The following is a 144,179-nucleotide window of genomic DNA, read 5'->3' as shown; positions in this document are numbered from 1 at the left end:
CTTTTCTATTCTATTCTATTCTATTTGACTCGATTCAATTCAATTCGAATCTTTCCTATTCGATTCGATTCGATTCGACTCGTTTTGATTCGTTTCTATTCGATTCAATTTGATTCGATTGGAATCTTTTCTATTCTATTCAATTAGATTAAATTGGATTCTTTTCTACTCTATTCTATTTTATTCAATTCTTTTCTATCCTATTCTATTTGATTCTTTTCCACTTGATTCAATTTGATTCGATTCTTTTCTATTCCATTTGATTCGATTAGATTCGATTATTTTCTATTCGATTCTATTCATTTCGATTCTATTTGATTCGATTCTTTTCTATTCCTATCGATTTAATTCCATTCGATTTAATTCTATTCTTTTCTATTCCATTCGATTCGATTCAATTCAATTAGTTTCTTTTCTATTCTATTCAATTCTATTTGATTCAATTCGTTTCAATTCTTTTCTATTCTATTCTATTCTTTTCGATTCGATTCGATTCGATTCTTTTCTATTCTATTCGATTTGATTCTTTTCTATTCTATTCTATTCTCTCCTATTCGACTCGATTCAATTCAATTCGATTCTTTCCTATTCTATTCGATTCGTTTTGATTCTATTCTTTTCTATTGTATTCGATTCTATTGGATTCAATTCTTTTCTATTTGATTTGATTCGATTCGATTCGATCCTTTTCGATTTGATTCAATTCGGTTCAATTCTTCTCTATTCGATTCGATCCAATTCGATTCGATTCTTTTCTATTCGATTCGATTCGATTCGTATCTTTTCGATTCGATTCGATTCGATTCTTTTCTATTCGATTCTATTCGATATGATTCGATTCAATTCTTTTCTATGCGATTTTATTTGATTTGATTCGATTCTTTTCTAATCGATTCTACTCGATTCAATTTGATTCGATTCTTTTCGATTCTATTCGATTTGATTCTTTTCTATTCTATTCGATTTGATTCGATTTGACTCAATTCGATTCTTTTCTATTCAATTCTATTCGATTCGATTCTTTTCTATTCTATGCGATTCAATTCAATTCATTTCTACTCTATAAGATTCGATTCAATTAGATTCAGTTCAATTCTTTTCTATTCTATTCCTTTTGATTCGATTTTTTTCTACTCGATTCAACTCGATTCGATTCTTTTCTATTCCATTTGATACGATTCTATTCAATTCTTTTCTATTCGATTCTATTCAATTCAATTCTATTCTATTCGATTCTTTTCTATTCTATTTGATTCGATTCAATTCGATTCTTTTCTATTCCATTCGATTACATTCAATTCTATTCAAATCTCTTCTATTCGATTCTTTTCTATTCGATTCTTTTCTATTTGATATGATTCGATTCTTTTCTATTCAATTCAATTCGATTCGATTTGATTCTTTATTCTATTCGATTCGATTCTTTTCTATTGCATTCGATTTGATTCGATTTGATTCTTTTCTACTCTATTCTATTCCATTCGATTCTTTTCTACTCGATTCGACTCGATTCGATTCTTTTCTATTCCATTTGATTCGATTCGATTCTTTTCCATTCTGTTCTTTTCTCTTCCTTTCAATTCGATTCGATTCAATTCTGTTCTATTCTATTCTTTTCTATTCCTTTCGATTTGATTTGATTCGATTCTTTTCTATTCTATTCGATTTGATTTGAAGCTTTTGTTTTCTATTCTATTCTATTTTATTCGATTCAATTCGATTTTTTTCTATTCTATTTGTTTCGATTCGATTCGATACTTTTCGGTTATTTTTTATTCTATTCTATTCTATTCGTGTCATTTCTTTTCTATTCTATTCTATTCAATTCAATTCTTTTCTATTCTATACTATTTATTCGATTCAATTCGATTCGATTGGATTTTTCCATTCTATTCTATTCTATTCTATTATTTTCTATTCTATTCGAATCGATTCTATTGTATTCTATTCTATTCTTTTCTAATCTTTTCTGTTCTATTCTATTCGATTCGATGCGATTCTTTTCTATTCTATTCTATTCTCTTCAATGCGACTCGATTCAATTCAATTCGATTCTTTTCTATTCTTTTCTATTCAATTTGATTCGATTCGTCTCAATTCTTTTCTATTCTATTCTATACGATTCTTTTCTATTCTATTCTATTCTATTCTATTCTTATCTTTACTACTCAATTCGATTCTAATCTATTCATTGCTATTTATTCTATGGGATTCGATTCGATTCTTTTCTTTTCTCTTCTATTCTGGTCGATTCGATTCAATTGGATTCGATTCCTTTCTATTCTATTCTATTCTTTTTTTTATTATTCTTTTTTATTCTATTCTATTCTATTCTATTCTATTCTATTCTATTCTATTCCATTCTATTTTTTCTATTCGATTCGATTCAATTCGATTCTTTTCAGTTTTTTTCTATTGTATTCTATTTATTTGATTTGATATTTTCTTTTTTTTTTTTTTTTTTTTTTTTTTAAATTTTTATTTATTTATGATAGTCACAGAGAGAGAGAGAGAGAGAGAGAGAGAGAGAGGCAGAGACACAGGCAGAGGGAGAAGCAGGCTCCATGCACCGGGAGCCCGACGTGGGACTCGATCTCGGGTCTCCAGGATCGTGCCCTGGGCCAAAGGCAGGCGCCAAACCGCTGCGCCACCCAGGGATCCCTGATTTGATATTTTCTATTCTATTCTATTCTATTCTATTCTATTCTATTCTATTCGATCGATTCGAATCGATTTGATTCTGTTCTATTCTGTTCATTTTGTTTCTATTCAATTTGAATCTTTTCAATTCTATTCTATTCTATTCGATTCAATTTGATTCTTTTGTATTCGATTCGATTCGATGCTTTTCTATTCAATTCGACTCTATTTAATTTTTTTCTTTTCGATTGGATTCAATTCGATTGGATTCTTTTTTTATTCTATTCGATTCGTTTCAATTTGATTCATTTCTATTCTATAAGATTCGATTCAATTCGATTAGATTCTATTCTTTTCTGTTCTAATTGATTCGATTCTTTTCTATTCTATTCTACTCTTTTCTATTCTATTCTATTCTATTCGAATCTATTCAATTCGATTCTTTTCCATTCTATTCTATTCAATTCTGTTCAATTCAATTTGATTCGATTCTTTTCTATTCTATTTGATTCGATTCATTTTTATTCGATTCGAATCTTTTCTATTCTATTCTATTCATTTCGATTCGATTCTTTTCTATTCTATTCTCTTCAATTCGGTTTGTTTCGATTCGATTCGGTTCTTTTCTATTCTCTTCGATTCGATTCGATTCGATTCTATTCTATTCTATTCTATTCTATTCTATTCCATTCTGTTCGATTCTTTTCTATTCTGCTCTTTTCTATTCTATTCAATTCTATTCGATTCGATTACTTTATTTCTTTTATATTATATTCTATTCTATATTATTCAATTCAATTCGATTCGATTCTTTTCCATTCTGTTCTTTTCTCTTCTATTCGATTCGATTCAATTCTGTTGTATTCTATTCTATTTGATTCGATTCTTTTCTATTCTATTCGATTTGATTTGAATCTTTTGTTTTCTATTCTATTCTATTTTATTCGATTCAATTTGATTCGATTCCTTTCTATTCTATTTTATTCTATTCTATTCGATTCTTTTCTATTCTATTTTTCGATTTGATTCGATTCGATTCTTTTCTACTCTATTCATTTCGTTTCGATTCAATTCTTTCTATTCTATCAATGCTATTCTCCTCAATTCAATTCGATTCAATTCGATTTTTTTCTATTCTACTCTATTCTTTTCGATTTGATTCGATTCTTTTCTATTCTATACTGTTCTATTGTACTCTATTTGATTCTATTCTTTTCCATTCTATTCTATTCTATTCTTTTATCTATTCTATTTTATTTGATTCTATTTGATACTTTTCTATTCTTTTCTATTCGATTTGATTCGATTGGATTCGATTCTTTTTTATTCGATTCGATTCGATTCGAATCTTTTCTACTCGAATCAATTCGATTCTTTTCTATTCAATTCAATTCGGATACGATTCGATTCGATTCTTTTCTATTCGATTTGATTCAATTCGATTCGACTGGATTCGATTCTTTTCTATTCGATTCTATTCTATTCGATTCTTTTCTATTCTATTTTATTCTATTCTATTCTATTCCATTCTATTCTATTCGAATCCATTCCATTCTTTTCTATTCCATTCGATTCAATTCAATTCTTTTCTATTCAATTCGATTCGAATCTTTTCTATTCTATTCAATTCGATTTTTTTCTATTCAATTCAATTCGATACAATTCGATTCGATTCTTTTCTATTCGATTTTATTCTATTCGATTCGATTCTTTTCTATTCTATTCGATTCGATTCGATTCGACTGTATTCGATTCTTTTTGATTCTATTCTATTCTATTCGATTCTTTTCTATTCTATTCTATTTGAATCCATTCCATTCTTTTCTATTCCATTCGACTCGATTCAATTCGATTCAATTCTTTTTGATTCGATTCGTTTCGATCCGACTCTTTTCTATTGGATTCGATTCTATTGGATTCGATTATTTTCCATTCGATTTGATTCCATTGGATTCGATTCTTTTCTATTCGATTCGAATCAATTCTTTTCTATTCGATTTGATTCGATTCTGTTCTATTCGATTCAATTCGATTCTTTTCTCTTCGATTCTATTCTCTTTGATTCGAGTCTTTCTATTCAATTTGACTCGATTCAATATTTTTCCTTTTATTGGATTCTTTTCTATTCTCTTCGATTAGATTCGATTAGATTGGATTCTTTTCTAAACTATTCTATTTTTTCGATTCTTTTCTATTCTATTCTATTTGATTCTTTTCCACTCAATTCGATTCAATTTGATTCTTTTCTTTTCCATTTCATTCGATTCTATTCGATTCGATTCGATTCTATTCTTTTCTATTCTATTCGATTGATTCCATTCGATTTAATTCGTTTATTTCTATTCCATTCTATTCGATTCAATTCGATTCAATTCTTTTCTATTCTATTCGATTCTATTTGATTCGATTCATTTCAGTTCTTTTCTATTCTATTCTTTTCGATTCAATTCTTTTCTATTCCATTCAATTCGATTCAATTCAATTTGATTCGATTCTTTTCTATTCTATTCTACTCTCTTCAATTTGATTTGATTCTATTCGATTCTATTCTATTCTATTCTATTCTATTCTATTCTTTCTATTCCATTCTGTTCGATTCTTTTCTATTCTGCTCTTTTCTATTCTATTCGATTCGATTACTTTATTTCTATTCTGTTCTATTCTATTCTATCCTATTCAATTCTATTCTATTCTATATTATTTGATTCGATTCAATTTCATTCTTTTCCATTCTGTTCTTTTCATTCTTTTCGATTTGATTTGATTCGATTCAATTCGATTCTGTTCTATTCTATTCTATTCTATCCTTTCGATTTGATTTGATTCGATTCTTTTTTATTCTATTTGATTCGATTCGATTCTTTTCTATTCTATTCAATTTGATTTGAATGTTTTGTGTTCTATTTTTTTGGATTCAATTTGATTCGATTCCTTTCTATCCTATTTTATTCGATTCGATTTGATTCGATTCTTTTCTACTCTATTCATGTCCATTCGACTCAATTCTTTTCTATTCTGTCCACGCTATTCACTTCAATTCAATTCGATTAGATTTGATTCTTTTCTATTCTATACTATTCTATTCTACTCTTTCTATTTGATTCGAATCTATTCCTTTCTTTTCTATTCTATTCTTTTATCTATTCTATTTTATTTGATTCTATTTGATTCTTTTCTATTCTTTTCTATTCGATTTGATTTGATTCGATTCAATCTTTTCTATTCTGTCTATTCTATTCTATTCTAATCTATTCTATTCTATTCTGTTCTATACAATTCCGTGCGATTCTTTCCTATTCTATTCTATTCGATTCTTTTCTATTCCATTTGATATGATTCGATTCGATTCTTTTCTATTCGATTCTATTCAATTAGATTCTATTATTCGATTCTTTTCTATTCTATTCTATTCGATTTGATTCTTTTCTATTCCCTTCGATTACATTCAATTCAATTCTATTCTCTTCTATTCAATTCGTACTATTCGATTCTTTTCTGTTCGATTTGTTTCGATTCTTTTCTATTCAATTCGATTTGATTCGATTTGATTCTTTTCTACTCTATTCTATTTTATTCAATTCTATTCTATTCTATTCTATTCTATTCTATTCTATTCTATTCTATTCTATTCCTTTCTACTCGATTTGACTCGATTCGATTCTTTTCTATTCCATTTGATTCAATTCGATTCGATTCTTTTCTATTCTATTCTATTAAATTATATTCGATTCGATTTGTTTCAATTCAATTTGATTCTTTTCGATTCGATTCGTTTCGATCCGATTCTTTTCTATTGGATTCGATTCTTTTCTCTTCCATTTGATTCGATTGGATTCAATTCTTTTCTATTTGATTAGAATCAATTCTCTTCTATTCTATTCTATTCGATTCGTTTCTTTTCTATTCTATTGTGTTTGATTCGATTCTCTTCAATTCGATTCTTTTCTATTATATTCTATTCTATACGATTCTTTATTACTAAATTTGATTCTAATCAATTCGTTGCTATTTATTCTATGGGATTTGATCCGATTCGATTCGATTCGATTCTTTTCTTTTCTCTTCTATTGTATTCTATTCAATTCGATTCCATTGGATTTGATTCCATTCTATTCTATTCTATTCTATTCTATTCTATTCTATTCTATTCCATTCTTTTCTATTCGATTCAATTCAAGTCAATTTTTTTCAGTTTTTTTCTATTGTATTCTATTTATTCAACTTTTTTTATTCTATTCTATTCGATTCTATTCGATCAATTCTGTTCGATTCAATACTGTTCTATTCTATTCTATTCATTTCTTTTTGATTCGCTTTGATTCTTTTCTATTCTATTTGATTCGATTCGATTCAATTTGATTCTATTCGATTCTTTTCTTTTCTATTCTATTCGATTTGATTCGATTCCCCTCGATTCTTTTCTATTGTATTCGATTCTACTGGATTCGATACTTTTCTATTCAATTTGATTCGATTTTATTCGATTCTTTTCTATTCGATTCGATTGGATTCGATTCTTTTCTATTTGATTTGTTTCCCCTCGATTCTTTTCTATTGTATTTGATTCTACTGGATTCAATACTTTTCTATTCGATTTGATTCGATTGGATTCGTTTCTTTTCTATTCGATTCAATTGGATTCGTTTCTTTTCTATTCAATTTGATTTGATACGATTCTTTTCTTTTCGATTCAATTTGATTCTTTTCTATTCTATTTTTTTCGATTCGATTCTTTTCTATTCTATTCTATTCTATTCGACTCGATTAGATTCAATTCGATTCTTTCCTATTCTTTTTGATTCGATTCAATTCGACTTGTTTTGATTCTTTTCTATTCGATTCGATTTGATTCAATTGGAATCTATTCTATTCTATTCAATTGGATTCGATTTGATTAGATTGGATTCTTTTCTACTCTATTCTGTTTTATTCGATTCTTTTCTATTCTATTCTATTTGATTCTTTTCCACTCGATTCGATTCGATTCTTTTCTATTCCATTTGATTCGATTCGATTATTTTCTATTCGATTCTATTCATTTTGATTGCATTCGATTCGAATCCTTTCTATTCCATTCGATTTAATTCCATTTGATTCAATTCGATTCTTTTCTATTCCATTCAATTTGAATCAATTAAATTCGTTTCTTTTCTATTCTATTCGATTCTATTTGATTTGTTTCAATTCAATTCTTTTCTTTTCTATTCTATTCTTTTCGATTCGATTCGATTCTTTTCCATTCAATTCGATTCAATTCGATTTGATTCTCCTCTATTCGATTCGTTTTGATTCGATTCTTTTCTACTGTATTTGATTCTACTGGATTCAATTCTTTTCTATTTGATTTGATTCGATTGGATTCGATCCTTTTCTTTTCGATTTGATTCAATTCGATTCAATTCTTCTCTATTCAATTTGATCCTATTCGATTCAATTTTCTATTCAATTCGATTGGATTTGAATCTTTTCGATTCAATTCTTTTCTATTCGATTTGATTTGATTCGATTAGATTCTTTTCTATTTGATTCTACTCGATTCAATTTGATTCTGTTCTTTTTGATTCTATTCGATTTGATTCTTTTCTATTCTATTCTATTTGATTCAATTCGATTCTATTCGACTCAATTCGATTCTTTTCTATTCAATTCTTTTCTATTCTATGCAATTCAATTAAATTCATTTCTACTCTATAAGATTCGATTCAGTTCAATTCAGTTCGATTCTTTTCTATTCTATTCCTTTTGATTCGATTTTTTTCTACTCGATTCAACTCGATTCGAATCTTTTCTATTCCATTTGATACGATTTGATTCGATTCTTTTCTATTCTATTCGATTCTATTCAATTCGATTCTATGCTATTCGATTCTTTTCTATTCTATTTGATTTGTTCGATTCGATTCTTTTCTATTCCATTCGATTACATTCAATTCAATTCGATTCTCTTCTATTCGATTCATTTCTATTTGATTCTTTTCTATTTGATTCGATTCGATTCTTTTCTATTCGATTCGATTTGATTCGTTTCTACTCTATTCTATTCGATTCAATTCTTTTCTATTGCATTCGAATCGATTCGATTTGATTCTTTTCTACTCTATTCTATTCGATTCGATTCTTTTCTAATCTATTCTATTCTATTCGACTCTTTTCTACTCAATTCGACTCAATTCTATTCTTTTCTATTCCGTTTGATTCGATTCGATTCTTTTCAATTCTGTTCTTTTCTCTTTCTTTTGATTCAATTCGATTCGATTCTTTTCTATTTGATTCGATTCAATTCGAATCTTTTCGATTCGATTCGATTCTTTTATATTCGATTCGATTCGACCCGATTCGATTCGATTCAATTTTCTATTCTATTTGATTTGATTCGATTCGATTCTTTTCTATTCGATTCGATTCATTTCGTGTTTTTTCTATTCAATTCAATTCGGTTCTTTTCTATTACATTTGATTCGATTCGGTTGGTTCTTCTCTCTTTGATTTGATCCGATTCAATTGATTCTTTTCTATTTGATTCAATTCGAATTGAATCATTTCTATTCGATTTGATTCGATTCTTTTCTATCAATTCGATTCGATACAATTCAATTTGATTCTTTTCTCTTCGATTTGATTTGTTTCGATTCAATTCTTTTCTATTCGATTCTACTCGATTCAATTTGATTTGATTTCTTCTCAATTGTATTCGATTCTTTTCTATTCTATTCGATTCGATTCGATTCGATTTAATTGGATTCTTTTCTATTCTATTCCTTTTGATTCGATTCTTTTCTACTCGATTCGACTCGATTAGATTCCTTTCTATTCCATTTGATACAATTCGATTCAATTCTTTTCTATTCAATTCTATTCTATTGGATTCTTTTCTATTCAATTCGATTCAATTCAATTCAATTCTTTTCTATTCCATTCGATTACATTCAATTAGATTTGATTCTCTTCTATTCAATTCGTTTCTATTCGATTCTTTTCTATTCGAATCGATTTGATTCTTTTCTATTCAATTCGATTCGATTCAAGTTGATTCTTTTCTACTGTATTCTATTCGATTCGATTCCTTCTATTCCATTCTATTCGATTCGATTCTTTTCTACTCGATTCGACTCAATTCGATTCTTTTCTATTCCATTTTATATGATTCGATTCTTTTCTATTCGATTCTATTCAATTCTATTCTATTCGACTCGATTCTTTTCTAGTCTATTCAATTCAATTCGAATCAATTCGATTCTTTTCTATTCCATTCAATTCGATTCAATTCTATTTGATTCTTTTCGATTCTATTCGTTTCAATCCTATTCTTTTCTAGTGGATTCGATTCTATTGGATTCAATTCTTTTCTATTAGATTTGTTCGATTGGATTTGATTCTTTTCTATTCAATTCGATTCAATTCTTTTCTATTCAATTTGCTTCGTGTCTTTTCGATTCAATTTGATCCTTTTCTATTCGATTTGATTCGATTCGATTCTTCTCTATTTGATTCCATCCTATTCGATTCAATTCTTTTCTATTCAATTTGATTCAAATCGAATCATTTGTATTCGATTCGATTCTTTTCTATTCAATTCGATTCGATACTATTCAATTTGATTCTTTTCTATTCGATTTGATTGGATTCGATTCGATTCTTTTCTATTCGATTCTCCTCAATTCAATTTGATTCGATTCATTTCGATTCTATTCGATTTGATTCTTTTCTATTTTATTCAATTCGATTCAACACCATTCGATTCTTTTCGATTCTATTCTATTCGATTCGGTTCTTTTCTATTCTATTCTATTTGATTCGATTCGATTCGACTCAATTCGATTGGATTCTTTCCTATTCTCTGCGATTCGATTCAATTCATTTCTACTCTATAAGATTCGATTCAATTCAATTTGATTCAATTCTTTTCTATTCTATTCCTTTTGATTTGATTCTTTTCTATTCTATTTGATTCAATTCATTTTCATTCGATTGGAATCTTTTCTATTCTATTCTATTCTTTTTGATTCGATTCGATTCTTTTCTATTCTATTCTACTCTACTCCATTCTCTTTGATTCTTTTCTATTCTATTCTATTCTATTCTACTCCATTCTCTTTGATTCTTTTCTATTCTATTCTATTCTATTCCATTATTTCTTTTCTATTCTATTCTATTTCATTCTATATTATTCGATTCGATTCGATTTGATTCTTTTCCATTCTGTTCTTTTCTATTCTTTTCGATTCAATTCGATTCGATTCTGTTCTATTCTATTCTTTTTGATTCTTTTCTATTCTATTCAATTCGATTCGATTCGATTCGATTTGATTCGAGTCATTTCTATTCTACTCTATTCGATTTGATTCAATTTGATTTGATTCTCCTCTATTTGATTCATTTTGATTCGATTCTTTTCTATTGTATTCAATAATAATGGATTCGATTCTTTTCTATTTGATTTGATTCGATTGGATTCGATTCTTTTCTATGCGATTCGAGTCATTTCTTTTCTATTCTACTCTATTTGATTCGATTCTATTTTTTCTATTCTATACCATTTTATTCTATTCGATTTAATTTTTCTATTCTATTCTATTATTTTCTATTCTATTCTATTCTCTCTATTCGACTTGATTCTAATCGATTCGATTCTTTTCTCTTCTACTTTATTCTATTCAATTCAATTCAATTCGAATCTTTTCTATTCTATATTTTTATTTGGTTTGATTCGATTCTTTTTATTCTATTCAAATCTATTCTCTTCAATTTGATTTGATTCGATTTGTTTCTTTTCTATGCTATTCTATTCTTTTCGATTCTATTTGATTCTTTTCTATTCTATTCTATTCTATTATATCTATTTGATTCGATTCTATTCCATTCTTTTCTATTATTTTCTATCTATTCTATTTTATTTGATTCCATTTGATTCTTTTCTATTCAATTCGATTCGATACGATTCTTTTCTATTCTGTCTATTCTATTCTATTCTTTTCTAATCTATTATATTCTATTCTGTTCTATACGAATATATACGATTCTTTTCTCTTCTATTCTGTTCTATTCTATTCTATTCTCTTCTATTGTATTCTATTCTTTTCTATTCTATTCTTTTCTAATCGATTCTATTGTGTTCTGTTCTATTCCTTTCTGATCTATTGTGTTCAATTCAATTCGATGTGATTCTTTTCTATTCTCTTCCATTCTATTCTATTCTTTTCTATTCTCTTCTATTCGACTTGATTCAGTTCATTTCGATTCTTTTCTATTCTATTCGACTCATTTCGATTCTTTTCTATTCGATTTCTTTTGATTCGATTGGATTCTTTCCTATTCTATTGAATTCGATTCGATTCGATTAGCTTGGATTCCTATCTATTCTATTCTATTCGATTTGATTCTTTTCTATTTAATTCTATTGTATTTGATTCTTTTCCACTAGATTTGATTTGACTCTTTTCTATTCCATTTGATTCGATTTGATTCTTTTTTATTCGATTCTATTCATTTCGATTCTATTCGATTCAATTCTTTTCTATTCTATTCGATTTGATTCGGTTCAATACTTTTCTATTCCATTTGATTCGATTCGATTCTTTTCTATTCTATTTTATTCTATTCTTTTCTTTTCTATTCGATACGTTTCCCCTTGATTCTTTTCTATTATATTCGATTCTACTGGATTCGATATTTTCTATTCGATTTGATTCGATTGGATTCGATTCTTTTCTATTCGATTCGATTCATTTCGTTTATTTTCTATGCGATTCAATTTGATTCTTTTCTATTCAATTTGATTCAATTCGATTCGATTCTTTTCTATTCAATTCAATTAGATTCCATTCGACTTGATTCGATTCTTTTCTATTCGATTCTATTCGATTCCTTTTCTATTCTATTCTATTCTATTCTTTCAATTGTATTCTAATCTCTTCTTTTCGACTCGATTTGATTCAATTCGATTCTTTCTTATTCTATTCGATTCGATTCGATTCGACTCAACTCGATTCGAATCTTTTCTATTCGATTCGATTTGATTCGATTTAATTCTTTTCTATTCTATTTTATTGGATTCGTTTCGATTAGTTTGGATTCTTTTCTACTCTATTCTATTTTATTCGATTGTTTTCTATTATTTTCTATTTGACTCTTTTCCACTCAGGTCAATTCAATTAGATTCTTTTCTATCCATTTGATTCGATTCTATTTGATTCAATTCGATTCTTTTCTATTCGATTCTATTCAATTCGATTCTATTCATTTCGATTCTTTTCTATTCTATTTGATTCTATTTGATTCAATTCGATTCAATTCTTTTCCATTCTATTCTATCTTTCGATTCGATTCTTTTCTACTCCATTCGATTCGATTCAATTCGATTTGAATCTCCTCTTTTCGATTCTTTTCTATTCGATTTAATTCGATTGGATTCGATTCTTTTCTATTTGACTGGATTCGATTCCTCTCTATTTGATTCGATCCGATTCGATTCAATTATTTTCTATTCGATTAGATTCGATTCGAAGCTTTTCTATTTGATTTGACTCGATTCAATTAGATTCTTTTCTATTTGATTCAATTCAATTGGATTTTTTCTATTCTATCTTTTTGAATCGATTCGAATTGATTCTTTTCTATTCTATTCTAATCAATTCTATTCTCTTCTGTTCTATTCTATTATATTCCATACTATTCAATTCTTTTCTATTCTACTCTTTTCTATTCTATTCTATTCTATTCCGTTATTTATTTTCTATTCTATTCTATTCCATTCTATATTATTCGATTCAATTCGATTCGATTCTTTTCCATTCTGTTCTATTCTATTCTTTTCGATTCGATTTGATTCTGTTCTATTCTATTCTATTCTTTTGGATTCTTTTCTATTCTATTCTATTCTATTCTATTCCTTTTTATTCTATTTGATTCGATTCGATTCTTTTCTATTCTATTCTATTCGATTTGAATCTTTTGTGTTCTATTCTATTTAATTCAATTTGATTTGTTTCAATTCTTTTCTATTCTTTTATTCTATTTGATTCGATTCGATATGATTCGATTTCATTCTTTTGTATGCGATTTGATTCGATTCGATTCGATTCTTTTCTTTTCAATTCTACTCAATTCAATTTGATTCAATTCTTTTTGATTCTATTCGATTCGAATCTTTTATCTTCTATTCTATTCGATTCGATTCAACTCGATTCGATTCTTTTCGATTCGATTCGATTCTTTTTATTCTATTTGATTCGATTCGATTCAATTCGATTCAATTGGATTCTTTTCTATTCTATGTGATTCGATTCAATTCATTTCTACTCTATAAGATTCAATTCAATTCGTTTCGATTCGATTCTTTTCTATTCTATTCCTTTTGATTCGATTCTTTTCTACTCGATTCGACTCGATTCGATTCTCTGCTATTCTATTCTATTCGATTCGATTCTTTTCTATTCTATTCGATGCAATTCGATTTGATTCAATTATTTTCAAATCTTTTCTATTCTATTCAATTTCTACCCTACTCGATTTGATTCTATTCTATTCGATTCTTTTCTCTTACTTTATTGTATATTGTTCTATTCGATTTGACTTGATTCGTTTCGATTCTTTTCTATTCTATTCTATTCATTTCTATTCGATTCTATTCGATTATTTGATTCTTTTTGATTCTATTTTATTCTATTCGATTCTTATCTATTCTATTCTATTTGATTCGATTCGATTCGATTCTTTTCTATTCTATTCTAATCTATTGGATTCGATTCGTTTCTATTCAAATCTTTTCTTTTGTATTCTATTCTATTCTTTTGGATTCGATTCAATTCTATTCGATTCTTTTCTATTCTATTTTATTCTATTCTATTTTCTGTTCGATTTGATTCGATTTGATTCTTTTCTATTCCAATCTATTCTATTCTATTTGATTCAATTCGATTCTTTTCTTTTCTATTCAATTCTATTCTATTATATTAGATTCCCCTCAATTCTTCTCTATTCTATTTGAATCGATTTGATTCGATTCGATTCTTTTCTGTTCTATTCTACTCTTTTCGATTCTATTTGATTCTGTTCTATTCTATTCTATAATTAGCATTCTATTCGATTCTATTCGATTCTTTTCAATTCTATTCTATTGTTTTCTATTCCATTCGATTCAATTCGATTCTTTTCTATTCTATTCGATTCGTTTCGATTTGCTTTGATTCTATTCGATTCTTCTCTATTCGTTTCTATTCTATTCTAATCGATTCGATTCTTCTCTTTCTATTCTATTCGATTCGATTCTTTTCTATTCTACACTATTCTATTCGATTCTATTCGATTCTTTTCTATTCTATTCAATTCGATTCGATTCTTTTCTATTCTATTCTATTCTTTTCGATTCTTTTCTTCTATTGTATTTGATTCGATTCGATTCAATTCTTTTCTATTCTACTCTATTCTATTCTATTCTATTCTATTCTATTCTATTCTATTTGATTCGATTCAATTAGATTCTTTTCTATTTTATTCTATTTGGTTCGATTCAATTCGAATCTTTTCTATTCAATTCGATTCAATTCATTTCGTTTCTATTCTTTTCTATGCTATTCTATTCAATTCAATTCGATTCTTTTCTCTTCTTCGATTCTATTCGTTTATTTTCTGTTCTCTTCTATTCTTTTCTATTCTGTTCTATTCTTTTCGATTTGAGTCAATTCGATTCTTTTCTATACTATTCTATTCTATTCGATTCTTTTCTTTTCTATTCTATTCTATTCTTTTGTATTCTTTCTATTCTATTCTATTCCTTTTGATTCTACTCGATTCTTTTCTATTCTTTTCGATTAGATTCAATTCAATTCGATTCGATTCTGTTCTATTCTATTCGATTAAATTCGATTCTCTTTGATTCCTTTCTTTTCTAATCTATTCGATTCAATTCAATTCTTTTCTATTCAATTCGTTTCCACTCTATTCTTTTCTATTGTATTCGATTCTACTGGATTCGATTCTTTCTATTCGATTTGATTTGATTGGATTCGATTCTTTTCTATTTGATTCAATTCAATTCTTTTCTATTCTATTTGATTCTTTTTGTTTCTTTTCTATTTGATTCGATTCGATTTGATTCTTCGATTCGATTCTTTTCTATTTGATTCGATTCAATTCGATTCGATTCTTTTCTATTCTAGAAGATTCGATTCAATTAGATTTGATTCAATTTTCTTGTATTCTATTCTATTCGATTCAATTCATTTTTATTCTATACGATTCGATTCAATTCGATTCTTTTCTATTCTATTCCTTTCGAATCGATTCGATTCTTTTCTAATCTGCTCAATTCGATTCGATTCTTTTCTATTGTATTCTATTCGATTCAATTTTATTCTTTTCGATTCTTTTCTATTCTATTCTATTCGGTTTGATTCTATTCTTTGCTATTCTATTTTATTAGATTCGATTCTTTTCTATTCTATTCTATTCTATTCTATTCATTCGATTCGATTCTTTTCTATTCTATTCTATTTTATTTGATTCGAATCGATTCGATTGCTTTCGATTCTTTTCTATTCTAGTCCATTCGATTCCATTCGATTCTTTTCCCTTCCATTCGATTCGATTTGATTTTTTTCTATTCCATTCGATTCGATTCTTTTCTAATGTCCTCGATTCAATTCGATTCTTTTGTATTGTATTCTATTCGATTCGATTTGATTCTTTTCGATTCTTTTCTATTCTATTCTATTCTATTCTATTCTATTCTATTCGGTTTGAATCTTTTCTATTCTCTGCTATTCTATTTGAATTGATTCTTTTCTATTTATTCTATTTGATTCTAATTTATTCGATTCTTTTCTATTCTATTCAATTCTATTTGATTCGATTCTTTTCTATTCTGTACTATTCTATTCTATTCTATTCTATTCTATTCTGTTCTATTCTATTCTTTTCAAATAGATTTGGTTCTTTTCTATTCTATTCTACTCGATTCGATAGGATTTGATTTGATTCGATTCTTTTCTAATGTACTCAATTCGATTCGATTATTTTCTATTGTATTCTATTCCATTCAATTTGATTCTTTTCGATTCTTTTCTATTCTATTCTATTCTATTCTATTCTATTCGGTTTGATTCTTTTCTATTCTCTGCTTTTCTATTCGATTCGATTCTAATTTATTCGATTCTTTTCTATTGTATTCTATTCTATTCGATTCGATTATTTTCTATTCTGTACTATTCTATTCTATTCTGTTCTATTCTTTTCGAATAGATTTGGTTCTTTTCTATTCTATTCTACTTTTTTTATTTTATTATTTATTTATGATAGTCATACAGAGAGAGAGAGAGAGAGGCAGAGACACAGGCAGAGGGAGAAGCAGGCTCCATGCACCGGGAGCCCAACGTGGGATTTGATCCCGGGTCTCCAGGATCACGTCCTGGGCCAAAGGCAGGCGCCAAACCGCTGCGCCACCCAGGGATCCCCTATTCTATTCTACTTGATTCGATACTATTTGATTTGATTCGATTCTTTTCTATTCTATTGTATTCGATTATTTTCTATTCTATTCTATTCTGTTCGATTCGATTCTTTTATATTCTATTTTTTCGATTCAATTCGATTTGTTTTTTATTCTTTTCTATTCTATTCTATTTGATTCGATTCGATTGTTTTCTATTCTTCTACTCCATTCTATTCTATTCTATTCTATTTGATTTGATTCGATTCGATTCTTTTTTATTCGATTCTTTTCAAATCGTTTCTATTCTATTCTATTTGATTCGATTCGATTTGATTCTTTTCTATTCTATTCGATTCAATTTGATTCGATTCGATTCCAATCGATTCTGTTCTGTTCTATTCTATTTGATTTGATTCAATTCCATTTGATTATGTTCTATTCCAGTCTAATCTAATCTATTCTATTCTTTTCCAATGTATCTATGCTATTCGATTCAATTCAATTCTTTTATATTCTATTCTATTCTTTTTTATTCTATCTATTCTATTCGATCTTTTGTATTCTATTCTATTGGATTTGATTCTCTTCAATTCGATTCTTTTCTATTCTATTAAATTTGATTTGATTGTTTTCTATATATTCTATTCTACACCATTTTATTCTATTCGATTCTTGCGATTCTATTCCATTGGATTAGATTCTATTCAATTAGATTCTTTTCTATTCTATTCTGTTCGAGTCAATTTGATTCAATTTGATTCCTTTCTATTCTATTCTATTCGATTCAATTTTTTTCTATTCTATTCTATTCGCTTTGATTCTTTTCAATTCTTTTCTCTTCTCTTCTATTCTATTCGTTTTTTTTCTATTCTTTCTATTCTATTCTATTAGATTCGATTCCATTCTGTTCTATTCTATTCTACTCTTTGTTTCAATTCGATTGGATTCGATTCTTTTCTATTCTATTCTATTCTATTCTATTCTATTCTATTCTATTCTATTTGATTCTATTCTTTTATTCTTTTCTACTCTATTCTATTCTATTCGAATCGATTCGATTCTTTTCTATTCTATTCATTTCGATTCGATTTGATTCGGTTCTTTTCTATTCCATACTATTCGATTCAATTTGATTCGATTCTTTTCTATTTTATTCTATCCTTTTCTATTCTATTCTATTCTATTCTATTCTATTCTATTCTATTCTATTCTATTTATTCCCTTCAATTCGATTTGATTCGATTTGATTCTTTTCTAATCTATTCTATTCGATTCAATTTATTCTATTCTATTCTATTTGATTCTTTTCTATTCTACTATTTTCTATTCTATTCTATTCGATACTTTTCTTTACTATTCTATTCTATTCTATTCAATTCAATTCTATTCTATTCTATTCTATTCTATTCTATTCTATTCTATTCTATTCTATTCTCTTCTATTCTATTCTATTCTTTTCTATTCTGTTCTATTCTATACTATTCAATTCGGTTCTATTCGATTCTGTTCTGTTCTATTCTATTCTATTCTATTCTTTTCGAATAGATTTGATTCTTTTCTATTCTATTCTATTCTATTCTATTTTTAGCTATTCGATTCTTTTCTATTGTATTCTATTCGATTCAATTCTTTTCTATTCTATTCTGTTCTATCTCTTCAATTTGATTTGATTCGATTCAATTCTTTTCTATTCAATTCTATTCGATTCTATTCAATTCTGTTCTATTCTATTCTAATATTTCGAATAGATTTGATTCTATTCTATTCATTTCGTTTCTATTCTATTCGACTCTATTCGATTCAATTCTTTTCTATTCTATTCTATTCAATTCGATTCGATTCTTTTCTACTCTATTCTATTCTATTCGAATCTATTTGATTCTTTTCTATTCTATTCTATTTGATTCGATTAGATACAATTCGATTTGAATCTTTTCTATTCCATTGAATTCGATTCGATTCGATTTGACTCTCTTCGATTCTTTTCTATTTGATTCGATTCGATTCTTTTCTATTCTCTTCTATTCGATTCGATTCTTTTCTATTCTATTCTATTCTATTATTCTATTCTATTCTATGTTTCGATTCAGTTCTTTTCCATTCTATTCTACTAGATCCTATTTAATTCGATTCGATTAGTTTCTATTCTATTTTATTCTGTTCAATTCGATTCGATTCAATGCTTTTCTATTCAATTCTATTTTAATCGATTCGTTTCGAATCCATTCTATTCTGTTCTATTCTATTCTAATCTATTCTTTTCTATTGTATTCTATTCGATTCGATTCGATTATTTTCATATCTATTCGATTCGATTCTTTTCTATTCTATTCTATTCTATTCGACTCGTTTCTTTTCTACTCTATTCTATTCGATTCAATTCTTTTCTATTCTATTCTATTCTATTCTGTTCTATTCTATTCTATTCTGTTCGATTCGATTCTTTTCTATTCTATTCTACTCGATTCGGTTCGATTCTCTCCTATTCTATCATATTCGATTCGATTTGATTCTTTTTAAATCTTTTCTATTCAATTCTATCCTACTCGTTTCGATTCTATTCAATTCGGTTCTTTTCTCTTCTATTCTATTGTATATTATTCTATTCAATTTGATTCAATTTGTTTCTATTCTTTTCTATTCTATTCTATTCATTTATATTCGATTCTATTCAATTATTTGATTCTTTTCAATTCTACTTTATTCTACTTGATTCTTATCTATTATATTATATTCGTTTCGATTCGATTCGACTCGATTCTTTTCTATTCTATTTTAATCTATTGGATTCGATTCATTTCTATTCGATTCTTTTCTATTGCATTCTATTCTATTCTTTTGGATTCTATTCGATTCGATTTGATTCGATTCTTTTCTATTCTATTTTATTCTATTCTATTCTTTTCTCTTCTATTCAATTCAATTCGATTCAATTCTTTTCTATTCCAATCTATTCTATTCTATTTGATTCAATTCGGTTCTTTTCTATTCAATTCTATTCTATTATATTCGATTCAATTCGATTCTTCTCTATTCTATTTGAATCGATTCGAATTGATTCGATTCTTTTCTATTCTATTCTACTCTATTCGTTTCTATTCCATTCTGTTCTATTCTATTCTATTCTATAATTAGTATTCTATTCGATTCTATTCTATTCGACTCTCTTCGATTCTATTCTATTGTTTTCTATTCTATTCTATTCGATTCGATTCTCTTCGATTCTTTTCTATTCTATTCGATTCGATTCGTTTCGATTCACTTCGATTCTTTCGATTCTTTTCTATTCTACTCTATTCTACTCGATTCTTTTCTATTCTACTCGTTTCGTTTCGATTCACTTCGATTCTTTCGATTCTTTTCTATTCTACTCTATTCTACTCGATTCTTTTCTATTCTACTCGTTTCTGTTCTATTCTATTCGATTTGATTCTTCTCTTTCTATTCGATTCGATTCGATTCTTTCTATTCTACTCTATTCTGTTCGATTCTATTCTATTCTTTTCTTTTCTATCTATTCTATTCGATTCAATTCTTTTCTATTCTATTCTATTCTTTTTGATTCTTTTCTTCTATTCTATTTGATTCTATTTGATTCGATTCTGTTCTATTCTATTCGATTTGATTTGATTCAATTCGATTCTTTTCTATTTTATTCTATTTGTTTCTATTCGATTAGAATCTTTTCTATTCGATTCGATTCAATTCATTTCGATTCTATTCTTTTCTATTCTATTTGATTCTATTTGATTCGATTCTTTTCTATTCGATTCTATTCGTTTATTTTCTATTCTCTTCTATTCTAATCTATTCGATTCTATTCTGTTCTGTTCTTTTCGATTCGAGTCATTTCGATTCTCTTCTCTTCTATTCTATTCTATTCTATTCTATTCTATTCTATTCTATTCTTTTGTATTCTTTCTATTCTATTCTATTCCTTTCAATTCGATTCGATTCTTTTCTATTCTTTTCGATTCGATTCAATTCGATTAGATTCTGTTGTATTCTACTTGATTAAATTCGATTCTGTTTGATTCTTTTCTATTCTATTCTATTCTATTTGATTCGATTCGATTATATACTGAGCACAAGAGGACGTGGGATCTTATTTACACTCAAATGCTAAAATATAAAACTAACTCTGAGCACAGATCCTGAGTATTTTAAGGTTCTTTCCTATGGCAATAGAAAATTTCCAAATCTATATCCCTTTTTATCACAAGCGGTGGGTATTTGGGTCCAAGCCACTAGAAATAATAAATATTTGTATCAGAACAGCCATCTGCCCTCATGCTCGCTGCATTTCAAAGCAAAGCCCTCAACGAACTCCATTATTATTTTCTGAGCATAACGGTTAACATGCAGAATCCTAACCTGCCCGTTCCCTTAACTTAAAAAAAATTAAAATGTTGGCTGGCCATATTAACAAGCTCTCCAGGTTATTCTTTTGCACACTAACATTTGAGAACCACTGGCTAGGCACCAGGGAGAATTGATTTACCTTAAAATTGCAAAGTTTGAGATCCTATGTTCTTTCCTATTATCAGATCATAATAATTAAAGAAATGATACAGTGAAGAGAGAGGGAAGGAGGCAGAGATAGGGACGGGGACAGAAACAATGTGCCAATCAAAAATGAGATTTACATAAAGTTTGCCTTTAAAAAGGTTATGAACAGACAAAAGACTCCATACTGATGGAAATATGTTGAAGGGACACAGGTGTCAACTGAAAGAGATCCCGTGGCCAGAATGGAGACAATATAAACAACAAAATAAGTAGTGCTGGGTTATAACCCAAAGCATAAAATAAATATCCATGAATCTATACTAATATTAAAAATTGTGAAAGAAAGAAAGAGGGGCACCTGGGTGGCTCAGAGGTTAAGCTTCTGCCTTAGGCTCTGATCATGATCCAGGTCCCAAGGCAGGCTCCCTGTTCAGCAGGAACCCTGCTTCTCCCTCTCCCTCTGCCCCTCTCGCTCATGCTTTTTCTCCCCTCTCTCTCTCAAATAAATAAATAACATCTTTGAAAAAGAAACAACCAAACAAACCCAGAAGGAAGAGAAATCTCCCATGTAGAAGAATTTCAAACAATTTGTGCAGACATTCCACCCGCAAGTTGATGAGCATAGCTTCCCACACTTATGTGTGGAATACACATAGTAACTTCCTTCTACAAAATATATTATGAAAAAGTTAAAATAAAATAATAATAATAATAATAATAATAATAATAATAAAGAATCACTTTACTATGGAGAAAGCTGACAAACACTACCTCAGCAAGATGATCAGATCGATACCAAGACTGATAAATCATGTTGATAGTATCTATCCTTTATATGATATGATAAACACAGGTTCCATGGGCACGGTGGGCACTCCCTCCATCCCCGGCCTCCCAGGGGAAGGAAGGAGGTTTTGGCAGGACACAATCCCATGTTGGCCCCAGGGCTCCCTGCCCAGGATGGCAGCTGGGGACAGGTCGGGGTCTGTGTCCCTGATGCCGGCTCCTCCTCCCTGGTTTTCCTGCAGGAAATGAAGGAGGAGGCCCTGGTCTCCAGGGACATCATGCAGGTAAACCTGGACGTCAACAGGATGTTCGGCAGCCACACCATGATTTGGGACTGCTAAGGGGTCGGTTGAGGCTGCTGGGCCAGGGGGCTTTGGGGCCCCGGATGAGGTCTGGGGGCTTCTGGGTAGGGAACACAGGGCTTCTGAGGCCGGGGGGAGCAACAGCAGCCAACAACACACCGCTGCATGGTAGGGTGCTGAGGATGACCCCTGTGCCCCCACCCCCAGGGCCTCAGAGATGAGGAGGCCACTAGGATGGGGCCTCCAGGGGTTGCCATGGGAGCTGAAACCCAAAGGGGTGAGGGACGGCCCCAAGAGAAGCAGGGGGCTGGGGTGGGGGCCGTGGGGGGCAGTAAGGGGACCTGGGGCCAGGCGGCATGGCCGTGGCTAGAGCAGGACACACATCGATCCAATGAGTGTTGGACGGGTCAGGGTGACACCCACCCTCGGTGCTTTATATATTTCTAAATTCTATACATTTTATTTGAGACAATTTGCAATTTGTAAACATACATAGTATGATGACTCCCAGATAATGCCCCCAGTCTAGCCAGGGCCCTGCACTGACCACACGGGGCCCGAGGGGCAGGTGTCACAGCAAACCCCAGAAGGGGGTCACCTTTATCTGTAGATGTCTCTGTGTGCATCTTAGAAAAAGGGGATGTCCTGTGTCCGCAGGCCCCCCACACCATCCCCCTACATCATCATCTCCCATGCCATCCCCCATACACAATCCTCCTCACACCCACACACCCACACACAATCCACACCCACACTATTCCCCATCACCATCCCCCCTACACCATCCCCCACACTCCACCACCATCATACCCCTTGCCCCCAACCATCCACCCCCACACCTTCGGCCTCCAGCAAGGACCCGGTGCAGGTGCCACCTGTGGGACATGCTCAGCCTCCCCACGGTTCTCTGGACAGCCTGCTCCCATCAGAAGCCCTGGTGTCCCATAGAGTGCCCAGGGGTTGCAGGGAAGAGGTAAGGCAGAGAGCCCCCAACAGGGTGGGTGCAAGTGGGTGGAGCAGAGGATGCACTGTGCCCTGCCTCCTCCCACTGTCCCTCCTGGAGGGCGGCACACCCTGCACAGGACACCAGCACCTAACCCAGAGGGACCTGGGCTGGCCTGGCCCTGGGCTCTCTGTGGGCTGGGGTGATTTGAGCCTCCCCCAAGCCCAACACAAAGACTAATGGGATCCAGCCCCCCATGGCCCTGGCCAGGCCTGGATTCTGGCCCCGGGCTGAGCGAGCCCTCTCACAGCTGGGTGTGGCCTCCTGGGCCCTGGGCATGTCCCACAGATCCAAGTCGTTGATCTAGGGCAGCCCTGGGGATCCCGGGACACCCCAGGCTGGGAAGAGCAGGGGTAGGCCGGTGGGCACCACCCGCACCCACAACAGGAGGCAGAGTCCTCCAGGTGCTGGGGTCCCAGGGGGCACGAGGCTGGGTTCCAGCTGCCCTGCAGGGACCCAGTGCAGGAGTCCATGAGCTGCAGCTCCAGGTCAGCTCTGCTGTCCTCAGAACCGTCTCTCAGGCTGAAACCTCAGGACACATGCCCCCACCTGGAGTCCACACTTGCTGCTAGGTGGGGAACTCCAGCACCCGCCCCCCCAGCCCGTGTGATTCTTGCCCTCCCCTAAAGGACAGAAAGGTCTCCCTCCCCAGGGGAAGGCACGCACCCTCGGCTCTGAGCCTGTTTGCTGTAGAAAGTCAATAAAGTGTTGTGGTGCGAAAATGCACAGCCAGCCCATTTCTGTGTCTCCCAGAACTCTGTGCATGGGCCGTGGAGAGACCCCCAGAGAGGAGGAGGGGGCATCACCCAGACCCCAAGTAGCCCCTACAGGGACGCCACCAGGCATATGCAGCTGACGTCCCCACGTGCCTTCCAGGGGTGGCCAGACGCCAGGGTCAGGACCCCACAGACTTTACTGTGACTCAGCCTGTGCCCCTCGGGCCAGGAGGGGCTGGGACAGTGACAGCCAGGGAGCCTCAGGTCACCAGAGTCTGTGAAAAGCGACCTGGGACGTCTTTGCTCCCTCTGTCCAGGGGGCCGGGGCTGGCCGGTTTCTGGGGCACTTCCTCCCCTCCCAGCATCCCTGTGCCTGTGTGCCTGGGGCACAGAGGGCCTGCAGGGTGGTCAGCGTGACCCTGGAAGGGATGTCAGGACAGAAGGCCCTTGTGTTGTGCCCAAGATTGCAAATCCAAGAAACCACCAAGGAACCGACACCGATGCAAACACCCCAGGGTTTATTTACAAGCTTGAGCTTGGGTCCAAGTGCACCCGACACAGCGGAGCAGGGACTTGGACCCCGAGACTAAGAGGCGTAGCAGCTTTATAGGGGCCAGTGGTCTATGAGATACGCAGAAAGTTGCACAGTCATGTCGGTCCACATGCAGGTGGCCGATTGAATTACTCCTTACCCTATAGTATCCACTTGAGCTGGCCTATTACTGTGGTCAGAATCGGCGCGCAGTTTTGGCGGGCACAAAGTAGGGTTACATTGTTATGAGCCGATTTCCGATTAGGGTGTGCCCAGCAGCTTGACTAGGGTGGGGCAGCGCCTTAAGCAATAAGCAGGTCATGTGGGGGTCATAGGGGAGGTGCGGGTGTAGCACAAAATGGAATCAGTCCTGCTCTGCTTGTCCAGGGGTAGGGGATTTTTGTTAAATTTCCTGGGTCCCACACTTGCAGCTCACACACCTGGGCCACCCTCACCAGGTGAACTCAGCGTGCACACCTTGTGGTGCTGGATCTCTCACACCAGCGTATGGAGGGCACCCTCCTCGCCCTAGTGAGTAGGGGCTGGATGAGCATGGGGCTCGGCCTGAAGGCCAGGCAGCACAGGGGACCGAGGAACCCCAGCCCCATCCCCACCCCTACTCCCACACACAGGCAGCCCCAGGGCTCCCGGCCATGGGCAGCTGGCTCCTCAGGAGCTGCCCCCAGGGTGGCCCCGAGGTCTGGCTCCCTGCTGGAGAGGCATCGGGGAGAAGAGAAGCAGCCAGTGCTCGGCGGGTCCCACTGCCGGACATGGGAATGTGGCCGAGCCAGACCTTCCAGCTCAGCTGACCCTCCAGCAGAAAGGCGCTGCACGAGCGAGCCTTGGGTTGGCCAGGAGAGCCCAGCTTGCCGCCCAGCGTCAGCACCAAAAATGATGTTGTGCCAGCCATTTCGGCATTTTGGGTGATGCACCCAGAGGATGATAGCTGCACGTGATAGCTGCATGTGATAGACACACACACACCCCAAAACCAACAAAAGTCAGAATCCCCCCAATGTTGTCAAACAGCAGCCGGATGGTTACATACACGACGCTGTGGTCCCCAATAGGATACATGGAAGACGCTATAAACCATGACTGCAGAGGTGCTGGAGGTACAGAGATGTGCCTGCTGGGTTCCAACAAGGAGCGCAGAGGGGCAGGAAGCATCCTACAGGGCTGGGGCCACTCCTCGGAAAGGACACCAGGTCCCTGTGAAGGCTACGGATGGTGAAATCTGTCCTCCTCTCTTTCAGCTTCTGGTTTTCCTCCTATTTTGTTCTTCCTAATTCTAGTTTAGCCTCCACCCTGCATCCAAGCCAATGACCAAAGAGGCTTCGTTATGACATCAGGTCCTAAAAGGAGGCCGAGCTTTGGTTACCAGGTTCGGGAATGATCATTGCCTAGGTTTATGCTGATCCACCAAACTCGTGCCTTCACGGGTCTTGTCTCCCTGCAGAACGAGGGGAACCACAGGTCTTACAATGAAAGACTCCCACTTCCACTCAGGCGGGACTGTCCCTTCTGGAGGACATCGTCTGGGCCAAGTAGTGCAAGCGAGGCAATCAAGAATAGGTCGCAGGTGAGACATAAGCAAGCACTTACCTTTGACATCATGCTTTATTTGTTCAGCCATTTATTATTTGTTAAATATTTTAGTTTTATGTCCTCTCTATACCGAACATGGAGTTCAAACTCACAACCCTGAGATCAAGATCCCCCAACCAGGCCAGCCAGGCACCCCAGTGCCATGTTTCATAACTCTTTGCTTCCTTGCCTATCTCTGCATCGAACTGGAAGATTGAGTCCTTGACGGGGAGCTTTAGTTACCTCCGAATCCTAGAACGTTCTCACTGTATCCCAATCCTAGATTGACACTTACCATTGAATAGCACTTTAAATAAAGTCAGTAAAATAACTACTACAGTAAAGGAAATTATCAACTTTCACATGTGTGGTCCCTGCTCCCTCGGCTCCTGGGGAAGCTATGGTTTCTTTAACATTGATCAAGATCCAAATGACTCCACCACCACACCTCAAAGCGTGGGCTCAGTTTCTGCCCTGACACATGCAACACCCCTGCTGCAATTAACATGTATCAATCAATCAAAGGGAGCCTGACCAACTCGGTGTGGTTCATAAGAACATGGGACTTTTGTTCTTGGGGTAGCAAGTTCAAGCCCCTTGTTGGCTGTAGAGATTACAGAAAAATAAAATCTTAAAAAAATCAATCAGTTGATCTTGGGGAGACACAACCCCGGATCCCACAAGGGCAGGGAGCCAGCTGACGGGTCTACGCACAATATTATAAGCAGCAGAGCACAAAATCTGAAATTTCAGAAGTCTGCTAGAGTGGGGGACACACCAGCCTTAAGGTGTTCAGGTGGAGAAGTGGGGGGCAGTCCCTGGAGCGACAGGGTGGGCTCAGGATCCCAGCGGTCCCAAGGATGGTGGCGCCAACTGTTCCCAGGCACAGGAGCAGGAACCCGGCTGAGAGCAGCGGGACTCGGGCCAGCTGTCTGCCCTGTGTGGCCATAAGCTGCAAACCCCTGTGCAGTCACAGGGCCGCGTTCCTGGGACAGGCCAGCAAAGACCAGGAGTGGGAGGACACCCTCCTGGGCAGGAAGAGCACAGGTCTCCACCAGGGCAGCCCCTCAAATTTGGAGTTTTAAACTTCAGTCACTTGTCTGTGTGGAGGCTGAGAAAATTAAGGCCGTTCCACTTTATTCAGTGTTAGCACAAGTACTTCCATCCCAGGCCCCTGTGGATAAGAGCTAAAATTTACATTACTTCAGTTACAGGAAAAAAAAAAAAAACAGCTTACAGCTTAAGGTCCCAGAAAGCCCCATATTAGAATGAGAACAGAGCTCAATGCCCTTGAAGGCCCCATATCAAAATGTAAACAGAACTGGGGGATCCCTGGGTGGCGCAGCGGTTTGGCGCCTGCCTTTGGCCCAGGGCGCGATCCTGGAGACCCGGGATCGAGTCCCACGTCGGGCTCCCGGTGCATGGAGCCTGCTTCTCCCTCTGCCTGTGTCTCTGCCTCTCTCTCTCTCTGTGACTATCATAAATAAATTAAAAAAAAAAAGTAAACATAACTTGAGGAATTTCTCCAGCCCTTCTGGAGGTCCCCGAGACCAGCCCTTAAAACAAAGCTAAAACCCACCTCGGGGTCCAAGTCCCTGCTCCGCTGTGTTGGGTATACTTGGACCCAAGCTCGAATTTGTAAATCAACCCTCCTGTGTTTGCATTGGTGTCGGCTCCTCGGTGGTTTCTCGGATTTGCAATCTTGGGCACAACAGTCTGAGATAAAAAAATAAAACCAAATGAAGCTCGGACGCAGACAGTGAACACAGGGTTCTGAGAGAAGCGGCGGAGACCCGGGGGCTTGGGGGCTCTTCTGTGGAGGCCCCTGCAGACTGGGGAGCGGGATGCTCAGCCCCAGAGCCAGAGGACCAAGCATACCCACCCGGATCCCGCCGAGTCTCAGGGAGCAGCACAGCGCCGCCCACTGGAGGCCAGAGGCGCTGACGCCCACCCCGCCTCTGACGCTGCAGGTGCATCTCCCAGGCAGATGTGCACCTGACAATCAGCGCCACAAGCCCGTCCCCAGACCCCACACAGACCACTCGCTGCCACCAAGTGGTCGGACCACAGAAGCTGCAGAGCTTCAGCTCTGCCAGGAAAGTAGAGTCTAGCTTCCTTTGTACTTTGTGTTATATTTTCATTTGTTTTCTTTGATTCTTTATTATTTATTGCTTTCTTTTAATTTTTATGTATGTACCTTATATATTTCCTATTTTTGTGATAGGAAATGATACTTTAATTCATGATACTTTAATTGTGTTTTAATTGTGTTTCTTATTTTGGGATTTAGAATCTTTTAACAAGCAGGCCAAAATAAACACAGTATCTGGTGTTTCTTTGGGAGGGCAGTTGTTATTGTTTTTCTTGGTTTTTCTTTTTCTTCTGTCTTTTCTGGAAAAAATAATGAGATTGAGAAATTCACCTCCATCAAATAACATGAGGTAGGGTGGGGGCAAGATGGCGGAAGAGGAGGGTCCCCGAGTCACCTGTCCCCAACAAATTACCTAGATAACCTTCAACTCATCCTGAAAATCTACGAATTCGGCCTGAGATTTAAAGAGAGACCAGCTGGAATGCTACAGTGGGAAGAGTTCGCGCCTCTATCAAGGTAGGAAGACGGGGAAAAAGAAATAAAGACACAAAAGGCCTCCAAGGGGGAGGGGCCCCGCGAGGAGCCGGGCTGAGGCCGGGGCGAGTGTCCCCAGGACAGGAGAGCCCCGGCCCGGAGGCGCAGGAGCTGCACCAACCTTCCCGGGGGGGGGGGGGGGGGGAAGGGGCCTGCAGGGAGTTAGAGCAGGACCCAGGAGGGCGGGGATGCCCTCCGGCTCCCGGGGACACTAACAGGCACCTGGGCCCCGGGAGAGTGCGCGGAGCTCCCTAAGGGCTGCAGCGCGCAGGGCGGGACCCGGAGCAGCTCGGAGGGGCTTGGGCGGCGGCTCCGCAGAGGGGACTGCGGGGCGGGAGCGCGAATCCAACAGCACAGGCCCCGGAGCACAGGGCGCCGGGACACAGCCCAGGATCCGGCCTCCCCCCGGGACAGGCAAGGCCAGGAGGGCCCAGGACAGCGAGGATGCTCCTGCCCCGAGCTGAACAGATCAGCGGCCCCGCCCCGGAGCCTCCAGGCCCTGCAGATGGAGAGCCCCGGAGCTACTGCGGGGGCTGACTCCAGGGCTGCAGAGCTGGCCCCGCCACTGCGGTTGTTCCTCCTGGGGCCTCATGGGGTAAACAACCCACACTGAGCCCTGCACCAGGCAGGGGCAGAGCAGCTCCCCCAAGTGCTAACACCTGAGAATCAGCACAGCAGGCCCCTCCCCCAGAAGACCAGCTGGACGGACCAGTTCCAGGGGAAGTCAAGGGACTTAAAGTATTAAAGTATACAGAATCAGAAGATACTCCCACGTATTTTTTTTTTGTTTTGTTTTGTGTTTTTTTTTTCTTTCTTTCTTTTTGATTTCTGATTGCTTCTCCCACCCCCCCTTTTTTTCACCTTTTTCTTTCTCTTTCTTTTTTCCTTTTTTTTCTTCTTTCTCTTTTTCCTTTTTCTCTTTTCTTTCCTTCTCTCTCTCTCTTTTTCTCCTTTTCCCAATACAACTTGTTTCTGGCCACTCTGCACTGAGCAAAAGGACTAGAAGGAAAACCTCACCTCAAAAGAAAGAATCAGAAACAGTCCTCTCTCCCACAGAGTTACAAAATCTGGATTACAATTCAATGTCAGAAAGCCAATTCAGAAGCACTATTATACAGCTACTCGTGGCTCTAGAAAAAAACCATAAAGGACTCAAGAGACTTCATGACTGCAGAATTTAGATCCAATCAGGCAGAAATTAAAAATCAATTAAATGAGATGCAATCGAAGCTAGAAGTCCTAACGACAAGGCTTAACGAGGTGGAAGAACGAGTGAGTGACATAGAAGACAAGTTGATGGCAAAGAGGGAAACTGAGGAAAAAAGAGACAGACAATTAAGAGACCATGAGGATAGATTAAGGGAAATAAATGACAGCCTGAGGAAGAAAAACCTACGTTTAATTGGGGTTCCCGAGGGCGCCGAAAGGGCCAGAGGGCCAGAATATGTATTTGAACAAATACTAGCTGAAAACTTTCCTAATCTGGGAAGGGAAACAGGCATTCAGATCCAGGAAATAGAGAGATTCCCCCCGTAAAATCAACAAAAACCGTTCAACACCTCGACATTTAATAGTGGAGCTTGCAAATTCCAATGATAAGGATAAGATCCTTAAAGCAGCAAGAGAAAAAAAGTCCCTGACTTTTATGGGGAGGAATATTAGGGTAACAGCAGACATCTCCACAGAGACCTGGCAGGCCAGAAAGGGCTGGCAGGATATATTCAGGGTCCTAAATGAGAAGAACATGCAACCAAGAATACTTTATCCAGCAAGGCTCTCATTCAAAATGGAAGGAGAGATAAAGAGCTTCCAAGACAGGCAGGAACTGAAAGAATATGTGACCTCCAAACCAGCTCTGCAAGAAATTTTAAGGGGGACTCTTAAAATTCCCCTTTAAGAAGAAGTTCAGTGGAACAATCCACAAAAACAAGGACTGAATAGATATCATGACGACAAACTCATATCTGTCAATAGTAACTCTGAACATGAACGGGCTTAATGACCCCATCAAAAGGCGCAGGGTTTCAGACTGGATAAAAAAGCAGGACCCATCTATTTGCTGTCTACAAGAGACTCATTTTAGACAGAAGGACACCTACAACCTGAAAATAAAAGGTTGGAGAACCATTTACCATTCAAATGGTCCTCAAAAGAAAGCAGGGGTAGCCATCCTTATATCAGATAAACTGAAATTTACCCCGAAGACTATAGTGAGAGATGAAGAGGGACACTATCTCATACTCAAAGGATCTATCCAACAAGAGGACTTAGCAATCCTCAATATATATGCCCTGAATGTGGGAGCTGCCAAATATTTAAACCAATTAATAACCAAACTGAAGAAATACTTTGATAATAATACACTTATACTTGGTGACTTCAATCTAGCTCTTTCTACCCTCGATAGGTCTTCTAAGCACAACATCTCCAAAGAAACGAGAGCTTTAAATGATACACTGGACCAGATGGATTTCACAGATATCTACAGAACTTTACATCCAAACTCAACTGAACACACATTCTTCTCAAGTGCACATGGAACTTTCTCCAGAATACACCACATACTGGGTCACAAATCGGGTCTGAACCGATACCAAAAGATCGGGATAGTCCCCTGCATATTCTCAGACCATAATGCCTTGAAAGTAGAACTTAATCACAACAAGAAGTTTGGAAGGACCACAAACACGTGGAGGTTGAGGACCATCCTGCTAAAAGATGAAAAGGTCAACCAGGAAATTAAGGAAGAATTGAGAAGATTCATGGAAACTAATGAGAATGAAGATACAACCGTTCAAAATCTTTGGGATGCAGCAAAAGCAGTCTTGAGGGGGAGACACATCGCAATACAAGCATCCATTCAAAAACTGGAAAGAACTCAAATACAGAAGCTCACCATACACATAAAGGAACTAGAGAAAAAGCAGCAAATGGACCCCACCCCCAGCAGAAGAAGAGAGTTAATTAAAATTCGAGCAGAACTAAATGAAATTGAGACCAAAAGAACTGTGGAGACCAACAGAACCAGGAGTTGGTTCTTTGAAAGAATTAATAAGATAGATAAGCCATTAGCCAACCTTACTAAAAAGAAGAGAGAGAAGACTCAAATTAATAAAATCATGAATGAGAAAGGAGAGATCACTACCTACACCAAGGAAATACAAACGATTTAAAAAACATATTATGAACAGCTCTACGCCAATAAATTAGGCAATCTAGAAGAAATGGACACATTCCTGGAAAGCCACAAACTACCAAAACTGGAACAGGAAGAAATAGAAAACCTGAACAGGCCAATAACCAGGGAGGAAATTGAAGCAGTCATCAAAAACCTCCCAAGACACAAGAGTCCAGGGCCAGATGGCTTTACAGGGGAATTCTATCAAACGTTTAAAGAAGAAATCATACCTATTCTACTAAAGCTGTTTGGAAAGATAGAAAGAGATGGAGTACTTCCAGATTCGTTCTATGAGGCCAGCATCACCTTAATTCCAAAACCAGACAAAGACCCCACCAAAAAGGAGAATTACAGACCAATATCCCTGATGAACATGGATGCAAAAATTCTCAACAAGATACTAGCCAATAGGATCCAACAACACATTAAGAAAATTATTCACCATGACCAAGTAGGATTTATCCCCGGGACACAAGGCTGGTTCAACACTCGTAAAACAATCAGTGTGATTCATCATATCAGCAAGAGAAAAACCAAGAACCATATGATCCTCTCATTAGATGCAGAGAAAGCCTTTGACAAAATACAGCATCCATTCCTGATCAAAACACTTCAGAGTGTTGGGATAGAGGGAACTTTCCTCGACATCTTAAAAGCCATCTACAAAAAGCCCACAGCAAATATCATTCTCAATGGGGAAGCACTGGGAGCCTTTCCCCTAAGATCAGGAACAAGACAGGGATGTCCACTCTCACCACTACTACTCAACATAGTACTGGAAGTCCTCGCCTCAGCAATCAGACAACAAAAAGACGTTAAAGGCATTCAAATTGGCAAAGAAGAAGTCAAACTCTCCCTCTTCGCCGATGACATGATACTCTACATAGAAAACCCAAAAGCCTCCACCCTAAGATTGCTAGAACTCATACAGCAATTTGGTAGCATGGCAGGATACAAAATCAATGCCCAGAAATCAATGGCATTTCTATACACTGAGACTGAAGAAAGAGAAATTAAGGAGTCAATCCCATTTGCAATTGCACCCAAAAGCATAAGATACCTAGGAATAAACCTAACCAAAGAGGTAAAGGATCTATACCCTAAAAACTGCAGAACACATCTGAAAGAAATTGAGGAAGACACAAAGAGATGGAAAAATATTCCATGCTCATGGATTGGCAGAATTAATATTGTGAAAATGTCAATGTTACCCAGGGCAATTTACACGTTTAATGCAATCCCTATCAAAATACCATGGACTTTCTTGAGAGTTAGAACAAATTATTTTAAGACTTGTGTGGAATCAGAAAAGACCCCGAATAGCCAGGGGAATTTCAAAAAAGAAAACCATAGCTGGGGGCATCACAATGCCAGATTTCAGGTTGTACTACAAAGCTGTGGTCATCAAGACAGTGTGGTACTGGCACAAAAACAGACACATAGATCAATGGAACAGAATAGAGAATCCAGAAGTGGACCCTGAACTGTATAGTCAACTAATATTCGATAAAGGAGAAAAGACTATCCATTGGAAGAAAGACAGTCTCTTCAATAAATGGTGTTGGCAAAATTGGACATCCACATGCAGAAGAATGAAACTGGACCACTCTCTTTCACCATACACAAAGATAAACTCAAAATGGATGAGAGATCTAAATGTGAGACAAGATTCCATCAAAATCCTAGAGAACACAGGCAACACCCTTTTTGAACTCGGCCACAGTAACTTCTTGCAAGATACATCCACAAAGGCAAAAGAAACAAAAGCAAAAATGAACTATTGGGACTTCATCAAGGTAAGAAGCTTTTGCACAGCAAAGGATACAGTCAACAAAACTAAAAGACAACCTACAGAATGGGAGAAGATATTTGCAAATGACATATCAGATAAAGGGCTAGTTTCCAAAATCTATAAAGAACTTCTTAAACTCAACACCAAAGAAACAAACAATCCAATCATGAAATGGGCAAAAGACATGTAGAGAAATCTCACAGAGGAAGACATGGACATGGCCAACATGCACATGAGAAAATGCTCTGCATCACTTGCCATCAGGGAAATACAAATCAAAACCACACTGAGATCCCACCTCATACCAGTGAGAATGGGGAACATTAACAAGGCAGGAAACCACAAATGTTGGAGAGGATGCAGAGAAAAGGGAACCCTCTAACACTGTTGGTGGGAATGTGAACTGGTGCAGCCACTCTGGAAAACTGTGTGGAGGTTCCTCAAAGAGTTAAAAATAGACCTGCCCTACGACCCAGCAATTACACTGTTGGGCATTTACCCCAAAGATTCAGATGCAATGAAACGCCGGGACACTTGCACCCCGATGTTTCTAGCAGCGATGTCCACAATAGCCAAACTGTGGAAGGAGCCTCGGTGTCCATCAAAAGATGAATGGATAAAGAAGATGTGGTTTATGTATACAATGGAATATTACTCAGCCATTAGAAACGACAAATATCTACCATTTGCTTCAACGTGGATGGAACTGGAGGGTATTATGCTGAGTGCAGTAAGTCAGTTGGAGAAGGACAAACATTGTATGTTCTCATTCATTTGGGGAATATAAATAATGGTGAAAGGGAATATAAGCGAAGGGAGAAGAAATGTGTGGGAAATATCAGGAAGGGAGACAGAACATAAAGACTCCTAACTCTGGGAAATGAACTAGGGGTGGTGGAAGGGGAGTAGGGCGGGGGGTGGGGGGGAGTGGGTGACGGGCACCGAGGGGGACACTTGACGGGATGAGCACTGGGTGTTTTTCGGTATGTTGGTAAATTGAACACCAATAAAAATTAATTTATTTTTATTTTTTTAAAATTTTTTTTTTAAATTTTTATTTATTTATGATAGTCACAGAGAGATAGAGAGAGAGGCAGAGACACAGGCAGAGGGAGAAGCAGGCTCCATGCACCGGGAGCCTGACGTGGGATTCGATCCCGGGTCTCCAGGATCGCGCCCTGGGCCAAAGGCAGGCGCCAAACCGCTGCGCCACCCAGGGATCCCAAAAATTAATTTATTTAAAAAATAAATAAAAGTGAAGCCAACATTATGATCACTATGTTCCTTGAATGTCGTGCGCTGGGGCGACAACCGTCCAGGGATGAGGGTAAGGGAATGAGGAAAAGAAAAGAGACATAAACAGAGTGGGAGCAGGAGGGACATATGGCTGGATTCAGCCACAATGCCAACTTTATTTGTATTATTCACTCTTTTATAAAGCAGGGTTGTATAACAAGCAGGATGTCTTAAGCTTAGTTCTCCAAACATGTCTTTTCACAATAGATAGCAATAGTATGCACCCTTGAATAGATAGCAATAGTATGCGTCCTTGAGCCACAAGCCTTCAACAACAAGGGTGAGACAGGTGGGCCGCGGTTGGAAGAGTCAACAGAGAGCCATTGCTTGATCCATTAACCCCTTCCTGGCACGCGGCTCCCAACACTTGAATATAAACAGGTTTGAACTACTTGACAAAATTTAACCTTCTTAGTAACTCCCTCTGCTGAGATTGACAAGGCAACTCCTGCTATAATGTGAACATCAGTAAAAGAGCTTACTGCCATGAATACTTAGGTACTTGGCCAACTTCTAAGAGACAAAGCCACAACAAGCAAACAAAAACCCCAGAAAAATAAAAGTCCCATTACTGATCGTTGCTTTATTTCTCTTGTGCTGTTCCAGTCTCTGAGTACATCGGGCATAGGGCTGTGTTAGGACGGCATACAAAAGCATCAGTTTCACCTCCCAACTCTGTTAACTGCTCCAGTGAAGACACACATGGATAATGGTCTTTTAACATATCTGGCAATTTAGAAGTTTTCTCTTGAATACGTTGAGAACGTCTAACTGGTGTTAGAAACTTTAGCTCTTTAAATGTAGAATCTGTATTGTCAAACTGTATCTTCTTTTTTATACTAAAAAGACACAAAATCATTCCCATAGTTAAAAAACATTAACATTTTCACTTTATTCTCCAATATCATTTATCATACTATAACTTGTAAGTTGCAATCATGTGATTGCCTGTCTTAAAAAAAAAAAAAAAAAAAAGAACCAGTTAGGAACTGGTTTCTCTATTTGTCATTACAGTAGACTCTTGGATATCTGTACAATTGGCTAATTGCTCAATTCCAAGACCTACTATTACCAATAGCATACAGACATTAAAGTAAAATGATACCAAAGTTTTCTTTTACAAAATGGCAATACTTAGGGAAAAAGCAAAGCAAATACAGTATTTTAAAAGGTGAAGTGTCCATGGGTGCCTGGATGGCTCACTCAATTAAGCATTTGACTCTTAATTTCAGCTCAGGTCATGATCTCAGGGGAAAGAGATCGAGCCTATAAGAGGGCTCTGTGCTGGGTGTGGTGCCTGCTTAAGATTCTCTCTCTCTCTCTGCCTCTTGTCCCCAACTTGTACACTCTTTCTCTCTCTCAAAAGAAAAAAAGAAGAGGTGATGTGTCCCAGTGATATTGATTTGTTTAAAACCTTTTTATTAACAGTAGTTCTAATTGGAAGCTAAAGTTTAGGTACCGCATTTATTCTTCCTAAACATAAAAACAAATCACAACGTACATTTTGAAAGTTTACCTTTGTAGGTATGGTGTAGTAGACACATTATATTTAATTAAGCAACTCCCTCCAGTTTCTGCACTGGGGGTTTTAACATCATTGGTTAGATATTTTGTTTTGTCATCTTGCTCTTTTTCATCATCTTGAAATACCACATTTCTAGGTTTCTTTTCCGTTTCTGGTTTTCCTGACTCTAGATTAACACATATATCTTCACTGCTGACATCCTGGATGTATTCCTTGGTTGCACAAGCCTCAACATTTTCTCCTATAGAAATACGTTAACAGATTAAGCTGTTGATCAAATTTAAAGAGCAAAATCAGAAGACATTAAAGTTATTCATAGTTGGTCAGGTTTTCAAAACAGAAGAACCAAACTGCCATCACCTAACCATTACTTTTCCTAAGCCAATACTGCTGACAAATTATTAAATATTCACTACCACCTATGGGTTGGGATTATAGATACAGATATAAGAATGAAATCATCCCTGTTAAGTTCACATTCCATGGAAGAGACATGCTTGAAAGTAATTAAAATGTGAAAAATTCCATTTAGTTTACATAAGAACAAAGGGCTATGGAACCCATAAAATGTAACAGCTACCTTTGCTTGGGGGACAGGGAGAGGGCTAGAGAAAGCTTCACAAATCACATTTAGACTGGCTCTTAAGAAACAAGTACTTGACAAGACCAAGGAAGACAATCTTGGTTATAAAGCTTAAAAGGAAATGGACCTATTAAGACAACATTAACAGGCCAGCATACTTTGAATATACAGTAAATAATAGCAAGGTGGGAACGTGGAGAGGAGATGATGAGTTCAGATACGTAGAAAGTGCTGGATTGAATAATAATGAACTTTACATGCAAGAATTTTGATTTAAAATCTTCACTGCAGAAATAGAGATACAATCAGATTTGATCTCTATAAAGGATAGTTTAGAATGGCAAAGAATGAAAAGGAATGATCTGTGATGAAAAGACAATAAAAGACAGTAAGGCTGTGGTTGTCTCTATGCAAGGTGGTAGAGAGGTAAGCAGTGAGAAGAAAGAGCCTGATTTGTAAGTTATTTCTAACTTAGGGCTTAACAAATGAATGCATGTGCATTCGGAACAAGGGCATCTCTTCTAACATTTCTTGCTTAGGTCTCTTAAATGGCATAGGATTTTCTTTTTTTTCCTTTTCTTTTTTTGGGAGAAGAGATGATGGTATGGAGAAGCAATGAGGGAAGGACAGTGAGTTCAAAATAAAACATGCTAGGTGAAATACCTGAGACATCTTGAGAAATCCAGCAAGCTGAAAAGACATTTATATCTGACTATTAGAGATTTTCACCAAGAGATGTTTCAGTTATAGGATATACGTGAATCTAGAAAAAATTTTACATTTCATATACCTGAGAGCTAAGTGACCTTCTTCCCTCTATCTACTATCCCTAGCAAAGAGAATTCTTTAATGAGCTTCTCTAGAGCACAGAAGAGATGATAGAATTTAATAGGTAAAATTTTAGAGGTCATCTAATCAAACTGCCTCATTTTATTTTTATTTATTTATTTTTTAAAGATTTTATTTATTTATTCATAGAGACAGAGAGAGAGGCAGAGACACAGGCAGAGGGAGAAGCAGGCATCATACAGAGAGCCTGACGTGGGACTCGATCCAGGGTCTCCAGGATCACACCCCGGGCTGCAGGCGGCGCTAAACCACTGCGCCACTGGGGCTACCCAAACTGCCTCATTTTAACAAAGGGAATTAAGACCTACAGAGGTAAGGTAACTTTCATAGACACTCAAAGATAAATTTGAGTTTTGAACCAGACATCCTAACTAAAAGTTCTTACACTACATAAAGCCACTGAATCTCAGAGGTATGCCCACAGATGTAAGAGGAGAGAAACATCCTACAAACTTGTTTAAAAAAAGAAAAATATTCAGAGAAATTTAATAAAATCATAATTCACTGGAAAAAAATTAAAAACTTACCATATTTGACTTTTTCTTGACTCTTCATTGTTAAAATATCTGCAATTACATGTCGCATTTCTTCGATAGGCTTAATTTTTTAATAAAAAAATACGTTTTATATTCTCAGACATTAACTCAGTTGTGCAAGTCAAAAATATTAAAAACAGTGATTCTATTTCATACTTTAAAACAAGGCAGTTCTTAGACCACGTTTCTTTTCTTAGAATACTTGTTTTGCCACTTGAATTTTTGAAAATGACTCTTAATTTATAGAAAAAAAAAAAAAAACCCAGAAGGAATAGAATTATCAGATTAAAATTTTCCCCACAATTTTTCTTAAGCCTCTGGTAACTATTAACTGCTTGTTTGATATTAGCAAAATTAATGGACAAGTAGCAAACTAACAATATTTAAAGAGCTGATAATATAAGTTTAAAATGAATTTAATATAAAGTTTACTTCTTTTCTCCTACATTCAAGCCTATGGTTATGTTTTTTTCACATGCTATTATGCATCTCTGAACAGCTCAAGGTTGACCAGCATAACATTCACTCATTCAAAAATCAACAGTTGGGATCCCTGGGTGGCGCAGCAGTTTGGCACCTGCCTTTGGCCCAGGGCGTGATCCTGGAGACCCAGGATCGAATCCCACATCGGGCTCCCGGTGCATGGAGCCTGCTTCTCCCTCTGCCTGTGTCTCTGCCTCTCTCACTCTCTCTCTCTGTGACTATCATAAATAAATAAAAATAAAAATAAAAAAACAAAACAAACAAAAAAATCAACAGTTCACTGTGTCCATTATATGCCAAAACATATAAGCACTTACTATGTTCCTCTGTACTACCATGATTGCTAACGTAACATGTTCAAGATATTATATAAAAGGGAAGTTCTGGCTCATATTCTTAGTTCTAGAACATAGTCCTGGACCACTCACTCCTGCTTTCCACTTTCTTGGCTAATTTTCATCCTTGTTTTCAATATTCTGCTCCAGCGTCACATATTTCTCTTTACACTTTGCTTTCTATGTGAATCCTTGGCTCCAATTATGCATCCTAGCTAACCTCACACCCTTTTCCAGGTGGGATTCTGTCAAATACAATTACCCTTCAGCAAGTGTTTTATACAAATTAGCCATTGAGAGAGTATCTGCTGAATATTTTATTTTTGATTCAAGTGCAAGGTCAAATAGCATTTTTTGGCTTTGCTGAGACCAAAATGAGTAGACCTTTCTTCAAGGCTAAAGAAAATAATTTTTTAAAACTCTCTGCATATAATCTCCAAAAATGCATTTTTGAGAAACTTGGTCAAAAGGAAATGCATTTTAGAAACATCTGCCCATAAAAACAAAAACCCCAACCAAACCAAAAAACCTAGAGATACAATTTATTCTGTACCCAGAGCCTTTGGTAGCAACAGTAGGAAGAGGTGAGATCACTATGGGTCTAGTAAGTCAGAGAAACTATTTTATTGTCATTTTCTATGTGTGGACAGGACCAAACATATAGCATAAAAATGTGAGAATATTAAGAAATGCTCTTCAAGTGAAAGACTTCTCTCAAAAAGCCACAGAACCTGCTAATATTTTAAAAGTTAATTTAACTCCACTTGCATTATATTCATTAAATAAATTTTAATATTAAAAATTCAATTTCCCAGATTTCTTAATTATGAAATGTGCGAAATGACATGTTGTGCTAACATTTCTCACAGCAGGTTTCATTAAATGTACATTTCAGCATATATCCATCTTCTAAGGTCTGATTATCACTAGTTCACGGGCAAGTTTTAGAAGGTGGAGAAACAGCTTTTATAATATGTGATCATTGTGGTTTTTAAACATTCATTACTACTACATATGTAATCACAATTTTATCAAGTTACATTGTGATATGCTCCAAAATAACTCAATCCTTTACACTGTGTTAACAAAGATCAGTAAGTCTTAATCTTACCTGAGCCCCTGCCAAAATAGCTTTCTCATAGATTGTGATGATATTTTCAATAGGACTTGCGAGTGGTTCAATACGTGCAAGGCATATCCAATATTTAACAAGTTTTTTAGCATCTGGAATATCTTTAATCAGGTCATTGAGTATGACTAATATTTCCTCTTTTGGGCATCCCTAAAATAGCAAGTAGTGAAGTGAGTGATACCCTTTAGCCTCCAAACTATGAACAATTAAGCTTACTATAATCAAGATCAATAACAAGAGAAAAAGTGGATAGAAAAATCATTCATAAAAAATTCAGTGTTCTCTTCCCTACTGTAAACTTAGTCTGAATGGTTAGCAAGAAGCATATTAATCTGAAGTACAAAGCAGGAGAAAAATGAAATTCTAATTGAGAAAAATAATAGTCAAAAATGACTAACACTTTACTTGGTTTGACGATTATCCTTTTATAGATTGTGGGACTCCATTTAATACTTGATGTAGAATTTCTGCACCTACCCAATGTTTGAGGGGGAATAGCTTGCAGGTTTTTAAAAACTGTCTTTGTCAGGTCTTGATATTAAGGTTAAAATCAATCTGTAATGGTTTATGTAAGTAAGAGCTATATACAATTCAATGGTAGGGCTGAAAACTTCCACAGTAATCAATGGCAAACCCCAACTGAACAGAAATAAGGATATAATCAGGGAAACTCCAATTCTAATTTTCACTGGTCCTCAAAAATCACAAAAAGCTTAAGGATGCTCATGAAGACCAGAGTAAGGTTTGAAATCATATTCAGTATATTCAGTCTTACTATGGATCTCAAACACCATGGGTGACCAAAGCAAGATCAAAGAGTAGTCAGGAAATAAAGTCTGGAGTTAGTATACTCTGCAGGGTTTTGTTTTGTTTTGTTTTAAATGATTATTTATGTATTCATGAGACACAGAGAGAGAGAGAGGCGGAGACAGGCAGAGGGAGAGTCAGGCTCCATGCAGGGAGTCTGATATGGGACTCGATCCCAGGTCTCCAGGATCACACCCTGAGCCAAAGGCAGATACTCAACCGCTGAGCCACCCAGGCATCCCACTCTGTAGGATTTTGATCCAAATAGTGAATCTCTACAATAAGTTTAAGACCATGATGATGCTGGTTTAGATTAATGGAATTTTGTTTGCAAGAATTTTGTTAACTTGAATGTAATCTGTGGTAATGAATCACTACTTTATATTGCCTGTCTTCGGTAAAGTATGTAATGAGTGGAAAAAAATAATATGTAAATATGCTGAAGGAGTGTAAAAAAATAGAGATGTCAGAGTAAATATCCATCCCAGCGCATTCTATATTAACATCTTAGAGGAATGCAGAATTTCTAAGTTAAAAAAAAAAAAAAAAGTAAGAAAAATCTTATTATTCCTTTGATGTATTTATATGAACTCAATGAAAATGCAGTCCATTTTAGGCTAGGGGAATCTCACAATAAGTCTACAGAACACCACTAACGCATTATATGGTCAAAAGAGTGACAATGTAATTAATTTAGTGAGATAACATTTATAAGATAACTTACAAACTACAATCTACTACACAAATATAAGGACTGTACCTCATTAATCAGATTTAGGCATTCAGAAAATGTCTTGTTCACTTTTTCAGTAAATAATCTTTGCTCATCTTCTTCTACCATGGTAGTCCAAAAGGACCCAGATGATTTTTCATTTCGCCCTTCGGGCTCAGACTGGGTAACTCCTGAGCTAGGAGGTCTTTTTAGCATTTTTCTTTTGCTAGCTTTCCACTCACTCAGACGAGCTCTACAGTGAGAAGCAGGATATAAGCATCACTGATACTGATAGAATTCTGTCAGAGAAGTTAAAAACTAACTCTGGTCTTTGAGTAGCTCCATACTAGTGGCACACAGGTAAGTTCACAAGTTCAAAGAAAAAGAAATCCCAAACATATCAATGTTGGTAATATGATCAGAGACCCTAAGAATGCATTTTTAAATGGAGAGGTTATAAAATATTTCCTAATGGTATTAAGCACTGCAGATTATATTACAACAACTTAATGAAACACAAACACAGTAACTTAGCTCATATTGTCCCGCACATAAATTTGCTTCAGTTGGTCTGCGTATGACAGAGGAGAATCCACATACAAATCCTAATACATTCAAGGAGTGTATAAACCAAATTTATAAGTACTCTACTGAAAATTAAGCTAATAAAATTACATCCACTTACTTTCTCTCTTCTGCTGTTTCTTTGGGCTGAATTGATCTATCAATAGTTGCTTTTGCTACAGAGTATCTGCAAGGGTCAATGCTTTTTGACTTCTGGATCAGTCTGGTGTTAAAAGATGAAGCAGGTCTGGCTACAATTTTGGACATCAGGGGTCTTGACACTGTCGTCTTTCTCTCCACATCCTGAGAACTGGTTTTGGCACTAGATGAAACTGTGTTTGATTGCAGTAATTCCTTCTCCTGAGGCCCTTTCCAGATTGTAACACTGGCAGTTCTCCTGATGCCTTGTTTCACAGGGTCCTGAGCACTGTTGCAGTGACTTCTGATAGGAGGCCGCACCAGCCGTCTGTCCTGAGAGGCAGTGTTCACAGGTCGAGTGGTGGTCATCACGTTTGGGGCTCTGTGACTTCTCACTGTCAAACTGCTGGTGTCTGCGGGCAGAGGCTCTGGGGCTTTAGGGATAGTAGCTGAAAGTTTCTTTGTTGCTACAGAACTCTCATCTCTGGCTGGTAGGGGCTTTCTAAATGAATTAATCTTAGATTTAACAATTTGACCGTTATAAGACCCAAGCACAAGCTTCTTAGGCATGTTAGCATCTTGCTTTGGTTTTTCTGTAGATATTTGTTTCTTTTTACTGTTGTTTTTAAGATGAAACATTTGGCTCAATGTCATGCGTTGACTTTGAGGGCCATCTTCAATTGGTACCGACTGTCTTGTGTGATTATTATCCTCCAAATTATGTGTGTCAGTTATCATTGTTAAATTGGCTAATTCATTCGAAGGTCTTAAAGGAATACAATTTTCCCCCATAGTTATATTATTTTTGTTCACAAGAAGTCTACTGACATTTTCTTCACCAGCCTAAAACAATTATTTAAGACAAATCAGTATTTCAGAACTCATTTCTTTAAGAGTTTAGGAAGGGGAAGGGGGAAAGAGGACAGTTTATGAGGGCTATGTCCATTTCTTACCATTTTTGTTTTGAATTTCAGAACTTTTGTCTCTTCCTGGATCTGGCCTTCAGAGTTCATCACTTTCTGGCCTGTACTACTTTAAAAAGTAAAAAATGAAAAAAAAGTTTAACCACATACTAAGGAAGATTTCTCTTTGGTGAGGAGGAATGAGAGAATATTAACAATCATCTGACTTTGTAATATTAAATTAAGGCAAGAATGGAGCTGACGTTTGTCCTTTTTCTTCATTATAGGATGAGTTAATAGTGTAAACAAGATAGGTGAGGAATTTAAAGATATATTTTTAGAAGTCTTAACACCCTCCCCACACAGTGTACATAAACATATGATAACCTCATTCCAAACCATTCTTCCTAGTCACTCAAATCTTCAAAACCTTTATTAGGCAACATTTTCTGTAGTTAGTTTTAAGTACTTAGTAACAGACTTCCATTGAAAAAAATTTAGCCCTCTACACATAAATTGTTTGGGAAAAACTATACAGCCCAATGCAAAAGAATGAAACTGGACTAATTTCTCACACAATACACAAAAATAAACTCAAAATGCATTAAAGACCTAATGAAACCATAAAACTTATAAAAAGAAACAGAGTCAATAAACTCCCAGACATCAGCCTTAGCCATATTTTGCTGGATGGGTCTCCTCAGGCAAGGGAAACAAAAGTAAAAATAACTAGGACTACATCAAACTAAAAAGCCTTTGCACAGCAAAGGAAACCATCAACAAATGGAAAGGTGGGGTGCCTGGGTGGCTCAGTCGGTTAAGTGTCAGACTCTTGATTTTAGCTCAGTTCATGATTTGAGGGTATGAGTCAGAGCCTCACCTTGAGTTTCATACTGGGCTTGTAAAAGATTCTCGGTCTCCCTCTGCCTCCCATCCCCACTCAGACACATGTACGCTCTTTCAGTTTTGTTTTGTTTTGTTTTGAGAGAAAAAAATCTAAATGAGAGAAGTTATTTATGAAATACATATCTGAAAAGGAGTTCATTTCAAAATTTATAAAGAACTACTCAGGCTTTTCCACAACAGGTTTGCCACCAGAATACAGGGGTCATGAAAACCACCACTAAACCTAAACCAAAATGGAAAGGAAAAAACTCACACCAGCGTCGTCATTGGACACACAGATTCAGGCAAGTCTACCACTACTGGTCATCTGATCTACCAAAGCAGTGGGATCAACAAAAGATTGAAAAATTTGAGAAGCCGGCTACTGAGGTGGGAAAGGGCTCTTTCAAGTATGCCTGGGTATTAGATAAACTGAAAGCTGAATGTGAACGTGGTATCACTATTGATATCTCCCTGTGGAAATTTGAGACCAGCAAGTATTACGTGACCATAATTGATGCCCCAGGACACAGAGACTTTATCAAAAACATCATCTCAGGCTGGCTGTGCTTTCCTGATTATTGCTGCTGGTGTTAATGAATTTAAAGCAGGTATCTCCAAGAATGGGCAGACCTGTGAGCAAGCCCTTCTGGCTTACACACCTGGTGTAAAACAACTGTTAGTGTTAACAAAATGGATTCCACTAAGCCACCCTACAGCCAAAAGAAATATGAGGAAATTATTAAGGAAGTCCGCATCTACATTAAGAAAATTGGCTACAACTCCAACACAGTAGCATGTGTGCCAATTTCTGGTGGAATGGTGCAAAATGCTGGAGCCAAGTGCTAACATGCCTTGGTCCAAGGGATGGAAAGTCACCCACAAAGATGGGAATGGCAGTGGAACCACACTGCTTAAAGCTCTGGATTGCATTCTGCCACCAACTTGTTCAACTGATAAGCCCTTGTGTCTGCCTCTCTAGGGTGTCTACAAAATTGGTGGTATTGGTACTGTTCCTGTGGGCAGAGTGGACTGGTGTTCTTAAACCTGGCATGGTGGTCACCTTTGCTCCAGTCACTGTTACAATTGTAGTCTGTCCAAATGCACCATGAAGCTTTGAGTGAGGCTCTTTTGGTGATAACGAGGGCTTCAGTGTCAAGAACGTATCTGTCAAAGATGTTCATCGTGGCAATGTGGCTGGTGACAGTAAAAATGACCCACCAGTGGAAGCAGCTGGCTTCACAGTTCAGGTGATTATCCTGAACCATCCAGGCCAAATCAGTGCTGGAAATGCACCTGGGGATTGTTACACAGCTCACATTGCTTGCAAGTTTGTTGAGCTGAAGGAGAAGATAGTCATTCTGGAAAAAAGCTGGAAGACGGCCCCAGGTTCTCGAAATATGGTGATGCTGCTATTGTTGAAATGGTTCCTGGCAAGCCTATGTGTGTTGAGAGCTTCTCTGACTATCCTCCTCTGGGAAGTTTTGCTGTTCGTGACATGAGACAGATGGTTGCTGTGAGTGTCATCAAAGAAATGGACAAGAGGCAGCTGGAGCTGGCAAGGTCACCAAATCTGCCCAGAAAGCTCAGAAGGCTAAATGAATATTATCCCCAACACCTGGCACCCCAGTCTTAATGGTGGAAGAATGGTCTCAGAACGGTTTGTGTCCATTGGCCATTTAAGTTTAATAGTAAAAGACTGATTAATGATAACAATGCATTGTTAAACCTTCAGAAGGAAAGGAGAATGTTTTGTGGACCATTTGTGTGTGTTAAGGTTGTTAGTTTTTAAAATCAGTACTTTTTTTTTTAAGGTAAAGAACTAAAATTTATTTACACTTAACTAGGATGTTGAATTGACAAGAAATTGCTTTTCTTCCTTTGTTTCTTGTATATTTTTTTATTGGAGTTCGATTTGCCAATATATAGCAGAACACCCAGTACTTTTTAATGGAAACAACCTGACCTAAAATCTTTCACAGAATTTTGAGACCCGTTAAAAAAAAACTTAATGAGGGGGAGAAAAAACCTCCTACTCAGGATCTTTGTTCCTGTGATGATTTGCTCATTCTTTGCATCATTAACTTGCCCCTCTACTACATCACTCCCATCAGCATATTAAACACTATGATATCTCATCTTAAAGCCCTTAAGCCTCATATTTCCTTTCAGCCCCTGCCTTCTCTTTGCTTTATATTTATAGCAAAAGTCCTTAAAAGTATGTACCTGTACACTGTCCCCATGTTGTCATATTCCCCGTGCGTATTAGGTACGTGTCCTCAGCCCTCTACTGGAGATTCCTAATGTCATCTGCTTCCATGTTTCTACATTCAAGGGTCAATTCTGTTTCCACCCTCCTGAACCTTTAAGCAGCACTTTCTTCACTTTGTTACCAAACACCAGCTCTTCTCCTTTTCCTCCTACCTCAGTGGTCCACTTCTATTGAGTCTTTCTTCCTAACTTCGCTAGGGCTCAAAGCTGCATTCAAATTTTAAGTTTTTCATCTGCTTTTTAAATTTTTAGTTTTATATTTCTCAGGGACGACTCCTTTTTGTGCTAACAGAAGCCTAATGCTTAGTCTTGAAACTGTTGGCTCTTTTTTACTTTTTAATTGCTAGCTAAAAAAATTTCAGGGTAAGGAGAGAATGTACCTGATTCACTGTCCAGTATGGAGAGTTATCTGAAAATGCATTGTCCCATTCTATCTTACGATAAAACGTGACCTCACAAGAGTTATCTAAATATATGAGTCTTGGGATCCCTGGGTGGCGCAGCGGTTTGGCGCCTGCCTTTGGCCCAGGGCGCGATCCTGGAGACCCGGGATCGAATCCCACGTCAGGCTCCCGGTGCATGGAGCCTGCTTCTCCCTCTGCCTGTGTCTCTGCCTCTCTCTCTCTCTCTGGGACTATCATAAATAAATAAAAATTTAAAAAAAAAAAAATAAATAAATATATGAGTCTTAAAATACCCACACTAGAGATTGTAAAATAGAATGATTTAATTTTGAAAAGCTGCAACTCTGATTGGTTGTCTAACAATTTACTGCTCAAATAACAATATTTAAGTTGACATCCGTTTTCTGAAATGAATATAGTACTTGTGAGATTTCTTGGTAAAACCAGAAGAATTTCATAATTTTCTTTTCTTCCCATTGTGTATAAGAGTATTATAAACCCCACGATCCAGCTGAATTCCTTATTTGAGTAAGTAATTGAGAGTTATGCTCGGTCTTACTTGACTATTCTAAATCACTCTTCAGTAGTCTTATCACACTTCAAAGTTTTAAATAAATATCTACAAACTGATAATTCCCAAGTTTAAATCTCTAGTCCCAATCTCAACCCAACCCTTCAGACACAAAACGACTCGGCATTTCCACTTTGATGTCCTTTTGGTATTTCAAACTTAGCATGGCCAAAAGAGAGCTCCTGATTCCCCCATTCCTCCCTTGGTCTTCCCCATCTTGATATATGGTATCACTATCCAGTCACTTATTCAAACAAAAAATCCAGGATTATCTTTGTTTTAAATGAGGAATGTGAGATTTGTAAAAGAAAATGTAAAGCATGTAAAGTAACTCATTAGTGTAAAGTTAAAATTTGGAAATAATGCCAAACTTACATAGAGTTACAAAATTATAAATAGTTCGAAGAATATTCATATGCTATTTACCCAAATTTGCATAGTGTTAACCTTTATCCCATTTATGTTATCATTTGCATTGTTTCTAAACATGTGTAAGTGTGGAGTATATGCAATTTTTTCTACCTGAATCTTTCCAGATATATACATGATTACCCTTAAACCCTAAATGCTTCATTGTTCAAAAAATAATGATTTTCTCTTACATAACCATAGTAGTTATAAAATCTATAATGTCCCATCCATACCTAATCCAGCATCACCAAGTCCTGGCATCTGTACCTCCTAAATATAAGCACCATCTGACCACCTTCAACCATGAGGAAGGGTATTAAGTATTTACAAAGACAACATATAGCAATAACGGTTTGGAGAAACGAAAGAAACCAGAATAGAGTAACTCAAGAACCAGTACTCTTGTGTGTAAAGCCACTGAGAGATCAGGAAATAACAGCTACCACTTACTGGGGTTCTCTCCATATACCAGGCATTGCACAATGCATTCTGTATCTCATTTAATCCCCAAGAAACACAATTATCCATTTTTAATAGAAGTTATATGGACTCTAAGAGGCCATGTAACTCCCCTGAGGTTACACAGCTATAGTACAGACTTACAGAGTTCAGTCCTTATCATTCTAAAGCCAGTGCTCTTAGAATGCACAGAAAGGGCCTAAAGGTTGTTACTAACAGTTATCTCTAGAGGAGGCCTTTTGATCTTCTGCTTTATATACCTTCACGGGGTTTTCTTTTGCCACAACTATGTACTACTTTTAAAATTTTACCACAGTAACACCTACATATTCCTATCCAGAGTTGAGACTAAAACAAATAATCTCTAAACATTTTGGGGGAGCCACCTCCCAAAGAATAACCATCCATGTCCCAGCCCCCGAAACATACTGAGTATAAACCTTGCTAAATTAAGACTGACCTTTGGGGCCAGCCCCGGTGGCGCAGCAGTTTAGGGCCGCCTGCAGCCCAGGGCATGATCCTGGATACCCGGGATCGAGTCCCGAGTCCCACATCAGGCTCCCTGCATGGTGCCTGCTTCTCCCTCTGCCTGTGTCTCTGCCCCTCTCTCTCTCTCTCTCTCTAGCTGTGTCTCTATGAATAAATAAAATCTTTAAAAAAAAAAAAAAAAGACTGACCTTTGCAGTGCTGCATAGACCATAAGTCAATGATTTTATACAAACACTTTGCTTTAAAATTGTTTCATCTGAGAGTCTGAATTAATTTACACAGGAAATGCTGTGCTATCCAAGAAGGTATGGCTACTGAACACTTGAAATGTGGCTAGTACAAATTGATGTATGAAAGTGTAAAATACAGACACTGATTTTGAAAACTCAGCACCACAAAAAAAAAAAAAATAGTAAAATATCTCAATAACTGTCAAGAATTACATGTTAAACTATAACATGGGATATACTGGATTAAATGTTATCACAATTCATCTTTTAAAAAGACTTTCCAGAGGGCACCTGGGTGGCTTAGATAAACTCAGGTCATTATCTCAAGGTCCTGGAATTGAGCCCCACCTCAGGCTCCATGCTCAGCGAGGAGTCCCTCTCCCTCTGCCCACCCCCACGCCCAGCTCTCTCTTAAATAACATATTCTGTTAAATAAATAGACTTTTCAAATATGGCTACTAGAAAATTTTTTAAAGATTTACTTAAGAAAAAGAAAGAACAGGCAGGGTGAAGGGCAGAGGGAGAGGGAGACAAGCAAACTCCCCACGGGGGAGAGCCTGAAGTGGGGGATTGATCTCAGGACGCTGAGACTATGACCTGAGCCGAAATCAAGAGTGGGATGCTTACCTGAGCATCCCAGGCACCCAGAAAATTTTAAATTACGTTACAACTGTGGTTCCCACGACATTTTTATTAGACAGTTCTGATCTAATTTTATAGATCTGAAATGAGAAAATTTGACCTCACCTGGATATATGATTTTCCTGTTTATATGCAAAAAACGTTTTTCTTTGTAACATCCGTTCCTTGAGTTTTTGTTCTAAGTGACAAAAAAGCAACAAGTCAACATTTGTTATAACATTATCAAATAAATATTCGCTAAATGAACATCTCATTTTGAAAAGTGACCTACTAGAGACATCTTACAAACAGAAAATATCTCAATGAGTACTGGCTTTGAGAAATAATCCCATTTTTTAAGGGATCGGTACCATAAAAGCTTCCCACAACCACTTCACGAGAATCGCATTCTCTTTTGTCTGAAAGTGAAAAACACGGAGAACATATCTTCAACATACGGTTACCGAAAGCCAAGCTTTAGGAAACTGAGGAGAACTGAGACACTAGACTCCAAGTTCTAATCGACCAGAACTGGGTTGGGTGAGAGTGTCTTTCCTCTGTGTTCCCATGTGCAGGACAAAGAACAATATGATTTCTGAAAACCCAGCCAAACCCAGAATCCATAAAGCCGATTCAGAAGAGGCAACCCCACGTCTCCCCAAAAACTGTTTCTCCGCTCAGGAGGCGGGAGCGCCCTGCGCAAGCGCAGTCGTCTCAAGCCCGGCGCGGCCCCGCCCGCCCGCCCGCCCCCCGGGGTCCCGAGTGCCCGACGCCCGGGCCACCTGAGAGGTGAGGCCCGCGCACCGTCCCTCGCTAAACCGGCTCTCCCTCAGCAGGCCCGCCCCGCCACCCGAGGGTCACGCCCGGCCAGGGACGGCCGCACAGGAGGCGCTCAGCCCGCACCCAACCACCACGGACCGGGCCCCTCTCCGTGGTCCAACTCGCAAAAACGGAGGATGCAGCTGAAAGGCCGGGGGAGCTTCCAGGGGCTCTCGCGCGTCCGGGCAGGGCTGACGCCGGTCGGCGCACTCGAGGCCCCGGCTGCCGAGTCCGCGCCCCTCTCTCGCCCACGGTGGCCCTCGTCCCCCGCCCCGGCCCCTCCGGGAAACCAGGCGCCCGCGGGCTGCGCCGCCCCGGCCCCCGCGGCCCTCACCACTGAACGCGGGCTGAGTTCTCTGGCTCGGGGGCCGCTCGCCGCCACCAGCGGAGCCGGGCGCGTGTGCGCTCTGCCAGCCGGACGCCGCCGCCTATGAAGCTCGCGGGCCGCAGAGGCCGCGGCGTTAATTGAATCAGCCAATGGGCGCCAGGGGGCGGGGCCGGGGCGGGGCGGGCCGGGGCCAGCTGGAGATCCTCGTCTCGGTGAGGGCTGCTCCGCGGCGTCCCGGCCGCCACAGAGGCCTCCTGCTCCCGAGTCTGACTGGCGCCCTTGAGGAGGGTGGGAGCCGGCTGCTAGGTCCCTGCTGCGTGGCGGCTGGGACTAGTGTGTGGACGTCCACAGCGCACGGAGGAGGGCGCACTAGGAAAGTGTGGGTGGCTGCGCTTAGTAAACCCGGGCGTGCAGGCCCAAGAGGCTGTGAGCGCCCACTGCTGTCCCGAGCGCAGGGGAGTTCCCTTCCCGCACCGCGGCTGCTGGCCACCTTGACTCCTCCTCCCGCGGGCCGGCGGTTCATGCCCACGCGGTGGCTTCCCTCGGACCCCGTGTTCCAGGCACCCTGCAGGTGAGCGTGTGCCCTGTCCGGGATGCAGGAAGGTTTGCTCTGGTTGTCCCTAAAGCGGCACACAGGAGCCACGCTTTAGGGAACCTAGTGCACTGGACGGTCCCACAAAAGGTGCCGCTTTAATCACTGTTTGAGCCGGGCTTTAAGCATGGAGACTGAGACAGTTTTTATATCTCCTGCACAGGTCTGAGAGCTTCCAGAGCTGGCTCTCAACTGTCCGTTTCTTCCTATCTTTCTCTGCTTTTTTCCTAAAGGTATCGAATGTATGGTAGCATCTTGCTAATAAGGAAGTTAGTTTGGAATATTCTGTTTTTTTTTTTTTTTTTTTTCTTGATGAAATGTCAAGTGTAGTTGTGTAACTTTGCACTTAAGGCCAATTCTGGAAGAACCAACAGCCAATCAGCACCCAACACTGTCCCTAAGACAACACTGCTGTTGGCTATTACTGTTAATATTGTCAATTATGTACTAAAGTTTCATCAGACAGGCTGGGTAACCAGGGATTCCCATTAAATAACAGAGAACAGTTTAACAAAATAGAACAGTTTTAAAAAGACTCAAGAACCTCCAAGCCATTTTGCTAAGTGAAAGCCAGCCACAAAAGGTCACACATATGGTATGATTTCCTATGAAATATCCATAATAGATAAATCCACAGAGAAATGGACACAGATTGGTGGTTACCAGGGGCTAGGAGTAGGGGGGGAATGGGGAGAGACCACAGAGCTGTTCACTTTTAAATGATTTGTGTTATGTAAATTTCAGTGTGTGTTTTTTAATAAATGGGCGTTGTTAAAAAATAGTGACTCAAGAAAACTGTGGAGAGGTCGTAGGCTGAGATGGTGAGTAGGAAATCCTGCAAAACTGCTAGGTTTCCCAACATAGCAATTACCCCCATCTCCAAACTCACCCACTCCAAGAATGACTTTTTTTTTTTTTTTTTTTTAAGATTTTATTTATTCATGAGAGGGATCCCTGGGTGGCGCAGCGGTTTGGCGCCTTCCTTTGGCCCAGGGCGCGATCCTGGAGACCCGGGGATCGAATCCCACGTCGGGCTCCCAGTGCATGGAGCCTGCTTCTCCCTCTGCCTGTGTCTCTGCCTCTCTCTCTCGCTCTCTCTATCATAAATAAATAAAAATAAATAAAATTCAAAAAAAAAAGATTTTATTTATTCATGAGAGAGACACAGAGAGAGGCAGAGACACAGGCAAAGGGAGAAGCAGGCTCCATGCAGGGAGCCCGCTGTGGGACTCGATCCGGGGTCTCCAGGATCACACCTTGGGCGGAAGGGGATGCTAAACCGCTGAGCCACCCGGGCTGCCCAAGAGTGACATCTCTTTAAAGACACTTTTTAAAATATCATCATCCCACAATTGTTGGAGGAAAGGCAGACCATTCTCTAAAAGATCCAAGAGAAAATTTCAGAACAGATCATCACCAACTTAGCTGACCATTTAACTGCAGCCACCTGGAGCATAGTTGATTGGGTTCCTGTGAAACAGTGAGAGCACCTGTGGAATAGCAGGATGAGACTATCCAAAAGACAAAAGCAGGGTGAGGACACAAAGTCTGGGGAGGAAAGAGACTAAAAAAAGGAGTAATGGTCCAATGTTGGCACTGAAGAGGTCTAGTAGGATTGGGACTGAAATAAACCCTTGGATTCAGAAGCTAGGAGGTTCCGGCAAAAACATTCTGTGGACAAATACAAAATATTGCTGAGAGATATTAAAGAAATCCTAAATAAACGGAGAGAGATAAGATGCTTATGGATCAGATGACCCTATGTTGTTAAGATGTCTATTCTCTCCAAGTTAATCTATTAAATCTCATTCCAATCGAAATCCCAAAAGCCAAAAAGGTGTTTCTATAGAAACTGACAATCAGGGACACCTGGGTGGCTCAGCAGTTGAGCCTCTGCCTTTGGCCCAGGGCGTGATCCCAGAGTCCTGGGATAGAGTCCCACATCAGGCTTCTTGCTTGAAGCCTCCTTCTCCCTCTGCCTGTGTCTCTGCCTCTCTCTCTCTCTCTCTCTCTCTGTGTGTGTGTGTGTGTGTGTCTCTCATGAATAAATCTTTTTAAAAAAGAAATGGACAGATTCTAAAATTTAAATGGAAACGCAAACAATCTAGAGAGGCAAAACAATTTTGAAACAGAACAAAGTTGGCGGACTTATACTACTTGATATCAAGATGTATTATAAAGCCATGGTAGTAATCAAGACAGTGTGGATGGCATGTAAAGAAAGAAAGAAATCAATGGAATGCAGTAGAAATGCCAGAAATACACTCAGGTCTCTACAGTCACTTGATTTTCCACAAAGTTTCCAAGACAACTCAATGGAGTATAAAAGTATAATCTTTTCAACTAATACAAGTACAGGGACAACTGGATGTCCACGTAGAAAATGTTAACCATGACCCTTAACTCACCCCTTGTACAAAAAAACAAAACTCAAAAGAGAATGTAGACCTAAATGTAAGAACCCAAAGTATAAAACCTCTAGAAGAAAACATAGAAGAAAAATCTTAGTGATTTCATGTTGGGGAAAGTTTTGTTAAATAGGAGACAGCACGAACTATAAAAGATACAATACACTGGATTTCATCAAAATTAAAACCGTTTGCCTTTCAAAAGACACTTTAGAAAACTCAGCAAACTACAGAGTAGGAGAAAATATTTGCAAAGCATATATAATAAAGAACTTTCACCAGAAGCACTCTTACAACTCAAATTTTTTTAGTGTGCAAAAAAAAAAAAAATGAACTTCAAAGAAGATACAGGAAACTAAAAATAAGCACATGGGAAGATACCTAACATCCTTAGTCATCAGGAAAATGCAATTAAAATCACAATGAGGGATCCCTGGGTGGCGCAGCAGTTTGGCGCCTGCCTTTGGCCCAGGGCGGGATCCTGGAGACCCGGGATCGAATCCCACATCAGGCTCCCGGTGCATGGAGCCTGCTTCTCCCTCTGCCTGTGTCTCTGCCTCTCTCTCTCTCTCTCTCTGTATGACTACATAAATAAATAATAATAAAAAATTAAAAAAAAATATTTAAAATCACAATGAAATACCACTCACTATGTACCCACTAAACTGACAAATACTTAAAATACTTAAAAGGTTTGGCAAGGAACCGGAACTCTCATATACTACTGGTAGTAATAGAAAATAATATAGCTATTTAAGAAAACAGTTTGGCAGCTTCTTATAAAGTTAAACTTGCACTTACCATATGACCCAGCAATTACTCTTCTAGATATTTCCCCAAGAGAAATGAAAGCATGCACACAAATGTTTATAGCATCTTTATTCATAATAGCCCTATGCAGAAAATAACCTAAATTTCCACCAACTGATGTGTAGATAAACAAAAGTGACATAGTCATACAATGGACCACTACTCAGCAATAAGAAGGAACAAAATACTGAATAATGCAACATGGATAAAATGAAAAAACTCAGTTTTTTTTTTTCTTTTCTGTGCAGGGAAACATCCAACTCCTCCCTATTGTGTTTCTTTGCAGTGTGTCATTTTTAGTTTCACACTGAACACTTCTGACACCTCTGGTCACCAAAGGTATGGAGGGTTTTAGTCCACAACAAGCAATTCTCTGTGACACCAGCTGTGTGTCCTACAATTGAACTCAATTCTAACACAACCTGGAGAGTGTCAGCTACCACAGGCTAAGGACTCAATCCCACAGGACTCCTTCCCTTCAACTTCAGATGCCAGTGGAAACCCAGGTTATCACTTGTGCTTCTCCCTAAACCCCTCCTTGGGTTTGAATAATTTGCTAGAGCAGCTCACAAAACTCAGGATACAGGTGAACTGCCAGGTGAAGAGATATAGAGCAAGGTCTTGGAAGGATCTGGAATGTAGGAGCATCTGTCACTGTGGAGTTGGGGTGTGCTAACTCCTGGTGTGGATGAGTTCAGCCTGGGAGCTCTCTAAACCCCTAACTATTGGGATTTTACAGAGGCCTTCTCATGTAAGCATGATCGATTTTTTTTTAATTTTTATTTATTTATGATAGTCACAGAGAGAGAGAGAGAGAGAGGCAGAGACACAGGCAGAGGGAGAAGCAGGCTCCATGCACCGGGAGCCCGATGTAGGATTCAATCCCGGGTCTCCAGGATCGTGCCCTGGGCCAAAGACAGGCGCTAAACCGCTGCGCCACCCAGGGATCCCAGCATGACTGATTATTAACAATGTTTTCAGTCTCTCTCCTTTCTCTGGAGAAGTGGGGGGGTCAAAGGGAACCTGAAAATTCCAAGCTTCTTATCAGGGCCTTCTGGTGACTAGCCCTCATCCAGAAACCTACCAAGAGTCACCTCGATAAAATGAAAAATTCTCCTAGTGTGCTTATCACTTAGAAAATTACAAGGGTTTCAGGAGCTCTATGCCAGGAACCAGGGATAGAAACCAATAAATATTTTCTATTACCTCACCATAAGTGAATCCCAAAAACATGGCATTACATTTAAGAAGCCAGAGACAAAAGACTACATACCTTATGATTGATTTCACTTATATGAAATTCTAGAAAAGATATAGATTCCACATGAGTGAATCATATGGTATTTGTCTTTCCCTGCCTGAGTTATCTCACTTAGCATAATGCCTTCTGTGTCCATCCATGTTGTCATAAATGACAAGATCTCATCTTTTTCTTACAACTGAGTAAACTGTGTGTGTGTGTGTGTGTGTGTGTGTAAAGAGAGAGAGAGAATAAAACCTCTTTTTTATCCATTCTTTATCCATTCATCTATTGGTGGGCACTTCAGTTGCCTCCATATGTTGGCTGTTGTAATTAATGCAATAAACAGAGGGGTGCATATAGCTTTTTGAATTCATGTTTTCATTTTCTTTGGGCAAATAGTAGAATTACTAGATCACATGGTATTTCTATCTTTAGTTTTTTTTAGGAAACTCATAATGTTTTCCACAATGGCTATACCCATTTACATTTCCACCAACAGTGAACAAACATTCCTTTTTCTCCACAGCCTAACATTTCTTTCTTGTCTTTCTGGTTCTAGCCATTCTGACAGGTGTAAGGTAATACCTCATTGTGGTTTTGATTTGAATTCCCCTAGTAATTAGAGACGAGCATCTTTTCATGGGTCTGTTGGCCATCTGTATGTCTTATGTAGAAAACTGTCTATTCAGGTCCTCTGTCCATTTTTTAATGGGATTGTTTGGGGGGGTTGCTGTAGAGTTATAGAAGTTCTTTATATATCACTTTATGTATTATCTTTATCACATATATCATTCACAAATATCTTCTGTCATTAAGTAGGTTGCCTTTTTGTGTTGTTGATGATTTCCTTTGCTGTGCAAAAGCTTTTTATTTGGTGTAGTCCCGATTGTTTATTTTTGCTTCTGTTTTCCCTACCTGGAGACATACCTAGAAAAATGTTGCTATGCCCAATATCAAAGAAATTACTTCCTATGTTTTCTCCTAGGAGTTTTATTGTTTCAGGTCTCACATCTAGGCCTTTAATCCATATTTTTTTTGTAATAATAAATTTATTTTTTATTGGTGTTCAATTTGCCAACATACAGAATAACACCCAGTGCTCATCCCGTCAAGTGCCCACCTCAGTGCCTGCCACCCAGTCACTCCCACCCCCCGCCCTCCTCCCCTTCCACCACCCCTAGTTCGTTTCCCAGAGTTAGGAGTCTTCCATGTTCTGTCTCCCTTTCTGATACCCATTTTGATTTTATTTTTGTGTATGGTGTAAGTGGTCCAGTTTCATTCTTCTGCATGTAGCTGTCCAGTTTCTCCTAATACCATTTATTGAAGAGACTGTCTTCCCCATTGTATATTCTTTCCTCCTTTGTCACAGATTGATTGACCATATAATCATGAGTTTATTTCTGGGCTCTCTATTCTGTTCCATTTGTCTATGTGTCTATTTTGTGCCAGTATCTTACTATTTTGATTATAGCTTTGTAGTATATCTTGAAATCTGGGATTGTGATAGTTCCAGGTTAGTTTCTCTTTCTCAAGATTGCTTTAACTATTTGAGGTATTTTGTGGTTCTATATAAATTTTAGTATTCTATGAAAAATGAATATGGTATTTTGAAAAATGTCATTGGTATTTTAATTGTGTTGAATCCATATATTGTTTTGAGGAGTATGGATATTCTAACAAGATTAATTCTTCCAATCCATGAGCATGGGATGTCTTTTATTTGTTAGTGTCATCCTCAATTTCTCTCATCAATGTTTTATAGTTCTCAGAGTTTAGGTCTTCTCCTTGGTTAAATTTATTCCTAGGTATTTTAGTCTTTTTGGTACAATTCTAAATGGAATTGTTTTTTTTTTAATTTCTCTTTCTGCAACTTCATTATTAATGTATAGAAATGCAACTGATTTCTGTGCATTAATTTTGTATCCTGCAACTTTACTGAATTCATTTATTCCAATAGTTTTTGGGTGGAGTCTTTATGGTTTTCTGTGTATAGTATCACATCTGTAAATTGTTTTTCTTTTTTTTTTTATAAGATTTTATTTATCTATTCATGAGAGACAGAGAGGCAGAGACACAGGCAGAGGGAGAAGCAGGCTCCATGCAGGGAGCCTGATGTGGGACTCGATCCCGGGACTCCAGGATCAGGCCCTGGACCCCAGGCAGGCACTAAACTGCTGAGCCACCCAGGGATCCCCTGAAAATTGTTTTTAATCCCCCAAACTACTCAAACTTTCATCTGAGAGTACTTTGTTCTATCATTCTCATTTTATAGCTATCAAGATGAGCAATTTCTCATGTTCACTTTTCATTACCTCTTCTCTTAGAAAAGGAGAATTAGGGGATTATGAATAAATAAATAAATAAATAAATAAATAAATAAATAAATAAATAAATATTTTTTTAAAAAAAGAAAGAAAAGGAGAATTAGTGATGTTGAAACTCCTTTCTTTTTGAAAGAGGATGGCAGTGTTCCCCAGAGGCAAAAACACATCATGCTTATTCAGCATCACTATTTATTAGGGAAATGCAAATCAAAACCACAATGAGCTGTGTCGCCTCTCACTGGTTAGATTGGCTATTATTTTTTAAAAAAATAAAAAATAAAAAAAAAGTGTTGGAGCAGATGTGGGAAAAGGGAACCTTCATGCACTGTTGGTGGGAATGTAAATTGATGCAGTCACTGTGGAAAACAATATGAATATTTCTCAAAACATTAAGAATAATACTACCATATGACCCAGCTATTCCACTTCTGAGTATTTATCCAAAAAATATGAAAACACTAAATCAAAAAGATATATCACCCTTATGTTGATTGCAGCATTGTTTACAATAGCCAAGATATGGAAGCAACCTAAGTGCCCATTGATAGACAAATGAATAAAGCAGCATTGTGTACACACACACACACACCCCAGTGGAATGCTAGTAAGCTATATAAAGGATTGCAATTTAGCTATTTGCAAAAACATGAATGGATAAACTTGAGGGTGTTATGTTTAGTGAAGTGAGTCAGGAGGAGAAAGACAAAAAAACATGACTTCACTCATATGTGGAATCTAAAAAGAAAACAAAACAAATGAGAAAAGAAAAGAAAAACTTATAGACACAAAGAATAGATTGGTGGTTACCAAAGGGCAGAGGGTTGGGAGGGATTAAATGGACGAAGGGTGTCAAATGTATGGTGGTGGATGATAACTAGACTTTCAGAGGTGATCACTTTGTAATGAATACAGATTTTATATAATGTTATACACCTAAAGCATATATTAAATACCAATTTTACTTCAATTTAAAAATAAAACAGGGATCCCTGGGTGGCGCTGCAGTTTGGCGCCTGTCTTTGGCCCAGGGCACGATTCTGGAGACCCGGGACCGTGTCCCACGTCGGGCTCCCGGTGCATGGAGCCTGCTTCTCCCTCTGCCTGTGTTTCTGCCTCTCTCTCTCCCTGTGTGACTATCATAAATAAATAAATTAATTAATTAAAAATAAAAATAAAACAAAATACATCATGCTTTTAATAAAGAATTAGAGATCCAGGGACACCTGCGTGAATCAGTCCATTGAGCAACCAATGCTTGGTTTCAGCTCACATCATGAGATTAAGCCCCTGTGTTCTGCACTAGTGGGGTCTCCTTGAGCTTCTTTCCCTCCACCCTTCCCCATGTTTGTGTGTTCTCTCACTCTCTCTACAATAAATCTTTAAGAAAAAGAACCAGAGTTACTAATAATATACCAACTATGATGATCTATAAGATCTTTTTTTTTTTTTTTTAATTAATTTATTTATTTTTATTTATGATAGTCACACAGAGAGAGAGAGAGAGAGGCAGAGACACAGGCAGAGGGAGAAGCAGGCTCCATGCACCGGGAGCCCGACGTGGGATTCGATCCCGGGTCTCCAGGATCGCGCCCTGGGCCAAAGGCAGGCGCCAAACCGCTGCGCCACCCAGGGATCCCGATCTATAAGATCTTATATGATCTTATATAAGATCTTATAAGATCTTATATGATCTTATATAAGATCTTATAAGATCTTATATGATCTTATAAGAACAAAAATCTTCCCATTACATACTCAAAAAAATCATAATGTAGAATAATTTTAAGTAGTGATAATAAAAATACCTGTACCAGTTTTTAATATTTTACCACTATTATAGAAGAACATCATCATTTAAAAAGTTGTATTTTAGGGGCACCTGGGTGGCTCAGTGCTTAAGCATCTGCCTTTGGCTCAGGGCGTGATCCTGGAGTCCCGGGATCAAGTGCCACATTGGGCTTCCTGCATGGAGCCTGCTTCTCTCTCTGCCTGTGTTTCTGCCTCTCTCTCTCTCTCTCTCTCTCTCTCTCTCTGTTTCTCTCATGAATAAATAAATAAAATCCTTTTAAAAAATCATATTTTAGAAGGGGAACATAATGCTGGCAGAAAAACAAAACTCACAAATCAAGCTTTTCTTCTGTCTCTAGCTTTCTTCTCATATCTTTACTCTGGTTTTGGTCTCAAGGTTTATGAGCTATGCTGTATAAGATACTTAACTCAAAAGGTTTATAACCTGGTGTGTGTGTGTGTGTGTGCGTGTGTGGCTTTGGTCATGAAATTACATTCTAGGATGTTCTCTCACAGGAAACAGGGGATCCTATACGATTTTCCCTACATGTAGTGGAATACCAGGTCATGGAACCCAACCGTGTATACTTTTATTATCTCTGATCTTCTTAGGGAGCTGACTGGTGGATAGTTTTAATCTTGATTGTTGCATTCTGAGTGAAAGAGGATCTTTTTCTTGGCCCTTCTGGCTTCTGAGTTTTCTTTCTCCCTGACTCTCATCTTTGGAGACTTCTCCTAAGTCAGGGATCTAGGAACTGACAGCCCTGTTCATTGGATTTCAACATCTTTTAGTTAGATGCTATGATGGTTAATTTTATATATCAACCTGAGTGGATCACAGAGTGCCCAGATATTTTGTCAGATATTATTCAGGATGTTTCTGTGATGGTGTTTTGGGTGAAGTTGACATTATTTTTTTTAAGATTTTATTTATTTATACATGAGAGACACAGAGAGGCAGAGACATAGGCAGAAGCAGGCTCCCTGTGGGGAGCCCGATGTTGGACTCGATCCCAAGACCCTGGGATCTTGATCTGAGCCAAAGGCAGTACTCAACTGCTGAGCCACCCAGGCATCCCTGAAGTTGACATTTAAATTGGCAGACTCTGAGTACAGCAGATTGTCCCTTATAATGTGGGTGGGCCTTATCCAATCAGTTGAAGGCCTGGACAGAACAAAAGGCTGACTCTCCCCACTCCTAGCAAGAAAAATTCTGCAACAGATGGCTTTCAGACTCAAAGTGGAACATCTGCTCTTCTTAGTTCTCCAGATCAATGGCCTGATGGCCTTTGGACTTGAACTATAGCCTTAGCTCTCCTGGGTCTCCAGCCTGCCTGCCAGTCTTGCAGATTTTGGACTTGCCAGCATCCATCCATAACAGCACAAGCTAATTCTTTATTCTGTTTCTTTCTCTGGAGAACTCTAACTAATACAGATGCCCTGTTCTCATTCTTTGATGATTTATCAGGCAGGTACTCTGGCCTACTCCATTCTCATATCTTGATATGTCTGAGACACATGGCCTTTCTCCTTGCCCAGCCTGGAAAGAGAAAACCCTTGTACAAGTGTCTATCCTAGCAGCTGTCATATGTCAGGCTTCAAATTGTGGGCACCTCAAGGACAAAAAGCATTCCTTCTTTTCATATCCATACTGCCCACCATATCAGTCATCGCAAGGTCCAAGAATTTGGACCATTGCAAGGTCTGCACAATTCTCCATCAGACTAGGACACTTAGCTTACATGATATTAGTTTCAATAGGAGAAAAGACAAAAAAAAATCATAAATAATCTAATACTAAAAAATCAGGAAATGACAGTAAATGATCACATGTAATGATATATTACCATGATTAAAATGTCAAATAATGTTTAGTACTTTGAGATATTTTCAGGATATTAAATGAAAAATACAAAAATACCAAGAGAAGGGTCAGAAATAGACCAGAATACACAAGGATTTTAGAACATGATAAAGGTGGCAGTTTAATTCAGTGGAGAAAAGATGGTTTCTGTTCATTGGAAAGAGTCTTCTCTTTCTTATAGAACCTGTGCTACAGATCAGTGACTCCATGATTAGGGGAAATGCAGAGCCCTGAGAGTAGAGAGGGAAGGAAGGGAGACTTCACTCTTCTGCCACATGGGCAGGCATGCAGCTTTGGTACTTGAAAGACTGGGACAAGAGTGAGGTAAGTGGCCTCACACACATGGCCTGGTCTCATTCACCTTGGCCTAATTCTGGCCTGTTGATCTTGTCTTTATTTAAAGTGATATTTTATTTATCATGGATTTTTTGGAATTAATTTTGGATTTTTAAAAACATACTGCTTTATTTTACCAAAATAAAAAGTTTTTGGACAGCAAAGTAAACCAACAACAGCACTAAAAGGCAACCTACTGAATGGGAGAACATATTTGCAAAGAATACAGCCATTAAGGGGTTAATATTCAACATATGTAAAGAACTTATAGAACTCAACCCCTCAAAACCAAACAATCCAATTAAAATGGGCAGAGGACCTAAATTGACATTTTTCCAAAGAAGACATGCAGATGGCCAACAGATACACGAGAAGATGCTCAACATCACTAACCATTAGGGAACTGCAAGTTAAAACCACAATGAGATATCACTTTATACCTTTCAGAATGGCTAAGTTAAAAAAGATGAGAAAAAATAAGTGTTTGTGAAGATGTGGAGAAAAAGGAACCCTTGTGCAATTTGGTGGAAAGGCAAACCAGCAGCTTCTCTTGCCAGCAGCATCACGGAGGAGTTGAACAGTGCCTCTTCAATAAATATCCAATAAATATTTTTTGAATACTTATTGAATGAGTGAGTAGAGTGAGAACCAAGAGCCCTGTCTTGAAGTGACTCAGAAGAAATGTTCTCAAATTTGGTGGAAAATAGTATGGAGGTTCTTCAGAAAACTAAAAATAGAATTACCATATGATCCAGTAATTCCACTACTGGTTATTTACCCAAAGAAAGTGAAAGCACTCACTCCAAAAGAAATATGCACCTCTGTGTTTATTTCAGTATTAATTACAATAGCCAAGGTATGAAGGCAACCCAAGTGTCCATTGATAGATGAATAGATAAAGAAGAGGTGGTATATATACATACAAGGAGTATTAGTCGTAAAAAGAATGACATCTTGCCATTTGTGACAACAGGAATGGACATAGAAGGCATTCTGCTAAGTGAGATAAGTCAGAGAAAGACAAGTACCATATGATTTCACTCATGTGGAATCTAAAAAACAAAATAAATGAATAAACAAAAAGCAGAAAAGGACCCATAAACGCAGAAAACAAGCTAATGGTTGCCAGAGGGGAAGAGGGTGGAGGGGAGGGCAAAATGAGTGAAGGGAAGTGGGAGATACAGGCTTCCAGTTATGAAATGAATAAGTCATGGGAATACAAGGTACAGAATGGGGAATATAGTCAATTAAGAGAAAAGAACAAAAACCCACACATATTGCTTTAACCTATCATTCATATGGATTACTGAATTTTTTGGCACCCTCCCCCCCACTAAGTTTTGCACCCAAGAGGAATGCTTCCTGAATGTCAATCCTGCCCAGCTTGGGAGAAACCAGGGGCTTCTCTTGCCAGCAGTACCAGAGAGGAGTTGAATGGTGCCTGACCATAGCAGGTATTCAATAAATATTTTTGGAATACTTGTTGAATAAATGAGTAGGCTGAGAACTAAGAGACAGACCTGTCTTGAAGTGACTCAGAAGAGATGTTCTCAACTTACTGACCTCCTTGCCTACGGGTCCTTGTGAGATTTTAACAGGCAGCCTTACATAGGCACTGTGAGATTTCACGTACACGGATACTGAAAGGCAAAAGTGACTATAAGACACTTAAGGAGACAGTGGCTTAAAGCAGAAGGAACAAGAGAAATTAGAATAGGAAACCTCTGTGGAGGGTGTACTCAGGGATGTCATAGAAGAAAACTTTATTAAAAATAAAATGAGGGCAGCCCCGGTGGCGCAGCAGTTTAGCGCCGCCTGCAGCCCAGGGTGTGATCCTGGAGACTCAGGATCGAGTCCCACATCAGGCTCCTTGCATTGAGCCCGCTTCTCCCTCTGCCTGTGTCTCTGTCTCTCTCTCTCTCTCTGTGTGTGTGTGTGTGTGTGTGTGTCTCATGAATAAATAAATAAAAATCTTTAAAAAATAAAAAAATAAAATGAGAACACTACGTAGATGTCATTGGAACAGTCACTCAGGTGTTTCTGGAACTAAAACATTATTCTAGGGATGCCTAGGTGGGTCAGTGTTTGAACATCTTCCTTTGGCTCAGGGCGTGATCCTGGGGTCCTGGGATCAAGTCCCACATCAGGCTCCCCACAAGGAGGCTGCTTCTCCCTCTGCCTGTGTCTCTGTTTCTCTGTCTCTCATGAATAAATAAAATCTTTTAAAAAAATAAATAAATTATTCTAGAACTTAAAAGAATTCCCAATTTAAAAATTCAACAGAAGACTTGGAAAAGTGAATGGTCACTGTGAAAAACACAAATTCATCCCCCCAATATATAGAAATGAATATGGTAGGAGAAAAAGTAGGGGTCATGGGAGACAGTTATGACGGGCTTAAAATAAATAATCAGGGATCCCTGGGTGGCGCAGCGGTTTGGCGCCTGCCTTTGGCCCAGGGCGCGATCCTGGAGACCCGGGATCAAATCCCACATCAGGCTCCCGGTGCATGGAGCCTGCTTCTCCCTCCACCTGTGTCTCTGCCTCTCTCTCTCTCTCTCTCTCTGTGACTATCATAAATAAATAAAAAATTAAAAAAAAATTTTAATAAATGATCAAAGGTCCCAAAGGGGCAAAAAAAAAAAAAAAAAAAACCAAACAATAACACATAGACCAGAAATAATAATCAAATTAATAATAGAAGAATATCTTTCTGAAGAAGACAGCAACTCGAGTCTTCAAATTGAAAAGCGTCATTATCTCACAGGCAGGAAAATGAGGAGGGATATACACCCAGAATCTCTGACCTGATAGAATTTCTGAACTTCAAGGATAATGAGAAAATCTTATAGGTTCCAGGCAGACAGAACAGATCACTTACAAAGGCAGAAGTAGTCTAGTGTTGGACTTGCTTAGACCCTTCCCTTCCCAATCCATGACCAGGCAAAACTACATGCCTAATTAAATCCATAGCTTTCCTACTCTCCCATTTGGTTTTGCCTCTGAATGGGGCTGGAGTATTGCTCCTCTGACTTCACTTTAATTGCATGGGGTGGGGGGGGTGGTAGCGCCTGGGTGGCCCAGTGGTTGAGGGTCTACCTTTGGCCCCGGGTGTAACCCCGGGGTCCAGGGATTGAGTCCTGCATGGGGCTCCCCATAGGGAGTCTGCTTCTCCCTCTGCCTCTGTCTCTGCCGCTGTGTGTCTTCCATGAATAAATAAAATTTTTTTTAAAATTACACATCGGGAAACTTCAAGCAGGCCAGGCAATCAGTATCCTAGTGTGTTCGTAACTCCAACCACCTCTCTCTTCTTCTAGTCTTGCTTCCTCCTCTGAGAAAACCAAAGCAGTTCCAGAGAACGTTTGCAGATTCCCGTCACAAAAATTCATCTGCCTCACATACTCTGCTCTCCTCTGATAATAGCCACATCTCTGACCCTCTCTTGCGCATTCTCTCAGCTTCTCAAGGACATCACTCAAGCAGGTCTCCCGTCTCTCTCACTGCTATCAGTACTCAAACATACTTTTTTTTTTTTCCACCTGGAAAACAAATCAACAAGCAACCCAAACTCCGTTGACCTCACTTTCCCTTCCTGTTACCAGCCTATTTCTTTGCTCTCCTTTGCAGCAAAGTCCTCAAAGGAGTTGTCTATGTTCCCTACCTACAATTCCTCTCTTTCTCTTTTAAAACTGCTCCATTCAGACTTGTCCTGTCCCCCAGCACCCCCAACCCCCCTCCCCCCATTGCAGGCACTCTTGTCAAGGCTGCCAAATAACTCCACGTGGTAAAAGCAGTGAGCCATATTCAGTCCCATGGACTTGACCCGTGGGCAGAATTTTACACCGGCTTTTTCCTTCTCCCTGATATACCGTGTTTTCTTAGCTTCCAGGACACCATTCTCTCCTGGTTGTCCTATCTCACTAGTGCTCCTTCTCTGTCTTCTTTGCTGTGCCTTTTCTTCTCCTTACTTGTGTTAATCTGGTCTAAATTAATAATCTTATCCTCTTAATGGAGGCTGTCCAACCTCACAGGGTGTTAGGCATTATTTGGGACAAGATTTTCCTTTGACAGGGGCACCTGGATGGCTCTGTTGCTGAGCATCTGACTTTTAATCACAGGGTCGTGAGTTAAAGCTCCATGTTGGGGCTACTTTAAAAAATTTTTTTCTTTCGATTAAAAAGTATTGAGAAATAGCCTCATCAGTAAATGAATCAAAAAATAAAATCTCTGTCAAGTAGCAAAAATAACAAAAATGATAATGTCTAATATAGACACAACTATTTGGCCTTGGAAAGAAGACCAATCTGCAGGTGGCACTGCATCCTTGTTAAGTTCCCAGTATGCAGCAAGCTGCCTAAAATGTGTGCAAACTCTTTAAGGCAGTAATTCTATTTTGGGAAGACACTCTAAGAAAATAATCCTTAAAGGCCCAAAAATATATCAGTTGTACAAGTACTACTATAGGTGTTCCATTTATAATGTAAACTATGTAAATGAGAGAGGCAGTGACAGAAGCCCAGCAGGTTCTAGCAGCATCCATGGACCAGTTTGTGGCACAGAAAAATTATGGAAGATCTGTATACTAAATTCATGAGGTCCGTGTTGATATTGAAAATGTTTAAATGACAATGATCTTAATGGGGAAGAAAGAGGGGCACAAGGTAATACTTTTTTTAAAAGATTTCATTTGTTTATTCATGAGAGACACAGAAAGAGGCAGACAGAGGCAGAGGCGGAGCGAGAAGTAGGGTCTCTGAGGGGAGTCTGATGTGGGACTTGGTCCCAGTACCCGGGATCACGCCCTGAGCGGAAGGCGGACGGTAAACCGCTGAGCCACCCATGTACTTTCATATTGATCGCAGCTGTATAAAAAAAAAACAGTTCAGGCGATAAAACTTTAATCGAAAAGTCACAGTATCAATAGCTACAACCTTTAATGAACGTGTCAGCACGCTGGGCATCGACGAGGAAACGGCACACATGTGCAGGAATAATGCTCCGTAAGGAAGTCCAGGCTGCGGCCCGCGTCCCCCAAAGTCCCCACCGCCCTCCACCCTAAGCTTCGGGCTGCAGAGCCGCGCCCAAGGCCGACAAAGCGCGGCGTGGACGCGCCCGCCGAGCTCAGGCCGCCCGCCCGCCAGGGGGCGCTCCCGCAGGACCCCGGGTCCTGGGCCGCCTCCCCGCCCGGCCTCCGCCCCGCCCGCCGCCAGGGGGTGCCGCAGGCTGCGCGGCGCTCGGCTCGCCGCCCCGGAGCGCCCGCGCGGGCGAGCGGCGAGGCCGGCCGGCGGCTGCCATGGACCGGTTCGTGTGGACCAGCGGCCTCCTGGAGATTAACGAGACCCTGGTGATCCAGCAGCGCGGGGTGCGCGTCTACGACGGCGAGGAGAAGGTAGGGGCGGGCTCCCGGACGGCGCGCGGTCTGGCCGCCGCGGGGCCTCCATCCGGGCGCTCGGGCCGCGGAGCCCGGGAGCGGCGGCGACGGCAGCCCTGGGCCGCGGCGGGCCCCGGTGAGTGACGCCGCCGTGACCCGGGGTGCGGCGGGGCGCCCTGCAGGGGTTTCCGAGAAGCGTGTCCGGGCCTCGCCGGGCTCTTCCCCCGCCCCGCACCCTCGCCTTTTTTTTTTTTTTTCTGGAATGACTTTGGAAAGGAGTCTTGAGCGTGCGTTTTGTGAAGCGACGTGGTAGGTCGTGCTCGTCCTCCAGGCACCGCGGGGAGGGGAGGGGACGCGCCGGCTGGCGGACTCGCGTCCCACCGCGGCCGCGCGGAGCCGCCTGCGCTCGGCTGAGGCTGCGCCCCGCGGCAGATGCGCGCCCCCGAGGCGCGGGCCGGGGCGGGCCGGGGCGGGCCGGCGCGGGGAGGGAGGCCGCGCTGTTCCGGACGCGGGCGACCCCGGAAGACCGGGGGCTGGGGTCCCAAGGACCGTCCTCAGCGTCCCGGCGAAGCCGGAAGGGCTTCTAGGGCGAGGGGGCGGGGGAAGGAGGGAGGTGCTCCGTGCGGGAGAAGCAGGTGCCCCGGCCCTGGACAGCCCGGCTGGCCTTGGCCGCAGCTGATCTCCAGAGCGGTCAGGCCGTATCTTCTGGAAAAGTCTGGCCCTTCACTCCTCAGGGCCAGTGGTCTGCAGGCCTCCAGGGAAGGAGCTGGGTTCTGTGCACACCGAGGGGACTTGGGTCAGCCAGCAAGGAGGGCACAAGCTTGAGGCAAGTCAGCCGTTAAGACTGCTTGGAGGGCTGGGGGGAAACTACTAACCCCTTCTGGGTGAAGCTGTAAGTTGGAATCAGAAGAGTGCTAAAAACCCGCTTGTTCACCAGCATTTTTAGTTTCCAGAAGTTTTCACTTGCTGTCTCTTCTTCGTGGTCTTGTTGATGAAACTTGCCTCTGTACGTTTGCGTTTGTTCCTTGACGCATAGCTTTTCCTGGTCGGTGCCTGCAGACGCTTGAGACTTCCTTCCTCCTAGGTCGTGGAGGACAGGGGTCACCCAGCTATCCAGGGGCACAGTTGATGTGACGTAGGACCCAGGTGTTCTGCCTCCCTGAGGGTATTTTCCGTGTACTCTGTTGTCTCCATGACCAAGACAAGGTCTTTTTCTTAAAATAACTTGCTTAGATTTACTCCATTTCCTGCCTCAGCACTTTTATGAGCTTGACCTCAAATTAGGTTTGCGTCGTTTGGTCGCAGTGACTAGCTAAACGTTTTTCTGACAAGCTAAATGTTTGAACATTTCAAACACCTTCAAACTTTTGTAAATGGGAAGCGTAATCAAATTACCCTCTTTCAGCTGGTTTGATTATGCCTCCCTCTCAGAATTGAATGCTGAGAATCATAGATTGGCCTTCAAAGACTCCCTAAAGACAATCCCCTGCTGGAAGTCACACTTTTGCAGGATCCCACACTACTTCTTTTAGCGGACAAGTAGATGTAGTTATCAGAGGATTAATCAAAAGGTATCGGGGAAAATTTAGTTAAGACACTTTGATCTACTGAAGAATTCTTTCTTTTTTTTATTTATTCATAGAGAGAGACACACACACACACACAGAGACAGACACAGGCAGAGGGAGAAGCAGGCACCATTACAGAGAGCCTGACGTGGGACTCGATCCCAGGACTCCAGGATCACGCCCTGGGCTGCAGGCGGCGCTAAACCGCTGCGCCACCCCCACCGGGGCTGCCCTACTGAAGAATTCTTTTTTCTAATTTTTTTTTAAAATTTTTATTTATTTATGATAGTCACAGAGAGATAGAGAGAGAGGCAGAGACGCAGGCTCCATGCACCGGGAGCCCGATGTGGGATTCGATCCTGGGTCTCCAGGATCGCGCCCTGGGCTAAAGGCAGGCGCCAAACCGCTGCGCCACCCAGGGATCCCCCCTACTGAAGAATTCTTAACTGTGGTAAAAGCTGAGGGTAGCGAGGGAGGGATGTCCTGCAATTGAAGCAGAAATCAGACAAGCCTGCTGAGCTCCATCTAATGGTCACTGGCTGAGCTGTCCCCTGTGTGGCTGAGGGCTCGGTTGATTCCTCGGGGAAAGCCCCATATCCTGGCTTTTTCCATCTGCTGGAAGGCTTCCAGCCTTTACCTGAAGATTCTGGGAATCTCTTATCAGCTTCCAGATGTGATCAAGTCCTCTTTCAGTATCTTTCACTGGCTCCCTTGGTCTAGGGCATTCCAGTCCAGTCTACTTAGCCTTCATGGCTTTGCATCCCCCAACACATTCCTCAGGCAAGTGTGCATATGGCTGTCTACTAGACAGGTGGACGCCCCTGGAGGGCAGAAAGTGTGCCTTACTTGTTCTTGTATCTTTTGGCTCATTGTGGGTGTAAAATACATTTAAAAAAAAAAAAAAAGACTTGAATAATTTGAGCACCTACTATGTGCCAGGAGCTTTACATATAACCTCATTTAATCCTCTCAGTGGACATATGAGATACTTTATGGATGAGAAAATAACTCTTAGTGACTTGCTGGGGACCTGGGTGGCTCAGCCATTGAGTGCCTGACTTTGGCTCAGGGCATGATCCCGGGGTCCTGGGATGGAGTCCCACATCTGGCTTCCCGCAGGGAGCCTGCTTCTCCCTCTGCCTGTGTCTCTGTCTCTCTCTCTGTGTTTCTCATGAACAAATAAATAAAATCTTAAAAAAAAAAGAGAGAAAACTCTGACCTGAGGTCACACACGTGGTATTGGGTGGAACCACAGTACTGCTTTTCCCACTGCCCAAACACCCAAGTGTCTCATGAGAATAAATGTGTGCTTGCTTGTTTCTACAGGCATAGTTTTCATGGGCCCCTTATGGCTGGATAGTATGTTGTTTTCTTAAGCAGCATAGACAGGTCATTTGTTTAAATCCACAGAAGCTTCTATAGCCTCAGCTAATTTAAAAATAAAATGAAAGCAGGATAGTAATGTATAATAAAGTGGCAGGTTGGCAGCATATTCCAGGAGACTTAGAAAATGTCTGTTTTCTTTCATCTAGCTCTTTCACTTTTAGGAATTTACCCTTGAGAAATAATCAGAGATACATAAAAATATAATGAATGAGGATGCTTATCTCAGCATTTTTATATATATTCTACATTATTACATAGAAAATTGGGAGCAATCTGAATGTCTACCAAAGGGTTTAGTTAATTAAATATGACAGGCCTTAATCAACATGAAGGCTTGCTAATGAAGGGCCACCAATTGAAAAACAGCAAGTTATAAAACTATAAATATGATGACTTCATTTTATTTAAACATTATTTACACATGCACACATATGTATACATATGTATATATATGTATGGGTATATACACATCACTCTGGCTGGTATGATTATGAGTGATTTCATTTTCTTTTTTAGACTTAAATTTTTTCCCAAATTTTCTGTGTATTATAAAATAATAATTTCTGTTATAAAACAGAAAAATGCTAAATAATAAAACAAAACAGGGTAAGAGCTTATCCAGCACATGTCTACATTAGATCAACCTTTAAGTAGTTAAAATTATTCTAGCTCTGAGTGGCAGGAGTAAACCAGCCTAAACTTGTCTATCAGGTTTAGCTCATAATCCCTTGGAATCCCTGAAGGGAAGTATTACACAATTTCTTGACTTAAAGCAGCAGCATTTTATGTTTGCACATTGTTAATTAACATAGCAATGGAATATACTCTGCCTTCAGCTTTAAGTTCTCACCCCTATGCTGGAATTTCGGTAAAAGAAAGTGCATTTTCTTAATCAGAACTGTTATGCTGTAATGTAACATCATGTACTCTCAAGTTGATAAAATACTTGTTTTTTATAAAGGGGAAATCTTACTCATTGACAAAAAAGAGGTTTTTAAAGTCTCAAAAGCTCAATTAATTTGGTTTTGCTATAAACATTTGAAGCCAGAATGAATCAAGTGCCAGGAGTATGTATGTTTTACTTCTGATTTTTTATTATTATTATTATTATTATTATTATTATTATTATTAAAGATTTTATTTATTTATTCATGAGAGACGCACAGAGAGAGGCAGAGACACAGGCAGAGGGAAAAGCAGGCTCAATACAGAGAACCTGATGTGGGACCTGATCCCGGGACTCCAGGATCATGCCCTGGGCCCAAGGCAGGTGCTAAACCGCTGAGCCACCCCCGGATCCCCTTTACTTCCGATTTAGTAGAAAACATGGAATTCATCAAGTGTTTTCTCTGAGGTGTTGAAATAGTTTTGTGGAATGATCTCTTAACAGAGTTTTTTAGACTAGATAGTTCATTAGGTCTCTTATCACTAAAGCTTATAACCATATTGATGATTACTAACATATTGCTAGTAGAGTCATACCTTGCTCTTAGAAAACAATTTTTAAAAATTCATATTAAAACTGTACTGCTTATCGATTATACAAAGAGTTTTTCTGACAGAAACAGTATTTCTGTGTATGTTTGACTTAACAAAAAATTTATATACACTCCAGATTACAGGAAATTGTTATATATGTTTCTAACAATTTTTAAATTTTTTTACTAAACAAATAATAAAGCTGTTAAATATGGACAAGCCAAAAGAAGAAACTTGAAATAATAGTAATCCTGCTACCATAAACTTTGGCACATTCTCTATGTGTTTGTGGCTGTGTGTATAATTATGCTATGTATACTACTTTGAAACCTACTTTTTTATTTGTTAATATCATGAGTATCTTGTAATATATTAAATCTCAATTTGCATACTTAATTAATTTCATGATTATTTTTACTTAAAAATGAAATATAACAATGTTCTAATTGGTTATTCATGTGATAGACATTTGTAACCACATTCTTTTATTTTATTTATTTATTTATTTATTTATTTATTTATTTATTTATTTATTTTTAACCACATTATTTTAAATTCCAAAGGATTATTTCTGATAAACTGGACCCTAGTGAAAATGCTTTCCTTTGAAGTTATTTTTTAATTAAAGGATTTTTAAATTTTGAGTGTAGTTGACACACAATGTTCTGTTAGTTTGGGGCGTACAACATACATAGTGATTTGACTGGTTTATGTACTATGCTGTGTTCACCACAACTGTAGCCACCACCTGTCCTAATGTGAATCTGGTATCATTGATCATATTCCTTTTGTTCCCATGACATTCCTTCTGTAACAGGAAGCCCTTAAATCTCACTCCCCTTCACCCGTCTTGCACGCACCTTCTCTTCCCTCTCTGAATTTGTCTTGCAAGGTAGCCTTAAAATGGGACCAACTTTTAACTTTTGAAATAACTAATTACTCCTTAGAAAAGGATACAAATAAGTCCTACCTTAGGACAAATTCTACTTCCTAGTAATTACAGTTAATAGAAGCTTCCAATATATTTCTTGATCTTAACGCAAATGAAGGGATTTGATATCTTATCTCTTGGGTTTCAGCTCTAAAATTTGCTCATTTTATATAATTTTCAATGCATAATAATAAATGATGAGGATTAAGGGTTTGGTCCTAAAGACATAGATGGCATTTTTTGTGTGTGTGATTGTATTATAGTTTTTTTAAATATTTTTTATTTTTTAAAGATATCTTTCTTTTCTTTAAAGATTTTATTTATTCATTCATTCATTCATTCATGAGAGACACAGAGAGAAGGCAGAGACATAGGCAGAGGGAGAAGCAGGCTCCTCGCAGAGAGCCTAATGTGGGACTCGATCCCAGGGATCATGCCCTGAGCCGAAGGCAGACGCTCAACTACTGAGCCACCCAGGCATCCCTAAAAATAGTTTTTACACTTTATTACATTTTTATTTTGAGTAGGTGACATGATCCCATGACAAAAGTCCCCAAAGCCCAAAAAGTCTACAGTTAAAATCTCCATTTCACCTTTGTCTCTTTGTCACTCAGTAGCCCCTCAGAGGCTACCAGGGCATCATTCTAGAGAACTGTGCATATGTATCATGCATAGGTATTTGTATAAAGTAGATTGTATTTCCTTATTTAAAATGCAAATTTGTAATAATACTATGCATACAAAGTTCTGAATCTTGCTTTTTTTTTTTCACTTAATCTATGTGGAGAATTTACCATATTTCATCAATTCTAAATGCCCATTCTCACCCCTTCCCCCCACATTTTAACAACTGAATCAGAATGCATATATCTCACAATGTATTTTGGGGTATATGGAGATTATCTATCCAATTACATTCTATGTGATATGCTGTAAAGTTGCTTGCTTTTGTCCGCTAACTCTTGTAGAATTCTATGATAGTCCATATAGTTCTTCCTCATTCTTTTTTAACGTCTGTATGGATTCCACAGTATGAATGTATCATACTTGACTTAACCACTAGCCTGTTTTTACACATCTAGGTTGTTTGCGATTTTTTTTCATAATTTTATTAAGGCTGTACGTATATGTGTGTGTGGGACTTGATCCCGGGGATCACGCCCTGAGCTGAAGGCAGACGCTCAACTACTGAACCATACACACACACACACACACAAGACGTATATGGCTTATGAAGTGTGTAGCATTGTTTCTCCTTAATTTGTGGTAAGCCTAATTCTCAAATGTTTTTACGATTAACTTACTATTGTGTAATTCATGAGGAATAAAATCTGAACCACATTGATATACATCATTAATGTTCTGTGATGATCTTCTCTTTCTAGATAAAATTTGATGCTGGCACCCTCCTTCTTAGTACGCACCGACTAATTTGGAGAGATCAGAAAAATCATGTAAGATAAAGGGTTTTTTTTTTTTTATCTGTTCTAGGTTTTAAATCACTGAGGTCCTTTATCTCTTTCTTTCTTAACTAAAAAATGTGATAAATTTCCATTTTCAGAATGTTAAAAGAACGGTCTCATGTGATCTCTCTGAATGGAGTACAGATAGAGGACTTCGGGGTTGTCCCTCATTTGCTGAATAGAGAGAGAATCATGGTCACTCGTGTTTGTTTGTTTGTTTTTAAAGATTTTATTATTCATGAGAGACAGAGAGAGAAAGGCAGAGAGAGACACAGGCAGAGGGAGAAACAGGCTCCATGCAGGGAGCCCGACGTGGGACTCCATCCTGGGTCTCCAGGATCAGGCCCTAGGCTGAAGGCAGTGCTAAACTGCTGAGCCACCTGGGCTGCTCTCACTCCTGTTTTTAAACCCCAGTGAGAATATAAATATACCCCATATCTGAATGTTTTATGTGTAATGGGAACAACAACAAACCATTTGTTGTCAGGGATCCTCAGAGTAACCTGTTTCTGAGAATCTGAAGGATAGGTCTGCAGGGGAGTACATGCTTTTACCTAGATATTGAGAAGAATAGCCTCTAAGTCACTCAGCAAAAGGAGAAAACTCCTTGTTTTTTCATTTCTAGGAAGAGAGAACAAGTTATATATATAAAGCTATTTTTATTCCAAAGAGCTTAACTTCAAAGTGTATGTGTATGTAAATTTCAGTGTTGCCAAGTAAAATAAACAATCTATTTTATTTTCATAATTGCTGCACCCTTCACCATGAAATTTTAATTTTATAGGCAAACTATATACTGTACTGAGGCTCTTTGGTTTTTTGTTGTTGTGTGTTTTTTTTAAATATTTTATTTAATAGAGAGAGAGCACAAGCAGGGGGAAGGGCAGGGAGAAAAGGAGAAGCAGACTCCCTGATGAGCAGGGAGCCCACGGAACTTGATCCCAGGTCCCTGGGATCATGTGATCTGTACTGAGGGCAAATGCTTAATCGACTGAGCCACCTAAGTGCCCCTGTACTGAGGCTTTATGAAAGGCCACTAATTATTGCAAAATCTGACTCTCTTTGGCCCCCCAAAATCAGTCTTTGTTCCCTTAGTGGTGGTATTATCCTTGTTGGTAATACATACCTACACCTATTAATGGTGTCTAATTCTTTTAAAAGAAGTATATATTTAGGAAAGAAGTCTTTGTTGGAAGGATAGGTATCCTTAAAACATTTATAAATTAATCTTAGTATAATTTTTTGATTATCATATAAAGAGACTAATTTAGAAATCCTTAGACCTATTAAATGCCAGTCATTTATAATAACTTAAAAATAAATGTGCTAATAAAGGGAACCTATATCAGTATTTTCTGTTAAAAATGGTGAATGAAATACAGAAAATTTAAAAAGAAAAAAGATCACCTGTACAGCACACTCCTTAAAGTTGTTTTGATTTACCTGTTCTGTTCTTTTTTTGGTTTGGTAGTTACAGTGGCTTTTAAACCTCTAATGTTGGGACACCTGGGTGGCTCAATGTTTGAGCATTTGCCTTCAGCTCAGGTCGTGATCCCGTTGCCCCAGGATCGAGTCCCACATCAGGCTCCCTGCCTGCTTCTCCTTCTGTCTCTGCCTCTCTCTGTGTCTCTCATGAATGAATAAATAAAATCTTTAAAAAAATAAACCTCTTATGTTTTTCTATGCAGCAAAATGCCACCGCAGTACTATTTTCATTCCATTTCTCCTTCAGCTTATTTAAGGAATAAAATCATTTTATTATTTTTAAAATTGTTTTATTATTAAGTACCTCAAAAGTATATGACACTCTTAAATACTATAAAACCAAGGTTTCTGACAAAGAGTCTTATGAATCCTGTTTGTGTGGTTTCCTTCTAGGAGTGCTGCATGGCCATTCTTCTTTCCCAAATTGTGTTCATTGAAGAACAGGCAGCTGGAATTGGGAAAAGGTGAGGTGTCTACAGTGCAGTCTTGATTCACAAAAATGTTCCAGTCAAGTTGTCATTATTAACTCAGTAGATTTACTGCTGTGCCATGATTGCCTGTTTGGGAATGAATCTAATGATTGTACAATTAGATTGTAATAATCTAAACTATTATTTATAATCATTGGTCAGGAGCTCCCCTAAGAAGACGTTTCCTACATTAAACTCAGGGATAAATGGAAGTCATTCTTACAGCACAAATGAAGCATTAAGGTTTGCTATAGTATCCTTGGGTCAAAATAAATAAATGTTGGGCAGCTGTCATTGCATGTATTTCCAGAGACTTTCGCTTTGATGTGTCTGTGTATCTAGTACTTAAAATCAGAAGTGATTCATCTGAGAAAAATGACTGACTTTACTCCTATTTCTAGTTGATCATTAATTTTCTACACTTTGACTTTTTCAGGTATCAGTGTTAAATAGAGTATCATGATAGTTATTGTCCAAATTGGGATGTTTATAGTAGTAACAGGAGGCGCTGTTTTTTATTTTATTTTTAAGATTTATTTATTTGAGAGAGAGAATGGGTGCACTCACATGTGTAGGGGGAGGGGCAGAGGCAGAGAGTCTATCAAGCTGACTTCCCACTGAACTTGGAGCCCAGTGCAGAGCTAGGACTCAGCGTTTGATCCCATGACCCATGAGATTGTGACCTGAGCTGAAACCAAGTCTGGTGTTTAACCAGCTGAGCCACCCAGGTGCCATGGGGCTGCTGTTTATAATTGGACCAAGGAAGCATAAAATGAGACAGTTTTAAGCAAACCAGGATATGTGATCACCCTCGTTTAAAGCCACATGTTAAAATATTTCTTTTAATCAAGTATGTTAAAAATTCTGGCTTTATATTTTAAGTACATGTAATTGAGGGCAAGTTATGAACAAATATTGCTGATCAGATTTTTTTTTTTCCATGTGGGCCCATTTTGAACTTTAATATAGTTATTTCAGTAGAGGTGAAACAAATGTTGAACTTCCTGGAAATGCAATGCATGCCTTAATCAGAATGTTGTAGCTAGCATGAAAGATTGCTTATTTAACATAAAAGAAACTGATGTTTTAAAAAGATTAATAAAGGCTTAGGTGTTTAGAGTAGACTCTTTCTCCAGTTTCTGTTTTTCCTCTTGTCACTTTTTTCCATCTTACTAAGTTCTTTTTTTTCTAAATGGAGGTTCAGTTAGAAATAACATTGTATGAGTTTCAGGTGTATAACATAATGATTTGATATTTGTATATATTACCTTAAGTTCTACAAAGTAAAACTGGAAGGTGCTCCAGATCATTTGAATTTTCTTCTGCTGTGTCCCAAGAAAATCTAAATTGTATGACAAAAATTATATAAAATATTTACCTTCCCCACTAGTGTCTTATTTTTAAACATCTCCAGTGAGGAAGAATTTAATAATGTATCAGGTTAATTTTTCTCAAATATTCTCTTTAGTTGTCAGCAATTACCATATTTCATTGATTCAGAGTTGCACATATAGTATCACCTTTTAACTTGTCTCAACCCAAGATGCTTCTTTGATTGGGGAGTTTTTAAACTTGAAATATGGTAATCCAATCACCTGCAAAAGAATATATTTAAAAACTGGTCTGGATCATTTATGCTGACTTTGGGATTTTTAAGCTTCATTTTAGTTCTTCATTGAGTTTCCTTTGACAAAATCTGATAGTAGGGCCCAGGCCTTTTTAGTTTTATTTTTTTTTTATTTTTTTATTTTTTTAAATTTTTTTATTTATTTATGATAGAGAGAGAGAGAGAGAGAGAGGCAGAGACACAGGCAGAGGGAGAAGCAGGCTCCATGCACCGGGAGCCCGATGTGGGATTCGATCCCGGGTCTCCAGGATCGCGCCCTGGGCCAAAGGCAGGCGCCAAACCGCTGCGCCACCCAGGGATCCCCTTTTTTAGTTTTAAAAATCAGTTGTGTACTGCTTTGCTTGTTCACCTTAGCCTAATTGTCGTATTTTGTTGCCCTCCTTGACAGTTCATTTCAAACAGTCCTATTACTGTGCTTGCATAGTTTATTTGCTCACCTCATTTAAAGAAGTTCACCACAAAGGAATAGGTGAAGAAGCCTTACAAGTCTGGCCCCAGTTTAATAACCAAAGCATTTATTACACTGAGGAGGCCCCACACATGGTATTTCAATTTGACAGTGACATTTGGGCAATCATAGGGGCCTAAACAAAATAGAGCAATAAATGGATGAATCTGTAATGTGATCATAAAGAAAAAGCTCTAAGCTGCGTATCCAAAGTATTTTGATTGAGGTTTTTGGTTTTGCTAATTTTGGAAGAAGATTATTTATTGAACAGGTGTTGGGGGGGGAGGAACAGGAAAGGGGCTTATGAAACTGAACAAATATAGTGGTATTTTTAATAGCACAGAAGATAATGGTAGTCATAGAGATTTTGGTATTTTGTGTTTCCAGAGCAGCAGTATTTTGAGACTTATTTTTGCTGTTGGATTATCTTCTAGATCATGCTATTGATTGAGCAGCATTTTCCAAAAATGATACTGTAGAATGTTAGTTTTAGATGGTGTTTTAATAAAATGTCAGTTGGCCAGTTTTCACAGATAAGTTTTCATAGTTTGTTTTTAAATGAATAGAGTAGTATGCTTTGGCAGAAATTATAGGTCCCCTGGTAACCTCAGGGATGACTCTGTACATGGAAAGCCTTAATCATAAACCAAAATAATGAACTATCCCAAATTTCGAAAACTCATTTTGAACTTATTTTTTGAAACCACAGTTTTAAATAATCTATAGAGCTAGTAACTTGAACTTCTTGGATCATAGTTTAGAAGTTGTAAGTAGAGGTATTTTTGAAAGATTCATTAATACTGAATTAATACAGAGTTTAAAAGGATTCCTTTCAGGATGTCCTTTGTTTATACATGAATTTTAAAAGTGAATTGAGATATATTAAAGGTTATGAAAATAGAATTAGTGATTCTTAAAAGGTAATTAAATTCACTACATTTATACTTCAGTGCCAAAATAGTGGTTCATCTTCACCCACCTCCATCCAACAAAGAACCTGGTCCGTTCCAGAGTAGTAAGAACTCCTACATCAAACTATCCTTCAAAGAACATGGCCAGATTGAGGTAGGAAGCATGTCCTCATTTTTGTTTTTGTTGTTCTTTGTTAATATGCTGTAAATTGATACTGTACAACATACCAGGTTTCACCATATTTTTCAATTAAATTTTTATGGTATCTTAAGCCTTATCAGTAGAAAATACGAAGTTTAAGTTTTGGGAACAGGAAACAGGAGGGTGTGGTCCCAAGGAAAAAGCAGAAGCTAGAAATACAGTAAGTCATGCCATTAGGCTACTAGTAAATTTTTCAGTGGCTTAGTTAAAGAGGCAGAGTATAATGCAGTGAAATGTGACAATATCTCAGTATCTAATAGCTCACCAGCCTTAAATCAGGAAGTCTTTCTTCCTTGATGCCACACAAATCTAATCACTTACGTACTTAGTCCATTGTATGATAGTTTACACGTTCTGATTAGTAAGTCGGTATATAAGTATTCTTCAGATATTTACAAATGTGTTTATTTCCACATTGATACCCTAAATTATTTATGTGGGTTTTTTATATGGCACTTCACCCAGTGCTCTTCACACAGTAGGCGCTAAGCAAATATAAGCGACTAACTGAAGTCATTTTCACTGTAGTTAAACAATGTAGTTGATTTTTTGTGAGTGAGGGATGTTTTGGCCTTAATTTCTGGCTTCACGTTTTCACCAGACAAATTATTCTCTGCTTCCTTCATGAATAATGGTTGTATATTTTTCTTGGCACTGTATCTGTTTCACTATAGATTGAAAACAATCCACGTATGTGGGATTGTTTAAAGTAAGTCTATTTATTCAATGTCATTCATCTCTTTGTTGAGAATAGCTCAGTTTATATAGAAGGTCAGTTTCTTTCTTTTTTTTTCCCCCCCCTTTGTGCTTTCTGAAGCTGATCCAAGAAAAGAACTTCCTTTGGTTTCTTTTGATGTCCCTGAGAGTTCTAGGTTTGTTGCAAGATGACTGAACAGACCTTTTCAACTAAAGAAATGTTAAGGAATGATTTGTATGAGGATACTGTAACCTGACTGACTCATTTAAAGTGTGTGTGGACCACAGTTTTACAGGCGTTTATCTGAGGAAATGACACAGAGAAGATGGGAGAATATGCCAGTTTCCCAGTCATTGCAAACAAATAGAGGACCCCAGGTATTGTTGCAACTGTTTCTTAATAGTTCTTTTCCGTTCTGTACTGTATCTTCATTAAGGGAAAAGATTTCTGTGATTATAGAACTTGCCAGAAACAATGATGATATTCTGATTAAAGATTTATTTTCATAGAACCTAATTTAGTGCTCTGCAGATAGTAGACACTTAGCAAAAATAATGACTACTCACCAGAGTCATTCTTGGGGTGGTAGATGTTAGATTCCATTCACTGCATTCTGTCCTTTATAATCATTGTGGCATCTGAGAGAACAGTGCCTCTGAGTGATGTTTTCAGGCCAGTCTAAATTAACCACCACCTATAGATAGGCACTCAAATGTGTGAAAGTAGTTTGTATAATAACTATCAAATACCAAGATTTTAACTACAATTTCTTACATGTTTGAAACCCTATTAAATATCTGATACAAAAAAAAAACTTAAAAAAAAAATCTGATAGAAGTATAATAGCTTGCCAAAGAACAGATACGAATTTAATTTATAACTAAAATACAGAGTAAATTATGCCAGTTAATGTATGTTCAATTTTTTTTTTAAATAATGATTTGAAGATCATTATGTATGACGAGAAACTGACATATTTTGAAAGGAAACTAGATGTAATCATATGCTGGTTTTCTTTGGTTCTTTGTCAGTCCCTTTCTGCCATTGAAAAAACATTGTGGTGGGCTGCAAAAGAGTGTGTCCTTCCTATTTTGTATGTTGTGTTTTCTACTTTTTTCAGCCAGGAAGAATAAGAGCTGTAGGAATTGTAGGCATCGAAAGGAAATTGGAAGAAAAAAGGAAAGAAACTGACAAAAACATTTCTGAGGTAACTCATCCATAAGTTCCAGTCAGCTGTCTTTTTTAGCCATTTGTGTTTATTCTTTTGGAGGTAGCTGTGACTCATTCCATTCTGTGTATTGGAATATATTTAGTTTGCCTGAAGCCATGGTCTCTTATTCTAGGTCATCTTCAGGTTGGCATAATTTAGGCAAAACATGTTTTCAAAACCTTTCCCAAAATGAAATGAAAATGAAATGTTTTCTGTGATGTTAGAAAACATCATGGGTTGTTTTGTGTAAATTTTAAAGTCTAGATGGAGTTGATTGGAGAATACTCCTAATGAATTCTGTATAATTATCTTGGATGTTTGGTTAACTTAGTTGAGGGGAAAATGCTGTTCTGTGGCTGTTAACCTGGCCAGACATCACTGACCGCTCAGGAACCAGACATAGACACAGTAAGAGAGGCACAGATCAGCCCATTCCTTCCACTAGGAGAACAGCCTTGAACATGTGCATCACAGTGTTTCTGCAACTTCATCATAGCTGAGGAAATGCAAGTGGAAGGAAAAGAAGTCTAGTTAAGAAAAGCAGTTATGGATGTTAGATTCTGCAGTCAGCTACTATATCGGAACATGTCATTGGTTTTCCTATGTTTATATAGAAGTGGTCCTGGACTTTTTTTGAAATGACTCTGAAGTAATTCTTCAGTTTTTAATAATACCTTGGAAGTCAAATTCCATTGACTAGTGCTGTTCATAGAATTTCAAAGATGTATATCAATCAAATAAAATCTAAGCTGCAAATGGTTATGAGATATCTGTATTAATGAAGGTTCTCCAGAGAAACAACCAATGGGAGATAAAAAGATATCGGTATACAAAAGTAGGTATCAATCTCTTTCTCTATATTGATATCTAATATAAGAAATTGACTCGTGATTGTAGGGACTGGAAAGTCCCACAATCTGCTACCTACAAGCTAGTGACCCAGGAAAGCTGGTGATAGAATTCCTAATTTGGGTCTGAAGGCCTGAGAACCAGGAGCGCTGATGGTTTAGGTCCAGTCCAAGGGCTGGGTAAGACTTGGCTGCAGCAGTCAAAGCGTGAGTTCTCCCTTCCTCCAACCTTTTGTTCCATGAGGCCCTCTGCTTATTGAATGTTGCCCACCCGCAGTGAGGAGGGCAGTTCTATGTCTGTCTACCAATTCAAAGGTTAACCTCACATGGGAATACCCTCACGGACACATCAATAACGTTTGATCAAAAACCTGGGTACCTCATGATCTAGTCTAGTCAATACATAGAATTAACCATTATAGTACCAATTCTGGGCCCACTAGATTGAAAATATAGATTATCATTGAGAGACCAAGGTCATTTGACCTATTCAATACCCACAGCCTAGATTTTACTGATCTCAGATTTATGGCTAAGTTGTATATGTTCCTCAGCTCTATGTATTTCCTGCAAATTGGCAGCTGGATCCAGAGGCTTGATCAAATTGTGTTTGACCCCTTTGGTGAGACTAGCAGTGATGCTATGTTTTTCCTAAGAAAGCACATCATGTCTTTGTTGATGAGGGCAGCAGTTATTCATGTTCATTGCATAGATCTCCTGGTTCATTGGTGGTTACAAATGGTGATAGTCTAGGATTTATTTTTTATTAGTTGGAATACTTTTTGAAGTGATGCTTCCTTTCATCTATTATTTGGCTACTCAGTGATAATAGTTCATACCGGGAAAGCAAGATGAGTACCATTTTCTTTATCATCAAGATGATAAATTGGTTCCTTATCATCCTCCAATGGCAACTCATTAGAGGTTTTTTTACATATTATTATGAATTTATAGATTTTAATATATTTGATGGATTTCAGTCAGTTGCAATTATTATCCTGTTTAAAGCTCACATTGTCCCATCTGCGGTCAGTGGGAGCCTCTTCAAGTTGGCTCCTGAGTGCTTTTAATGTGACCTGGCAGACTTTGATAGCTTCCTTACTATTTGGTGTGACAGTAGTTCCAGGACCATCTTGTACATTTCCTGCCCCAGATCTGGAATCAGCCATTACCTAAGAAGTCGCTGTTTTTCCTAGATGCCCAAAGGCTCCCCACTAACCTTTTAAAATAAAGCTCAGTAATTTTACTAGAATATGTTGATGAGTTGGTCACTCTGGATTGTTATTCTCAGGTACGCAGTATGCTCTCAGTATTTGGTTCTAGAAATTGTTTCTTTTAACTTAGGGAGTTTTTTCAATTGTATAATTTTTAATAATTGCTTTGATTTTTCTTTTCTTCTGAGACTCCTATTAGTTGTATATTGCAGCTCTGTTGCCTAGTCCCTTTGCAACTTTCAAACCCTTTTTATCTTTAATTTCTTTTTTATTAGGAAATTTTCCTCTTTTTAATCTGTTGTTTCTCTTAAGATAGTATTTGTTGTGTTTATTCATTCTTGTGTTCTAATAGTCTTTATTTCTGAAATGATTTTTTTAAAAGTTCTTTCCTGAATCATGTCACTTCATTTCTAATTTATTTTGTCAGTTTATGGCTTGTGTCATTTTATTAACATCTTTTAGCTCATATTGAAATAAGTGGTTAAATTTTGATCTGATCTGTGAACATGTCTTTCCGATTTGCCTTTATTGTCTAAAATGTTATTCTCCTTATTTTCTTTTTTTGCATGATAACTTTGTGTAGCATTTGACCTTGATACTTTGCTGTTGCTATTTTTCATGTGAAATGAGTTTTCCTGAACTTTCAGAGGAAGGCCTGGTCTAGGGTAGTTTGTCTTACTCCCCACAGCTCACTCTTCTGCTGTGTTCATACAATGTTAAGGAGGTGGCTTGCTCTCTGATTTCCTGGCCCTATTCTCTTACCCTGTTTTTATCTGGGCCTTTTTTTTCCCCCTTCCTCTCTTCTTATTCCTATCTTGCTCTGTTTTTGACTCCTGTGTTAGAGGTTTCTCCGTGGTGTAGGATCCCCTCCTGGAAGGGAAGCCTGGAAGGCCAGCGCTTCCCAAGGAGCCCTCCTCACACCCACCAATTACTGAAGTGGGCAGAACCCTCCCCATTTTAGTTATGTCCTCACATTGGTCAGACTTCCTGTGGGCTCCTTTGGGGTTCACTTGCCCTGTTGCTTCCCTTTTCTTTCTCTTGCCTAGATGCCGATAGCATGCAGGTAGTAGATACTGATAGATCTTGTGTCCCTATGTGCTCCTATCTTGAGGTTCTTTATTGCTATCTTGTCACTTAGTGTTATAGTATATCCTGCCCATGGATTTTTGGTTTTGAGATTTTGGTTTTGCCTTGTTTTTATGTTGGGATTTGGAGAGATTCAAAGGTTTTGCTGCCACAACTTCCATCTTTCCAGCATCTTTAAATTCATAAAATTCCAGCATTTTGGTAGTAAAGGGGTTCTTATTATCCAGAGAAGTAGTCATCTCAGAGCTAGTGACTAGATTCAGAAGCCAGATTATGAGAGCTCTGGTCTCCTGATTTCAGACCACGTGTAGTTCCTACTACAGTATGGCCACTCTCCTTGCCATTTGGAAGGTACTGTCACTATCCTTTTCTAGTGACATTTGCATCATTTTACGTGACAGTTTTGGAGATGGCATGGCGCAGTGAACTAATTTTGAATTATTAGTATTTTTCTGAGTGGTGCCATATTAATTTGGTGTTCAAAATTACATTTTTCTTAATTTATGAAATGCCATTCTGTTTTAATATAATTTTCATGGAGTTGCATAGTCCAGAGGATTCAACTCCATCATCATACTCTCTCACACAGGTCAGTGATTTATTTAGCAGGTGGTTCCTGCTCCCTGCTTTGTACAAACCCTGCATCAGATAGAGGTTTTAGATATGACAGCACACCAGATAGGCAGGCAAACAGGCATTCCCTGCAGTGGGAGAGGTACCGTGTTAGAGAAAACAGTGCCTGCAACAGGAACACATTACATGGCCTCTGACTTTTTTGGGGGTCAGGGAAGGCTTGTTTGTGCATGTAATGGAATTGAGGCCTGAAAGTTTAGCAGGTGCTAACAAATGACTTGTAGGGATAAGAGGATCCAGATAGAAGGAACAGAATATGTAATGGTAGAGAATCAAGAAAACTGAAATGGAGTAGGGTGCCTGGGTGCTCAGTCAGTTAAGCATCCAACTCTTGGTTTTGGCTCATGTCATGATCTCAGGGTGGTGGCATTGAGCTCCATGTTGGGCTCAGGGCTGAGCATGGAGTCTCTACCTCTCCCTCTGCCCCTCCCCTGCGCATACATGCACACTCTCACTCTCTCTCTGGAAAAGAAAAGAAAAGAAAAGGAAAGGAAAGGAAAGGAAAGGAGAGGAGAGGAGAGGAAAGGAAAAAGGGAAAGAAAAGAAAGAAAGGAAAGAGAGAGAGAGAAGGAAAGAAGAAAGAAAGAAAGAAGAAAGAAGAAAGAAAGAAGAAAGAAAACAAAAAGTTGAAACAAAATTAAAGAATATATTAATAGTTACTGAAGCTAATAACCAAAAAATGGAGTGGAAATTTGACTGTGGACATGGTAGAAAGATAGATAGTTCTATAAACTGGCAGATAAAATAATAGATTGAGCAAATGCATCTATTTTGCATTTGTACATATATTGCTTTAATTTTATTGTAGGTAGTTTCTTTACCTATTTTTTAGATAATTGGCTAATTTCAAATTTTAGAATAGTAATACAGATAGAAGTAAGAAAGTTTTTGTGTTTTATGATTACTTAAAATACAGGTAATTCTTCTAAGACACTAAAATATCTATTTTTTATGGACTGTAAGCAGTGAGGCTAATTTACATATTCTGTATTCTTTGTGGACCCATTATTACTTTTAGCATATTTTTTCTATGAAAATGTAACAGTAAATAATGTGATTTACTGTATCCAATTTTTTAAAGTGTTGTCTTACTAGTTTTCTTTACACAGGTAAGAGAAATATATTAATATTTTGTATAAGAATAAGAATAGAAGTGTGTAAAGCATGTTGTTTTATTTTTGAAAACTAGGTTGGTGTGTGATTTGCCTTCCATTTCAGTGTTAGAGTGACTTAGTTTCAGGTTTGGTGCCCAGAGTTTCCCACAAAAGGTTTCCTGCATCTGCTGGCTGTTGCTGATAAGAATCCAATGTTTAAGCCTTTTGTTTATCTGAGGAAATTCCTGTTAGGTGTGTGCACATTCCTCTTTGTTTTCAGTATTAGCCTTAGTTAGTTTGGCTATAAGAATTTTACACAACACTCTATTCTTTTAGCAAAGTTCTTTTGCAGATGGGGGCTACTTTTCTGCATGTAATTAAGATGGGCATGAGCTAATCTGAATCCGTTGACCACTGTTCTATACGGACTAAAAAATTTTTCATTTAATGACAGGTTGCTTCATTGGTTTAAAAAGTAACATCTATGCACATCATTTGGAAGATGTTCTTCCCTGGAAGTATATTTTTGGTAATATGAAGTAAATTTTTTATAAGTATGTCTGAGTTTGAAGAAGACTTTGAAGTGGATATTCATTGTAGTAAATCAAACTATTGATGAGTTTTATTTAAGTATGTTTTGGTGGCATTCAATGTTTTTCTTTTGTGATACCCACTATATCCAAAGCTGCAGGTATAATCTGTTCAAGATTTAGAGGCTGATGTCTACAGTTCCAGTTGAATCACACCTGCTATCACACAAGATCGTAGGGCCCAAGAAAGTATTGTGGCAGCTCCACATTGCACATTGTGGCAGCTGCACACTGCCAGGAAAGCTTACAGACCTTTGATTCTCAACCTCCTATCAGGAAATGGTTCTGGGAAAAACCAGTGACAAATTTTCTTACTTGTGTGAAAGAACATTAAATAATATTTTCTAAACAATTTATTATTTATGTCACCTTTTGTTTGTTTAATCAATAATAACTTTTCTTTTTTAATATGTGAAAAGTTTTTCACATTTTTGGAAAATTTATGGTTTCTTAGCTAACCTGAATTCTTGGAATAAGGTACATTTATTATTACTTATGTAAAAATTTATATAAATTGATATTTGTAAGAAATTTTCAAAAAATCTTTAGTCTAAGGAAGAAACTAGAGTGCTTCATTACTTTAAAACATTTTAATTTCTGGGATCCCTGGGTGGCGCAGTGGTTTGGCGCCTGCCTTTGGCCCAGGGCGCGATCCTGGAGACCTGGGATCGAATCCCACGTCGGGTTCCCGGTGCATGGAGCCTGCTTCTCCCTCTGCCTGTGTCTCTGCCTCTCTCCCTCTCTCTCTGTGTGACTATCATAAATAAAGAAAAATTAAAAAAATAAAAATAAAAAATAAAACATTTTAATTCTTTAGATAGATTCCAACAAAAACTCATTTCTCATTTCAGGCTTTTGAAGACCTCAGCAAGCTAATGGTCAAGGTATATGTGATTTGTACCTATTGAATTCTTAACCAGTTATGATATGAGTTTTGTTAACAGACACTTTGGGGACATGATTTTTTTCAGTCTTTTACTGTTCTTTTGACAGGCTAAGGAAATGGTGGAGTTATCAAAATCAATTGCTAATAAAATTAAAGACAAGCAAGGTGACATCACAGAAGATGAGGTAAATAGGCTGCTTTTTTAAGGCATTAGAAACCAGATTAGACAAATAACACAGTGATGTTTTGGTAGTTAGCAGTTTCTTTTTAATGTAGTGATTTCTGTTACGGCTTGCAGATCTATGAAAATATTAAAGAAAAAGTCAACCATAAAAACTTGGTTGGTTCCAGTAGGATCAAAAGATACTTCAATACCTTCTCTTGGAGTGTGGAGAAAAGAGATATTGAAATAAGTAAGGAGTGGTTGTTTTATATACATCCATACATTTGATATTTATTTCATTAAATTTGTCTACAATCTGGTCACAGCCATTATCTTTCCTAAGTTTTTGGCTATATCATTTGGTTGGCATTAAATTTATCACAGTTGTTACGTAAACAACTTCTTACACCAAACTTGTGAAGTCAGTAGAGTATGAGACATCAAGACAGGAGAAGGAAGAATAATTAGTTTTATGCAGGGAACTACTAGAAATGTACTTTTTAGAGTTTACACTATAGAAACAAGGTAGAAGAAATGGATGGATATGGAAATAATTGAGTAGAATTGATTTTATGATAGAAAGATTGTTAGGGTAGAGAGACTAATGCTGTTTATTTGTCTTTTTGTGCACTTTCTTCTCTCATTATAGACCATCAGGTTTAAATCCTATTTGCTGAGCATGGGAATAGCTAACCCAGTTACCAGGGAAACCTATGGCTCCGGCACACAGTACCACATGCAGCTGGCCAAACAGCTGGCTGGAATACTGCAGGGGCCACTAGAGGTAAAAACAAAACCTAAGTGATCTTTTTCAGCTGTGTTAAATTATTTCCAAGTCATCAGAGATCTTAACATGAGTTTAACTCTTTTCCTAGTGTGACTCCTCTTCAACCACATGTTATTTTTTTCTTTCAGGAATATTAAGTTAGTTTGGTATACTTATTAGTGGATTTTGTTGTCAACATCTAGATTGTTTTCAATTTCCATTTCAGATATCTGTAACTTTGATAGGAAGTTTTTCTAATCTCTTGTTTTCTAAAGGAAATATATGATTTCTAGATGCTTACATATATTCCTGTATATCTAATCTTCATATAAGTGTACTATTTCTCATTTCACAATACAGAGTAATCTTCCAACATTACTCAGGCAATCAAAACTTCATTTATTAAAACACTTACATTAAGAAGTATTTCTGTCAGGACAAAATAGAGTATAAAGAATCCCTGCATGTCTCTCATCCAAATTCATGTGTAAGCAGCCTCCACTCAAAATAACTTTAAGGCAGTCCCAGACATCACATCACTTTGTAAATTCTTCAGTATGTAATACTGAATTATCATTCAAGACATCATTAAAGATACCTTTAAATGTATTATAATCCCATTTCACACATGAAAAGTTAGAATAGTTTTTTAATGTTATCATATGTCTGGTTCGTATTCATATCTCTCACAATTAGTTTGTTCAAATCAGGATACATTGCTTTTGGTTGATTTGTCTCTCAAGGCTTTTTAAAAAAATTCCATGGGTTTCTCCTTCTCCTCCTATCTCTTTTTTCTCTTCCATACAATTTATTGAAGAAACTAGTGATTTATCTTATAGTGTCTCAGAGGGCAACCCTCTCAGGTCCCCTCCCTCTTTGGTGAGCTTTGAACTGTTACTCAATAAACTTTATTTTGCTGCCCACCACACACAAAAAAGAGTGTCTCAGAGTTTGGATTTTATTGAATTGTATGTTAACATACTTCCCTGCCCCATGTATTCCTTAGGTAGACTGATAGTTCTACCTAGAAGTTCCTTTTTTTTTTTTTTTTTTCTGACAGATATTTCATAGAGGGTTCTGTGCATTTCCATCAGGAGGTACATAATGTCTTGTCTTTGTGATGTAACAGCAGGCAGTAACAGTCAGCATCTAGACCTGTTACTTCATTTGGGGTTACAATGGCGATATTCCTATTTAATTCCACAATTTCTTCATTTATTAGTTGTAATAACTTAAAACATTTAAATACACTTGTTGTAGAGGCTCTCTTTCCATTTAAGTGAATGTTAAAACAATAATAATGATGTTAAAGTCCAGGTATTGAATTTTAAACACCTCATGTATCTGACTAGGTTTTCCAGTGTGTAAATTTAGTTTTTGAAGACTTCTTAGAACGTTTTATGATTCCTGATTCCATTCTGATTATGATTTCTGTTAAGAAATGCTACCTGGTACCAATTATAATACTTCTAAATTTTCATATTTTAACAGGAACGAGGGGGAATAATGTCACTCACGGAGGTGTACTGTTTAGTAAACCGAGCTCGAGGAATGGAAGTAAGAGCATTTATATATTCTTTAACTAAATATAGACTTTCTTAATATAACATAAATTCAACAAAGCAAATACAGTTTGAGGACGGGATGAGAATATACAAACTATTTGGAAAGCAGTATGGTGTAGTGAAAAGAATCCTCTGCTGCCTTGGGATCTAGGAGGAAGACTCTGTCCTCTGTTTTGCCGGTGATGTGCTAAGTGACCTGGAGTAGCTCACTTAACCTCCCTGAGACTCAATTCTCTTACATTTTAAGCCTGGATTTGGACTATTACCTTCTGGCTTTAATATTCTCTGTGTGTTTTGTAGTTAATTAGATTGTATCTGATGCCATCCAGAGTACTGGATGTTACCTATGCTGGACTAACTGGGTTGGATGCAGGTTGCCTGTAGAGAAACGGGGAAAGCTGCCCATCTCCTCTGGCTCTGAAACAGCAGTGGCTGTTCCCCAACATTCCTTGTCCCTTCACACATACATGTCCTTGGCCCCCAAGTTCTGATTCGTGCACTCTTCGTGTCCATTAGTCAAACATGGTTTTGTGGTGTCAGCTGTCATCTCTCTGCGAATAGTTCATAGATATATCTTTCCAGTGCTCCCCACAGTCCCAAGTTGAGCCTCTGCTCTGTTTTTATTTGAGCAGCCGTCCTGACTGCCATTGGCAAGTACTGACTATTTCCCAGGCACTCTGCACATGTTACTCCATTTGTCCTCCCAGTAACTCAGTGAGGTAGCTGCTCTCACTCTCACCACCTAGGGCATAATACGAGGATAAGGAATTTGAGGCTCAGAAAGATTAAATTATTTGACCAAGGCTGTGCCTGGAAACAGTGGTTTGACAGGCATTTGGACAGGCGGTCCTAGCTTTGGAGCCATTCCTTGTGATTCAAAGTTATACATGTCAGCCACCACTCCCTAGGTTAGTACCTAATTTAGTGTCTTAAGTTACCACTGGGCTGACTCTTTAAGATTGCCTGGTCTGGAAGGGGTGGCTATAAGCTAGCTACATGTGACATCTGGGACCTTGAAATACAGTTAATCCAAACTAAGATGTGCTATAAGTGTAAATTACCAGCTTTAGAGGACTTGGTACAGAATAAAGGAATGTTAAATATTCATAATTTTTATATTGATTATATGTTGGCATTTTACATTGGTGGGTTAAATAAAGTACATGTATTGTAATCAATTTCACCTTTTTCTTTTTATTAGATTAATACAACACCTAGAAAATTTTAAATTATGTATATGGTTTCATTGTTTTCTGTAAGCACTGCTTTGCTTCTTTGTTAATCCTTTTTGCCTTACAGTGATTAAGCCACCTAAAGGCCTTAATAAATTATAATTTTTATATTTTTATTTTAAAAAAAATTTTTAAATAGATTCCATGCCCAAAGATCAAGTCACAGATAAATGATATTTGTTAAATTTTCTCTTCTGTTTTAGTGATCATTATAATTATATAGCATCGCTCTATTAATTTGCAGTGTAAACTGGATTTTTTTTTTTTTCCTATTAGTTGCTCTCACCAGAAGATTTGGTGAATGCATGCAAGATGCTGGAAGCGCTAAAATTACCTCTCAGGTAAAAGAACCTCTGCAGGAAGCCTGCCAACTAGAGCCACTATTCCATACAGAGTAGACAGGAAGGTCTTGCCAGGCCTGCCGTCTACGTGGTGAGCCAACATATTGCCCCTCTTGGAATTAAATGAGCAGAATTCACTTGTCATCCTAGCTTCCCTCCTTTTCGGGGCTATGCATGAGCTGAGGGGCCAGTAGCCCAACTCTTATTGATTTGGGGGCAGTGAGATAAGAATGTAGGCTTTTCCTAGAACATCAGAATAACCAGCCCTTCTGCTAGACATTGTGTGTTAGTTTCTGGAGATTTAAAAGTACAGATGTTCAGCTGTGAATTATTTTTTCTTCTCTTCAAGTTAAAAAAAGTGCCAGACATATTTTTTTTTAGTATGTGGATTATAGTTCATACTTTTATTAAATGTTTATTCATGAGCATTTTAGTTACGCTGTAGTTGCTTGTGGTTATGTTTTAAACATTGCCCCCATTCTTGGGCATAAAAGAAAGCACAGGATATTTGCACCTCTTTAGTAGTTGAAGAGCCTAGATATTCACAGCTTTGTTTTCCCATCTGTGATTTTTAGGCTCCGAGTTTTTGACAGTGGTGTCATGGTAATTGAGCTTCAGAGCCACAAAGAAGAGGAAATGGTGGCCTCAGCCTTGGAGACAGTATGTGAAAACCCTGTTTCCTCCTCATCAGTCTGCCCACCAAGATTTGAATGCTTAGCAACTCCAGAAACAGGATTTCCTTTTGAATTTAACTTTACTAAAAAGTCATGTTTGTAGACCCAATTAAAAACACCTATTATTAACAATACTAAATACTAATTAAAATTACGCTTCTAAAGCTTTTAAAACTTACCAAGGAGAATTGAAATTTATGACATACTATCTTTTTGTTTGAAGCTCAGTCTTGCAGACAGGTTTTTAACTTTGTTAATCAGAATATTACCCTTGACTGAAGTTTTTCTTTCAGTGACACCTACATAAGCAGTATTATATAACATCACAAGTTGTTTTATGAAATCATTGCTTCAAAAAATATGACAAGCAACTGTAGTTTACTGGATTTTACTGCTATTACTCATTAGGATACTTGAAATATCCCTTCATAGACTCTGTGGTGACCGTATTTAATTTAACTAACTCATACATTTTAACCTAGATGAAAACCTCAAGACTATAGATATTTCTACCATTTATTTTATGTTAAATCTATATATAAGGTTCTTTTACTGGAACATGTGGTATGCACTCAGTGAGAATTTGTTATCTGTTCTTTTTCAGGATGTCAAAGTTCTAGGGTTCAGTACAGTGCCTTTGTTACACTATAGAAGGCTTCATGATATTTTAGGCTCTACTGTATTTTTCTCAGTCCTGGAACGTTTGTAGAATTAAACATTAGTGAAAAGATTTAGTTCTATAGTGAATATTCTTTGTATTTTACTAGGAAGTCCAGTAAATTGTATCCTGAGTAAACTGGTAAACACTCTCCCTAGGTTAGTACCTAATTTAGTGTCTTAAGTTACCACTTTTTTTTTTCTTGTTGTGTTGCTGTTAGGTTTCAGAAAAGGGATCCCTGACATCAGAAGAGTTTGCTAAGCTGGTGGGAATGTCTGTCCTCCTAGCTAAGGAAAGGTAAGTGAGATCCTTGCTCTTCATTAGAATTATATTTGTATTTCTGAATGGATAAATGATTGTGGATTTCCCCCTTGATTCCTAGGTTGCTTCTTGCAGAGAAGATGGGCCACCTTTGCCGAGATGATTCTGTGGAAGGCTTGCGGTTTTACCCAAATTTATTTATGACCCAGAGCTAAGGGTTTTATATTTCACATACTTCTTGTTCATATACTTGTATCACGTAGAATTTGTAGGACATTGAGCTCAGAGTAAACCCTGATAATCTGAGAATTTCTGGAATGTTATACTATAATATAAAACCCTTTTTTAAAAAATTTATTTATTGATGAGACAGAGAGAGAGAGAGGCAGAAACACAGGCAGAGGGAGAAGCAGGCTCCCTACAGGGAGCCTGACATGGGACTCGATCCCGGGTTTCCAGGATCATGCCCTGGGCCGAAAGTCGCACTAAACCACTGAGCCACCCGGGCTTCCCAATATAAAACCCTTTTAATTTCTCTCTAAATATTATGATCCAGGAAGTTTAGTTAGGATAAATATAGAGAAAATACAGAAAACTAAATGCCACTATGATTTTGAAATCATGCTACAGTTGATAGAACCTTCAGAGTTTAACTTGAAATATGGTGGCTTTTAACTTGATATGACCTTTTTTTAAAAAAAAAAAAAAAAGGGGAGTTTAGTTAATGGGGGAAGAAAGAAGTTGCATGTTTGGACAGGCCAGATCATTTTTCTGGTGTGACTAAAATTCATTGAATTATAAACAAAGTTTTTCTCTGCATCAAATGTGCCCATTTTGGAGGGGCAGGGCTCATGAAGCAAGTCATACCCACAATGTAGTTTGAGAACTGATGACATTGGAACAGAATATGAAACTGCAGAATGGCATATGAGGCTCCTTTCCTAAGGGCTTTCTTTAGAAGCAATCATAAGCATGTCTTCAACAGATACTTTAAAAAAGGAGAGAATTGTATTTGACTTAATGTATGTGTGTGTGTATATATATGTGTGTGTGTGTGTGTGTGTGTGTGTGTGTATATATATATATATACACATATATATAATCGGACTCATTTTTTTTTTCAAGTGATGATTTCATGGCTGGCATTTAAAGAATGCAACTATCTCATTTTGTTTAAAAATGCTGTGGATTTTGAAACTGAATTAACAAGCTATATAGACATGCCCAGAGATCTGATTACAAATTTGGAAAGTAGAGGGCTGAGAAATTCCCTAGGATTGTGTGGGTGGAAAGGCGGGGAGAACCTTTGAGTAGCTTAACAGGAACCTTGGTGCTCTTTGACCTCAAAAATCAAGGACAAGAATTGAACACCAATAAAAAATAAATTTATTATTTAAAAAAAAGAAATCAAGGACGGGAACAAAGAAGGTAGACAAGTAATCGGTCTCCTTTTCCTACCCTTAAGGAGTTTCAGTAAGGAGCTTTAAAAAAATCTTTTTTGTTCCAGCAATATTTTTTTTTCTTTACCCCATACATTAGAAGTTGTGTAGAGAAACTATCTCACTGAAAAGTATTACCAAGATAACAAAAACTGGCTAATGTTGGATGTAGACATTGAATACTATTTCTGACTTCCTGTGTTATTGCTAGCCAGCATATGGTGTGTTGGCATAGCCTCAAACTCAGGGATCCCACAGGGACAGAAGGGGATTCCCCCCACCTTTCCAAGACTGCTGAAAATAGAAAGTAGTGATATTGTTTGGCCCAGCCTCCAGAAAGGATAGTGTCTGTATTGAGATAACTGTGGTGACTAGCAGAACGGGATACCCCAACCCACACTCTGGGATCCTGGAGGTGGTGTCACCAAATGAGGTGAGGGTCACTGCCAGTGGCTACTACAAATGCCCTTTGGTGAAGTGGCAGGGATCCTCAGCTGCAGACCTAAGGGAATCCTAGCACTGTAGCCACCCACAGTCCGTCCCTGACCCCTGCCTGCAAAAGTGGCTGTTGCTGCTTCACATCCTCCAGTGTCATGGGAACATCTTGGCTGAGGCATCCTGCCTTCCTGCTTGTCTTCATTTACCAGACTTGTGGTGGATTCTATAGTGTGATGACAGATCCCCCAATTTCCTCACTGCTCAGCCTCGGGTTTGTTTGGGGGGGGAATCCAGTATCTGGCTGCTCATGTCTTTCAGGCCATTGTGTAAACTTGTTTGTGTGGCACTCCTATTTCTAGGTTGTACTCACACTGCTGTACACGCACATTCATGTACACAAGCACGCACACACGGTATCTCAGTCTGGCTAGGGTTTTTAAAAATTACAAAAGTAAATAATCTCTTTCAGCTGTTGGAATGGGTTGCAGCTGAGATTGAGCTAACTGGACTTAGCTCTTACAATCTGGATTCATTATTGCATACTCCCCTGGTTCAACATACTTATTAACATTAGTATGATGACACATTAATAAAAATGGAGCAATCTAAATTATATAAGGTGAACTAAAGAGGAAGGAAAGTGACATGAATATATTTTGCAAATGGCACATTAATTTAAAAAGTATTATTTTACTGTTTTATTTTTAAAGTGGGCATTCTCCACGGTTTCCAGGCCTCTATATTTTTTATTCCTCCCCTGTTTGTTTGTTTGTTTGTTTTGCCAAATAAGGTATCATAAAGTTATGTTTAAATACAACCAATCAGGCCCTAAATGCAAAAAACTCATCTTGGTGCTTATCACTGGTATAATTATTATTTTTGCTCTTAGGAGCATAAATTTGTAGCTTTACAGTAATGGAATTTTTCTAGTCACTGTCAAAAATTTTTGTTTATTGTACGAGTAAATATTGTTTTCAGGGTTAAATGATTGGAATTGATGTATATAGAGTAAAATTACTGTAAAACTTTTACATGATTTTCCTTAACTTGGTGTTCTTTTCAAAATACTCTTTGAAAAATACATGAAAGTGATAAACCTTAAATCCAAATAAGCTAATATGCTAAGATTTTTTTCTTTATGACCTCAAAATCTTACTGTTTTAGTTTTTTTAAAAGAATGGGAAATGGCTCTTGAACAGTTTTTTTGTTTTTTGTTTTGATTCTTGATGTGAACTCCACTGTTGACTGACCTTGTATATTCACATGAATGTACTATCTCTCATTCCCTATAACCAGACTAGCTTGAGCAGACATAGACTCGTCATATTCTCATTCTCTGCCCAGCAATCTCAGCATTTTCATTTTGATACAGTAGAGTCACACTCATAAGCTGGTTATATTTTTAGACCGTGCCTCGGAATTAAATCAAGCATGCTCAAAATTATCCCTGAAAATCTCAAATTGCCAGTGAAGTTCTCTGTATAGTCTTAACAGTTAGAATCCCTATAGAGTGATACACAGGTATGAATATATTATGAATATAGTAAGTATACTATATACAATACACAATAAAAACTACATAGCAACAGTAGACTCTTTTAACACCAATAATTAAACTATTTAAATGTGTGTTTTGTTTTCTGGGCACTAGGTATGCTTGGATTTATGTAAATTTATTGCTAATTCCATGCCTTGTGATAGATCTAGAGTGTGAGCTCCACAAGGGTAAAGATTTTTATCTGGTTTGTTCGTGAATATATCCTCAGAGCCTAGAACAGGGCCCAGCACACAGTAAGCATTCAATAAATATTAATGAGTGAACTCTGATGTATATACCTATTTATAACCTGGCTCTATTTATCCTACTTTATCTGCCATTCAATTCAATTAAAAAAAATTTTTTTAATACATATTGACTGTATGAGGAATTATGTGGGTCACTGGTTGGGGCGGGACGGGGGGAGGGAGGAACAAAATGAATATGATACATCCTCTGCCTTTACCCTGGGGGCCTAGTTGAGAAAATAGACATGTGGACGATATTATCTGAAGAAAGAACGAAGTGCTTTTCATGTGCTTTTCATAGGAGCGGCACAAGTACTATGCTGTGCAAGGCAGAGGGAGGATCCTTCAGTCCGGATGGAGGGATCTAGAAAGGCCCTGTAGGAGAGGAAGAGCCTCTTATACTAGGCTCACAAGGACCAACAGATTGTCAGCAGGTAGAAGGTGTTGGTTTAGGGCCACACAAGGTGTGCCCCTTCCTTTTCTTGGGGCCAACTTCCTTTGTGCAGACTTCCCTTTCTTTACTTTTTCCCATTCACTTACCTCCAGCCCAATAATCAGAATCATACTTTGCTCATTCCCACCTGCTTTAGAAAAATCTCTTTCCAATTCACAACTCTACTATTTCTAAACTCCATAATAATTATTATCTGACATTTGTCTGACTGTATTTTGTCTTGATGCCATAAGAAAACAGAGGAAATGGGTTTCTTTAAAGTTCAAGGACTGTCCTATATATAACAATCTTTGAACTCTCTTCTGGCCTCAGTGAATAATTGAACATGGTAGATTCCTAGTTACATATTAACTGAATACTTGAGCAATTTTTGGATTATAATGTGTCATGAATTGACTCACAAACATAAATCTATGTCCTTTACCATCTTCCCAAGAGGCTTCTCAACCAGACTTGTTAGGGCTCAGCCTGTTTGAGATACTCTGTCGTATTCGATTCCATGACATGGGGCATATCCATGTTGTGGGAAGCACTCCAGAAAAGTCAGGTAGACACACATGTAAGATCTTGTTGTTACACTGTGAAAATTGGGTCATTTGTGTTCTTCATTGAGTCCTGATAATCATGAGTCACTTAAAGCTTTTCAGAGTGTGTATGAAGGATACTGTCAAGATAGTGAACATGTTTTACACAATTTGCACAAGATTACTAGACCAATCACTGACCCAGAAAGAATTAAAGCTACCTTGACAGCAGCTTGTTTTAGTTAATTCCAACAAGAACATACCACTGTTCTTTGGGAAGCTTTTTTTCCCCTTCATTTCTTACGCTGCCTTCTTTTAGAAAAGATCATACTTTAAATGTGCAGAAGTACAGTTTGGCAAGAGTTCTAATCAAGGCAAAAATGACCAAGTATCTCAATTATAGCTGTTGTTTAAAAAATGTCCGAGCACACTGATCCAGCCACTTGTACCTGTATTTAGGTCCTCCCAAGTCCCAAGGGTGGGTTTCCAGGGAGAGTGTGTCTGAAACAATGCAGAGCAAGTTGCTTTCTATATGTTTCACTTAATCACCACAAAACTTCGGTACAACTATTACATGCTTTTTACAGTGGAGGAAAGAAGGGATTAAAAGTGTTTGCCAAGGTTACTGAAGTAGGACTAGAATTAATTTTAACTTTATCAAACTCCAAAGCACTCTACATTGAGCTTTTGCTTTCAAAAATGCCAAGAACTGCGTGTGGCATATATTTGAAAAGAAATCCCAACCTGGGATGATGAATGGACGTTGGACTAAATAATTCTGTCCCTGAAACCTTGGGTGGATTTCATTAGTACTTTCTAGTATTAATTACTACAGAATACATTAGAATAATGTATTACTCTAGAATTACTCTAGAATTACTCTAGAATTACTCTATTACTCTAGAATGAATTACTCTAGAATACATTACTAGAATGTAAGTACGTGGCAAATTTGATACCTCTGATAACTCTGATAATTGAGTAATTGTGCCATCTTTTAGAAGATTAAGTGAGATTCAAAGACCTGTAAATACTTTATTTTTAAGTCTTAAAAATTGAGGTAAAGAGGCGCCTGGGTGGCTCAGGCAGTTAAGTGTATGTCTTAGGCTCAGGTCCTCCAGGTGCTGGGATCAAACCCCCTATGGGACTTCCTGCTTTGCAGGGAGGAGTCTGCTTCTCTCTCCTTCTCCCTCTGCCCCTCCCCACTGCTTGTTCTCTGTCTCTCAAATCTTAAAAGAATAAATAAATAAAAATTGAGGTAAAATTTACAGTGAAATGCATAGATCTTAAGTTGGATGCCAAATGAATAATACATCCTTGTAACTCACACCACAGCTAATAGACCATAACTGTCATCCCCCAAAGTTCCCTGGGGCCTCTTAACAGTCACCTGCTCCCTAGGGGCCACCACTATTCTGATTTGTTTTAGCACACACTAGTTTTGTCTGTTCAGTGGTAGATTTGTGTAAAAGAAAAGCAAATGGTAAGCTATTCACATTACAGTGTACCTAAAAACAAGCAGAGCTTTTAAGGTGGAACTCTATCCTCTAGTGCTCTTAAACAGACAACTTTAACAGTTGCAAATTAGGAGGGTTTTTTTTAAGTACCATTTTTTAATTTAACCAACTCTGGCTCCTGAGAAAGAAAAGCTGAAAAGAAGATGCACTTGACCTGTTCTCTTTTGAGACTCTACGAGGACATTTGGGAAACCAAGTTTAAAGCCCACCCAGTGAGGCCAGAGGATGACTTCGTTTTGTGATCCCCCAGAAGAAACGACCCCGGGGGCAAAGTGAGAGCGTCGGAACGGGGGGGACGGGGCTCCCCGGGGCCGTGGGGTGGCCGCGCAGGCCGCGCGCAGGGCGAGGCGAGGCCCACGGCGGGCGGGGCTGGCTGCGGGGGCGGGGGCTGGCTGCGGGGGCGGGGGCGGGCCCGGGTGGGGCCGCGGAGCCGAGCGCCGGCGGCCTGGGCGAGCCGCCTCGCCGCTCCTGAGGCCTCCCGCCGCCCCGGCTCTCCGGCCCCCGCGCCCGCCTGTCCGAGAGGTAGGAAGAGCCCGCCGCGGGCACCGCCGCCGGCGGGGTCCTCGGTGGCTCCGCGGGTTCGGGGAGCGCCCCCGGCCCCGCCCCCGCCCCCCCGGCCCCCCGCGGTCCCCCTGCGCTCCTGGCTCGGCGGCTGCTGCCGGAGACCGGCTGACCGGCCGCAGGTTGAGCCCGAGGGGTCGGGGCCCCGAGGGAGAGCGTCTGGGGGTTCTGCGCCTTTCGGAACGACTTCGCCTCTTTCCAAACAGAAATCCTTTCTGGCGTACAGACTATGAGATTTAAGGTTTCAAGACGGTCCTCGTTTTAGGAGGACTTTGTGCTGACGACTGGGCCAGGGCTGGATTCCCCAGCGTGAACCGGGCCTGTGGGCCTCTGCGGAGCAGGAGCGCGGAGCGCGGAGCGGGGAGCGGGAAGCGGGCGGCGGGGAGCGCGGAGCGCGGAGCGGGGAGCGGGGAGCGGGCGGCGGGGAGCGCGGAGCGGGGAGCGGGGAGCGGGCGGCGGGGAGCGCGGAGCGGGGAGCGGGGAGCGGGGAGCGCGGAGCGGGCGGCGGGGAGCGCGGAGCGGGCGGCGGGGAGCGCGGAGCGGGGAGCGCGGAGCGGGCGGCGGGGAGCGCGGAGCGGGCGGCGGGGAGCGCGGAGCGGGGAGCGGGGAGCGGGCGGCGGGGAGCGCGGAGCGGGCGGCGGGGAGCGTGGAGCGGGGAGCGCGGAGCGGGCGGCGGGGAGCGCGGAGCGGGGAGCGCGGAGCTGGCGGCGGGGAGCGGGGAGCGCGGAGCTGGCGGCGGGGAGCGGGGAGCGGGCGGCGGGGAGCGGGGAGCGCGGAGCGGGCGGCGGGGAGCGGGGAGCGCGGAGCGGGCGGCGGGGAGCGCGGAGCGGGGAGCGCGGAGCGGGCGGCGGGGAGCGCGGAGCGGGGAGCGCGGAGCGGGGAGCGGGCGGCGGGGAGCGGGGAGCGCGGAGCGGGGAGCGCGGAGCGGGCGGCGGGGAGCGCGGAGCGGGCGGCGGGGAGCGGGGAGCGCGGAGCGGGGAGCGCGCGGCCTCCCTCGGGAAGCGGCGTCCGACGCCCTGGACGAGGGCAAAGCCCGCTGCGCTGAATTTATAAATGAAGCCTGTTTACACCAGCTGCTTTGGAACTAAGAATTTCCTGCTAATAAATATTAGTGGTAGATGGATACACGGGAACGTGTATGTGTTTGAAGGGCCAAAATCACTTTGCCTCCTTTTGTTTTCACTTTTATTTGAGAAATAATTGGTCCCAATGGACTATTAGCTTAATTCTTTTTCTTTTTCTGCAGCAATGAAGACACTGTAGGGATTTATTTTTTATTTTTTTAAAGATTTTATTTATTTATTTATTCATGAGAGACACACACAGAGAGACAAGCAGAGGGAGCCCGACGTGGGACTCGATCCTGTGTCTCCAGGATCACGCCCTGGGCTGTAGGCGGCGCCAAACCGCTGCGCCACCGGGGCTGCCCTGTACGGATTTATTTTAGCCGGTTTCAGCAAAAGCGTGGGACCTGAGCCTGGCATGATGCCATTAGCCACTGAGAATATTCACTACTTCTTACTCTCTAGCTGATACATTTGAAATTTTTCTGCAAATGCTTATGTGTGAATGCTATATAGAAGCATTTTTAAATGTGCATAAAAAAGACCTACGTTTTTGTTTTCTCAAAACGATTCTCAAGCCAAACATTTTAAGTAGCCAGTCCTGGTATTGGGAACAACATGTTGGAAGAAAACAAGCAAACAAGGTGAAAAGAGAGAGGAAAAGACAGGAAGGAAGGAATCTTCTTTTTTAAAAAACAACAATGCTTTTTTATGCAGCATTCCACTACATTGTGGGTTGCTCTGTTCAGATCTTCAAATTAATGGTTGAGCTAGTAAAATTAAGCATTTATTTTTGAAAGCTTAAGAACATTTTAAAAAATCCATAGCCTGATTTTTTAGGTAGGCTAGTTTATTTTATAGTGTGATCTGTGTGATATATATGTGTATATGTATATGATCACACTCTTCTGCGCTTTACCGGTCATTTTCATAAGAAGAAAAATGTGTTATACTCACAAAATCAGTGTTATTAGGAGCTGCTTTAAAAAATCGTTTTTATGGAAAAGCAAACAATTTGAGAGGAGCCAGTTCAACTTTTGGGAGCTGGGGAATGCTTGCTTCTCTTACTCTGGTTACTGAGATCAGTAACTCAAAAGGAAGCATTTTATTCCCCTAAGTGCCCACGCTTGCTTGGAAGATACAGTGATGCTCACCTGCTATGTTTGGCCACACTTCCCAGTCTGAAGTTCAAGGAGAGGATTGGATCAAATCTATGCTTAATAACAGCAAAATGCAGTTTTTTTTTTTTTGTTGGGGAGAGGAGGGAGGGGATCCCCTAATCATCTGCCTAATTATACTTCAAATCTCTGCTTCCCTTTGAGGAAATAAAGTATTTCCTTTGTTCAACCAACTCCTATTGAAAGAAAGCTAATAGAGACACAGTTTTCTTTCCATTGAATTTTTTATTTTTTTTTATTTTTTTATTTTTTATTTTTTTTAAATTTATGATAGTCACAGAGAGAGAGAGAGAGAGAGAGGCAGAGACACAGGCAGAGGATCACACCCTGGGCCAAAGGCAGGCGCCAAACCGCTGCGCCACCCAGGGATCCCTCCATTGAATTTTTTTATTATTTTAACAGTCCTTTTAATTTCATAAACTTCTATCTTTTCTAAAGAGATGTAACGTATATATTTAGAATATAGTATCTTATTAAAATATATTAACTGTGGATAATGGAGGAATGTAAACCTTAAGAAAATAGGTAGTCGATTATGTTTAGTAGCCCATCGTTTATTAGACTTTAGTATGAAAAAAATTGGCAAGCGCCTTTGACTCTTATTCTACAATCTTAATAGTCCTTTCATATCAAAGTAAGTGCCTCCTCCCACAAATCATTCTGAAGCGCAGGCCAACAAGGTCTATCCTGCCCTGTTAGGTGGTCTGGGAAGATTGGTGCATGAAAGCCACATCTCAGGATAGGTGATGCATAGTGACAGTGACAAGTATTGGAAAACTGATAGACGATGATAATTGTTATTTATCTTTTCTCTTTAGAGTGCCCTGAACAAGGGAACTCAGTGTCACATGGAGGTCACATTGAATTGCAATACTCTGGGTGTCTTTTTGAAAGATTTGATGGTTTTGATATAGCTCCTGGGCATTAAGAAATGAAGCGATCCAGATAACATACCACTTGTGCAAGAAGGACAGTTGGTTTTAAAACCATTGGTAGAAGCCTGGTCTGTACAGCACAAAGAAAAATGAAAATCTGGCAGAATTTTAGCACATTGATCAGTGTGAACTGCCAAGCAGATAAAGAGGTGAAAATGTATTATCCAGATTGGCTCTAACCTTTGATAAAATTCAGCGAATAACTAAGTCTCCACTTAAGTATGTGTTACAAAGTGATCCCTGGATGGCGCAGTGGTTTAGCACCTGCCTTTGGCCCAGGGTGTGATCCTGGAGATCCGGGATTGAATCCCATGTTGGGCTCCCGGTGCATGGAGCCTGCTTCTCCCTCTGCCTGTGTATCTGCCTGTGTGTGTGTGTGTGTGTGTGTGTGTGTGTGTGACTATCATAAATAAATAAGAATTAAAAAGAAAAAAAATTTTTTTTTAAAAGTATGTGTTACAAAGATAAGAGGCTTGGTGTTTTGTAAAGATAATCCTGGTGTGGAGAACATCTGAATGTTCTTAACTGGTGAGCTGTAATGGAACAAAAGACACGTGCAATTATAAATCATTTTCCTAGGGAACATTAGTGTCCTCCCTCTTCTCTTTTCAGTGGCACCTATGATGTTTGACTTCTTTTTTTTTTTTTTTTTTTTTTATTTATGATAGTCACAGAGAGAGAGAGAGAGGCAGAGACACAGGCGGAGGGAGAAGCAGGCTCCATGCACCGGGAGCCCGACGTGGGATTCGATCCCGGGTCTCCAGGATCGCGCCCTGGGCCAAAGGCAGGCGCCAAACCGCTGCGCCACCCAGGGATCCCTGATGTTTGACTTCTTAGAATGTTTTTGCCATTTCATGAGTACTATTTTATGAATCACCTTGAATAGAGGCATCATTTGTTTGAGTTTCTAATTTCAGGTGTTTTTGAAACAAAAAAAATTCACAGTTTGGATGTGACAAAGGACATGAGGAGACCAAAGACCTGGGATTTTTCTGATCAGAATGAAACAAATGTTGAAAGACTTTTCAAATCTGTTGTTGGTGGTGCTCTGTGACTATGGTGAGTATAGTAGGTATACTTCATGCTATCAGTATCAATTAAGAAACATACATGTGAGGTTTATAAGTGCATAGATGTTGATGACCTTGCATGAAGGAAGCAGGGAAGAGTCTGTAGTACCATACCTTTTCACCTGGAGTCCTTGCAACCCTGGGTTCTCTTAAGGTTTTGTATATATTGATATAAATTTCCCTTTCAATGTATTTTTAAATCTTTTTAAAAAAAAGAATGACAAGTCACTGTCATTTAAACAAATTGGAGACAAATGTTTTACATTTGTCAAATGTTTTACATTTGACAATTGTGTTACATTGTGTTCTCTTTGATTTCCTAGGAATTCAGTATTATGCATTTGAACTCCACTCCATGCACAAAATGTTTTTTTAATTGGGATTCTCTGTAAGATTTCACTCTACAGGAGAGTTTTGCAGTTAGAATTCTATCTTTGGAGCCAGTCCAAATTTCAATCCTTGCCAGTTGTATGCCTTAGACAAGGTTCTTGTGACATCATAGGGCTGTTGTGATGATAAAATATAAAAGGCAAGACACCTTGACTGAGCAAATAAGAGGTGCTTACTGTTATTCACTGTTTCCTTCATTTAGTTTTGTTTCAGTGAAAAATCAAGTTCATTTTTTAGAGAGATTTAAGCAACTACTGAACCAACAGATTCAATAGTATAAAACTTACTACTTTTCTTTTGATTTTTGCCAAATATTTCGTAGACGTCTCAGCAGTTGACTGTATAAAAGTGGAAATTATTTTCAAATTGATGAAGAAATGTGATCTAAAGGATAGAGAATCCTGCCTTGTGTGGTATCAGTGGCACATCCACTTAAATGGACCAGAGTGTGCACTGTTCATTTTGTCCAGGGACTCTCTTCCCTCACTCAGCCTTTTCTTTCTAGGAAGTTTATTTAAACAAGAAGATGCTTGATTTGCTGAAAATCAATCTGGATTCAATTATCTTAATGTCATTTATCCCTACTTGAAAACAAGTCACTCTGCATATAACAGCCTCATCTAAAAAATTATAAAAGTGCTCTTGGTTTCATAATGATAAAGACATCAGAATTTTCCATTTACACAAAATCTGCAAGGATGTTTGTCATTGTTGAGAACAAATATCTTACTGGAGTATAAGAATAAAAGTTCAGTGAGCATAAAATAGAGCATAGAAGTTGAGTGTACCTGCTGATAATGGAAAAGGAAGTATTTTCCTACACGTGGGTTTTTCCCCGTTCTCCACTTGATATTGATCAAAGTATACCAGTATACCATTAACAGTTGTTGTTGTTTTTTTTTAATATTTTATTTATTTATTTATTTATTTATTATAGTCACACACAGAGAGAGAGAGAGGCAGAGACACAGGCAGAGGGAGAAGCGGGCTCCATGCACCGGGAGCCCGACGTGGGATTCGATCCTGGGTCTCCAGGATCACGCCCTGGGCCAAAGGCAAGCGCTAAACCGCTGCGCCACCCAGGGATCCCCAGTTGTTGTTTTTTTAAAGCAACATGCTTATACTGAGATACCAGTTACTTTAATAAAGGAAAGGGAAGGACGACTGGGTGACTCAGTTGGTCAAGCGTCTGTCTTCGGCTCAGGTCAGGATCCCGGGGTCCTGGGATCAATCCTGCATCAGGCTCCCTGATCAGCAGGGAGTCTGCTTCTCCCTCCTTCTCTACCCTTCCCCTCTGCTTATGCTTTCTCTCTTAATTGCACTCTTTCAAATAAAATCTTTAAGAAAAATAAAGGAAAGGGGAGAAGGGAATTGAAAGGATAGAGAAAACTATACTGTAGGAGCCAGAAGGTGGTACAACCAAATTGCAGTTTTCTAAATGAGGATGTATTCTCGTCTGTAAAAACAAGAGTTCTGTAGTAAAGTAGCAAGTTCTCTCTTCAGTACACACTTGCTGTCTGCACTGCTGGAACCCATCAATTGTATCTTTTTTCTCTGCTACTTACTGGGCATGTGTGTCTTTTTAATTGATTGGCTGTTCATCAAATCAGAGTCTGATCTGCCTCTTGACAATCCCTATCATCCACGAAAGGGTTTCACTAGTTAACTAAGTGGTATGTGGTCTCGATCTTAAAGTGCATCAAAAACCGTCCTGCTCCATGAGATTCAAATTAATCTGACCTCTGTTCTCAGTCTTAATTCCTTCCTTGGGCTGTGGTGAGTGTTAGAGTCTCTTTAGCCACCTGTTTACAAAAGAGTGCTAAGGAGGTTCTGAACCAGGCCTGAGCTCCACCAGAATCAGCTACCATCCTCACCCCTTGACTCGTTTCCTTCCAGAAGGGAATATCTCTCAGCCTCTGTTTTGACTAAAGCTAAAACAAAACAAAACAAAACAAAACAAAAAGCTTTTATTGTATGATGGTTTTCAAGCAAGTGGTGATCAAGCATTCAGGTCTATCCAAATTATATATTTTATTTCATCTCATCTTAAATAAGAAATGGGTGAAGTGCTGAGCTATTTAAAAAAAAAAAAAAAAACACCTCTATGGGCCAATATATTCATGTGCTGATTCTAATGATCATTAACTGAGTACATGTAAGGGTAGATTTAAAGACGACCAAACCAAAAATATATTGAGGCCCTTTGGACATATATATGATACAGTATAATATGTGTGTATTATATAAGACAATCCTAATAAGAATAATAATACTTACACATGTTATTTTTCCAGCCAAAAGAGCCCTGCAGTGTCTTAAATCTAGAATTTTTTTTATCCTAGCCATGGGCCAGCTGATTGATGCACTGCCAAATTCTGTCTCCTTTGATACGTATTTGGATAGGGTTCAAAGTAGAAACAAGGATTCCTGTGTGTTTGTGTTTTTTTCTACTCTTTACTTCAGCTGTTCTGATGTGTCTCTTTTTTAAAAAGCTATGATTAATCTTAACTAAGTGATACTTGTGGACTAGTAGTCATCTATCACTTCTAGGCTAGCTGTGATGTCATTAAAAATTGCTAAGGACAAGCCTGGCTGTGTCATAAATTTTATTCACTCTGTCCCTTGGGTGACCCATGAAGAATAAAGTGTCAACATTTCTTATTCATCTAAAAACTTCTGCTTCATACAAACCAACAGAACAGGTTCCCTTACTGGTGAAGATGCTTAAGTACTTGTCTTGAATATCAAGAAAATGATAACTTTGAGGTATATTTAGGGTCTTCCATTTTAAGTAATCTAGAGCAGTTTGTACTACATCATTTAAATCAAATTTTCTCACTTTACTGTGTATCCATTTCCCCAAAAGACCTAAACACCAGAATATGATTTATTAAAAACAAACAAACAAACAAACAACAAACCTCACCTGTGTGAATTTGAAGCTCTAATTGGCTTTATTAAGCAATTCATGTATTGGGCACCATTCCGTCTAGCAAGTAGAGATGGCCCGAGGAGTTGCACAAAATGGAAGGTTTTTATGGGAAGGAGGGTGGGGCAAGAAGTTATTAGCAAAAGAACAGAAAGGATTGTTTCAGTCCAGGAGTCTTCTTTGTGTGTGTGTGAGGGGGGTGTGGTCAACAGGTTTTTTTATGGTGGTGGTAACCTCACTAGTGCGGATCAGGAATTTTCAGATTGACAGAGGCAAGGCCACATTCAGGGGTTAGGTTGAAACTGCAATTAAGTCTTGGTTTCCTGTCCTGGGTGGGGGCAAATGTCCTCATCTGGGCTTGTTTTTCTTTTCTTTTTAACAGATTGAGATGAGGAAAGTGTGGTATCAGATTTACATTTTGAGAATTGTCAGTTGTTATTCTTGCTTTATGGATTTTCACTGCAGATGGGTTACATTGTTGAATGTGGTGCATTCAGGGTATTTACCTTGAATCATTGTTTTAAACATAACCATGAAAGCCAAAGATGAAGGCCCAGAGCTATGTTAGAATGGGGAATGATGCAGGCAGGGCCCAGCATGACTGGCCCAGGACCAGCACTCAGCATCATTGTACTTCCTCTTTGACTGAGTTGATACTTCTCTTACGTATAAAATGCTGTTTTCTTCAATGTCACCAATACTGCTGCTCCATGATCTCTTTGTAAAACCAATTCTGACACTTTTGTTTCAGTTCTGGGAGAAGCTGACTATCTCCTCTTGGGAAAGCCAGGCCATGTAGCTCTAAGCAACAGCACGGTGTCTGTGGATTTCCAGTATTTCAGTGGTGCTAATGGGACCCTGAGGAATGTATCTATCCTATTGTTGGAGGCCAACACCAATCAGACTGTTATCACCAAATACCTCCTGACCAACCAGTCACAGGGAACACTCGAGTTTGAATGCTTCTACTTCAAGGAGGCTGGAGACTACTGGTTCACGATGACTCCAGACGCAGCTGACAACAGCACTCCAGTCCACCAGTGGGAGCAAAGTGCCTTTCTCAAGGTCAAGTGGCCCGTCTTCCACATTGACTTGAATAGGACATCCAAGGCAACGGAAGGCACCTTCCAGGTGGGTCTTTTTACCAGTCAACCACTGTGCTCATTCCCCGTAGACCAACCTGACATCTTGGTGGACGTCATCTTTACCAATAGTCTTCCTGAGGCAAGAACGAGTCCAAGTCAGCCGCTAGAGATAAGAAGCAGCAAGAGGACAGAACTCTCTCAAGGTCAGTGGGTTGAGTTTGGCTGTGCACCCGTGGGGCCAGAAGCCTATGTCACTGTGGTGCTGAAGCTGCTTGGCCGAGACTCGATCATTACCTCTACAGGACCCATTGACCTGGCCCAGAAGTTTGGGTACAAACTGGTGATGGTGTCAGAACTGACATGTGAGTCCAGGGTGGAGGTGATGGTACTGCCTCCACCATGCATCTTTGTCCAAGGAGTGATCACAGTCTTCAAGGAGGCCCCAAGACGCCCTGGGGAAAGGACCATTCAACTGGCTGAAAACAGCCTGATGTTGGGAGAGAGGAAAACAGTGTTCAACTGCACTTTGTTTGACATGGGGAGGAATAAATACTGCTTTGACTTTGATGTCTCAAGCAGAAGCCATTTTTCTGCAAAGGAGAGGGAGTGCATGCTAATTCAGAGAAACATAGGTTGGTATTGAGATTTAAAACATGTTTTAATCCAACTGATGCCCTCCTGCAATCGAAATTATTATTTTGAATCTAGGTGAACTTAATTTTCTGTGAACTACACCATCATTTTTTTGGTTCACGCTTCATAATGTCCCAAATGGCATTATCATTCTTATCTGAAGAATTAGGAATACTGGCAAGCAGACCCAGCTCACCGCTTACTTCCCTAGGTCTCAGTTTCTCCATTAGTAAAACAGGGATAATAAGAGTATCTACTTCAAAGAGTTGTGACAATTGAATGAAATAAGTGTGCACAGTTCTCAGCATAGTGCCTGGTGTAGAGGAAGCACCAATAAACCTTAGCTATTATTGTATTATATCTTAAAAAACTATGTTATTACATCATATGGCAAATCCTTGGCAGGTATGAGTAGAATTCAAAGCTGAATCTTGAACTGTATTTGGTTAACTTCTGGCTTCCTCTAGCTGAGCATGTCACTTTCCTGTTATAGCCTTCATTACAGGAATGAGTTTCTTTAGAAGTGAGATTTCCAAACAAGATTTCTAAAACCTTCAAATTCTAATTTTTTTGTGTAATGCCCTACCTAATCACAAAGAAGTGGGGTTATTACAATTCCATCCATGCCCTGTGCTCCTCACTGCATTTCTTTTCCTTTTCCTGGGTGTAAGCCTGGTCTTGGCAAGAGATTCATCTGGCAGAGATTGTCTGGTTTGCATATATCTTCATCCCTATTAAGCCCCAGGCCCCCTGACAGCCCAAGCCTCTGACTGTCTTTGGAACCCCAAATGTTTCTTACTCCAAATGCACCCATCTCCTCACTTAGAAGTCCATTTCCTTTGACTCTCTTCACACCCCCTAATCACTTCCCTGCTTGTACTTACCTCTCCATCCAGCCTAGATTACATGGCCCATCCCTATCATCCCTCTCCTACCAATACCCTAAACTCCTCTGCCATCTTTTTCTTCTGATGCATGAATCCAGCCATCTGCTGGCCACTCACTGCATGCAAGCTGCAGAGGGCCACATACAGGTGGACAGGAGCACCGTGAATGGGTTATGCCTCCCCCCTCAGCTGGACCCATTATGCTACCCTGACCAGCTCTGCTCCTATTCTCTAGAAAAGCATCCCTCAGACCTCAACCCCTGCCCCATGGCTGACTCTCAGAGCTGAGTCTGTCTCCTGCCACACAGGGCAGCTGGCATCCGTTAGGTATGTGCTCCCTTGACCTCCCATAAAATATCTGTAGACCTGTAGTCATTGTTCCTCCTTTGCTGTCACTATGGAAGAAGTGTTCATTCTTCCCCTGGACTATGGATCCCAGTCCCTTTGCTCCTATCAGGAATTCTCTGTTAATCATTATCCCCTCTCTCTTCTCTGTCTCTATTCCCTTACTGGCTCATCCCCATCAACTTTGAAATATATACTTAATTCTCTTACCTAAAAACAAAACAAACACTGCCCCTCAACCCCTGGTTCTCCTCTAGATGATCCTAACTTTCTCTGTTTTTCCTTTTATAGCCCGAGTTCTTGAAAAAGTCATCTGTACATTGTAGTTTATTTCCTCACCTCACATTCACCTTTCAACCCACATGCCTCTCCTGAAAATGCTTTCACTGAAGCAACTAGTGCATGACTTCCAAGGTCGCCAAGTCCAGGGATGCTTTTCCACCTGTATTTTCTGTGACATCACCCTGGACCCTCTTCTTGCTTACCTCCCACTCCCCTGGCCATTCCTTCCTCATCTCCCTTGCCTGCCAATTCTCCCACCTGGTCACATCCATTAATTCTCAGATTTCCACATCCTATATTAGATCCTCTTTTTTCACTCTTCACACACCTGCTAGGTGATTAGCATCCTAATACTGATGGCTCCACATTGGCATCTCTCCCCAGCACCCAAGTGCTACTGCATAGCTGTCACCCTCACATGTCTCTCGGGCATCTCAGAGGACTCAGACTCATCACCTTACTCCCTCAACCTGCCCCTCAGTATAGGCTTTCACCATCCATTTCATTGTTCAAACCAGAAGCCTGGGGGTTTTCCTTTTCTTCACCTCCTATAAATAATAAATAACTAAGTCCTATGGGTTTTGGCTTCGTGGTGTCTGAATCCTGGTTTAAACTTCCATCATTCATTAGCTAAGCTATGGATTCCTGATTGATTCCAATCCCTGCCATGTCCACTTCATTCTCTCACTGCAGGCAGAGTGATTATTTAAAATTCAGGTTAACTGAGACTGTTCCCTGCTTAACATCTGTCTGTCACCTCACTTGACCTGATGATGAAAATCCACAGACCCCCTAGAGCCAGGCAGGCTGCCCAACCCACAGTCATTGTATCTGGGTTGGAGTCTCCACCCACCTTCACCTGGTTGACATTAGCCTATCCAACCCCAAGTCTCCACTTGGATTACTCTTCCTTGACCCCCCAAACTAGTTAAATTCCCTTGGTGTAAGCTGGCACAGCATCCTTCATTCCTCTTTCATGGCATTGATCATTTCTGTCACGGCTCATTCAGTGTCTTTCTCCCCATGCCCCTCACCCTTATCCTACCATCCTGCTATGGCAGGGAGCTCATTGGGTGTGAAAAGCCAACTTGTGCTACCATGAAGTTATTTATGGTATATATTTGGCCCACTTAGTATGCTTGGCACATTAATAGGTGCTCAATACATGTTTTATTAAAGTGAAAATTGAACACAAATGTGGCCACTCCAGGTATTAGTAAGAAAAATTGTATTAAACTATATTAATCATCCAAGATAGATTCGCCATCTCAAAAGAAGTTACTTGTTAGGAGAAAAAAAAAAATCTAATTGAATTTAGTGGAAAAAAACCTAAGGAAATAAAGATATTTGGGCCATTTGATTAAACACATTGGGAGCAGGAGGTCTACTCTGTGGCTCTCCCAGCTATTGGGGTTTCCATAGATTCTTCTACTTGTCTAAAGACTGAGTTTTCCCCCCCACAGCAGCAGGGAGGAGACCCTAGAGAGAGGCAGAACAAAGGAGTGGTTCTTTGTGTTTCCAGGCTGAGGGTGGCAAGGGGTTCCCCATGGAGCTGCAGCAACTAGACACAACAGAGCATCAAGACCAAAAGCCATGCCTGGAAGAGCTAATGCTTCTGGAGACCCCAGGAGTGTGACCACCCAACAGTGGCTTTGACTCCAGCTAATCAGTGACATTGATGCTAGCTATGGGGCCTCAAGCTTTCCAATGTTTTAGCATAATAATTTATGACTGGATCTAGTTCTCTTCATTTTCCACTTATATTGACAGTTGGCTTTTTTGGGCAAATGGTATCATTCGGGGACCCCACTGAATCCACCATGATTTGTGCGAGCCAATGCTTCCACCAATTTCTTATTAGTTTCTTTTGAAAATGGAGTAATGTGTTTGATATGTTTGTCTCTTTTTCTAAATATGTCTTCAGACCTTAAGATAGTATGTAAATAACATTTTATAGAAGGATATGTTGCCACAAGTGATTATTTATGATCTTCATTTATCTTACTTAGGATGAATGTTTCTATTTTTCTCTGCAGAAATGTTAATGTATTAGGTTATGGGATGCTACCTGAGATCCTGCCAGGGGAATATTAGTAACATATGGCATGGCACTGTAATAACTTACAAAAATAAATTGAGAAATACTAAATCCTAAACATCTTCCCAAGGTTTTCAGACAAGGGAGTATATAAATTTAGGGCAAAACTTGATAATTAATGATAGAGGGTATGAAGTCATAGTTGCATAATTTTTTTAACTTAGGGTTTTTTTTTATAAATGAAAGTATATATTTAATATATAGCTTCCTTAATAATTTAAATTTTTAGACTTTTTGCTTCTGTGATTAGATGGTCTTGTTTTTTCTTCATAATGACTGAACAAGAGTTTTTTTTTTCCCAAGAACTGTCAACACTGTCAGTTCCTTCCTATTTGCAGATTGTGTATTATCTTTTTAATTCTCTGCCAGAATCTTTTTAAGCCACTTGTCCACTTTCTGAACCAGTTTACCTAAAACTAGAAATTATAATTTTAAAAGTTCATATAAGCAGATCCTTAGATGCTTTAATACTCCACAGTTCTCTGAAAGTGAATGAAACCGTAAACCCTTCCAAGAGTAAACTTTTCTTTTGGGATTCGTTAGGAATATCCTCTCAGGATATGCAACATACTGTGGTGATCATCTGACATAATAAAGCTAATATTTATATAGTGATTTCTTTGTACCAGGCACTGTTCTGAGTGATTTACAAATATTAATTTGTTTAATCTTAACAATGTTTTGAGTTAGATTTGTTATTTTGTCAGTTTTATAGGTGAAGAAATAGAGGTACAAAATTAACTTGCCCAAGGTTAAGTGGCTTAAACCATTACTGGTGGTTGATTGGCTTTTTCCATTATTCTATACTGCCTCCCATAGAATCAATTTATGTCAATTTATGTATTAGACTATATAAAACTTTTAGATTGAAAAAAAGTTATATTTCCTCCTCACTGGTTCATCTGGTGCTGTCCACTCCTCTTGAAAGATGTGAAACCCACTTTGGAATCCACTGACTCAGGCACAAGCATGATTTGGCCAATATAAGTGAGTCTTGTTCTGTGCACAGAAAACCGGAACTGCTTATCCACGTGTCTTTGCTCCATTTGCTGCTTTTAGTTACTCACTCTCGTCTATAGGACTTTCTTATAAGCATGTTTTGTTGAGTTGCTTTAGTTTCTTGAGCAAAGTGTCTTCTAGGTGTGAATATTTTAGGGGCTATATATTCTTTCAGATAGTCTTGAGGGCTGGAAACAAATCCCCCTTTTCCTATTCCAGACAAATTTTGCTCATTCAGAATTAATATTCTCCATAGTAGCCTGGAAGGTATTTATCCTGGCCAAACAGGTTTGTTATGTAGTGTGAGTGTGGGTATGGACATCTAACCAGGCCAAAACAAAACAGCTTTCATTCATAAAGTAAGAATATTTGAAATATTGGTTATCTTGCTCTTCATTTCTAAAACATGAACTACAATTGTCTAGTGACTTTCCATTTGCCTAGTATTTCCCTCAAAAAGTTATTGGTAGAAATCTTCAGGGAACAGGTAGAATTGCTCAAGATATTTTTTAAAATATGCCTGATTAAATTTGTTTATTGCTTTGAGTGATTTCCTTTATTTCCTGTTTGATTAATTTGGTTTACAAATAAAAGGACATACGATATAGCTTCAATGTTTTTTTTATTCTTGATTGTCCTATAAACCAGGGTTTTACTTCCAAGGGAAAAGGACACAACATTTGAAAATGTAATTTTTGACATTAAGATTCATGCTCTTATTAAAACTTTGATTTTTTTTCTGGCTATTGCTAATGGAAGTTTTGTTTTTAGTTTGACAAATAACTTTATATATTATATTTATGTGAAGTAAGAGTTAAGAAAGAATAACAAGAAGATTCTTAGCATTTGTGGTTTTACTTTTTGTGGCCTTGAATATGAGCATAAGAAAAGGATAAACTATGCATTGACTTAATTTTCAATTTAGATTTCTCAGTAGTGGAATTCCCAGTAGATTTTTCAAAAATAAATCACTAAAGTTTAACTTAGAAAGACTTTTGTATGAGAGTCCCAAAGCTTTGCAGGCATGGGGGGCTTAATATCTGAATAGCTCTGAAGTTTAAGTACAAAGCTGGCTCATTGTTCTTCCATCTGAAGAGCTGCAGTGTGATCTGAAGACACAGAACCAATATTGTGTTCAGTTGGACCTCTGGATGGAACATAATTACCACACCTCAGTTGATGTTGGTCCAGGATAGTGGTTTGTAATGCTCCCACTCTTGTGAAAATCCCAGAGACTTTTAATTGCCATAAAGAACTCCTATTCTGTGACTCACTCCAAAGATTGCACCACTTAGATTACCTGAGAATATATTTGCCCTTTGTGTTCTCCTTATATTTTTGTAATGCTTTATATACTTTTGCTCTATTGAGTTATTGTCCATAAAGGATAAAAAAAGACTTTTTACAGAGGGTGCCTTGAGTTGGCATGACCTGGGTCTTGAGGTTGGTTGCATACTGATAGAGAAGGGTCTTAGGTTAATTTTTATAGGGAACTATTTAATTATTCTATCTGGCAGTGTTTGCATATATGCCTGAAAGAGATAATTTGCAGGTGTCAGTCAGTAATAACTGTTCTGGGAGTATTTTGTATGTATTTTTAAACTCTGATGTTAGGTGCATCCCCATCTAGCATTGTTGAGCCCCTTGCTGAATTGATCCTTTTATGATTATGTAATGTCCCTCTTTATCCCTGGTAGTATTTCTTGTTCTGCAGTCTACTTTGTCTGATATTAATATAACTACTCCAGTTTTCTTTTAATTAATGTTCACAGGTATAACTTCACCCATCTATTTACTTTTAACCTATTTGTGTATTAAGTTTTTTTATTAAACATTTTTTAATTGAGTATAGCTGACACACAATGTTACATTAGTTTCAGGTATACAACATAGTGATTCAACTTCTCTATGTATTATGCTATGCCCACAAGTGTACATACCATCTGTCATCTGTCAATAGCATCTGTCATACAATGCTATTAAAACCTCATTGACTACATTCTCTATGCTGTGCCTTTTATTCCTGTGACTTACTCTCACTTCCCTTCATTCATTTTTTCCCTATCCCAACACCCCCTTCCTTCTGGCAACTATCAGCTTGTTCTCGGTATTTATATGTCTGATTCTGCTTTTTGTTTATTCATTTGTTTTTTTAGATTTCACATATGAATAAAATCATATGGTATTTGTCTTTCTCAGTCTGACTTATTTCACCTAGCATATTGCCCTATAGGTCTATCTATACATGTTTTGCAAATGGCAAGATCTCATCCTTTTTTGTAGCTGAGTAATATTCCATTGTATGTATCTGTATGCATGTGTGTTTATGTGTGTACATCTTCTTTATCCATTCATCTATCAATGGACATTTGGGTTACTTCCATATTTGGGGTATTGTAAATAATGCTGCAGTAAACATTGGAGTGCATACTTCTTTTTGAATTAATGTTTAAAATAAGTTTCTTTTAAATAACATATAGTTGGGTCATGTTCTTTTACCCAATTTCACAATCTCTGTCTTTTAATTGGTGTGTTTAGATTATTTACATCTAGTGTAATCATTATATGGTTGGATTAAGATCTGTCATCTTGGTATTTTTATATCTGTTCCATCTGTTCTTTGTTTCTTTTTCCTCTTGATTCTGCCTTCTTTTGTATTAATTGAATATTTCTTATGACTTACTTTAACTGTACTGTTGGTTTATTTTTTATACCTTAAAATATTTTTTACTGGTTATTCTAGAGTTTATAGTATGTACCTTTAATTATTCTTTTTTTTTAAGATTTTTAATTTGTTTATTCACGAGAGACACATGGAGAGAGAGAGAGAGAGAGAGAGAGAGAGGCAGAGACACAGGCAGAGGGAGAAGCAGGCTCCATGCAGGGAGCCTGACGTGGGACTTGATCCCCGGTCCCCAGGATCAGGCCCTGGGCTGAAGGCAACTGTAAACCACTGAGCCACCTGGGCTGCCCCTAATTATTCTTGATCTATCTTTGAAGTATAATATTTTGATTCACATATAGTATAAGGACCCTATTAACAGTATGTGTTCAATTCATTATTCCCATTCTTTGTGTGATTACTGTCAAAAATTTTACTTTATATATGCTATTAACACATACTACAATTTTTCTCTAGCCATTATATTTCAGAACATTTAAAAATAAGGGGAAAATGAATTTTATCTTTTCCTTTATAAATGCCATTTCCAGCACTTTTCAATTCTTTGTACAAATGGAGGGTTTTTACAGGTATCACATTCCTTCTGCCTGAGGATTTTCTTTTAGCATTTCTGTAGTAAAAGTCTGCTAGTAATTAATTTCATTCATTTTCCTTTGTCAAAGAAGTCTTTCTCAATTTTTGGAAGATACTTTCACTGGATATAGAATTGGGTTGGTCAGTTCATGGGTTGGTCATTTTTTTCTTTCATTACTTTAAAGATATTACTCCATTATACTTGGCATGCATGACATGAAGCCTGCTGTATTTCTCTTTATTCTTCCATATGCAGTGTGTTTCCACCTTCTACCTTCCCTCCTGCACAGCCTTCAAAATTTTGTTTTTAGTTTTTATCAGTTTAAATATGGTGTGTCTGATTTTTTATTTGCTTTTTTGTATCTGTCCTGCCTGTTTTTTTCTGAACACCTTAATGTAACTTAGTATCTTTCAATCTTTCATTAATTTTGGAATTATTTCATTAATCTTGGTCATTATTTGATTTTCTTTTTCTCTTCTGGGATTCTAATAGCATGAATGATAGACTATTTGATATTGCCCCCCAAACTCTTGCATATCCTATTGGTTTATTCACTCTTTCTTTTTGATCTTTGTGTCTCAGTCTAAATGATTTCTACTCACCAATATTCAGATTTATTTTTATTTTCCTTAGCTCTGTTGAGTCTACTGGTGAGCATTCTTCTAAAAGGCATCCTTCATCTTTGTTACCATGTTTTTCACTTCTAGTATTCCATTTGCAGAATTCTTCTCAGTTTATAAATCTCTAATGAAATTGTTCATCTGTTCATCTTGTTTGCCTTTTCCACTAAAGTCTTTAATATTAATCATAGTTAGTGTAACTTCTCGCTCTGTTAGTTCCAATATCTGGGTCACATTTGAATCTGGCTCTCTTGATTACTTTATCTCTTGATAGTTTTTTTTTCCTGCTTCTTTGTATGTCTTGTAATTTTTTATTGCAAGCTGGACATCTTATTTAGAACTGAAGACACCACTAAATAGTACTTATGTGGGGAAATGGGCATACCCTGTTTTTGCTAGGCCTTTAGTGTGGGGATCAGGTCAGTGTACTAAGGAATTAAGCTGTGTTTGGGTTTGTGCTGTTGCTGTGGCCATTCTCAGGACATGACAGAGTTCATAATTTTGCTAATGTTACCTTGCAGTTAGTGTAGGAGTTGGCTTGCCAAAGAGTTTTCCTCCATGCTTCTGTTGCACCCTCAGCTTTAGGCTTGAACCTGCACCTCAGAGAGGTTTTTGCCTGTCACCATTGTCCTTGCTCTAGCAGTAGGTTGTTGTTATTAGATACTTGTAAATTGCATGGTGCAAGATAAGGGTTAGGCAATGAGAGCTAGAGAGCTTTTTCTTGTTCTAGTTCATCCTTAGTCGTAGACAGAGATGGAGCCTTTTGATGATCCAGTGATAGAAGCTCTCTAATAGTCTGGGCCCAGTATATTTTCTGCTCCTCTCCAAGGGTGAAGGATTACCTTCTTTTTCTATTCTCTGTGGCATTAGATCTTCAGTGGTGCCCTTAGAGTGACAGGGCTTCTGCTTTGTCACTAGTGGTTGAGGCTGTTGTTGGTAGAGCTAATAGGGAAAAGCTTCCAGGTGAGGTTTGTGTCTTTCCCACAGTGCCACCCCTCCCATCCTTAGGCTTCCATCACAAGGGAGGCTTTCTCTGGTCTTGCACCTACCCTCAGTCCTTCTTACAAGCATTTGGTAAGATCCATGAAGAAGAGCCTGCAAGTGGATACAAATTCCTATTGAGTTTGTAGCTCCCAGGGGGTCTATATTCTCATGCTAGCTGGGGGCCAGTGTCCCCACCTGTGACCTTAAAAATTCATTCTTGCTATCTCATTTTTCCAGCCAGTGCTATGCTCTTGTTTCCTTTATTACAGCATCCTGAGGGGTGTTCTTTCTTCTGTTTTTCCTCAGACTTAGGCTCTTCTGCTAGCCCTCTGTCTGCCCTTCTTCTTTCATAATCCTTTGGCCCCACTCTGAATCTATTCTTTCTCCAGTTATATCTCATACTACTTTCTAAGGTTCTCCTCTTTCTCTAATCAACTACTAGGCTTCTAGTAGTTCATTACATTTTTAGATGATTTCTCACTAGCTTTTAGGAGGCCTGGTGCCTACCCCAGGAAGCAATGTTTGTATTCTGTCTTTCCTTATAGGAGCTCATCTTTCCTTATATTTCAGGCCATTTGGTTGCCCTGTGACTTTTGTTCTCTGATGGATTCCAAAAAGGTTAACATTTTGCAAATTAAACAACTTTCCTTTGTTTTAAGGGTTATTAAGCACTCTTTCCAGCTTTCCACATATTTGGGAATGTTTTTATGTACTGACTTTACAAGGCCTGAGATTTGAGTTTGCTGCTTCATTTGGGTGCAGTTAAATTCTGATTCTCGAATGAGCATTAAAAGTATGGCTGATGTCCTTGCAGAAACATGGGGACTGTGGCAGCCGTGGAGCCAGTGCAGTGCCACGTGTGGTGATGGTGTCCGAGAGCGACGCCGTGTGTGTTTGACTCCCTTCCCCTCCAGACCTGGCTGCCCTGGAATGTCCTTGGAGACCTCTCTGTGTTCCCTGGAGGAGTGTGCTGGTAGGTATTCTTCTTTCTTTGGGAATCTCTCCCCAGAGGGACTGTTGAACCTCGGCCTGCCTGAAAATCACCAACCTGAATTCCGAGGTGGACTCTATTATTGCTGCTGGCTTTACCATGGCTGTGTCCATTAGTGTGTCTATAACGGGGAGTAGCTTGTCAGATGATGGGGTCAGTGAGATGACTGAACACAGTGAAAGACAGGGAAATGATGACATGATCTAAATTAAAAACTCAGACATATGAAATCATTTTTAAAAAGACAAAAACAAGAGGGATGATCATTTCTTCCTAAGATATTTTTAATTTTGCTTTTGTTTTCTTATTTATCCTTCCTTTACTTCTCCCCCCCCCCCCCCAATTATGGAAGAACATCTCATCGTCTCAGAGAAGCCTGAGGGGACCACATAGACTATTATTTGTCAAAATGGGGCAAGTCACCCTTTCTTATCGCCTGCATGGCCCTAGCTTTATTCTTTACTACCCCTACCAAGGAGGAGGTAGTGGGGACATTTCTTCTTATGACCTAGAGACTGGCCTTTCCTTCATCCTGTCAACATCTTGAAAGCACTTAGTAAGTGCTCAATGAGTATATGATGTGAATGGTTTATAGATGTGATGCTGATATGACTTAGGTTTGCTTCAGCTTACGGAGTTGAATTCCATTCTTTTGCTACAGGTTACAGTAATAAGAATCCTTGCTCTTCCTACATACCACCTCACTTACTGATCTACAGCCAGTCCACCATTTAATTTGCCAGGCTTTGCTCTGGTCCTGACTTCTTCCACACTCTAATTCCAGGTTAGAAAACCATTGCTAATTCCCTGTCCCTTGGGATCTGGGGGAGTTAGATAGGGTTCCTTTGTGTGTGTTTGAATTTCAGAGTACCTTTTAGCCAAAACTACAGGCACCTGGCAGCAACACCTTGGCCAGTGTCCCCACCTGTGACCTTAAAAATTCATTCTTGCTATCTCATTTTTCCAGCCAGTGCTATGCTCTTGTTTCCTTTATTACAGCATCCTGAGGGGTGTTCTTTCTTCTGTTTTTCCTCAGACTTAGGCTCTTCTGCTAGCCCTCTGTCTGCCCTTCTTCTTTCATATTCCTTTGGCCCCACTCTGAATCTATTCTTTCTCCAGTTATATCTCATACTACTTTCTAAGATTCTCCTCTTTCCCTACTCTTTCTTTATAAGTCTCCTTCATTTTCACAGTTCCTTTCTTGGATATAACTATCTTCAAGTACACCCACCCATTCCTCTCAATTCTGGGATGTCATGCTGTGTTAAGATATTTTATTTAGAGTTCCAGAATGAATGAATGAATGAATGAATTCAAATGAATTTAAAGTCAATTGTTACGGCTTCTACTGCACCTTTAGAAGTGACAACAGTATCAGCCATTGATTGATCATCTGCTATGTGCCAGCACTTTAAATACATTATCTCTCTTATTTGGGACGCTGAGGCATAGAGAGGGTAACTGACCTGACCAAGATCAAAAAGCTAGAAAGCAGAGGACAAGATCTGACCTATCTTGAACACCTTGCCTATCTACACAGGCCCAGTCTAGCTTTCTGGAAGCATCAACAACCTGGAATTAACAATCATCTTTGAGGATAGGTGAAATTATTCATGTTTTGATGTCTTAATTCTTTAATATTGGAATGGAACTCAAAACATGTATTATAAATTAGCAAAAAGGGTTAAGTGCTATAGACACCCCTACTTCTATAAGTGGTCCTTAGATAAATGCTTAGGTGGATAAAAATGATCATTTCTTCCAAGTGTTGTTCTTTCTATTCAACCTATTTCATACTGCTTGGAAGTGTAAAGATCTGTTCACAGGCTGCTTAGCATCAAGAAATTTCCTTCATTTCAGGTGAAAGAGAGAGTAGACGGGGCAGAGAGGGCTGAGGTCAGCAGCTCTTCGGCTTTTCTCTAGCCATCATTTTGAAGGGAGCCAGCCATAGCCAAAGAGAACAGCTAAGTAAAGAGGTCCATGATGTGCAACTGCATTGCTGCTCCCCACGGATATAAGTAGCCACTGTACATGAAAGAAATAAGACAGGAAACAATTCTTTCATCATTCAACTGTGTTCAGCTGATTGAGAGTTTAGAGTTTTGTTTGGCTTTGAGAGGATGTTTCTATGTCAAGTTCTATGTTAATTTGGCCATCTTGTTCAAACAGGAGAGTGAGAGGATTTGTTGTCATTGTACCTACATTCCATCTAGTGGAATTATTGATCATTTTGCTATTACCTTTTTAAATGAATTAACCTAACATTTATTGGAGACCAAGTATGTGTAAGTTACTGTGACTGGGGTTAGGAATGTATAGATAAGACATGTTCCTGTCTGGAAGGTACTCATGATATAGTAGCTCAGCAGACACATAAATAGGCATAATATACAGTACAATGTAGAGCCTGCAGTGAGAAAGGTATCCATAGCAGGCCATGGAAGCTTGCGGAGGTGAAAATTCATGCTGGGAATACCTCCTTTCTTGGAGATGGTGATATTCGAGCTGAAGTTTGAAAGCTAAGTAGGTGTCGTCCTAGGTGAGCTAAGTGAGAAAGGGAATTTTAGCAAAGGGAGCAATGGATGAAAGCATGGAAGAAGATGGCACATTAAGAGACCCAGAGAACTGAAATTAATTTAATGTATCTAGAGCATAATGTGCCAGGAAAGAGTGGAAAAAATGAACCTGAACAGGTAGGCAGGAGTCAGATCCTGAGGAGCCTTGAAGGTTTGGCCTGTATTTCAGAAGTTGTCTCTTTCAGCTGTAGTGTGGAGAATACATGGGAAGGGGTAGGCGTGGCAGCAAAGCCTCTTAAGAGTTTTTCAGTAACCCAGATGAAAAGTGAAATGATGGCTAGTGGGGATGCAGAGGAGAGAGGGACTCAAAGATTCTAGATATGATGAGTGATGAAGAGGGAAGCATCAAGGATGAAAACCTGGACTCTAGTACTGGCAACTGTGTGGACACTGGTGCCATTTCCTTGAGATTGGATATACGGGAATGAGGCACAGATTCTAGGGGAAAGATGATGAGTCTTGGGCATGTGGAAATGAAGGTGTTGGTAGGACATCAGTGGAGAGACCAGAGCTAATGGACCCAGGTTGAGATCCAGATCTCCTTGCTCCAGAGTTCATGTTCTTCTTTTTCAAATTAGATAAGACAGCAGAGGAAACCATCAATAACACAAAAGGGCAACTTACTGAATGAGAAAAGATACTTGTAAATGATATATCTCATAAGGGTTAATATCCACAAAATATAAAGAACTTGTACAACTCAACAAACAAACAAACAATCAATCTGACTAAAAAATGGGCAGAGGATATGAATGGACATTTTTCCAGAGAAGACATACAGGTGGCCAACAGACCCATGCAAAGATGCCCAGTGTCACTAATCATCACGGAAATGCAAATCAAGACCACGGTGAGATAATACCTCATAGTAGTCAAAATGGCTAGTATGAAAAATACAAAAAATATAGTAACACTTAATAGTAAGTGTTGGTGAGGACGCAGAGAAAAGAGAATCCTCATGCACTGTTGGTGGGGATGTAAATTGGTGCAACCACAAGAGAGAACAATATAGAAGTCCTTCAAAAAATTAAAAATGGAAATACCATATGATCTAGTAATTCCATTACTGGGTATTTACCCCCTAAAAATGAAAACACTAATCCTAAAAGATATATGAACCCCTATGCTGACTGCAGCATCATTTACAATAGCCAAGATATGGAAGCAACCCAAGTGCCCATGAATAGGTAAGTGTATCCATTTATCAAGAAAAAGATTGTGTAAATATATAGTGGAACATTACTCAGCCATTAAAAGAATGAGGTCTTGCCATTTGCAACAACATAGATGGACCTGGAGGGTATTATGCTAAGTGAAGTAAGTCAGACAGAGAAAGACAAAATACCATATGATTCAATTTATTTGTAGAATCTAAAAAAAAATAAAACAAAACAGGAAACAGACTCTTAAACACAGAGAACAAATTGGTAGTTGCCTGAAGGAGATTGGAGGGGGATGGGCAAAATAAAGGAGATTAAGAGGTACAAACCTATAGTTATAAAATAAGTCATGGAGATGCAAAGTACAGCATAGGGAATATATTTTTTAAAAAGAGTAGAATTTTTATATGGAGGTGAAAGAATCAGTTGAAAATGGCAATTAGGAATGAGGAAAGTGAGGAATACTCCCTGCTGGTGGTCCCGTTTGCTTATTAAAAAAAAAGTATGTACCACAGCTTACACCCAAGAGAGTGGTCAGGGGGAGCCATGTCCTGTAGTCTAGTCCTCAGGTAAGGCTAGGAGGCAAAGGGAAAGGTTCTGGATGTAACGAATTTGGTTATCCCACTGGGGTGGCAGAAAGGAGAGAGAGAAGCAGTGGGAGGATGGGTCATGGACATGACACGTGGAACGGGTGCTGATAAGAGCATGTGGAAAAAAAGGGGACAGGAAGGTGACTGGAAGGCCTTGAAGGGTGGACAGTGACAAGAAGGAAAGAGAGGTGATGGTAGTGGCATTAGCGGGCTTTAGGTTCCCAGGTATTTAAGTGTCAGTACAAGCTGAGGCCCCAGGTGGCATCTGAGTCTTGATGAAACATTTTGATGACCATGGGACAAACCAGTCGGAGAGAAGAGGGAAAAAAGGCAAATCAACATCCCATGGAAGGAAGCAGGGGAATAGATAGCTGGAAACTGAAGAGTGAGAAGCAGAGGTTTTAACCCTCAGGAAAGATAGTTTCTAGATATTAGAAGGGAAATGTAAGTTGCATTACATTGCCTAAAGATTTATTTTCATCTAATAATTTCTCAAGATGTACAATTTTAGGTACAACCTACCTGAATTATTTTGCATGTCAGTTTTTTTTTTTAAGATTTTATTTATTTATTCATGGGAGACACACAGAGAGAGGCAGAGATGCAGGAAGAGGTAGAAGCAGGCTCCCTGGGGCGGGGGTGGGGGGTGGGGGGTGGGTGGGGGGAGGGGGCGGATCCCCGACTCATCCCAGGACCGGGGATCACGCCCCGAGCCAAAGGTAGATGTTCAACCACTGAGCTCCCCAGACGTCCTGCAAGTCAGGCTTCACACCTGGTCAGCGTTTTCCCACGTGCATCTCAAAGGTACATCGAACTCTAGATGTTTACCGTGTTTACCTTATCTTAAGCAAAAACCTTGATTTTTGCCTCGAAATCGCCCTTATGCTGCTGCTTTGTGGACCATTCGAGACCCGCGTCGCAGGAGTCACCCTGATTGTCCATCTGCTCACCTCAGTTCTGGGGCCCTGGTTTCTGGTGTCTGAGCTGCCGGCAGAGATGCGTGTGTAGGGCCAGAAGCCCGGTCCTCGTCTCCCTCCCTTAACTGCTGGACGAGCCGAGCCAGCCCAGACCCTGGAAACCGCGCAGGGAACAGTCCCGGGAACCCAGCCGCTCTTCCTCTCCCGCAGCCCTCCAGCCGTCCAGCGTGTCTCCCCTTCAGCCCCAGGGCCCCGGGAAGTCCAACAACGTCGTGGCGATCACCGGGATTTCACTGTGTCTGTCCATCATCGTGGCCACCGTCCTCGCCACGCTGTGGAGGAGGCTCGGCCGCGCCCCCGAGTGCGCGTGCGGGACGCGGGCTCGGCGCAGCTCCACGCGCGCCCCCGGCCCCGGCTCCCGGAAGCGCTCGGACGAGGAGACCATCTGCGAGCTGGGCGGGCGGCGCGGGAGCGTCTCGGACGCGGACGCGGACGCGGGCGCGGGCGAGGGCGAGGGCGACGGGCCGGCGGGGGGCGTCAGGGGCGCGGGCATCGCCCTGGGCTGCAGGCGCAGCGGGGCCCCCGCCCCCGAGGACGACGGCTCGGGCAGCGAGAGCCTGCAGGCCAGCGCCCAGAAGATCATCCCCCCGCTGTTCAGCTACCGCCTCGCCCAGCAGCAGCTGAAAGAGATGAAGAAGAAGGGCCTGACGGAGACCACCAAGCTGTACCACGTGTCCCAGAGCCCCCTGACCGACACGGCCGTGGACGCCGCCGCGGGCCTGGGCCTGCAGAGCCCCGCGGGCGCGGCCGCCGACAAGCTCCGCAGCAGAGCCCCGTTTCCCGAGCAGCCGGCGGGGGGCGCCGCGGCCGGGCCCCCCTGCGGGCTGGACTTCCCCAGCGTTCATGCCAGTCGCGCCCTCAGCCCCAGCCAGACGGCGATCCGCAGGTCAGCCCCGAGGCATGGGGCGGGCAGAGGGGTGCTGCTGGAGAGGAGCCACCCCAAGGGCTCCCACTTCAGGAGGACGTCGAGTTTCCACGAGGCCAAGCAGGCCCGGCCTTTCAGGGAGAGGAGCCTCTCCACCCTGACCCCACGGCAGGCCCCCACCTGCAGTGCCAGGGCGCGGACCTGGGACCAGGCGGACGACAGATTCCGGCCTCACAGTCGAGGCGCTGCCCTGCTGCCGGAGAAACCTGACCACTTCCAAGGGGCAGGTGCCACCAGAGGTCCCTTAAGTCCTCTCCCTAAATCCTACACCCTGGGAGAGCCGGCGAGGAAGCCAGACCTGGGAGACTGCCACCCAGGCTTCATGGCGGGGGGTGACAGAGCTCAGAGGGGCCCGTCCCCCAGTCACAGGAGTGTCTCGAGGAAGCAGCTGTCCCCTGCTGTCCCCAAAGACAGCTACCAGAGGGTCAGCCCTCTGAGCCCTTCTCAGTGTAGAAGAGACAAGTGTCAGAGCTTCCCAGCCCACCCTGAGTTCGCCTTCTATGATAACACCTCATTTGGCCTCACTGAGGCAGAGCAGAGGATGCTGGACCTCCCGGGCTATATTGGGTCAAATGAAGAGGATGAAACCACAAGTACCCTCAGTGTGGAGAAGCTGGTCATCTAACCTAGATCAGCCTGTGACTTCACACAACTGAGGTCCTTTGCCCAGCTCTTGGTATCAGCTGCTCACAGTGGTCTATGGGCTGATTTTGTACATTAGGATTGGGTGGCAAGGAAGTAACTGAAGTGTATGCATGTGTTTTAATTCATAAGGAAGAAGTTACTTATTTTGAACTTTTCCCTTTGTTATCCTAATTCTCTTGGTTTATTACTAATAAGTTCAATAATAAAATTTAAATGGGTGAAACAGGGCTTGGTCTCATGTGGATGTGAAAGAGGGCAAATGTGACTTTAAGTATGGAGTGCTTTGAACACTTTCCTGGCAGTGTCCAACATGAAGTAAATTTGAGAGTCTCCACAATAATGAGGGCTGGAAAAAGTTAACTTGTGAATATAGCTCTGAATTAGAATTCATTAAGTTCTAAATGCTTAAGAATTGATTCCTGAGGGGGTAGTATTGAATGAGTTTCATGTTTGGTTCATCAAGTCACTTATGACTGGTATGTACTAGACTACCTAGAAAGGCTGATACCACAAGATATTCCACAAGAACTTTCATGCCAGAGTTGGGTGAAATCTTAAAATTTTTTTGTGCAACAAAGAGACTGGTGACTCAACCCCAAATTAAGTGAATTAATTCTGCTTTGGAGAAATAATATAAAAAGCTGACTGTTCAAGTAGTGAGTCAAATGAAGATCTATCCATATATCCATCATTGTTTGAAGGAAAAAGTATACATTTTAGAAAGGAAAATATGTCTCCCGAGAGAGTATCAACTAGAACATGGGCAGTGGGTGCTGTCAAGGACACTGACTGGCATTAGGAGGCTGACTGTGTGTTCCTGGACCAAATTGGCAGCCAAGACCCTAGGGGGTGTCATTCTGAAACCAATGTGTATATGTCTCTAAAGATGACTTTATCATGTTACTCAGACAGTATATGAATCTCAGGTATATGGAAAGCAGGTAGATTATGATATTATAGCTTAAGTTTTTAAATTGGAAGAATGAAGTAAAGAAGAAAATAGAGAAAATAAGTCCTTTAGAAACCAATCTTTTGTTTTCTGGTTCAATCTGCCTACCACCTTTTTAAGGTGAAGTATTTGAGGCTCAGGGAGGGGAATTAACTCCTGTAGGGTTGGATGAACATGGACTCATGTTTTTATTTAATGACCATACTCTTTGCACAATGTCATCATGGCCTTTACAAGTCTTTTCTAACAACGAGGACCTCAAGAGAAATCTGGCCCTTTTAGCAAGAAGAAAGCACAGAAAGATGCCTTTACTCGCTTTTCCAAAAGGAAGGAAGCTTTCTGTTGCTTGACGTTAGGACTAGTCTTGCAACTTGCTTTGTTTGGAAGTGAGGGCTAAACCGAAGACCCTAAAGGTTGGCCTCTTTCCTTGAAGTTTGTCATCAGGTACCATGTGGGCACTCTCCAACCTGATATACTTCCTTTCATCCCTTGAACCTAATGCCTTTATCTGCGTACACTTGAGTAGCTGCACTTTCCTTCTTGTTCACCATGACCTCTCTAGCTGCCACACCCGCCTTGCCTTTTACATTGTTTTTCTTTCTTTCAGAATTTATCAGGATGTCAGCCTGCTGGTGAGGTTTCAGAGACCTGTGGAAAGAGTAGAATTAGGTGGGACCAAAAAATCACAAACGCAAATAATACACTTTTTGAAGTTTCTCTTATATTGTTGCATTACCTACTTCATTCATGCCATTGTTCAAGATTAAATCATACTTCCTTTTGGAAATGCTTTAATAATAACTATCTACCTTTCAGGAACAGGAGGAGTAGATTATTCAGTGGTATCTGACAGCTGTTATATACTGATGCAAAGAAGAGGAAACCAGACTTCTTAATCTACATTTTCTTGGTTTACCATATTAGAAAACTTTGTTCTCTTTCCAAGTTCACAGGCTTGCATGTGAACTTTTGAGGACAGAGGAAACATGCTCACTTATTCCACACTTCACAGTGAATTTCCTTACAGTGTCAGACTAAGACCAAAACAGCCACAAGGAAGGTGAAATTAGAGGAAAACACTATAACTAGAAAGGTTTTGTTAAATGATGTTCTTCCCCAGTATATCATGCATCTAAATTAATATAATAGTGAATTAATATCAGTTTATAACCTGCTCACCATCTACCTAGCAGTTTTCTGTGGCTCTGATCAAGAGTCCATCTCTGCTACATTAAGATAATTAAGATAATTTGGCTCTTAGAGAAAAAAGAAAAGTAGATGCTTCAGCTTTTTTTTTTTTTTTTTGGCAGATAAGTAATAAACTTAATTCGAAATAATCTACAGAGGAATATGTTCCAAATGAAAGAACAAGATAAAATATCAGAAAAAGGCCTTAATGAAATGGATATAAGTAATTACCAGATAAAGAGTTCAAAGTAATATTCATAAAGATGCCATCTGAAAATGGAACAAAAATGGATGAACACAGTGTTCATAAAAATACCAAACAGACTTCTAGGAAGATGGTGGAATAGGAGGATCCTGAGTTCACCTCATCCCACAGCACACTTAGATAGCAGCCACATCAGTGCAACTAACCCAGAAAATAACCCCAAAGACTGGCAGAATAGATTATACCTAATCAGAAAGAGGAGACCACATTGAAGAGTGGGAGAGGTGGAGTTGTGGTAGGGAACCAAACTCCCAATGAGACCACAAATGGGAGGGTCACAAGAAGCAGAAAGAAGGGAGGGGAGCAGACCCACAACAGGCAACCCAGGGTTGGTGGACCTGCACTGGGAAGACAAAGCCTCATAACATTTGGTTTTCAAAACCAGCAGGGCTTAACGCCAAGTCCTTTAAATATCTGTAGGCTTAGCTCTTTGAGAGCCAGAGGGCAATAGGAAACTGAGTTCCTGCTTTTAAAGAGCCAGAATAACAATCCCACCAAGATAAGCATAGGATCAGCAGTTTCAAAAAGAATCTGGGGGTAGCTGAGGAAGATTTATTTACTAATCTCAGAATGTGTGTTGGAAAGCAGGGATCTTTAGGCAACTTCTCCAAGAACAAATGTCTAATGAACAACCATTTCTCTCCCCTGCCCCCACTGTAGATATCTGTATACCTGCTGACACCAGCATGAGCACTCCACTTACCTTGCTAATACCACATGCCCCATACCCACATTCTCCTGAGGATCCCCCCCCCCCACAACCAACTTGCCCCACTCAGAAAAAGTCCCTCTAAAACTCCTCCTGCCTCATCTTATTCTGAAAACAGCTCTGGCAGGAATTGTGCACTCAAAGTACTACTCCTGCCCTGGGGAGATGGAAAGATAACCACACACACCAGTACACTCAGTCCTAGGAGTCAAAACTTATAACTGGCAGTGCAGAGAGAGTACCCTGCTAATCAGTGTGTCTACAGCCCCAGAAGATGGAATGGGGGCAGGAATCTATCTGATCTTACTGCTGGCCCTACCTACCAACAAAAACCTCTCAGGGGGCAGTACACAGAGAAAGCCCTGCAGTTTGGGACACTGCAGCTCTAGCAGACAGATTGGGGACAGGCATCTGGTCTGATTACCGGCTCCACCCACCAACAAAATCCTCTCAGAGGATGAGCTAGGGAGAACAGCCTATAGATTGGTACTGCTGCAGCCCCAACAGACAGACTGGGGCAGGCATCTGGCTTCACTACAGGCCCCATCCAACAAGAAAAACCTATCAAGGGATGAGGTGGAGAGAGTGTTCTGCAGTTTGGTGTGACAGCAGTGACAGCAAATGTGCTGAGAGCAGGCATCTGGTCTGACTACCAACACTGCCCAATTACAAACCCATAGCAACCCCAAACTGGCTTCTCCACAGGACCAAACCCTGCCTACAATTGGCAGAATGGGCCACTACAGATGACTGGACTGAAGGCAAACCAGGCTCAGCCAAAACAATAAGGTGCACACAACCCCACCACCACCACCAAAAGTGCACACAACCCATACAGGAAACACCAGAAGTGCCTGGTTCTGGTGAGCAGGGGGTACTGCACTCCAGGATACCATAGGACCTCTTTTTCATAAGGTTACTACTTTCCAGATAAGGAGACATAACTGACTTCTCTAATGCATAGACACAAACACAGAGAGTTAGACAAAATGAGACAGAGGAATATGTCTCAAATGAAAGAACGGGACAAAACAACAAAATGGTAAATGAAGGAAAGACAAGCAATATACCTGATACAAAATATAAAGTAATGATCATAATTATACTTACTGGATTTGAGAAAAGAGTGGAGGACCTCAGGGAGATGTTCAAGAAAGAGACAATATTAAAAAGAACCAATTGTAGATGAAGAATTGAATGACTGAAATGAAAAAAAAAAAAAAAAAAGACAATACACTAGAGGGAATCCATAGCAGATTAGAGGAGGCAGGAGAATGGATCAGTGTGCTAGAAGACAGAGTAATGGAAAACAACCAAACTTAACAGCAAGAGGTAAAAAGAATACAAAAAAGAGAGTAGGTTAAAATAAAAAATAAAAAATAAAAAAAGAGAGTAGGTTAAGGGAATTCAGTGACATCATCAAGCATAATAATATTTACATATAGGACTCTCAGAAGGACACAAGAGAGAAAAGGGGAAAGAACACTTACTTGAAAAAATAATAGCTGAAAACTTCCCAAATCTGGGGAAGGAAACAGATATCCAGATCCAGGAGAAACAAAGAACTCCCAACAAAATCAACCCAAGGAGGTTCATACCAAGACATATAGTAATTAAAATTACCAAAAGCAGTCATAAAGACAAAATTCTAAAAGCAACAATAGAAAAGAAAATAGTTACATACAAGGGAAACTCCATGAGGCTATTAGCTGATTTTTCAGCAGAAACTCTTCAGGCCAAAAGAGAGTAGCATGATATATTGAAAGTGCTGAAATGACTAAAGCTGCAATCAAGAATATTATACCCACCAAGGCTATAATTCAGAATAGAAGGAGACATCTTGGGTTTTCGGACAGTTAAAAGTAAGAAAAGTTCATCATCACTAAACTAGACTTAAAAGAAACATTAAAGGTAATTCTTTGAGTGAAAAGAGAAAGCCATTGCCAAGAGTAAGAAAATTATGAAAGGAAAAAATTTCACAAGCAAATACAAACATAATAAAAGTAGTAGATTAACACTTAGGAAGTACAAAGGTTAAAGCACAAAAGCAGCAAAATCAATTACATATATAAAAATCAATCAATGAATTCACAAAAAAGGGTATAAAATATGACATCATATACATAAAATGTCAGTGCGAGTTGAGAAAAAAATTACTTTTTCTAGAAAGAGTTCAAATTTAAGTGGCCATCAACCTAATATAGACTGCTATATGCATAAATGTTACATGTGAACCTAATGGTAACCACATATCAAAAGCCTGTAATAGAGGCACCTGGGTGGCTCAATTGGTTAGGCATCCAACTCTTGATTTTGGCTCAGGTCATATTCTCAGGATTGTGAGATTGAGCCATGCATCAGGCTCCACATGGAGCCTACTTAAGATTCTCTCTCTCCCTCTTCCTCTCCCCCTCTGCCCCCATTCCTCTCTAAAAATAAAAAATAAACCTATAATAGATATGCAAAAAATTAAAAAAAAAAAGGAATCCAAGCATATCCTAAATACACCATCAAACCACAAAGGAAGAGAGAAAGAGAAGAAAGGAAAAGAGAAGAACTATAAAAACAGCCATTAAACAAATAACAGAATGACAGTAAGTACATACCTATCAATAATTACTTTGAACGTAAAAGGACTAAACGCTCAATTCAAAAGATACAGAATGACTGAATGGATAAGAAAGCAAGAAACTACCTGTATGCTCTCTACAAGAGATTCACTGCAGTTCTAAATACACATCAAATGTGAGGGATAGAAAAACATTTACCATGCAAATGGAAGTGAAAAGGAAGCAGAAGTAGCGATAATTATATTGGAGAAAATAGACTTTAAAAAACGACTGTAACAAGAAACAGTGGACCCTACATAATGATAAAGAGAATAATCCAACAAGAAGATAAAATCAATTGTAAATATTTATGAACCCAACCTGGGGACACCTAAGTAACAATTAACAGATATAAGGGAAGAAATTGACAGTAATAAATAATAGAAAGGGATGTTAGCACCCCACTTATATCAATAGATCATGTGGACAGAAAATCAACAACAAAACAGTGGCTTTGAATAACACATTGGACTAGATGGACCTAATACATATATTGAGAAGATTCCGTTGAAAAACAGCAGAATACACATTAATCTCAAGTGCACATGGAACATTCTCTAGAATAGTTCATATGTTAGACCACAAAACAAGGCTCAATGAATCTTAAAAGGTTGAAATCATACCATGTATCTTTCAAAATCACAATGGTATGAAACTAGTTATCAATCACAAGAGAAGATCTGGAAAGAATGTGGAGGCTAAATAACATGCTAGAAATTTCCACTAGAAAGTGAGTGGATCAGCCAAGAAATAAAAGAGGGAATAAAAAACTGCAGACAAATGAAAATTTAAACACAATGGTCTAAAATCTTTGGGATGCAACAAAACTGTTCCAAGAGGAAAGTTCATAGCAATACAGGTCCATTTCAAGATACAAGAAAAATTTCAAATAAACAAACTAAGCTTATACCTAAAGGAGCTAGAAAAGAACAAAGGCCAAAGCTAGCAGAATGGAGGAAATAATAAAGATGAGAGCAAAAATAAATGAAATAGAGACTAAAAAACAAAACAGATTAATGAAACCAGAAGCTAGAAAAGATCAACAAAATTGATAAACCTTCAGCCAGGTACATCAAAAAAGAGTGGCAAGAAATCAAATAAAATCAGAAACGAAGGGGGGAAAATAACAGGCAACACATAAATACAAAGGAGTATAAAATAATATTATGTAAACTTATATGATAACAAATTGAACAATCTAGAAAAATGGATAGATTCCTAGAAACATATAACCTCCTAAAACTGAATTAGGAAAAATAGAAAATTTGAACAGATTGATTACTAGCAATGAAATTCAATCAATATTCAAAAATTCCCAACAAACAGAAATCTAAGACCAGATGGATTCACAGGTGAATTCTAACAAACATTTATCTTTATTTTTTTTTTAAAGACTTTATTTATTTATTCATGAGAGAGAGAGAGAGAGAGAGAGGCAGATACACAGGCAGAGGGAGAAGCAGGCTCCATGCAGGGAGCCCGACATGGGACTTGATCCCAGGTCTCCAGGATGAGGCCCTGGGCTGAAAGCGGCGCTAAACCACTGAGCCACCCGGGCTGCCTGTCTACCAAACATTTAAAGAAGAGTTAATCTATATTCTTCTTAATCTATTCCAAAAAACAGAGGAAGGAAGCATCCAAATTCATTCTCCAAGGCCATTATTACCCTGATACCAAAACTAGATAAAAGACACTAAAAAAAAAGGGAACTATAAGCCAATAGCTCTGATAAACTCAAATGCAAAAACCTCAACAAAATATTAGTAAATCAATTCCAACAAGACATTCAAAAAATCACTTACCATGATCAAGTGAGATTTATCCCAGGGATACAAGGATACTTCAATATTCACAAATCCATCAATGTGATACATCACCTTAATAAGAGAAAGGATAAAAACCACAGGAGGAAATAGATGCATAAAAAGCTTTGGACAAAGTCCAACATCCATTCATGATAACTCTCAACAAAATAGGATTAGAGGGAACATACTTCAACATAATAAAGGCCATTACTTGAAAAATCCACAACTAACAACATACTCAACAGTGGAAAACTGAGAGTTTTTCCTTTAAGATCAGGAAAAAAACAAGGATGTCCATTCTGACCACATTTATTCAAAATAGTATTAAAAGCCTTAGCCATAGCAATCAGCCAAGATAAAGAAATACAAGGCATCCAAATTGTCAAGACATAAGTAAAACTTCCACTATTTGTAAGTGCCATACTATTATATATACATAAAACCCTTAGGGGGACCCTGTAAAGAAAGAGGAAGCCCAAAGAAATAATCCACAAAAACCCACAAAAACAGGGACTGAATAGGTATTATGATGACACTAAATTTATATCTTTCATTAGTTACTCTGAATGTGAATGGGCTAAATGATCCTATCAAAAAATGCAGGGTTTCAGATGGGATAAAAAAGCAAGACCCATCTATATGTTGTCTACAAGAGACTCATTTTAGACCTAAGGACACCTACAGCCTGAAAATAGGGTGGAGAATGATTTACCACTCAAAAGGTACTCAAAAGAAAGCTGGGGTAGCAATCCTCATGTCAGATAAATTAAAGTTTATCCCCAAGATTATAGTAAGAGTTGAAGAGGGACACTATATCATACTTAAAGGGTCTATCCAACAAGAATACCTAACAATCATGAATATTTATACCCCTAATGGGGGAGCTGCCAAGTATATCAATCGATTAATAACAAAGTAAAGACGTACTTAGATAATAATACACTAATAGTAGGAGACTTCAACACGGTATTTTTTGCAAATAACAGATTTTCTTAGGACAACATCACCAAAGAAACAAGGGCATTAAATGATACCCTGGACCAAATGGATTTCACAGATATATACAGAACTTTCCATCGGAACTCAACTGAATACACATTCTTCTCAAGTGCATATGGAACTTTCTCTGGAATAGATCACATACTGGGTCACAAGTCAGGTTTCAACTGATACCAAAAGACTGGGATTATCCCCTGCATATTTTCAGACGACAATGCTTTGAAACTAGAACTGAATCACAAGAAGAAATTTGGAAGAAACTCAAACACGTGGAGGTAAAACAGCATCCTACTAAAAGATAAGTGGGTCAACCAGGAAATAAGAGAAGAATTAAAAACATTCAATAGAAATTAAGGAAAATGAAGATACAATTGTTCAAAATCTTTGGAATACAGCAAAGCATTCCTAAGAGGGAAATACATCACAATGGAAGCAACCCTCAAAAAATTGTAAAAAATCAAATACATAAGCTAACCTCCCACCTAAAGGAACTGGAGAAAGAACATCAAGTAAAACCTTCACCAAGCAGAAGAGAGATAATAAAGATTAGAGCAGAACTGAATGAAATAGAGACGAGAAGAACTGTAGAACAGATCAACAAAACCAGGAGTTGGTTCTTTGAAAGAATTAATTAGATAGACCACTAGCTAACCTTATTAAAAAGAAAAAGATTCATATTAATAAAAACACGAATGAAAGGGTAAGATCAAAACCAATACCAAGGAAACACAAATGATTTTAAAAGCATACTATGCAGCTCTACGCCAATAAATTAGGCAATCTAGAAGAAACAGATGCATTTCCGGAAAACCACCAATTACCAAAACTGGAACAGGAAGAAATAGAAAACCTGAACAGGCTAACAACCAGGGAGGAAATTGAAGCAGTCGTCAAAAACCTCCCAAGACACAAAAGTCCAGGGCCAGATAGCTTCCCAGGGGAATTCTATCAAACATTAAAGAAGAAACAATATCTATTCTACTAAAGCTGTTCCAAAGGATAGAAAGGGACAAAATACTTCCAAACTCATTTTATGAGGCCAGTTTCACCTTAATTCCAAATCAAGACAGAGACCCCACCAAAAAGGAGAATTATATAGACCAATATCCCTGATGAAGTCAGATGCAAAAATTCTCAACAAGATATTAGCCAATAGGATCCAACAATACATTAAGAAGATTATTCACCATAACCAAGTGGTATTTATCCTTGGGATGCAAGACTGGTTCAACACTCATAAAACAATCAGTGTGACAGGTGATATCAACAAAAGAAAAACCAAGAACCATATGATCCTCTCAATAGATGCAGAGAAAGCATTTGACAAAATACAGCATCCATTCCTGATCAAAACTCTTCAGTGTAGAGATAGAGGGAACATTCATCAGCATCTTAAAAGTCATCTATGAAAAGCCCACAGCAAATATTCTCAATGGGGAAAACCTGAGAGCCTTTCCCCTAAGATCAGGAACACGACAGGGATGTCCACTCTCACCACTGCTATTCAACATAGTACTAGAAGTCCTAGGTCGGCAATCAGACAACAAAAAGAAATAAAATGCATTCAAACTGGCCAAGAAGTCAAACTCTCCCTCCTCACAGATGACATGATACTGTACATAGAAAACCCCAAAAATTCCACCCCTTGTTAGAACTCACACAGCAATTCGGCAGTGTGGCAGGATACAAAATCAATGCCTAGAAATCAGTGACATGTCTATACACTTTTTTTTTTCTATTTTACATGCATTTATTTTATTCTATTCACATTGTACAATTGTTATACAACCTACAAAAAGTACAAAAACCTAATCCATTTTCCAATGCTAAGTCAGAGCTAAGTTACAAGGAGAATTTGGATGTCCTGTACAATTCATACTGCCTGTCACATGATGTATTTAAAGCTGTAAGTATTGCCACAGGAGAATCTCTTGTCTTTGCAGCGACCGCACAGATCCTGTCGATGAGGCCTCCTTAGATCAATATGTCTTTTCTTTTGAGGACAGGAACAACAAGACTTTGAACAGGTCTGACAGTGGATTGCTTCTACTCGATAAGGGTTAAAACTCTTTTGGCATTTGCAACATAGCTGTTTGAAATAAACCTTATTAGTTCCAGAAATGCACCACACATAAGCACTCTCCCATCTGGTCTTACAATCTTTACAATGAAAATAGCCATATTTTGCTTCCAAAAACTGGAAAGTGGGTTTCCTGAGATCTGCTCCACCAACTCCCTGTGCCTGCTTACTCTTCTCTTTCCGAGGACTTGAGGCGTCTTCCTCCTCCAACTCATTGTGCTGGTGAGGCTCCTCCTGCTTGTCTTCTTCTGACCTTGGCATTGGTGGTGGCTGCTGCTGCTGCTGCTGCTGCTCACTGGCCTCAGTGGGACGCAAAAGAGCCTTCCTCTCTTGGTCTTCCCCTTCCCTCTGCAGCTGAATCAGGCTCCTGCGGCCTATCACTGGTGAATATACTCCCCAGGCTGTCAGGGGTGCCTTGTGGCCTGCACTGCCCCATGGGGAGCGGCTGCACAGGGTGCGAGGCCCCAGCGAGCACTGCACGGACTTGTCCACCCGTGGGCTCACTTGCACACCCACTTCCCTGGTGTTGGCCCTATAAAGCTGCAAGCTCAGACTGGGGTTCATCTGAGAGAGAATGGCCTTAAGCTGTGCCCTCTTGTAAGGGTCCATGCAGTAGTGAGAGGCATTTGCAGGCACCAGGAACACTGACAAGGAAATTGAAGAAATAGATATTAAGGAGTCAACCCATTTACAATTACACCCAAACCATAAGATACCTAGGAATAAATCTAACCAAAAGGATAAAGGATCTATACCCTAAAAACTATAGAACACTTCTGAAAGAAATTGAGGAAGACACAAAGAGATGGAAAAATATTCCATGCTCATGGATTGAAAGAATAAATATTGTCAAATGTCAATGTTACCCAGGGCAATTTACACGTTTAATGCAATCCCTATCAAAATACCATGGACTTTCTTCAGAGAGTTAGAACAAATTTTCTTAAGATTTGTGTGGAACCAGAAAAGACCCCGAATAGCCAGGGGAATTTTAAAAAAGAAAACCATATCTGAGGCCATCACAATGCCAGATTTCAGGTTGTACTACAAAGCTGTGGTCTTCAGGACAGTGTGGTACTGGCACAAAGACAGACACATAGATCAATGGAACAGAAGAGAGAATCCAGAAGTGGACCCTGAACTTTATGGTCAACTAATATTTGATAAAGGAGGAAAGACTATCCATTGGAAGAAAGACAGTCTCTTCAATAAATGGTGCTGGGAAAATTGGACATCCACATGCAGAAGAATGAAACTAGACCACTCTCTTTCACCATACACAAAGATAAACTCACAATGGATGAGAGATCTAAATGTGAGACAAGATTCCATCAAAATCCTAGAGGAGAACACAGGCAACACCCTTTTTGAACTTGGCCACAGTAACTTCTTGCAGGATACATCCACAAAGGCAAGAGAAATAAAGGCAAAAATGAACTATTGGGACTTCATCAAGATAAGAAGCTTTTGCACAGCAAAAGCTGTGCACAGCTTGTGCACTGTTGCACAGTCAACAAATCTCAAAGACAACCTACAGAATGGGAGAAGATATTTGCAAATGATGTATCAGATAAAGGGCTAGTTTCCAAGATCTATAAAGAACTTCTTAAACTCAGCACCAAAGAAACAAACAATCCAATCATCAAATGGGCAAAAGACATGAAGAGAAATCTCACAGAGGAAGACATGGACATGGCCATGGACATGGCCAACATGCACATGAGAAAATGCTCTGCATCACTTGCCATCAGGGAAATACAAATCAAAACCACAATGAGATACCACCTCACACCAGTGGAATGGGGAAAATTAACAAGGCAGGAAACAATAAATGTTGGAGAGGATGCGGAGAAAAGGGAACCCTCTAACACTGTTGGTGGGAATGTGAACTGGTGCAGCCACTCTGGAAAACTGTGTGGAGGTTCCTCAAAGAGTTAAAAATAGACCTGCCCTACGACCCAGCAATTACACTGTTGGGCATTTACCCCAAAGATTCAGATGCAGTGAAACGCCGGGACACCTGCACCCCGATGTTTCTAGCAGCAATGTCCACAATAGCCAAACTGTGGAAGGAGCCTTAGTGTCCATCGAAAGATGAATGGATAAAAAAGATGTGGTTTATGTATACAATGGAATATTACTCAGCCGTTAGAAACGACAAATACCCACCATTTGCTTCAACGTGGATGGAACTGGAGGGTATTATGCTGAGTGCAGTAAGTCAATCGGAGAAGGACAAACAGTGTATGTTCTCATTCACTTGGGGAATATAAATAATAGTGAAAGGAAATATAAGGGAAGGGAGAAGAAATGTGTGGGAAATATCAGGAAGGGAGACAGAACATAAAGACTCCTAACTCTGGAAAACGAACTAGGGGTGGTAGAAGGGGAGGTGGTCAGGGGTCGGGGGTGACTGGGTGATAGACACTGAGGTGGGCACTTGACGGGATGAGCACTGGGTGTTATTCTGTATGTTGGTAAATTTAACACCAATAAAAAATAAATTTATTTAAAACAGAAGCTAGATTTTAACTACAAGAAAAAAACTAGAAAAATCACAAAGATATGGAGATTAAACACTAATGAACAGTTAGTTATCAATAATCAAGGGATATACCAAACAATATCAAGCAATACAAAAAGACAAATGAAAATGTAAATACAACAACCCAAAATCTATGCAAAAAAATCAATTCTAGGGGCACTTGAGTGGTTAATTGAGCATCTGTCTTTCACTCTAGCTGTGATCCAGAAGTCCTGCAATTGAGTCCCGCATTGAGTTCCTCATGGAGAGCCTGCTACTCCCTCTGCCTATGTCTGCCTCTCTGTGTGTCTCTCATAAATAAATAAAGAAAATCTTTAAAAAAAACAATTCTAAGAGGGAAGCTAATAGTGATACAGGCCTATGCTAGACACAAGAAAAAATCTCCAATAAATAACCTAACTTCACACCTAAAGGAACTAGAGATAAAAGAACAAAGCACAAAGTTAGCAGAAGTAAGGAAATAATAAAGATCAGAGCAGAAATAAATGAAAGAGACTAAAAATGTAATAAAAAATCAATAAAATTAAGAGCTGGTTCTTTAAAATGAGAAATAAAATTGATGAACCTTTAGCTAGACTTAACAAGAAACAAAGAAAGAAGACTCAAATAAATTAGAAATGAAAGAGAAGTTACCATTAGTACCACAAAAATACAACAGATAATGAGAGATTACTTGAACAATTATATTCCAACAAACTGGACAACTTAGAAGAAATGAATAAATTCCTAGAAACAAAGAATCTTCCAAGACCTAATCATGAAGAAATAGAAAATCTGAATAGACTAATTACTAGTAAGGAGACTGAAGCAGTAATCAAAAACCTCCCAACAAACAAAAGCTCAGGACTAGATAGCTTCAGTGATGAATACTACCAAATATTCAAAAAATATTTAATAACTCAAAATTTTCCAAAAAATTGAAGAGGAGGGAATGCTCCCATACTCATGAGCCCAGCATTACCTTGATACAAAAACCAGACAGGGATACTACAAAAAAAGAAAACTACAGGTCAATATTCCTGATGAATACAGCTGTAAATATCCTCAACAAAATATTAGAAAACTAAATTCAACAATACATTAAAAGGATCATACATCACGATCCAGTGAGATTTATTCTAGGAATGCAAAGATGGTTCACCATTTGCAAATCGATCAACGTGATACAGTACATTAACAAAATAAAGCATAAAAACCATATGATCATCTCAATAAATGCTGAGAAAGCATTTGACAAAATTCAACATTTATGATAATTCCCAACAAAATGAACATAGACATAACATACCTCAACATAATAGAGGTCATATATGACAAACTCACAGCAAACATCATACTCAATAGTGAAAATCTTCAAGTTTTTTCTTTAAGATGAGGAAGAATACAAGGATGCCCACGCTTACCACTTTTATTCAACACAATATTGGAAATGCTAGCCAGGAGAATTAGGCAAGAAGAAGAAGAAAGCAAAGGCATCCAAATAGGAAAGGAAGAAATGAAACTGCCACTATCTGCAGATAACATGATTTTACTCTAGCAAATCTTAAAGACTTCACTAAAAAATTGTTAGAATTAATAAATGAATTCAATAAAGTTGCAGGAAACAAAATCAACATATAAAAATCAGTTGTGGGGCAGCCCCAGTGGCTCAGCAGTTTAGTGCTGCCTTCAGCCCAGGGTGTGATCCTGAAGACCTGGGATTGAGTCCCACATCAGGCTCCCTACATGGAGCCTGCTTCTCCCTCTGCCTGTGTCTCTGCCTCTCTCTCTCTCTCTCTCTGTGTGTCTCTCATGAATAAATAAATAAGTCTTTAAAAAAATAAAAAATAAAAATAAAAATCAATTGTGTTTCTATATGCTAATAACAAATGATCAGAAAGAGAAAATTTTAAAATCCTGCCTACAATAGCAACAGAAAGAATGAAATATAATTTAAACAGAGAAGACCTGTACACTAAAAACTACAAGACTTTGATGAAAGAGGTTGAATAAGACATAAGTGGAAAGATATTCCATAGTCACAGATTGAAAGAATTAATATTGTTAAAATGTCCATTCTACCCAAAGCCATCTATAAATTTAATGCAATCCCTATCAAAGTTCCAATGACATTTTTAAAAATAGATGTAGAACAAATCTAAAATTTGCATGGGACCTCAATAGCCAAAACAATCTTAGGAAGTAAAAACAAAGATGGACATATCATGCTCCCTGATTTCAAACTATACTACAAAGCTGTCATGTTTGAAATAATATGGTATTGGTATAAAAAGAGGCACAAAAATCAATAAAACAGATTAGAGCCCAGAAATTAACACATGTGTATATGCTCAATTAATTTACAACGAAGGTGGCAATAATATACAATAGAGAAAGGGCAATTTCCTCAATAAATGGTATTAGGAAAACTGGACAGCTATATGCAAAAGAATGAAACTGGACCTCCATCTCTCACCACACACAAAAATTAATTCAAAACTGATTAAAGACTTAAATATAAGTGGACAAACCACAAAACTCCCAGAAGAAAACACAGACATTAAGCTCCTTAACACTGGTCTGGGCAACATTTTGTTTTAATTTGACTCCAAAGGCAGTGGCAACAAAGACAAAAATACACCAGTGTGGCTACATCAAACTAAAAAGCTTCTACACAGCAAAGGATAACATCAAAAAATAAATAGAAAGAGAATCTACTGAATGGGAGAAGATGTTTGTAAATAATATATTTGATAAAGGGCAATATCCCAAATATACAAACAATAACATAAAACTATCTGATTAAAAAGTGGGCAGAGGATCTGAATAGATACTTTTCCTTTAAAAAAAGATTTTATTATTTATTCATGAGACACAAAGATAGAGGCAGAGACATAGGCAGAGGGAGAAGCAGGCTCCCTGGGAGGAGCCTGATGAGGAACTGAAATCTAGGACTCCGGAACCACACCCTGAGCCAAAGGCAGATATTCAACTACTGAGCCACCAGGCATCCCTGAATAGGTACTTTTCCAAAGAACACATACAAATGGCTAAGAGGCACATGAAAAGATGCTCAGCATCACTCATCATCAGGGACATGCAAATCAAAACCACAATGAGATATCATTTCAGACCTAATATCAGAGATATTAGCAAAAAGACAAGAAATAACAGGTGTTGGAGAGTTTGTGGAGGAGAGAAAACCCTCCTACGTTGTTGGTGAGAATGTAAATTGGTGTTGCCAGTACGGAAAAACAGTATTGAGGTTCCTCAAAAAATAAAATATAGAAATATCATATGATCCAACAATTCCATTCCTGGATATTTATCTGAAGAAGTGGAAAACACTAATTTAAAAAAATATATGCACATCTGTGTTCATCACAGCATTATTTATAATAGCAAAGCCACAGACACAACTTAATCAATGAATGAATGGATAAAGATGTGGTATATACACATAACAGAATACTACTCAGCCATAAAAAAGGAAATCTTGTCATTTGTGACAACATGGATGGACCTAAAGGGTATTGTGCTAAGTAAAATAAGTTAGAGAAAAACAAATACTGCATGATTTCACATACATGTAGCATCTAAAAAACAAAACAAATGAACAAACAAAACTCATAGATACAGA

At 38.9% G+C, this 144,179-nt stretch overlaps 4 protein-coding genes and 1 pseudogene across 12 annotated transcripts; 3 read left to right on the top strand and 2 right to left on the bottom strand.

Annotated features, from left to right (window-relative positions):
- Positions 1–35,464: 35,464 nt before the first annotated feature.
- CKAP2 (cytoskeleton associated protein 2) lies at positions 35,465–51,560 on the bottom strand. Of its 3 annotated transcripts, none has more exons than XM_025996864.2 (9): positions 51,456–51,547; positions 50,429–50,501; positions 44,013–44,091; positions 43,043–43,902; positions 42,406–42,610; positions 40,818–40,988; positions 38,880–38,949; positions 36,912–37,161; positions 35,465–36,234 (listed from the first exon to the last, which is right to left on the bottom strand). In XM_025996864.2, the coding sequence occupies exons 2-9, from the start codon at positions 50,479–50,481 to the stop codon at positions 35,979–35,981; spliced, it is 1,944 nt and encodes a 647-aa protein (XP_025852649.2). In that variant the 5' UTR covers positions 50,482–50,501; positions 51,456–51,547; the 3' UTR covers positions 35,465–35,978. The 3 variants fall into 3 exon arrangements, with proteins under 3 accessions (XP_025852649.2, XP_072576205.1, XP_072576206.1); XM_072720104.1 differs by having other exon boundaries at positions 44,013–44,088; XM_072720105.1 differs by lacking the exon at positions 40,818–40,988 and having other exon boundaries at positions 51,456–51,560.
- On the top strand, positions 44,214–46,477 carry LOC140593790 (elongation factor 1-alpha 1-like; annotated as a pseudogene).
- A 16,461-nt stretch (positions 51,561–68,021) lies between the features above and the next one.
- On the top strand, positions 68,022–97,860 carry VPS36 (vacuolar protein sorting 36 homolog). Of its 6 annotated transcripts, none has more exons than XM_072720103.1 (14): positions 68,022–68,203; positions 74,935–75,003; positions 76,891–76,961; positions 79,993–80,107; positions 81,140–81,229; positions 81,973–82,059; positions 88,379–88,411; positions 88,521–88,598; positions 89,226–89,360; positions 90,834–90,899; positions 92,416–92,480; positions 93,056–93,140; positions 94,033–94,109; positions 94,195–97,860. In XM_072720103.1, exons 1-14 carry the CDS (start codon positions 68,108–68,110, stop codon positions 94,286–94,288), a joined length of 1,161 nt encoding a protein of 386 aa, XP_072576204.1. In that variant the 5' UTR covers positions 68,022–68,107; the 3' UTR covers positions 94,289–97,860. The 6 variants fall into 6 exon arrangements, with proteins under 6 accessions (XP_072576204.1, XP_072576199.1, XP_072576200.1 ...); XM_072720099.1 differs by lacking the exon at positions 68,022–68,203 and adding an exon at positions 68,289–68,494; XM_072720100.1 differs by lacking the exon at positions 68,022–68,203 and adding an exon at positions 68,714–69,011.
- Positions 97,861–100,644: 2,784 nt separating this feature from the next.
- On the top strand, positions 100,645–127,638 carry THSD1 (thrombospondin type 1 domain containing 1). 2 transcript variants are annotated; one of them, XM_072720096.1, is made up of 5 exons: positions 100,645–100,752; positions 104,886–105,027; positions 109,109–110,074; positions 120,362–120,520; positions 125,992–127,638. In XM_072720096.1, the coding sequence occupies exons 2-5, from the start codon at positions 104,970–104,972 to the stop codon at positions 127,389–127,391; spliced, it is 2,583 nt and encodes an 860-aa protein (XP_072576197.1). In that variant the 5' UTR covers positions 100,645–100,752; positions 104,886–104,969; the 3' UTR covers positions 127,392–127,638. The 2 variants fall into 2 exon arrangements, with proteins under 2 accessions (XP_072576197.1, XP_072576198.1); XM_072720097.1 differs by having other exon boundaries at positions 104,637–105,027.
- A 10,046-nt stretch (positions 127,639–137,684) lies between these two features.
- LOC112918550 (protein ZAR1-like) lies at positions 137,685–138,645 on the bottom strand. The gene has a single exon (XM_025996600.2). It carries the CDS (start codon positions 138,622–138,624, stop codon positions 137,821–137,823), a length of 804 nt encoding a protein of 267 aa, XP_025852385.2. The 5' UTR covers positions 138,625–138,645; the 3' UTR covers positions 137,685–137,820.
- Between the last annotated feature and the right edge of the window lie 5,534 nt (positions 138,646–144,179).

Source organism: Vulpes vulpes, chromosome 9, assembly GCF_048418805.1.
Source record: "Vulpes vulpes isolate BD-2025 chromosome 9, VulVul3, whole genome shotgun sequence".
NCBI lineage: Eukaryota > Metazoa > Chordata > Mammalia > Carnivora > Canidae > Vulpes > Vulpes vulpes.
The sequence above is the reverse complement of the archived record's forward strand: the minus strand, read 5'-3'. Positions and strand labels throughout refer to the sequence as shown.

Bases quoted from the DNA above. Each gene is read 5' to 3' on its own strand.
- CKAP2 (XM_025996864.2), bottom strand. From the start codon at position 50,481: ATGTTACAAAGAAAAACGTTTTTTGCATATAAACAGGAAAATCATATA. The intron at 42,611-43,042 runs GTAAGTGGATGT...TTCTCACTGTAG, and splicing joins GAAACAGCAGAAGAGAGAAA to AGCTCGTCTGAGTGAGTGGA. The intron at 40,989-42,405 runs GTACAGTCCTTA...TTGCTATTTTAG, and splicing joins GCCTAAATCTGATTAATGAG to GGATGCCCAAAAGAGGAAAT.
- VPS36 (XM_072720103.1), top strand. From the start codon at position 68,108: ATGGACCGGTTCGTGTGGACCAGCGGCCTCCTGGAGATTAACGAGACC. The intron at 90,900-92,415 runs GTAAGAGCATTT...TTTTCCTATTAG, and splicing joins ACCGAGCTCGAGGAATGGAA to TTGCTCTCACCAGAAGATTT. The intron at 92,481-93,055 runs GTAAAAGAACCT...TGTGATTTTTAG, and splicing joins GCGCTAAAATTACCTCTCAG to GCTCCGAGTTTTTGACAGTG.
- THSD1 (XM_072720096.1), top strand. From the start codon at position 104,970: ATGAAACAAATGTTGAAAGACTTTTCAAATCTGTTGTTGGTGGTGCTC. The intron at 105,028-109,108 runs GTGAGTATAGTA...CTTTTGTTTCAG, and splicing joins GGTGGTGCTCTGTGACTATG to TTCTGGGAGAAGCTGACTAT. The intron at 110,075-120,361 runs GTTGGTATTGAG...ATGTCCTTGCAG, and splicing joins GCTAATTCAGAGAAACATAG to AAACATGGGGACTGTGGCAG.
- LOC112918550 (XM_025996600.2), bottom strand. From the start codon at position 138,624: ATGGACCCTTACAAGAGGGCACAGCTTAAGGCCATTCTCTCTCAGATG.